We start from the raw sequence: 144179 nt of genomic DNA on the forward strand, positions 1-144179 counted from the left end.
CTGAGCCAGGCTATCCACTCCAGCAACTCAGGCAGGCCTGGCACCAGAATGTAAGAAAAGTAAGCTCTGTGACATTGACAAGCATTTGTAAGGCCAATAGGTCTAGCCTATGCAATAGCTATTTCCTTCACCAATGTGTTATAGCCATGTTGTTCACCAGCGTGGCTGCTGTTCAGCATGGCTAAAACTTAGTGGACAAGAGGAGAGTGGTGTGGAGTGTCATAGAGTGGAATGGCAAAGAGTGGAGTAAAGTGTTGTGGAGTGGCAGGGAGTGTTGTGTATTGTAGTGGCATAATGTGGAGTCTCATAGAGTGGCATAGACTGGAGTGGCATAAGGTAAAGTGGACTGGTGTAGTGCATTGGCCTATAGTGGAGTAGAGTGCAGTGGCATTGTGTACAGTGGCATTCAATTGAGCGTCGAACAATGCAGTGTCAGAGAATGCAGTGGCTTAGATTAGAGTGGTGCATAGGAGAGTGGAGTGGTGCAGAGTGGAGTGGTGCGGAGTAGTACAGAGTGGAGTGACAAAGAGTGGAGTGGTGCAGAGTAGAGAGGCGCAGAGTGGAGTAGAGTGGTATAGAGTGCAGCGGCGTAGAGTGGTACAGAGTGGAGTAGAGTAGAGTGATGCAAAGGGCAGTGGGCAGAGTAAAGGTGAATGGCATAGAGTGCAGTGGTGTAGAGTACAGACTAGAGTTGAGTGGCATACAGTGCAGTGGCATAGAGTGGTGCACAATAGAGTAGCACAAAGTGGTGCAGAATATAGTGCAGTGGCATAGAGTGGAGTAGTGCAGAGTAGAGAGGTGTAGAGTTCAGTGGCAGAGAGTACAGTGTTGCAGAGTGGGGTGTCAGATTGCAGTGGTGTGGAGTGGAGAGTAGAGTGGCATAGCAAGCAGTGGCATAGAGTACAGTGATGCAGAGTAGAGTGCAATGATGTAGATTGCAGTTATGAAGAGTGTATTGCATAGAGTACAGTGGTTAAAAGTAGAGTGGCATAGAGTGCAGTGGCATAGAGTGGATTGGTGCAGAGTGGAAGAGAGTGGCTTAGAGTACAGTGGCATGGAATAGATTCTGTTAGAGTAGAGTAAAATGGCATAGGGTGGAGTGGTGCAGGATACAGTGCAGTTGCATAGGGTGGGATAGAGTGTAATGGCTTAGAGTAAAGTGGTGTAAAGTGTAGTGGCATAGAGTGCAGTGGTGCAGAGAAGATTAGAGTGGTATATAGTGGATTGGCATAGAGTGAAGGGGCATAGAGTTGGGTGTTACAGAGTAAAGTGCATTGGCATAGAGTGTATTGGCATAGATTGCAGTGGCGTAGAGTACAATGTTGCAGAGTGGCACAGAATACAGTGGTGTAGAGTGGAATTGTGCAAATTAGATTGGTGTGGCCTAGGCTGGAGTGATGTAGAGTAGAGTGACGAAGAGTGCATTGACACAGAGTAGAGTGATACAGAGTACAGTAGAGAGGCGTAGCATGAAGTGGCATAGAGTGCAGTGGCGTAGAGTGGAGCAGTGCAGAGTAGGCTGCAGTGGTGCGGAGTGGTGAAAAGTAGAGGGGAGTGGATTAGAGTGGAGTATTCATGGTGTGGTTGCACTTTCAATTGAATTACATCTGCACAGACATACAGTCTTACTAATATACAGCGCACAGATGAACATGTGCAGAAATTGCATCACATAGTTTAATGATTGATTTGATCAGATTTAAGTATTTGTTTCCAACACACTTCAGAAATAACAAAAACATTGCTTAATTTGTGCATTCATAATCCTGATATATTCTGAAATGCTTTCACAGTTCAACTAAACGTTGTTGTGTGCTAGAAAAAAACTAATTTCTACCCCCCACTATCCAGCAAGATTGTCACATAAATCTTCTCAGGGTAAAGTCAGAAGAAAGAAAGTGCCTGACATTTGACCTCGGTCTTTGAATGCACAGCAAATGTGACGAGATAAGAACAAGATTTAGGGACACATGTATGAAGATCCGGTTTTGCGACTCGCAAACTGTGAGTCTTAGCGACTCGCAATTTGACACTGTTTGCGATTCGCAATGGGGTCGCAAATGACCTACCTCATGAATATTCATATGCAACTTGTGACCCCATTGGGAATGGCGGCCCTCACATGGATGGTGGCCTGATGGGGTCAGCAGACCACCATGTCTGTGACTGCTTTTAAATAAAGCAGTATTTGTTTTTAAACGCAGACTGTTTTCCTTAAAGGAAAACAGAATGCATTTTGAAAAAATAAAATGAAAAGTTTCCTTTTTATTTTTTCAGAGCAGGCAGTGATCTATGGACCACTGCCTGCTCTGAAAAAAATGTTTTAGCATACATTCACAAAGGAGAAGGATCCCCTTTTGCGAATGTGTTAGCACCAATTTGGAGACTGGTGCTAACTGCGATTGTTTTGTGACCGCATTTGCGGTCACAAAACAATCATACATTGGGCTGTGACTCACAATTAGGAAGAGAACACCCCTTCCTAATTGCGACTCGCACACCCTTTTTGGGATTGCGGAAATAGATTACCGTATCGCAAAATAGGGTCTGTACATACCAAAATGTTTTTTCCTGTTGCAAACAGTCCGATTCTGCGAATCGGGCCATTTGCGACAGGAAAAATGGTTCGTTCATCGCCCTTAAAGGTCTGTAACAGAAAGCAAGCAACAGGAGGGATGAGCCAAAAGCAAACAAAGCCAGCAGATGGAAAGCTAGAAGGTGTGAGTTACAAACCACAAAGCCAATGGTAATCAATGACCGGAATTAGCGCACAAGTCCTAAAAAAAGAAGTGGGGGGACTAACAAATTTAGGCAGTATACAAGTGACAGTATGGTGCATGATATCACAGCGTGACATCACTGCATACCATGACCTCATGGGAACTGATATCACATCTTAACACTTCACAAACATGTTCTGCAGGTCTATCATGAAAGCATTTGAGTGAATTATGAGATTGAACAAATTCGTTTTTTGGTTTGGGTTGTGCCACAAAAGTGACGCAACCCTGATGCAAATTGTGGGTCTCAAATTACATAGTTTTTTAATAAAAACACTGCCACAAAAAAGTTGGCAACAAGGAGAAATGTAACACTAAATCTATTCTGAAAAATTGTTTTCAAAGACTGCATTTTAAAATATCTTATGTGGTTAAGGCACCTGCTGCAGATATCTTTGTGCACCCAGCAAATCCCAGGGAACAATAATAATAGTAATATAACTTTGGAGGGTAACACATGTGCTGCGGAGAAGTGTTTTCTCTGGTCCCAGTTTTGAATCAAAGTAGTACAAAGGGTTAATGTGTCTACTGCAAAGCATATCATCTAACATGCAGGTGACAGATTTTTATTTTATGTAGCTAGGTAAGTGAGTTACTGCTCTTAACACAGAGATCCTTTTGTTACTCGCAGTCCACAAATCATAATCCTTTTAACATAGCCCAGTGAGCCATAAAGGACATTTGACTCCTAATCCTTGTAACCCTCACAGTCTAATGCAACAAATTGCATATATAAATGTACACATTTATAAGATTTATAGTCAAGGTATTTGTTTATGTACATGAGTAGCACTTTGGCACCCTGCACTGGGATGAGTAGTGCTATAAAAGAAATAAAACAAAATAGTGGTATTTAAATTTTTTTTTGTGTAAAGACTGGAACAGACCAACATATCAAACATGTTTGCAGTACATGCATATCTCATATACAGGGATTTAAAACCTAAAAAGCATGCCTCTCAAGTATTTGTGAAGTGGTAACAACAAGCTGTACCTTTGTTTCCATTCCCTACCCTTTGCATCTCGGTGTGAGGCTCAGATAGCTCCCAGTCAGGACAGTGGAACAAAAGAAGGCCTGATAGCCCCTTAAATTCTGCCTCTGTTATGGTCCCAGCTGGTGCCTGAAGTATGAAAGCCCCCCCATGGTGCTGCTTGAAACAAAAGCAGACAACGTGCAGGTGCTGCTGAATGTGTCCCGGTGTCTGAATATTCTACCAGGACAAAGTTCAGCATATCTCAGTGGGGCCCACTTCTTCCAAAATAGTGGGTGGACACCGTGTACCTGTGTGTATGCCTGACGTATGCCCTCAGCGGAATACATTCCTAGGTCAACTTTCTGAAAGTCCCCATGATTTCTTTAGTAAACCAGACAACCACTCTGTCTGGTAGGCTGCGACCTAAAAAGCCTTCAGTCTGTATGAGAACAAATCCTTTTTAATAGAATAGTCAGAATCAGAATACTCACTAAGGGCATGAAATAATGTCTGTTTTTCATTGCTCCCATGATTTTGTGAAATCCGCTTTTGTTCCATATGACCTGCAACTTTGTTGATCCAATGATGTTAACGCGGGGACACTGAGAGTCTTTCCTCAGATAGCACCCTGGATGAAACTAAATTTGGTGCTCTCACACTTATCTTTAATTATCTGTATGTTAAAAACTCTTAGAAAGTCTTTAAGCACACTCTTCTTTCGAGCTAGGTTGAAGGAATACTACGGCAGGCAGCTCCTGCGTCCCTTTGAAGGGCAGCGTCCTGTGCCCGCCTTGCCCATGCCAAAGGCCGGCCCTGCTGCGGCGTAGTGAGAGGTCAGCTTCTGCACATACCCCCAGACACTGTTCTAGAGTAGACTGTGCATAAGATTGTACTTACTCCTGGATGCAACGGATGAGCCAATGAAGCGTTCTCAGTGGGTGCTTGGTGCACTCCAGCTATTAGGTCTCACCTAAAGACAAGGATTGCCACCTCTACTAGAGAAACAGCTTTTACCTGGTTGTTCCGAAAAGATCTATTGCGTACAGTACCAATACAGTACTTGTTGTGCACTTTGGGTCAGCCCATTGCTTTTCACTGGTTGACATTCTTGTGCATATGTGAAGCTGCAATGTGTGAAACAATGGTTCTTTGTGTAAATGCTGTTTATCACAGTTGACTTTTTAAAAAATATTTATGCTTCAAGATGAACGTCCGCCATATTGGAACTGTACATTAAAAAAAAAAGTGAAAATGGCTGCTGTGTGTGATGTACGATGTGGATACCTACGTCAAGTTGAGGCTTTTTAAATACTGTTAAGCATTAAAAACAAGCACTTTAAAATATTTTTGCCAATGCTCTTCAGGATCTGCAATAAGCATCAGCAACTCAAAAGGGCTGGCTTAAACCTAACAATGTTCAAACCTATTGCGTTTGCCAATGTTTGTTTAAATTAGGGCTAGTCTAGCTTACTGTTTTTACTGTTAGCAGTCTGTGGTATTTTTATTAGACCTGTGTATATCAAGTTGCAGTAGTCCAGGCCAGCTATTACAAGCGATCCGGACAGTTTGGCCTAATGATTTCTTTGCAGAAGCAGAAGAACTCTTGTTAGTTAGTCCCTTTGGCCACTGCATTGACATGATGGAGAATGGTCCGCTCTAACAGATACAATAGCCTTTTCGGACTGGATTATCATTGACTAAAGTGAAGCAAGGATCATATGTATTGAACTGTATCGATGGCTGTTGAAGAGGAATCCACTACCCTCAACTAGGCCAGATAATTCGTGCTGATCCATCAGGTTATTGAATTTGCTGTCTTTTTTATATTGTTTGTCTTTTTCTTGAATTATGTTGTGACAGTTCGGGGAGGTATGGTACTATACAGTTTTATGGATTACACTGTGTGTAAGGTATGAATGTATTTATGGTTTTGGTGGGTGCGACATATTTTAGTGGGTAAGGGTAGGGAGGTTCTCTGTTGATGTATCAAATGGGTAATGTTGTGTAACTTTATACTGATGTTATATACCATGATTGGTGATTAATCTTAAAACAGAGGAAAGAAATAGATTTTTCATGTATCCAGAATTGATGTGTTGCTTATATAGAGTGACTGCATTTAGAGCTTAGATTTGGGGATGAGTTGACTTCTTGTTCCTTAATAATTTTTTTCCCTGACCAGCTCCATTATAAATGTGTGATTTCTGGGAACCCTTTGCTTTTATTGTTTCCAACAGACAACAAGTACAGGCTGCTTGTTTTCCCAGGAAGCTGAACTACTTCAATAGAGTTGATGGGCTCCAGCCAGTGTTGTCAGCGCTCAGATCTCTAACTTTGCCAACAGTACTCACCTGGTGATGGTGTGCATATGCCAATTAAGACTTGGGAACCTGAGAGCTGTGCCTTGAAACCACCTTGAGAGCTGAAGCCCACTGACTGCTGTGGAAGTTGCTTAGCTCGTAAACAAGTGAGTGACAGTGCCCAAAGATCTGCTCAGAAGCCCAAACTGGTGCTACTAAATGTAAGTGCATTGAATCCCAACGTTGCATAGTCTTGAGTCTACCTCATGAGTCTTTAATACATTACCTGACACTAGCAGTCCGTTTATCTCACTTTTGCAGGTTCACGCTTTTTTCCTTTGTGGCGTTTTTCTGTCTTTATCATCCTCTTTCATTCTCCTTGGTGCAGTGTCCTCTCTTGCTCTTGCTAAATGTCTGATTAGTAAAAATAGGCGTTGTCCCTTAAAAACGAGTGCCGGTGGACCCCACCAGCAACGCCCTGCTCACATTAAGCACTGACTGCAGGTATCCCTGTGACAACAATGATTTTGGTGCAATTAAAATGTGTGTGCAAGATATAATGTACAAATCTGCACTGAAACGAAAATATTGTACTTGACAGAGCTGTATTATTCTTATGTTTCAATAAACTAGGCCCAGACTAGGGCTGTCTTCCATCTTTTTAATTTTAATGCAGTCATGATGTGTGCTTTCGTTTGTTTCTCTCTGACACGACACATGAACAACAATGTACACTGATACGCTGTACTTGACATTCTATTCTCGGAGAACTATGGAGGAAATCCTTTGGAAGTATTCAAGGTTCTTCCTCTAGATTTGCACTGTCACCTCCGATAGCAGGTTAGAATAGGGCATACATAAATGAGATGGTAGTAATATGAAAGGTACTAACATTACATTGTATTCCGTTGGATCTCACTGAAAAAAACTAGCTCAGTAGGGGTATCTCTCATCAAAAAGCTTGAGAAAAAAGTGAGAAAATCATACATAATAAAATGAGTATATAGAACCTGTCCATTGTTGTATTGGCCACCATGGGTCAAAATCACTCATGCTCTGTATGCACAGTCGACAATCACCTAACCCTTATAAATGATACATTTTTAATAGGGAACCATTTAGTTTTTATTGCTTAGTCATGTACCATGCAGTTCTCCTATTTTAAATGGTCTAAGCATAGTCAGTTGTGTGTATATTTCGAATTCAGTACACTATGCTTCTGAAGAGTTTTAAATGTTGTTATGCTTGTTTTTTTTAATTAAAATACAATGACTGTGCTTTCAACCAGGACCAGTAGCATGTGAAAGGTTAGAGAATCGCATCAGCTATTTATATCCTCTTTGTCTGGATCTCCTTCTTTGTATGTTCTTTCTTTTCCTCCCTATTTTGTGAATTTACACTTATGTTCCTGTGTCATTCCTTCCCCCTCTTCCCTCCCTCTCCTTTTCTTCCCTTTGATCATTGCTTTCCTAGAATGACCGGTCTCTTAAGATTCTAGGAACTTCAGATATACAGGTTTATGAGGGGTTCTCGGACCCGTTGTTGTATCTCTCCTTCTTACCTCCTTTAATAAATCACTACTTTACACTTCCTTGCATCCTCCTTCTCCGGAACACCGATGAGGAATGGAATCCCCGCTGACGTCATGTTGCCATCCATGTCAGTGAGGGCAGGAGTCAGTGCACGCATATGGGAACCACTGAGCTGACTAGCCTGAGCAGTCTAACCACAGTCCCGACTCATCTCCCTCTGACGAATCCTTACGGTTCAGCTCTCTGTTCACTCCATTCCCCATCCATATTATGAGCAGAAGCATAAATGCAGATCTGCTCTTAAATTGCACCGTCTGCAGTCTTAAACTGAGTAACCGGAGTGACAACAATACCAATGGATTTTGTATTGGCCTGTCCACTTAAGGTAGTTACTTCATCATTCAACATTCACTCTTTAAACTATTAATTCAGATTACTAGTGACAGTCATTGGGTCGGCCAAGGGGCAGTTTGACCATCCACAAAGTTTTTACAGAACAAAATGTGCTCACTTAGGCCCATATTTATACTTTTTTAGCGCTGCATTTGCGCCGCTTTTTGTTGCAAAAGCGGCGCAAACTTATAATTGTATTTTATAAGTTTGTGCTGCTTTTGCATCAAAAAATGATGCAAATGTGGCGCAAAAAAAGTAGAAACATGGGTCTAGGGGGCAAATTTATACTTTGTTTGCGCCGAATTTGCGCTGAAATTTTTTACGCAAATTCAGTGAAAACCTAACACCATATTTATACTTTGATGCTTGACTCCACGAACGTCAAAATTCAGCAGTGTGCGTAATTTTCTGGATGCGGGAAACCAACTTGCGTGAAGTACATGCATGGTAGGCGGTCCCATAAAAAAAATGACTTTAAGGCCTGTGCGCCTCATTTATACTCCTGAGTCATGTTGACGCACAGTAGGGGGCGGGCCTTATACAATGGCACCCAGCCCGATTTGCGCCGTTTTTTAACGCCTGGGTGAGGGCAGGCATTAAGGGACCTGTGGGCTAATTTCCATGGTCTTTGACAATGGAAGGAGTCCACGGGTGTCCTTCCCTGCCCCCAGGGGCACCCCCTGCCACCCTCGCCCACCCCTGGAGGACACCCAGGGATGGGGGGACCCATCCCAGGTAAGCACAGGTAAGTAGAGGTAAGTATATATATATTTTTTTTTTATGTGGCTTAGGGGGGCCTAACTTGGTCCCCCCGACATGCCACTGTGCCCAATGGCCATGCCTTGGGCATGGCCATTGGGCACAGTGGCATGTAGTGGGGCCCAAGTTAAGCCCCCCATGGCACATAATAAAAGAAAAAAATATGGCATGGCCATTGGAAGGGGACATGACTCCTGTCTTTGCTAAGACTGGAGTAATTTCAATGGGGTTTGTGCATCCAAAAATGGCGTAAGTCCAGTTAGAGCCATGATTTTTTACTCTAACCTGACTTGCACCATTTGTTTGACGCACAACCCTCATTCTTCCCTATGCCTGCGCTGCCCGCTTAGAGTCATTTTTTTTTACTCCAACCACCCCGCAGCACCGGCGAACCTCAATCCATAAATAAGGCGCCCGCCAAGCATGTTGGAATGGCGTTAGCCGGTGGTAAATTTTTTGACGCAAACCAGCGCTGGCGCTGGTTTGCGTAAAAAAGTATAAATATGGGCCTAGGTCTCCAAAAGATGTAGAAGGAGTAATACCTTATATACTCATGGGTACTGCACATAATGTCTGTGGAGAGAAGGGATTTCTACTCATTTGTCTTGGGACTGAGGAGCGAGACATTTTTAGGACCTTGCCCAAAATAAAGGCACCCGAAGGTCAAGATGATTATGATATCTGATGAGGTGATGATTAGATTAGATAACTATTTCAACCCTGATATAGGCATAATAATAAAAAGGTATAATTACTACACCAAAAGACAAAGGGAGAACAAAACATTTGATGAGTTCCTAAATATCCTTGGAAGTCTGTCAACTTCCTGTAACTTTGGTACAACAAGAGAGGACATGGTGAGAACCCAGCTAGTGGTGAACACCAATAGCAAAATAATCCCAAGAGTTGCTATAGTTATATCGCGACCTCAATCTCCAAGAAGTGACCAAGACTGCTAAAGCAATCGAACAGTCTACCACGCTGGTAAAAGAAGTACATAAAGACAAGCGTGGAAAACGTGGAAGTTAAATTTGCAGCGTTACCAGGCAGCAAAATAAAATTGAGCCCACAAGGAATACAAGAAGTGATGTGAAGACTGAATGCTACCAATGTGAGAGTCCATTTCATACTGCAACTCCGATGTTCAGCAATTAACAAAGTGCATAGCGGCTATTTTACTAACTTCTGCAGGGTAAGCAAATACTCTACTAAACCTAGGGTTGCACAGGTAACAGAAGAGTGTTCTCCCAACAAAGTAACAGAATGTGGTTGGGATGTTGAAGTAAATAACATGGTTCCTATAATACAGAATGTAATTAATGTTGGCAGAGAGGACGACATAGATGCACCAATGTGCATAGTGCTAGTTTTAGGGATGGAACAACATGTCATATCCATCTGTGGTGTCCCCTACGCATTAATCAACATGACACAATTTGATTCAGTACTGGCACATAAAGTCAAACATACCCTTGCACCTGACAGGAGGGATGTAACATTTGGTGAGAGAGAATTGGTTATTTTTGCCACCAATATTGTGTTCATAGGAAATTCAGCATGACTCCAAATAGAGGGACAAGGACAAACACCATTACTGATTTTAGCAATGTCACAACTAAGGTTCAGTCCCAACAGAATAAGTAATGCAAGATTATTAAACTAGCCATAGAGACAGACCCACTGACATTTTTATATAAAGTTTAGTCAGAGTATGGTTACCGGGTCACACTGAAAAGAGTAGGTTCAAGTTTGCCTGACCTGTGAGAGCTGGCAAAATCAACAAAGTAAATGTGAAGATAGTTGCTATGTCATTAGAGATGATGATAATGACTGGGGCTCTGATGTTGGACCTGAATATTGTTTGTGGGTAGTTCCACAAACACTCTGGGGCGTAATACTCCCTTTAATATGGGTCAAGAATAGAACCCTGAAACAGAGGAAGACCCTTAAACACTTGATGCACGTGTCTTCAGAATCTTAAAGCGACCTTTCAAAGAGTGGTTCAATTGCTGATTGTGTTAAAACTCTGAAACACCAAACGATTTACAAAATACAGTTTATGCTCCTTAGTCCCACACTCAAATCAGTCCACATAAGATACTGGTGCAATCGCCAGTGGATTAGCCACTTCACACCCCCAACCATTTACAAAACTTGGTATGCACCCAGTAGTAATCATAACACCATAATATAAATTCCTCCTTTATAAAGCATCACCTTGAAAGAAAGAAGGTTCTTCAAGTTGAGACGTCTTTTTTACATCAGCCAAATCAAACAACTGATGGGGTGAGAAGCCACGCTTGTTGATGTTTTTGGGGCTACGTTAAACCCATGTACTAATCACAGATTACAGATCTTGGAGAAGATTAATTATAGAGACTTGCTCTGAACACGAATGATCTGAAAGAGGTTATATTGAAACATTTGCCTTGAAAAACTCAAGATTTGGACGAAACGCTTCTGCTGCCAATGAATTGTTTGTATGTCAAATTGTAACTGAATTTGGATGAATTAAAGAGGGTAAAGTTGTAAAAAAGTCATCTCAACTTGAAGGACATTCTTTCTTTGACTACAATAATTTATCACAATGCTTTGTAAAAGAAAAATTTGTATCATGTTATTATGATTAATACTGGGTGTAGATCAAGTTTTGTAAATATGTTAAAAACTATTCTGCAGGAATGAGTTTCTTGTGTTTTTTCCATCTCCAAAGTACCTTCCTTTCTTCTCCCTTACCTTATTGTTTAGGAAGGGATGTGTGTTCTGTTTCTGTGCCATTCATTCTACCTTGTTCCGTTCCACTCCTTTCTTTCATTTGGATTCTTATTTTGTTAGAACTCTCCACTTGAGTATTCTGTGAGCTTCAGGGAAACAGTTTTTTCCCGCTCAAGCAGAAAATCTACTTGAGCAGCAGAAAGAAGTTAGCGCCCTCTGGTGCTCCGCATGATGCCGGTCATGCTGATTTTACAGCACATGAGAAACTCCTGGTGCTAAAAATCAGCACACCAGCAGCACCACTTACCCAAACTCTGCCACTCGCAGAACTCTGCGTATCGCAGCTGAGTTTTTTCAGCACTTCACCGGGTTCCACATACCAGAACTCTGCAAACTCTGCCCAGGCCTACCTGAGATAGGCCAATTAGATCCCAATTGTCAAAGCCCTGTTGTGTAGCAATGGTCCACAATGGTGCGGTGTCCCACAGGGAAGTGGCCTGAGTTATCCTGCCCCGCCAACCCAGGGAATTCAGTGCAGTGTGCCAAAGGGTAAGTGTGACAGCAGTGGGACTAGGTAAGGATGTTGTGCATGTGTTTCCGTAGATGGTCCTGAGTTAGCACCCGGGTTTCATATTCCTCCTATCCATCTTATAGGATGACTCACCCTCCAGAAGGTAAGCCCAGTGGTTAATGGTAAAAAGTTGCTACGCCCAATAATATTGTATGTTGGCAGGGCAATCCTGCCACCATGCCAGACTCTAGTCAAATTCTTCATGCTATGCGGGAGAGACCCCTTCCCACTGTGACCTATGGGTTTCGCTTTGGATCGCTTGGAAATAGGCCTTCGGAACTGAGTAAGATGTATTTTGAAGCTCATACAAAAAACGAGGCTGAGCCATCATTTTAAATAAGGTACCCAAGTGTTTCACATTTCTCCGTACGTGCGCAAGTGGTGGCTCGCGGTTATGAGTGTAGAAGGTGTGTGGGTCCCTGGTAATATAGATCCCCAAGTAGCTGAGACCTTCAGTGGCAACATGGGCTGCACATCCCCTTGGTAAGTGCAGTGTGGTGCCATGAAGGAGGTAAATCAGAGACTTATTCCAGTTAGTTGTATAGCCAGAATAGCGCAGGAACAAAGTGAGTATGTGCATTATTCTGTCCAGAGTTGACATCAAGTCAGCCACATAGAGCAGGATATAGGTCTGCATATAGGTCTTCCCAGTCTGCATTCCATCTCAGCCCACTGATAAGGAGTTTGCCTCTAATCCAGGCCACCAAGGGCTCCAAGACGAGGGAAAAATTAAGGGAGAGACTGGGTATTCCAGGGTTCGTGCCTCGCCAGAGCTGGAAGGTGGGGGAAGTGCCTCCTTTGACTGTTACCTGGGCCAGTGGATCAGAGTATAAGAGCTGTATCCAGGACAAAAAGGGAGGGCCAAATCCCAGTTCAATTAGAATCTCGAACATGAAAGGCCAGCTAGGGAAAGCATGAGGGCATCTTCATGTATTGCAGCCGCTTGGCCCAGGACACCATACAGCCGCCTCAGATTGAGTGACGTGTTCCTCCCTGGCATGAAGCCAGCTGGACAGGATGAACCAGTGTCCGGACCACCAGCATTAGTCATCTGGCCATTGGTTTCACTAAAATTCTGACCTCTGCGTTTAATAAAGAATTAGGCCGATAAGAAGCATAGTCATCCTGCAGCTTGCCTTCCTTGTGGATGACAACTATGCTAGCCAGCCTCTGATCTGTGGGCATATCCCCAGCGCTGTGGCACTCTAAAAACCTTTGGAGAAGGTGGGATGTGATCTTCTGAGCTGTGAGCTTGCAAAGCTCAATAGGTAAGCCATTAGGGCCCACGGATTTACCAGGGCCACCTCACCCTCCGCCAGTTCTTGTTCCAGGAGTTTCCTCTCTGTCTGTGAAAGACTCTGTAGTCAGATGTCCAATAGCAACTCACAAGACCCCTCAGCAGTGGCTGTGAGTGCAGAAGAGTATAGGTGAGTGTAGTAGGTTGCAAAGACAGTTGCCACACCTCTCTATCTTTGATACTTTCACTCTTGTCATCCTTTATCTCGGACACCCACCAGTTTGCTTGTTCCCTTCTGTCAAGCCAAACAAAATCTTCCCAGCCTTATTGCCCACCTCATAGAGGCAGTGCTCGATTGCGGAATAAATGGCCCTAGCTGTTTCCTTTGCAGCATCCCTCTAATATTTTTGCTTCAGGGATAACTTATGCTGACAGTCCCCTTGTTCAGTATGAGTGAGCGGTATTCTAACTCTCTTATTTCCAATTCAAGCATTTCTAAGTGGGCCCACTTCTGCTTTTTGTGCTCCACTAATAGTGACCGAACCTTACCCCTAATAACTACGCCTCCCACAGGGTCTGCGACAAGGTCACTGAGCCCTCATTTTCATCTAAGCATTTTTCCATGGCCTCGTGGGGGCCCACATGGATGGCAGGGATTTTGAAGTACCAGGGGCTCAGTACAATCCACTGGCTGTTGTGTCAGTCAAGCAGGCCATAAATCAACAAGACTTGGGAATGGCCAAAGATGTCTCTGACGATATAGCGAACCTTCTGAAAGTGGGAAAGTTGGTGGGTCAAGGTAAGTATGTAGTCAATACACAGTAGGATGCTGTGGGCTCCAGAGTGGAATATGTATTGGTGTGCTGTGGGTTGGAACTCACGCCATGTATCAACAAGGCAGAGCGCCACTATAAAATCCGATAAAGATCGGAGAGAGGACCCAGTCTTGTGAGGGGGCATTAAAGTCCCTCCAAACAACAAGCTGCCATAAGGGATCTTACGCAAAAGTGCACTGTGGTCAGCAAATGCTGTATCGTGAAGCTGTAGGGGTACGTAGAGTGAAATAATGCTAAGTGTAGTAGCCTTCCATTGCTCCAAGAGCACCAGATATCTCCCACGGGTATCAGGCCAGGTGTTCTGTATGGTGAATGGCAGTGACTTGCACATGAGGATGAGGATGTCAACCCCTTTAGAGCCTTTTGTATAACACGCGTGGGTGACCATTTTATAACCCCTTCTGTCTAATGCATGGCAGGTGTTTCCCTGGAGGTGGCTCCTGAAGGAGAACTACATCAGGACAGTGGCCCTCAATACAACCCTGGCAGACGGTGGTAATTTGGGGAAAGGTACTGCCAACAGGCTGGCGGTACCTTTTCCCAAATTATGACATTTGCGGTTTGGCTCAAGCCAAACTGCCAATGTACCACTCCGTCTGCCAGGGTGGTAACGGCTGCTGGGCTGGAGACTTCAGTCTCCAGCCAGGCGGCCATAACAATCCCACCCTCAGGATTATGACCCTGCCTACCCCATGGTTTTCGTGGCAAGCATATCGCCAGGTAAACCATGGCGGTAGGCACTATCAGTGCCTGGGAATTCCTTCCCTGACTCTAATAGGGGTCTCCCCCGCCCCACTCCTACTTCCAAGAGCCCTCCCCTGCCCTCATCTCCCTCTCCTTCCCCCCACTTATTTACACACCCACACATGCACACATACACACTCATACACACATGCATACCCACATCCACCCATGCATGCACACATACATACCCACACACCGCAACACACACCAACATACATTGTCGCACACACGCATTCACAACACACAACATACAAGTACACTCACATTCAGTCGATCACGCACGCATTCAACGTGACTCACACCCACATGCACGCATACAAAAACAGGCACACACACCCCACGCACACACACAACACCCCCACACACGCACACACCACCCCCCAACCCCTTCTCCTGTCTAAGAACCTGACTTACCTGCTTGCAGGTGGTCCTCCGGCAGGAGACGGGACGGACTCTGCTGCAAGCAGCAGCGTCCACCAGCAAAACACCGCCAGACCGTATCATGGCTCATGATACTGTCAGCAGTGTTTTGCTGGCGTGGCACTGTTGCTGGCAGCAGCGCCACCTTACCGCAGTCCGCCGCCATGACCGTCGACGGTATAACGCCAGCCTTCTGGTGGAATTCCGTCTACGGTCATAATGCAGGTGGGCGGCTGGTAGCGACGGTATGTTGGTGGCCATCGCCATGGCGGTAGGCGGCATTTACCACCAATGTCATAATGAGGGCCAGTAGTGTCTTTTAAGGTATTGCAATACAACACCCTGTTTAATTTTATCACCCACCCTTTAACATTCCAGGAAAGGATTTTAAAGCTAGGAGTTACTAATTTATCAGCAATGGATCTCCGGTGTCAGAAGAAGCACAGCTGGGGGCGGTGTCTTGGCCCATCGACAGGGCTACAGGTGAAACCGGAAGGTAATAAAGATGATGACAAATCTGGCATGGGGGCCATAGGAGCGTGTGTGTACAAGGTGCGGTCGACTCCCATCCAATAATGGGGCCAACCAGAGGCCTAGACAAGAGTGTGTACTGGCTGTGTGGCTACTGCTTCAATGTTAGTATTCCACAATTAATCTGATAAAACAAAATTTCAACAAACAAAACAATGAAAACCCTAACCCAAAACTCCCTCCCTGCTTCCCTGCATGACAGATTTAAAACTGCCCACTCCCCAAATCTACAGATCGCCTGCTGCCACAAAACATAATATCAACTTTAGGGGGTCTGTGAGCTTCGCCAAACATTCAACCCTCCCCCACCCTCAAAACCAGGAAAGTGCTACCACAGATTCTGCCATCATTCACAATACTCTCACCCACATTTGAGTGGGTGCAATCTAGTAGAAGCAAGAGGTGAATTTGTCCATATGGCCAAACTAACGATGGGAGACAGTCTCCAAGTTCAGGTGACAGGCTGTAGACGATCTTAGTCAATCAGTCGCATTTATAAAGCGCGCTACTCACCCGTAAGGGTCTCAAGGCGCCTAGGGGGGGGGGTTCAATGCTCGAAGAGCCAGGTCTTGAGCTGCCGTCTGAAGTGAAGGTGGTCTTGTATGGCGCGAAGGTGGCTGGGAAGGGAGTTCCAGGTCTTCGCTGCTAGGTAAGAGAAGGACCTGCCTCCGGCAGTGGCTTTGCGAATGCGTGGTACGGCTGCCAGGGCTTGTCCGGTCGAGCGTAGGGTGCGAGGAGGAGTGTAGAAGGAGATGCGGTGGTTGATGAGTTCTGGTCCGCGGTTGTGCAGGGCTTTGTGTGCGTGGGTGAGGAGTCTGAAGGTTATCCTCTTGTTGACTGGGAGCCAGTGGAGTTTCCTCAGGTGTCCGGAGATGTGGTTGTGGCGGGGTATGTTCAGGATAAGTCGTGCAGCAGCGTTCTGGATTCGTTGTAGTTTCCTCTGTAGCTTGATGGTGATGCCGGCGTACAGAGCGTTCCCATAGTCCAAGCGACTGGTGACGAGGGCGTGGGTGACGGTCTTCCTGGTGTCGGTGGGGATCCAGCGGAAGATCTTGCGGAGCATGCGGAGGGTGTTGAAGCATGCTGAGGTCACCGAGTTGACCTGTCTGGTCATGGAGAGGGAAGAGTCCAGGATGAAACCGAGGTTGCGTGCGTGGTCGGTGGGTTGTGGAGTGCTGCCTAGGGCAGGAGGCCACCAGGAGTCGTCCCAGGCGGTAGGTGTAGGGCCGAGGATGAGGACCTCCGTTTTCTCTGTATTCAGTTTAAGCCGGCTGTCTGTCATCCAGTTCGCTACTTCCTTCATGCCTTCGTGTAGTCTGGTTCTTGCTGAGGTGGGGTCGTTGGTGAGGGATAGGATGAGCTGGGTGTCGTCTGCGTAGGATATGAGGTTGAGTCCGTGTTTGCGTGCGATGTTCGCCAGGGGGGTCATGTAGATGTTGAAGAGGGTGGGGCTGAGGGAGGATCCCTGGGGGACGCCGCAGATGATCTCCGTAGCCGTGGATCTGAAGGGGGGGAGGCGGACTCTCTGAGTTCTTCCGGAGAGGAAGGAGGTGATCCATTCCAGGGCCTTGCCTCTGATGCCGGCGTTGCTTAGGCGACGTATCAGGGTGCGGTGGCAGACCGTGTCGAATGCTGCAGAGAGGTCCAGGAGTATGAGGGCCACGGTTTCTCCTTTGTCGGTCAGGGATCTGATGTCGTCCGTGGCTGCGATGAGGGCGGTCTCGGTGCTGTGGTTAGCTCTGAAGCCGAACTGTGAGGGGTCGAGTGAGTCGTTGGTTTCCAGGGCGGTGGTGAGTTGAGCGTTGACGATTTTCTCGATCACTTTGGCGGGGAACGGTAGGAGCGAGATGGGCCGGACGTTTTTGAGTTCGGTGGGGTCTGCTGTTGGTTTCTTTAGGAGGGCGTTCAGTTCAGCGTGCTTCCAGTTCTCCGGGAAGGTGGCGGTGGAAAAAGATGTGTTGATGACGTCTCGGAGGTGGGGTGCGATGATGTTGTCGGCTTTGTTGAAGATGTGGTGCGGACAGGGGTCGGATGGTGATCCTGAGTGGATGGAGTTCATGACGCGGGTGGTTTCCTCAGTGGAGGTTGAGTTCCAGGTGTGGATGGTGGTGTTGTCGGTGGCGGGTTCCGGTGGAGGGTTCGAGTTGGTTGTGGTGAAGCTGTTGTAGATGTCGGTGATCTTGTGGTGGAAGAAAGCTGCGAGGGAGTCGCAGAGGTCCTGTGAGGGAGGGACGGAGTTGTTTTCGGCGTCGGGGTTGGAGAGCTCTTTGACGATGCCAAATAGTTCCTTGCTGTTGTGGGCGTTGCTGTCTAGTCTGTTCTGGAAGGCTGATTTTCGTGCTGCGCGGAGGAGTTGGTGGTGTTTGCGGGTGGCGTTTTTGAGAGCAGACATGTTTTCGTCGGTCTGGTTGAGGCGCCAAGTCTTCTCGAGGGTGCGGCATTCTTTTTTGGAGTCCTTGAGGTCGGGGGTAAACCAGGAATTTTTCTTGTGGCTGTTTCTGTTTGCTTGGGTCTTCAGGGGGGCCAGGAGGTTGGCGCAGTCTGAGATCCAGCTCGTGAGGTTGTTGGCGGCTTCGTTGGGGTCTGTAGTGCTGGTGGGTGGGTTCTGAGAGAGGGTCGATAAGAGTTGTTCCGAGGAGATTCGGTTCCACTGTCTTCTTGGTGGTTGTTGGGCGTGGTGGTGTACGTTGGTTTTCTTGAAGCTGAAGTGGACACAGCTGTGGTCTGTCCAGGAGAGTACAGTGGTGTGGCTGAAAGAGATGTGTTTGCTGGAGGAGAAGATGGGGTCCAGCGTGTGTCCGGCGTAGTGGGTGGGGGTGTTGACTAGTTGTTTCAGTCCCAGGTTGGCGAGGTTGTCCAATAAGGCGGTGGTGTTGTTGTCGGTGCGATTCTCCAGGTGGAAGTTGAGGTCCCCTAGGAGGATGTAGTTGGTGGACGGGAGTGCGTGTGGGCTGATGAAGTCTGCGATGTCTTCGCTGAACTTTGTGCGTGGTCCTGGTGGTCTGTATATCAGGGTGCCTCTGAGGGTGGTCTTGGGGTCGCTGTTGATTGAGAAGTGGAGGTGCTCGGCGTCGGGCAGTGAGTTGTCGGTGTAGGTTGAGATGCGGATGGAGCTCTTGTGGGCGATGGCGATGCCTCCTCCGGTGCGGTTGGTGCGGTCTTTCCTGATGATTTTGTAGCCGTCGGGGATGGCTATGGCGATGTCGGGTGCCGAGGAGGGGTTCATCCAGGTCTCGGTGAGGAAGGCGATGTCCGGGTTTGTAGAGTCGATGAGGTTCCACAGTTCGATGGCGTGCCTGTGGACTGATCTGGTGTTGACCAGGATGCAGTTGAGGTTGTTTCTGGGCGAGTCGTTCCTGTTGGGTGTGGTGTGAGTTCGTAGGCAGGTGAAATGGCAGTTGCGGCAGGTGAAGGGTCCGTGGGTCCGCTTCGGGGTGGCGCGGCAGCAGGCCGGCGTGCGGCCGGGGTTGAGAGCAGTGAGGAAGGCGGAGTTGTGGGTCAGGCGGGGGAGGTGGGGGTCGCGGGGGCCAGGGGTTGTGGCGCTAGGCGCGGTCCAGGCGCGGACGGGCGCAGACGGGCTTGCCTTGCCTTAGGCGCGCCTTTGGCGCGCCCGCTGCGCGGCCTCGCAGCGGCCGCCATTTAAGGGTAGCCGGGGAGGAGGGGTCAGCTGGGAGGCGGGAGGCGGGCGGGCGGGGGAATCTGGAGGCGGGAAAAAGAAAAAGCAGCGAAAAAGGCGGCAAAAAGAACGGCGGCAAAAAACGGCGAGAGGCCAGGTAAAACTCTAAAGGGAGGGGCTGAAAATGAGGGAGAACGGCAGGAGGGGGCACACGGCACTCAGGGGGACACGCACGGGATACACGGGAAGAAAGGAGGATTCCGGTCAGTCAGTCAGCACAAGCACTCGGGGTACACGGGTAAAGAGGGGGCACACTCGCACACACTCACAGGATGAGAACGGTGAGGAGGGCAGTCAGGGACTGGTGGCGCTGCGTGAGCAGGGGAGCGACCTACCCGAGGGTCAGTGGTCGCTACCTCTGCCTCGCAGCGTCCGCCATTTAAGGGTAGCCGGAGAGGAGGGGTCAGCTGGGAGGCGGGAGGCGGGCGGGCGGGGGAATCTGGAGGCGGGAAAAAGAAAAAGCAGCGAAAAAGGCGGCAAAAAGAACGGCGGCAAAAAACGGCGAGAGGCCAGGTAAAACTCTAAAGGGAGGGGCTGAAAATGAGGGAGAACGGCAGGAGGGGGCACACGGCACTCAGGGGGACACGCACGGGATACACGGGAAGAAAGGAGGATTCCGGTCAGTCAGTCAGCACAAGCACTCGGGGTACACGGGTAAAGAGGGGGCACACTCGCACACACTCACAGGATGAGAACGGTGAGGAGGGCAGTCAGGGACTGGTGGCGCTGCGTGAGCAGGGGAGCGACCTACCCGAGGGTCAGTGGTCGCTACCTCTGCCTCGCAGCGGCCGCCATTTAAGGGTAGCCGGGGAGGAGGGGTCAGCTGGGAGGCGGGAGGCGGGCGGGCGGGGGAATCTGGAGGCGGGAAAAAGAAAAAGCAGCGAAAAAGGCGGCAAAAAGAACGGCGGCAAAAAACGGCGAGAGGCCAGGTAAAACTCTAAAGGGAGGGGCTGAAAATGAGGGAGAACGGCAGGAGGGGGCACACGGCACTCAGGGGGACACGCACGGGATACACGGGAAGAAAGGAGGATTCCGGTCAGTCAGTCAGCACAAGCACTCGGGGTACACGGGTAAAGAGGGGGCACACTCGCACACACTCACAGGATGAGAACGGTGAGGAGGGCAGTCAGGGACTGGTGGCGCTGCGTGAGCAGGGGAGCGACCTACCCGAGGGTCAGTGGTCGCTACCTCTGCCTCGCAGCGGCCGCCATTTAAGGGTAGCCGGGGAGGAGGGGTCAGCTGGGAGGCAGGAGGCGGGCGGGCGGGGGAATCTGGAGGCGGGAAAAAGAAAAAGCAGCGAAAAAGGCGGCAAAAAGAACGGCGGCAAAAAACGGCGAGAGGCCAGGTAAAACTCTAAAGGGAGGGGCTGAAAATGAGGGAGAACGGCAGGAGGGGGCACACGGCACTCAGGGGGACACGCACGGGATACACGGGAAGAAAGGAGGATTCCGGTCAGTCAGTCAGCACAAGCACTCGGGGTACACGGGTAAAGAGGGGGCACACTCGCACACACTCACAGGATGAGAACGGTGAGGAGGGCAGTCAGGGACTGGTGGCGCTGCGTGAGCAGGGGAGCGACCTACCCGAGGGTCAGTGGTCGCTACCTCTGCCTCGCAGCGGCCGCCATTTAAGGGTAGCCGGGGAGGAGGGGTCAGCTGGGTGGCGGGAGGCGGGCGGGCGGGGGAATCTGGAGGCGGGAAAAAGAAAAAGCAGCGAAAAAGGCGGCAAAAAGAACGGCGGCAAAAAACGGCGAGAGGCCAGGTAAAACTCTAAAGGGAGGGGCTGAAAATGAGGGAGAACGGCAGGAGGGGGCACACGGCACTCAGGGGGACACGCACGGGATACACGGGAAGAAAGGAGGATTCCGGTCAGTCAGTCAGCACAAGCACTCGGGGTACACGGGTAAAGAGGGGGCACACTCGCACACACTCACAGGATGAGAACGGTGAGGAGGGCAGTCAGGGACTGGTGGCGCTGCGTGAGCAGGGGAGCGACCTACCTGACCCAGTCTCAATCATATCCTCATGCTGTACCCAGCAAGGGGTCCCAAACTGTGGTGGACCTTGCAGATGTTGTTAGTCTCTTGATTCTCACAGCCTGTCCAGAGAATTAAATTTGCGTCCTTGTCTTCTAGGTTGTGACCGAGTCCTAGCTCCTCTAACCACTCTCCAGCCTTTCAACCAGTCCCAGATGTCATCAGAGGCAGTGAAGTACCAGGTTTTTCCCTTTGAAACGATGCTTAGTTCAGAATTAAAAATCGTGTAATATTTTATTTCATGCTCTCTCAGGGCTTTTTTGACCTCAAGAAAACTACGGCGTTGTCTTTAAACACGCAGGGGCATATTTATACTCTGTTTGCACCGAATTAGCATCATTTTTTTTTAACTCTAATTCGGTGCAAAACTAGCTCCATATTTATACTCTTGGTGCTAGACCCGTCTAGCGCCAAATTTATGGAGTTAAAGTCATTTTTGGGAAGTGGAGACCTACCTTGCCTTAATGAGATGCAAGGTAGGCGTTCCTGTGCAAAAAATGACTCTATGGCCTTAATGCCATATTTAGGGGCATATTTATACTCTGGGTCATATTTATACTCTGTTTGCACCAAATTAGTGTCATTTTTTTACTCTAATTCAGTGCAAAACTAACTCCATATTTATACTTTTGTGCTAGACCAGTCTAGCACCAAGGCCCTGATTTATACTTTTTTTGCGCCGCATTAACGTCGTTTTTTGACGCAAAAGTGGTGCAAACTTACAAAATATTGGCCCTTATTTATACTTTTTGGTGCAAAACTGCACTAACTCAGTTTTGCACCAATAAGTTTAGCACCGGCTTGCACCATTTCTGTGCACCAGCCGTGCACCATATTTAAGGAATGGTGCAAGACAGTGCAAAGGGTAGGCCGCAGTGTGAAGTACGGAAAAAAGTGATTGAGACAGTGTTATATTTGACAGGTGGTGCACTACGCGCTAGCAAAGCCCATCTTGATACGGCTCCGGCTGCTCTGACCCTTTAAAGGTCAACCCGCAAGCTCCCACTGGGATAAGTAAGGAACATTCTGCTCTCGAGTCCTCTTCTGTGTTCAGCGTCACTGTCTAAGGTTGGCCCTTGCTCTGAGCCGCAGCCCACGATTTAAGGAACAGTCCCGGTTCAACAAATGGTGAGGATTGATAGGAAGCAACATAAAACCAACCAGGTCTGAGGCGAAGAAAAGGGAAGGTTTGGCTGCTCAGCAGCATGGTTACCAACACAGCTCCTCTCACGTTCCCTCCTACATAACTCTACTGCCTCAAATGTGTCTCATTCAGTGAACACTACGTCGAGACCGCTTCACTGGCTACATAGGAGCTATGAAAACGGACTAGACAGCGAAACAAGCACGCATTGGCAAAGTCAATAGTTCTGTGCTGACTGCAAGCTTTTTCGCTTTGTCAATGTTTGCTGTGATTGTCATGTCTTCCATAAAACGTTATTGTTAGACAAGTTGCCAGGATTTTGCCAATATAAAAGAAATTGACTGAAAGCAAAAATATGTTTTAATCTCAAAACACTTTATCATAATAATCTCTGGCAAAGAAAGGAACTACTTTGTGGGCAGATGTGATTTCTGTGAAAGAATAGAATACGGTAACCCACAGCGAAGTGACGAGTAGCCAAAGAAGGTTGATTAATTGTTCCATGAACCAACAACAAACCAATTGATGAAGAGGGCTGGTTGAAAGCCCTTATAAGTAATTATTACACATATGGATAGTGAAATCTAAAAGGTATTGGCTAACTCCAGTCCTAAAAAAGAGAAGACTTGAAATCTTCAGATATATATTGCCACATGGTTATGTTAATGCTGTCCGCAAATTGTGAAGGACTTCTGCTCAGAGCCAGCACCCATGTAGGACCAGAAAGATATTGACAGTTTTCGGGTGCCATTTTTGGTGTTGTAGTATTGCAAATCCTAAAACGTATCTGCAGACCCCACAACTTTTTCAGTTTTTTGTTTTTTTTTGCAGATCACTGCAGCATCAGGACAAATTGTTTTATTTTGTGGTCAACCGATCAGATCACAGGAATCGGTGGTTCCATCTCATGGGAGGTCTTGTTTTTAAAAAAACTATTGATTCACATATATCTGGGTATCACATTTGCGAATACTCCAAAACACTTTAAAGCTCTCTCTGAAACTTTTCTAAATGTTTATATCGCAAAAACTACCAAACAGACTTATATTAAATGTACAAAATCCCGCTTTCTGGCTAGCGTTCTACTTTACTTCCAAGTTTGGAGTAAATCCGTTAAGCAGTTGTGTTTGTAGGTGCAAGCAAGATTTCCTATGGATCATAAAATGGGAAAACACATCTGTTGGTTACACCCATTAATTATTTTGCTCGAGCATGGATCTGCACAAAAGTTGACATGTTAGACTGTAGGTGGTTATGCCAAGCAACTGCAAAATTTGGTGCAGGTCCGTACACGGAGTTAAAAGTTATAGGCAAATCAAAAAATACATGTTCAAAGGAACCTGCAGCTCAACCATAACTACGCAGAGTTTTTTTTTTTAAATAACCTATTCAAGATTTGGCTTCCTTTATCTGTACTTCTTTACCTGGATTTGTAAATGCATTTTATTTTAAAGGTGGATGTAAACAACTGTTTACTTATAGCGCATTACGTATACACGTATATTTTGAAGATGTTTGACGCAAGTTTATGTTAAGCATTATATAGAAAGTTGATGTTGTTGGTGCTGTATTCTTTACATATAATGGGTAGATATTTCAAGATAAAATAACCTATATTTATGGGAAGTGTTGCCTTGCACACAGACTCCGAGCTCCATGCCTTTAGGGTTCCTTCTTGACCCTCGTAGTCCTGCCTAGTCTTGTCTGACTCGACCCCCCACAAAGGCCTCCTCCTCTCCTACCGGCAGAACGTTGCTATGGCTGAGAGAGTCCATAGCAACCTATACAACCCGGAACCCTCGTAGGCATTCCATCACTCGTATTTGCCTCAGATAGGCTCGCATCGCTCTCCGAACCGCCCTTGTTGGGAGAAACGATTGTCAATTGGTTTATTAGACTGCCACTTTGTGCAACGTCACAATAGTTAAAGTTCGTCTGCCTTTGGGGTTGGTGTGAGAGCGCAAAGATGCCAGAGCTTTGTCAGTGCAGGAAAGAGAGAGGCAGGAGGAGAGGGACCCAGGCAGCTCGAAGGGGCATCGCCAGGTGAGTCTAGGCTACCAGAAAAAAAGCCCAATCTAACCCAAATGTTTTCTTTAATATCTTAGAAAAAACGGATATTGAGAATAATATTTTTTCGCGGTAAACACGTTTCGTTATTTCATTTTAAATTACAGAAGCCAAAAAAAGTATTTTTCTTTTTTAAGTATAATATTTAGATGGAATATGATGTATTGAAAGAAAGTCAAACCTTTTGTTTCAAAACGGCGAACCATATTTTAAAGTCGTATTTAATTTTTAATGACAATACATAGATATTTTCAGTGACAAATGATATTCATCATGTTTCACATTTATACTTACGACTACTTTTAGCGGAGGAGCGTTTTGCTGGCTGTCTCAAGGCAGTGAACTGGGGACAGTCACTAAAGTTGAATTCCATTTGCATTTCATGAATTAGATGTCTTTAAAATTGATCACACAGCTAGAGTCTCAGTGAACACAGGGCAGTTCCTAGGTTTGCTTATTTCACTTGCTGATGCTGTTTTTGTTGTTGTACTTGTACCTTATATATACAACTATATTAAATCTGGAAAATGCACAAGGAACCAGCATTCAATTGCATACAATTATCAAAAGTCCCTAAATTAGATGACTACGTTGCAAATGCGAAAGGCATTATAGGCAGAATGCAATGCATAACAATACTACAAACGAACGGAATCGCTTTTCCATATTTAAAGATCTTAAAATATAAAATATACCTATGCATAGGTTAATATCGAGAATCACACCTATAATTTTATATGGGACAACCTATTCAATACCTCCTCCCTCATTGCCGCACCTCTGACACAGGATGCCCCAATGGTTGGAGCCTGTTCCTCGCACAGGTGCTGCATGTGCCAATTTGCACTTTCTAATGTTGGAATTTTCAAGATGTTATATAAAACTGTATAAACATATCAAAAGCACACATTTTCTCTGGACAACTTCAGAAAATGCATGAGGGTTAATTGCATCTTCATGAGAATAGTTGTTCCAGAGCCAGTCTGAAATATGTTTGACGCCAAAAAACACATATGAAAGACTTACAAATATCAGAGTTCAATACAATATGTCAAAGTGCGACTGGACATAGCTTATAGTGATATGTGGGATATAAAATAAAATAACAAATGATGTAATTTGCATAACTTAGCGTTGAAGTGTTGGATAACATAGAACATATCACGCATATAACATACCTGTGCCACATAAATAGCATACCCTATCATTAAGTAATTACCTCTGAAAAGGAGCACGGTTTCCATTGTTACTGTTGTATTGCAGCCACTGATAAACATGCCACACCTCTGCAACCTGCACATTGAGTAATACACATTGTTTCGCAGGGATAGCAAAGGGAAACCTTTGAGTTAAAAATATGCCTACCGTAATGCTGAACCCCAGAATTGTTTTTTTTTCTAAATAAGCTGAGGTCTTTTGGCGAAAAGCTTGTTGCATTTTCAAAATGTTCACCAGTGTCATCTGTGCCCAGGGCAAACAGCCAGGTAAATTAGCAGGCGTGGGATATCTGTGTGTACAGTAAGTACATATTTGTATTAGATTGCCATGATAACAGTAGCCTGTTTATTTTAGATTGCTAATGACCTCAGAGACAGGGAACAATGGAACGTAAAAGGCAGCCTTATAGCAGGTTCACCTCCCTTGTGGTTCTTGGCTGACCCTAAGGAATCAATGGTTGGTTACTCGCTGCTTGAAGGTGACATTTACACCAAACCACCCAGCCATATCAATGCACCCTCCAGCAACACAAGTGCACACATTCTCCGTTCTGCGACTATAATACTAATCACTTCTTGATATGCATCACTTTTATCCTAAGCATTACACTTGGGCATTTTATTTACAATCACCCAGTTGAAATAGTGCTCGTTTTCTCAGCCCCTTACTCACGACCTGTTCCTTTAATCTTCTTGTATTTTATATTGCTGCATGTGATTTAAAGAATAGCGTATTTTCTTGGTACTGGGCCCCCCTGGCTTTCAGAAAGAGGATTGAAAATTTCATTAGTGTGGTAATTGTCTCTGTCACACTCAAAAAGGTCCGGTCCATTGATCCTGCTCAGCAGTATTCTGAAGGCCGTAAATTTGCACTCATTTGAAAAAGAGTGTTCAATGGAGCACTATCTTGGCTCTGGTACAGGTTCTCAGTGGTCTGGAACCAATGGCTGTACTATATATGGGCTCTACACAGTCATTTTAACCTGGAATACCTGTGAGCCAGAAGCCCTCTACTGAAGAGTGGACCCAATAGAGTGTATAACTTGAGCTGAACCCCCTCGCTGGACTGTGATCATCTTTTTCTTAATAATATGGAACCAGAAGCCCTACTGTGTATGGGAAACCTCAATAATTTTAGACGGGAGCACGGAGAAAGCCCTAGTCTCTGGTGCAAACTGGTCTTGCACCCCTGGATGGGCAACAATACGACCTTCAAAATGGTCTGCAACCAATGGACATGTATACCATGGAACCATGGAAATTATTGGAACCCCCCAATAATTTGTGCAAGAGGAAGAGGCAAGCCTGGCATACTTTAGTGCAGAGTCCTCCCCTATATAAGGAACAACCTTTTCTGGGGCCAGGTGCACACCGTTTTGGTGTGAGCCTCTGAGGGCACCTCCGTGTGTGAAAGCTTCATCAGTCAATCAAGGTCTGCTGGATGGCCCAACAGCCTATAGATGTACTTGAGGGGCCCTACATCTGCAAGTTTAGTCATTCACAGCACTTGCCCTGGTGAGGGACTCAGCTTCCAGCAAAAGCTGTAGATAAATGTGCCCTTTGCACCTACCTGCAGAGGGCCCAAGTTGTGTTTTTTATACCTCCGCTGGTAACCCAGAGCAGCTTCTGGCAGTGGACCAGCCTGAACTGGGACTTAAAGGCTTTCATGCACTTCCCACAAAATGCATGCCACTCCTATTTGGAAAACATTTTGTGCTCCTTTCACAGAGATGAGGTTTTATGGATTTGTGATATTCCCCAGTGTAACAGAACCCACTGGAAGATCATTTTTCGTCTTTGCAGGGGTACTGTCCTCCATCAAAATAAGTGGCTGTCGTAACTCAGGTAATTTATTGTAGCGTAATTACAGCACAATTACGTGAGATTTCACAGAATTACACAAGGAACATAGCTCACTGTTCAGCACTATTTTCTTTGCCCTAAATTTACCCCTTGGGTTAAGCTGAACCCAAAGATGCATTTTCCACTAAGAAAATATCATTAACTGCAATGGAACAACAGCAGCAGCAGCCAGCAGTCACACTGCCAGACTAAGTTAGTTGTTTTTGTGCTCCTGTGGTAGGAGTACCAAACTGCTCATAATTATATGAACGTGTAATTTTCAATGATTTTGCATCAAAAGAGTAATATGAAATTATTGAAATTACTCCTCTGGCTTTAGTGTCTGCGTTCACAGAATCTCTGTAGTGTCCATTTCTGGAATTTCTCAATAGTGCACATTCACAGTGGCCTGATGAGCACTGAAATGAGGTGCCTATTTCCGTCTTTCATAGGAAGCACATCCTACAACCATCATAATGTCTTTCATAGACTGAGGCATCTTTGGATCAATAGATGTAGGAGGCTGGCCTGGCTTGTAGTGGGTACCAGAGGTACTTACACCTTGTGTCAGATCCAGTTATCCCTTATTATTGTAGAAGAGGTGTTTCTAGCAGCATAGGCTGATAGAAGGTAGCTATGGCAAAGCAGCATAGGCTGAACTAGGAGACATGTAAAGCTCCTACTATACCACTGGTGTCATATGCACAATATCATAAGGAAACACAATACACAGAAGTACTAAAAATAAAGGTACTTTATTTTTTATGACAATATGCCAAAAGTATCTCAGTGAGTACCCTCAGTATGAGGATTCGATATATACACAAGATATATGTACACAAACCAAAATTATGCAGGTTATAGCAAGAAAAGTAATGCAAGCAGTGTAAAGTTACAGTAGATTGCAATAGGAGCACATAGGTATAGGGGCAACACAAACCATATTCTCCAAAAGTGGAATGCAAACCACCAATGGACCCCAAACATATGTGAGCTTGTAGAGGGTTGCTGGGACTGTAAGAAAACAGTGAGGGTTAGAAAAATGGCCCACCCCAAGACCCTGAAAGGTAGGTGTAAAGTGCACCTACTACCCCCAGAGAGCACAGAAGTCGTGATAGGGGGTTTCTGCAGGAGGAACAAACACCAGCAATGCAACAACAGTGGATTTCCGGACCTGAGTACCTGTAAGACAAGGGGACCAAGTCCAATAGTCGCAACAGTGTCGAGAGTGGGCAGGAGCCCAGGAAATGCCAATTGAGGGTGCAAGGAAGCTGCCACCTGTTGGAAGAAGCTTGGGGTTCTGCAAGAAAGAAGAGGACTAGGAACTTCCCACGTAGAAAGACCGCAAACAAGCCTTGCTAGCTGCAAGGGTTGTGTTAGAGGTTTTTGGATGCTGCTGTGGCCCAGGAGGGACCAGGATGTCGCCACTTGGATGAGGAGACAGAGGGGGCGCCCAGCAACCTAAGGGGCTCTCACAGAAGTAGGCAGCACCCGCAGAAGTACCTGAACAGGCACTTAGAAGAAAAGTGAACTGGAGTCTACCCAAGGCACAAAAGGGAGTCCCACGACGCCGGAGGACAACTCAGAAGGTTGTGCACTGCAGGTTAGAGTGTCAGGGACCCAGGCATGGCTGTGCACGAAGGAAATCCTGGAAGAGTGCACAGGAGCCGGAGCAGCTGCAAATCACGCAGTACCCAGCAATGCAGTCTAGCGTGGGGAGGCAAGGACTTACCTCCACCAAACTTGGACTGAAGAGTCACCGGACTGTGGGAGTCACTTGGACAGAGTTGCTGAGTTCCAGGGACCACGCTCGTCGTGCTGAGAGGGGACCCAGAGGACTGGTGATGCAGTCTTTTGTTGCCTGTGAAAGAATGTGGACGTTATTTCACACAGGCTGCAGTGGCAGGCCTGTGTAAGAATTGTCAGAGCTCCCTATGGGTGGCAAAAGAAATGCTGCAGCCCATAGGGATCTCCTGGAACCCCAATACCCTGGGTACCTCAGTACCATATACTAGGGAATTATATGGGTGTACCAGTATGCCAATGTGAATTGGTAAATTTAGTCACTAGCCTGTTAGTGACAAATTTGGAAAGCAGAGAGAGCATAACCACTGAGGTTATGGTTAGCAGAACCTCAGTGAGACAGTTAGGCATCACACAGGGAACACATACATATAGGCCACAAACTTATGAGCACTGGGGTCCTGGCTAGCAGGGTCCCAGTGACACATAACAAACATACTGACAACATAGGGTTTTCACTATGAGCACTGGGCCCTGGCTCTCAGGATCCCAGTGAGGCAGTGAAAACACCCTGACATATACTCACAAACAGGCCAAAAGTGGGGGTAACAAGGCTAGAAAGAGGCTACTTCCTCACAATAGACCTTTTTCAGGAAACTGTCACTCAAGTCAAAACAATTAATGGAAATTTATTAAGGCATCTTCTGCTTTGTCTCTATAAAAATAGTGTTGTTAAATGTTAAGTTATGTTCTACATCTGCGCCACTGATGTCTCCTTAGGACCTGGTGGCAGCAGTGACTTTTAACTGATTTTTAGCCAGGCAATTATGAAACAGTGGCCCCTAGCTATTTCTTCACATAGTGTATGTGCCAACTCGAGGTGTCATCATGCTCTTCACGCCACTTTTCAAATATAATATAGTATGAGATGAGTATCAGGTAGGCCTGAGGACCTACGCCAGTTGACAATTTGGGTGACACTCAAGACTCAACTCTTTCCTAGTGATAGAAGTCTGAAATAAACCTTTTTGTCAGTGTATGTCAAGCTCCCACACGTCTCTTTAGGCTTTTTACATCGTTGTCCATGTAACTAAAGTTTACATGTGGTCTATCTGCATGCCCTAGGCTCTTGACGCTGTATGTCTTTGTATGATAGTGGCTACTACAATGCCCCAAGCTGACCAAGTGTTCCTGGCTGTTCACAGTGCCTGTCCATATTCCCCAAAGCCAGTCACTCTTCACTGTCTATGCCCCAATCTCATGTATCCCAGGATTTTCAGACTGTCAGCATATACCGCTAACTCAACACAGTGGCTGTCCATTTGCCCCGGGACCTTCACACTGTCTGCACATGTCTGAACTCATCACACTACTTAACCATGTGTCAAATGGTCTTACACTGTTTGCACGTGCCCCTAGCTCAATACACTGATTGGTCTTGTGTGCCAGGCTCTTCACACTGTCTGTACATGTCCGAACTCATCACATTGTCCATCCATGTGCCCATGGCTCATCTTGCATTGTAAGCATTTTTTCACCTGGTTTAGAATTTATTGTTTTTTTTAAAACTTTTTTTTATTTTGTTGTCAGGCAAAATATAGCATTGTAACACAGTACATTTACTGGGATGCCACACAGGGCAATCATGTGTCTAGAACAACTAGTAGTAGTATACTGATGTGCAAATCATCAAATGCATATCAACAGTTATTACAGCTGGGATAAACTTGACATTAAACATGTTAACCTACGAAAAGAGCAAAAGGCAGCACAACTGGAACCAGCCCTGCAAACAGGGGAGGGTGTGGAAAGTGGGGGCGGGCGTCTATAGGAAATATAGACCTATGAGGAGCGGCAGTGGGAACCAAGAGCCACCCATAGCTCTCCCTGTGCTCCACCTAAGCTTCCAGGGTGTGCCAAAGGTAAGGGTAAGATACTCTCGGATGTGGACCCACCCCCTGAGCCATCGGCTGGAGGCGCATGTGTGCTTTGACTCCCAAGGGTTATGCGTGGGGTTGCCAGGGTGACCTCTGACAATTTAGTTTGTATTGTCTCCCAGATATCTAAATCCCATTCTGCATTGTCATCTGTGCACACTGCGTGCAAGCGATTCTACTGTCCTATGCCTCACTCCAGGACATCTGCCAACCACCTGGCACTCGCTGGGGCTGCAGTTTGTGCCCAGTGTATAGCCAGCCTACGTTTGGCCAAGACCAAACCCAACAAAACAAATCTATGGCGAATTCGAATCCCAGGTGGAGGTGTCAGGAGCACTCCAAGCAAGCAGTGTTCCACTGCAGACTCTATTACCACCTGGGTGACTTTCCGCTGTGTACTCAGGACTTCTCCCCAGTATCCTCCCAGAGCAGCACAAACCCATGTCATATGGAGAAAGGACATCAGGGTCATCCCACAGCGAGGGCAGGATGCCGAGTGCGTGCTGTCGATCCTATGTAGACGCAGAGAGGATAAGTAAGTTTGGTGTAGGTAGTAGAACTGTGTGAGTTTGAATCTCCCATTACTGGCCACCCCACTAACTTGGGCAAATGCTGGCTTTCAGGTACCCACTAGAGGTCCACTGTCAGCGCGTCCACCCATCTGTCTTGGACCGTCCTAATTTCTATGTGACAATCACTTTTAAGGGCTGTATAGAAATGCAATATCAGGCCTCTGGTGGACCCGGGGTTCAGTATAATCTGTAAAGTCTGGGACTCTTCCCGCTGAGTGGGAAAGATCGGCCAGATCTCACAGAAATTGTGAGACACCTTGACGTATTGGAGAAACTGTTCCTTGGGGAGGCTAAACATTTCTTGTGCCTCCACTTTCATGAGGAAAACATTGTAATGAAATAGATCTCTGGTCATGATGTCAGGTCCATCACGCATCAGCTTTAGCTACCACAAGGGTAGCAGTTTGGCATGGGGGACTTGGTGCAGCACTTGCGTTAGAACCTGTTCTCATGCTGCAATCACCTGCTGAACAATGAAGGGGCAATTGATGGAGACGCCCATCCCCAACATAAGGTGGTGTGGAAGGTCAACCTCGTCACCCCATGCACCCAACAGGGACTTCTCCATATTGTGGCCCTCAGCACACCTCAGTAGGTCGGGGTATTGAAGCAGGCTGGCAAAATAATGCAGTCTAAGGTCAGGTAAACCCAGGCTCCCTAGATCCATATCCAATTTGAGGAGATCCAGCTTGAATCTGCTGCGCTTTCCAGCCCACATCAAGGCCACTAGGAGTTTATTAATTTGAGCAAAGGTGGATGGAGGAATTTGAAGAATGCATTTTGCAGAGCTCACTTGTAACGAGGAAGAAGCACCATTTTACATAGCGTGACTCTGCCCATCACTGATAGTGGTAGTCGTACCCAAACATTAATGGAGTCCTCCAGGCTATGAAAAACATTGCCCATGTTAAGGCTTAATCGGGTTCCCGGGTCAGTTGCTATCTGACCCCCAGATATCTAAATTGATCAGTCTCCCAATTAAGCCCAGCCACCGGGAGTCCTACAGAAGGCTGCCATGCCAATGCGGCCAGTGGGAACAATACTGTTTTATGTTTATTCACCTGAAGACCTGACACCACCTCGAATTCAGACATGATGCTCAATAGCTCACAGAATGACCGCTCGGGGTGGGTGACATACACAAGGGCGTCGTCTGCGATCCCCCACCTGGCCATATCCAGTCGAAGGCATATCGCCAATGGCTCCATCGTCAAGGCGGAAAGGAGTGGAGATAAAGGGCACCCCTGCCTGGTACCTCTTTCAATGGAAAACTGCTCCAACACTAATGAGCCCATCTGCAGCCTGGCCACTGGGGTTGCATAGAACAATTTCACTCAGGACAAAAATGTTGGTCCGATGCCCATTCTCCAAAGGACCTCCCAGAGGTACTCCCGGTTGAGTGTATTGAACGCTTTTTCAGTGGCTAATGCAACCACAGCCGCATCGAGGTCACTATCCACGAATGAATGGAGCACCTGGGAGAATCACTGCAAATTCATGTGCGTCCCTCAACCAGGCATAAACCCACACTGGTTGGCATGCAGTAGATGGGTGATTACACCCCTCAATCATGTCATGAGGACCTTTGCAAGAAGTTTCACGTCGGTTCCCAGCATGGACAGAGGGCAATAGAAGCTGGTGTCTTCAAGGTGTTTGTCTGGCTTGCGAAGTAGAACTATCTGTGCGTTGCACATAGTCAGTGGTAAGTCTCCACGCTCTCACACCTCTATGAGAAACTCACGCAGATTGGGTAGAAACAGCTCCAAATAGGCACAGTAGTATTCCACCGGTAGTCCATGCGCTCCTGGAGCCTTGCATCAAACAACCCCCCAACCGCCTGTCCTAGCTCTTCCAATGAAGGGTTGCCTTCTAGTTGCTCTGTCTGTTCCACCGTTAAGCGGGGGTGGCAGCTGGGTCAGGAAGTCGTGTGCGCTCTCAAAGCGACGTGCTCCGTGAGCATCAGAGACCATTTTGAGATGATCTCACAGGAAGAGATTAACCTCGACATGGGTCACAGCGAGGGGTCCAGCGCGGTGTCTTAGGGAAAGGATCACAGGGGGTGGCCTTTCCCTCTTGAGCAAACATGTCAATAAGCAGCCTGATTTGTCACCCTCATGGTGCAACGTCTGCTGATATTCGAGGCAGACCAAATGGTCCAGTCTATGCCATGTTCCTGCTACTGCTCTGTGAGCCTCCAGTAGTGACACATTCCTAGGCTCCTCTCTTGGGCATCTCATTAGAGGTTTGCTAGTAGTCTTTCCTTCTGCAGTAATTGTGTTTCCAAATGGCGTCTGTGACCGCCAATCTGCATCAAGCACTCCCCACAGGTTACAACCTTTAAGGCCTCCCACTCAATGCCTCTACAGGATGAAGGAGTCCATTTGGATGTGAAAACAACCTGTTATCACTAATCTGAGCTCCTCACGGAATATAGGGTCGGTGATCGCCTCTGGGCGTAATCTCCATAACGGCACTAAGGCTCTCCTGCCACCCACCTCCTAGTTTAGCTTCAGTGGCGCATGGTCAGATAGGAATCTGCCCAATATCTATATGCACATGGCTTGGGTATCTATATCCAGCATAGCTAGAAACCAGTTTAGTGGCTATATGTGTGTTAAGGATCGGGCGTAGCATGTGTTTTCTTTATCAGTCAGATGCATTGTGCACCAAACACCCAAGCACCCCAGCCTGTTCATTACTGCATGCAGTGCTGTCACCATGTGAAGCTTTGTGTCTGACCTAGGCAGGTGACGATCTAGCTCACCATCCAATATACAGTTGAAATCCCCAGCCCAGAGTAGGGAGGACCTCAAATAAGGGATGAGTTTGTGTTTTAGTCCTAAATACAATGAGACATCATCCATATTGGGGGGCAAACACATTGAGAAGGTAGACCTCCCATCAATCAAGTACACCACAGAGCAGAAGGTATCTACCTTCAATATCCACCTTAAAACTGTGCATCCTAAATGGGACCCTTGGTGCTATCCATATAGATACACCCCGGGCATAGTTGGAATATGTAGCAGAGTAGAATTTACCCCTCCATCTCCTTTGCACTTTCTCCGCTTCGCTGTCCAGGAGATGCATTTCTTGCAATAGCGCAATCTGTATGCCCTTCTGTCGTAGATATGTGTGAGCCATATATCTGTTAGTGTAGGAGTTTGGTCGCTGCACGTTCCATGTTACAATTCTATAATTTGCAGTGATTTAACCTTGTGAAGAAGCAGCATCCCAGCCCCCCACCTCCTGCCCACCCTCGTATCCCTGCTGCAACAATAAAAACAACATAAACTTGAATAACCCACCCCACCCGCCGCGTAAACACTTCTGAACAACCAGTGTATCCCCATAGATCTTCAACTCAGTACACCCAGTCCTATACTCAGACACCAAACGTACAATCTCTCAGCAGCTAGCACTCGATGTAATATAATGGGAGATCTGGGACCACCGATTGTGCTCGTCAACTTTGCTAGATCCTGTGTGTCCCCATCACGCAATAACAATACACCTCTCTCACATCGACACTTCAACCAACCACACACTCACCCTCTCACTCCCTCACCTCACACTCTTCGCTATACAATCACAAAAGATCTAGAAGCAGATATAAAAATTGAGTCTCCTCAACCACATTCATAGCTCCTACATCTGAACCAGAGGCAGTCACTGCCTTGACCAGGGACTTAAATGCCTCCCATTCTGACCTCTGCTGCTCCAGGTCCAGTGTGCCAGCACGACAAACTACCACCCATGAGGTGGACTGGGAAGGCATGCCATCTCTTTTCTCCTCCTCCCTGACCTTCTGGAGCCACGAGGGAGGCGCCCATGGTTGTTGGAGGTTTGAGGGGTCAGCGCAGGGATTTTACCATCTCCATGAATACCTAGCCAGTCCCACACGAGGTTGTAAAGAGCTGCAAGCTGTTGTCATGGAGTCCCTGCAATTGTGTGGAATAAAGGAGCATGTAATGGAGTCCCAAAGCCCTCAAGTTCTGTTTAACACCCCTGAAAGACTGGTGCAGTTGTTGCACTTGTCAGGTGTAGTGTGGAAAGATACGGACGACTGAGGTTCTCAAATTTGGGGTCTCCATCTTGGTGGACAGTTGGAAGAATGGTGCCTCTGCCTCAATAGTTGAGAACCTTTGCAATGAGTGTATGGGGGGCCCCGGAGGAGGACGAGGAGCCAAAGCACGAAGTGCTCTCTCAACTACAAAACATGTGGACATCTGAGTTACCGGGATGACTTCGATAATCCATCACTCAAGAAAGAGTTCCGGGTTTTGCCCCTCCGTGCCTTCTGGAAAGCCTATGAAGCACAGGTTACAGTGACGTGAACGGCTCTCTGTGTCCTCAGCTCTGGCCTCCAACATGTTTGTTCTGGTGGCCAAGGATGCCAATTCACTCTGTAAGGATGCCACCTCGCCCTTCAGTCTGGAGACCTCCTGTTCAATAGATACGGTGAGCTCCACAACCCCGTGGAGATTTGTGTTCAGAAGACCCACATCCAGGGATTAGGCCTCTTTCTTTGACTGCACAGTCGCACTGGAGGCCTCTATTGCAGCTTGTGGTTGAGTGCCAGTAAGGGCCAGGTGGATCCCAGGCACCATCCAGGGGCTCCTGATGTGGATGCGGCCACCCCACACACAATCAATCCTTGTCTGTTGTCCCCCCCTCTGTGATCTATCTTTCCCATGATGGAACCCGTGATTCTGTTTTCGATCGTGCAAGGGAGACAGGATGTGGGTGGAGACTGCTTGCACTTTTGGGGCACCAGGTATGCAGCACGAGCAGCAATGGAACTATGCCGGTCTCCAATAATCATTGGGCCTGTAGACAACAGATTTGTCGATCCTAGGGGGCAGCAGAGCCTGTGTGCTCTTTTGGCTCATCGTAGCATAAGCAGCTCTGCTGATCTAGGGTAAACACCGGAGTCCTCCTCTAAGACAGAGTGATGTGCATTGTGGGCCCCCGTGTGGCGGCATCCATCAAGGGGTAACTGTAGGTGGGTGGTGGGTCATCCGCATGAGGCTGGAAGTAAGCCCGCAACATGGTGGCACAGTATACACGGTGTGGAGTTCACTGTCACTTGCCAGCTGACTTATCTTTCCTCTCTTGTTGGTGACGGCCAGGGGAAGGCAGAGCAGTGGCCCAGGGCCCATACTGCCAAATTTAGCAGGTACAGGGAGGCCATGTGTTAAAGGCCTGCCACACTGCTCCCGCCTGTGTGTCCAGTAGGGCTATTAATGTGTGCCCCCCTAAGTTTACAATGATGTGGCGGGAGCCTAAATTCAGGGGAGCCACAGGTATTCCCCGCCAGCCTCAAAAAGATCAGCTAGGGTGGGCCAGTCACGCTGTTAGTCCACTCTGCCGGTCAGTCGCACGGCGCCACCATTAGAGGCCTTGTGAATCGAGGCAAGCCGGCGCGCTGCATCTCACCCAACGGGCAGACGCCAGAGGTCAGAATAAGGCGTCTGTGGCTCCCCCCACTCTCACCTTTGCACCTTCAGCATGTAGCTATGGCCAGGTGCCCTTGAGGGCCCTCTCGGCCCTATGATCACACTCCAGGCCCAGGCGTGGGCCCCGTCATCATAGCACAGTGTTTCTAGGGGAGTAATATTTGACCAAGACAGCTGTGTGAGAACTTCCCAGGCTCAGTTTAAAATCTTGTTAAGAATCCATTAAAAAATCTTGTAAAAAATGAAAGGCATATAGAGATTTTGTGCATGTTTTGCACAATTTGTTAAGATTTGTGTGATTGATTTTACGCAAGCTATTGTCTGGTAATAAATTGGAGTACAACATCTGATCATGGTTGCACTATTTCAACTTGCCATGTAATGAAAACAGTGGTATAAACAGGTACAATAGCATTTACAACGACTTTTGACTCTAAAGATGGTCCTATCGGCCCATGTACCACTTCATTCTCAATCTCTTTCCAAATCCAATCTCCTCTATTTCTGTCTAGATGCTTCTTTCACCTCATATGACCTGCCAAGGTGTCCCTGAACTCCTCACAATGTCTGTATACGTGTCATGGTCTCCTCACTCTGTTAATGAGCCTTTAGCACCATGTACTGTCTCTTCATGTGCTGTAAGATCATTGCACTATCTGTGCACACCTGGATCCTTGACACTGTCTGTTCATGCCACTGAAATGCACACCCGGTCTGCCAACCCCCTTGTCTCTCCCTAGGTGGCAGAGAGGAAGCTGTACCAGAACTCCATCAACACGAGAGTAGCACAAACCATGTTATACTCCACGCTTATGAGTGTTGTGGAAGTAGTGACACTCTCCCTCATCAAGGAGAAAGTAATCAAATCCACCCAACTTTTCCCTACTTCAGAGAGTGTATTGGAAGCTGCCTTACTTTCCCTCACCAGGAGATAATAGCCACATCCATCCTGCGCTTCTCCTGCAGAAGAAGCCATAGTGGAAGCCTTCTCTCCTCCTTCAAAGACAGAGCAACTACACCTATGGTTTTATTCCCTATTGATTAGAGGGTGGAGCGCAAAGAGACTGTGCAGTTGCTTAGTTGCTCACACACTCATCAGTCACTCACTCGCTCAGTCACTCACTCAGAGAACAGTGGAGCTCATACTTCTCTTAAGAGACTGGATAAACACGGCTACAGCTCCCATGCACCAGGGTGAGTGGTGGTAGCCATCTTGTACTCTACAAACAAGAGAGAGTAATGGAAACCATCTTTCTCTCCCCTCCTCTAGGTACAGTTGAAACCATCCTACTTACACCATCCAAGAGGCACTAGGTGACGCACTCCCTTCCCCACTATCTTACTTTCTATCCGCCCACACTGCCCAGTGACACCATTTATCTCTCTTTCACTGTATCTCCATCTTGCTCTCTCTATCCCCACAGAGTGTGAAGCCCTTGAATACCCTTGAATGCCCTTGAATGTCCAAAGGTGATGCACTCTGTTTCCATTGCACTTCATTGGAGAGGTAAGTCAGAACGTGGCTCTCTGTAATTCTTTCAAACTCAGGAGTCCCCTAATGGTGACAGAGCATTCCATGCTTTATGCAACACCAAAGATACAAATTTCTATTCAATATTGTTTCCTGTGACACTGAATGGATAGGTTATTTGTGCCTTCAGGGTTACTGATCTCATGATTTCCTCTCTCATATTTTGCCTGCAGGAACCACAGTTGACTGAAGAAGTTGCAACATGGAACTTCTAGGATCAACATTAACCGCAACCTACGGCCGCCCCAGGCCCACTCCCACCAACTTCCTGCCAGCAATCTCTACTATGGCCTCAAGTTACAAGAACCGGTATCCTCACTACTCATTGAGCCACAGCTTGACCCTTCCATGGAGGCCCAGTACCTACTACAAAGTAGCATCGGTCACCCCCTGCTTGGCGCCCTTCACAAAAACCTCTCAGAGTGTCACCGCATCCAAGATTCTACCCTTTCCTTCCAATAGGACTGCCCTCTTCACCCGGTACTCGCACGACGACTGGTACAAATCTAACCAGCTCAACTACAGGGAATCTGAGTCCTCTCGGCACAGTGCCGAAAGGCTGCGAGTCGACACCAACCGTCTGTTGCAGGACAAGGAACAGCAAACTCGAAGGACCCAGACAGACACCAGCAAAAACATTGGCGAGCGTGTCAACGACATCGCCTTCTGGAAATCAGAGATCAATCATGAAATAGACCAGGTCATTGGAGAGACAAATTCCTTGTCTGAGGTGAAGAGGAGGGTGGAAAGAGCCTTGGCGGAAACAGAAGGCCCTCTTCAGGTAAATCCAAGGCTGCAGAACAGGGTTCCTACTTTGCAAGGTGGAACTCCCAGCAAGAGCTACGAAGTCACCTAGCAGTGTTGGTCAACAGTACATTATCCTTCCTATCTGGTGTCATGATTCATGTTATGTCTGCAGGGTGTTTGCAGTGAGGTTGTTAGCCATATTGGAAGTAAACAAGACATCTGATACATAGTAACTAATGACGATGAGCAGGACTCCTGTCAGTATTAGGTGACAGCACCCCTCCATGAAAGACATGCTCAAAGCAAACAACAGGTAAATGCAGGCTTTGTCTCACTCCATAGCAACGGCAGCGTGCCAACGTGTGCAAATGGCATTACTTCCCCGCATTAGCAATGCTCGAACTGTCATAATAATATGACAGCAGCAGTGTGAGACCTTTGATTTTCCTGCAACGATACTTTTTTTTTTTTTTTTTAAATGTGCACCGTTCAGCTTCCGGTCCTTTTGGCTCCTAGAGCGGTGGCTCTCGGGTTACTGGGATATTCGGTGACATTATTTGAAATAGAGCCAAATTGCCATCTGTTCCACCTGCACAGTAGGCAGGTAAGACAGCTCAGCGGCTTGTGGGCCTCTGATGAGTTCTGTGTGTAACCTGAAGTCTGCATGTTTTTATCCCGAAGGGTGAGTCAACATTACCCAACTTAATACTCTGTGCGATCTTTGGGGTTCGCATGCGGACCTTTTCAATTCCAATAAGTGGGGGCTGCTCGCCATAAAGCGCTAAAGATGTTTTCCTCTATTCCTTGACTGCAACCCAGCGCTCTTTATTCACGGGCAAAAGCGCCCATCTCCTAGAGGAGTACATTCCCCACTTGCCAGCTGCCTGGCTATCCTCGTCCAACAATAGCCAAAGTTCGAACAATAAGTGCTGAAACTCCTGAATAATGAATAAGTGCGTTTCATTCCATTCCCTACCGCTTGAGGTCTAACCTCTGTAACTGTACCCTAGAACATATCAGACGGGCTCTTGACAGACCAGTTGGTTGGACAGGCATTCCATTTTCTGGTAGACTTTCGGAAATGTGGCTTACAGCACCTCAGCTACATTTGTCTTTCAAAGCGATCGGTCAGTCTGACCATCCTTTGAACACTTTTGACTTAGTAGACAATAACTCGATTTTGTGCTCCAGTGGGCTTTGTTCCACATTATACTCTGGCCTTACTGAGTGCTGTAGAGATTCGAATCAAAGTGTGGCTAATTTTGTCAGTGGGGTGGCAAGCAGCGCCGCAGCTTGGCTGTGAGCCTGTTCTTTGTGAACGAGTTCGAATCCTGTGCGAGTTGAGGCTTAGGTCTGACGAGCACATTAAACTAAGGGTGGCTTTAAAGAAAAATAAATCAACGTGGATCGACAAAAAAAGCCTTCCTTCCGGCCGACGAGGGACTTGGATAGAAACACAGCCTTAGAGCCCGTGATTCTTTTAGCAGCTTGAGAAAGTTTTTTTTTTTTTCATATTAAATCACATTGTAATACCCTCACAACACGACAAATGAAAGTGAATGTGTATTCGGTCACATATTTGTAAATACACAGAAACTTTAAGTGAGGATCCTCCCATGGGTTAGTTTCAATGTTTAAAATCTGTGTTTAAAATGCATTCTAATAGTACTACCAGTGGACTCTATGGGCGCCACTCGACTTCCTCCAAAATTACACTGAGTGGCTGAAGACCACTTCGTAGTGAACTACTTTCAAATCATCACATAAAGCGCTTCGCCGCCTCGTCAAGGTTAGTAAGCGCTATATAGATAGAAAAACAATTACAATTATTTTCAGCACATTTTAAGCGCTCCACGCATGGCCTATACCATTAATCAGGCGAACACATCCTTCACTGAATGAGTGATGAAGACAGGTGTATTGAAAACCGAGCGCCTCAATTTCAGTCAGTCTTTGCCACTTTCCTCTACCAGGCTAACCACGGGGTCGAGGAGGACTAAGAAGGCATGCTTATGATACAGTACACTTGAAGGAGGCGTGACAAAACCTGAAGGTGTCTCGCTGCAGCTTCTGAAGGACGTGGATCCATGCAGGCCCAAGACTGACCTCTAATGCTGAGCATTGCTGCTGCCTTCTGCAGGGCTCATGGCTTCTTCTGGGGAATTAAGGAGGTCAGACTCGAGAAATAAAGGAGTTGATGTTTATGAGGGCTCCTTCTGCCATCACACAGTCACAAAGAAAGATATATAATGATAAAATAGGTTTCTTTACATAGCGCTTCATGCCACATTCTGGTGTCTCCAACAGCTATACATAATAGTTGTTACTATTACCCATTTCATCGCCCTCAGTTTATGATCTCCGAGGAATGTAAAGCTGAGTTGGTTGGAATTTGAACTCATGGCCTAGGTCACAACAGAAGTCAAGGTGGAGCACGAATTCACTCAGCAATGTTGCTGAGTGGGACAGATGGGAGGCTCCTTCCCTGCTGGGATACAAGGAGGCACCCTGAGGTCCCTGCACTGTGAAGATTAGCTTATGTTCTTGACAATTACAGTGAAAGGACTAACACTGCTTTTTCTATGAAGTTTCGAATATCTGAATAGGGCGATTTTGTTCTATCGCAACTGATTTTGAGGACTCTTTTAGCTATAGGCATGTCCAGGTTGGGATAGATGAGTCAAGGCATCCCATCCGGGCTCCACAGATACAAATATACATCGGCATGGGTGCCGTTTGCAAACTACCGCCTCCTGTGGGTGGAAAGCTGGGCTCCCACAGGAAAGAGTCTGACATCTGAGGTTTAAGGTGGGAAGTTGGGATCACTTTATGGGCAGCCAAGGAATACCCTACACCTGGAATCATCTGAAAAGAAATCAATGCCCTTGCTTCGGAGTCGGTTTGAAAGCAAGTAGTGTGTTCGACAAGAGCATTTAGGCACTTGGAGCAGCAGAATGACATGAGAGCCCAAGGTTTGCCTGGAATATATATTACTCATAAAGTCACTCAGCAGGTTTATGTGTGCAGCATCGTTTTTAAGTTCATACAGTGTGTGTTCTGTACAGAGGTTTGCCATCTCTGAGACTGCTCACAGGATTTTATGCAAGTTCCTAATAAGGTCCATTTGGTTTGTAATTCTTCCTGTGTGGGAGATGAACTCTTAATGGTGAGAGTCAACCAACGGTCTGTGCTTGCACACGCTCTTTCACCCTGATTGGCACAGCAGGTTGCTGGTCTTACCTGGGTGCAGTGAGGGCAGACATTTTCCTTAAGGCTAGTGTACTCAAAATCCATCAGGTTCCATCTTGCGTGGATCACAGATGCAACAATATAATATAAATAAACGTGTTGCCCTGCGATAAAAAAACATGACAACCCAGCAGAGCACTATTTCTACAAAGACTGGCCTGCTACTGGTGTCATTCCGCGCGCTGGCATACAAATAGGCGGCCCTGTGTGATGCGCTCCCTCATGTCAAGCCACAGGGGGTCGTTTGCACTGTCTTGCGTAGGACTTGTCCTGGTGACTTACCCTTCCTGGAGAGACTGCAGTGCGTAGACAATGCAATGCATTGGTTTCTGGGGAGAAGCAATACATTCCCCCTTTGTCGCTGCTTCCAATGCACATTCGTTTTTGACATAAACTTTGGTCAGGCTGTCTTAGCTGAATTAAAACTTGTGTGTTTTTTGCTGATCCAACCCCTTGATGCAAAGTGGCGAAAAATTGATTGGGTGCTGTGAAAAAGGCACTCTCCTGGTACACAGCACCTCTTTGGCTGGAAAATAAACCACTGCTGCTGCTTTGTGCCACTTTGCAGTGCTTTGAGGCTCACTAGTGTCGGAGCAAAGCCTCATTAATTCTGGGCCACTGTGTCTTTTGGGATGAAAATATGTTGTCAGAAACATAGCTGTCCTCATGTGCTTAGTTTTTTCTGAAGCTACAATAATAGGTTGTGTAAATTGCAAAAGGGAATTATAATTTTATGATACTAATTGATCATGTTGTAAGATCAGTGTCATGTGACTATAGATGTTGCTTCAGTGCAGTGAAATGCTTCAGGGACATTATACGTTTTCCTTGCTTGAACATAAATGATTTGCCATTGTGTAGAAATAAGGCTCCTGGCAATTGCGCCAGACCCTTAATTACGAAAATACGTCATAAGCATTAAATCAGGAATGCCTACCAAACCTACTGTCCATTAAACTATGTAACTGAATGTGAGAGTGTGAGAGTCGGCATGGCAGGCCCAGGGTCTGCTGGGGGAGCATTTCATCTTCCTATGAACTGAGAGTGAGGTGGAGTGGGGTTGGGGTGAGTATCTGCTCTGACGCCCTGCCCTCAGACATTGGTGATTCCTCTGGGTGTGCCTCACCACCCAGTAAAATCTCGCCCTGCTGTGACACAGCGCACCCAGAATCGCCTGGCGGTACAGTGCTCCGACCATCTGGCAAGGGCAGAGTGTTTTGTGGTATTTTTCAGATTGTCACGGTGATAAGGTTTGCAACACAGAGGCTTATCCGACTTCCATCCAGCACCAGCAGATATTCTCATAGGTGGACACCCTTAATGACTTTGTTGAACAAAGATAGTATCTACCGGTATTAATCTACTGCCCATAATGAACTAGCTTAATCACTTCTGCAACGCCTGACACATTAGAATCACGATTCTTGTGACTGATTTGTAGTCTTTCTCTTCTGGTGTTGCACCAGTACAACCCAGATCCTGTTCATAAATGGAGAGCGTTTCACACGAGTTCATATTGTCATAAACTCGTAAAAAGCGTTACAATTTCGATCAGAAATCCTACAATGGGTGACTAGTGACCACAAAAGGTTGACCTATAGGTTCCACTGTGCAATGGGTTTAATTAAGATAAGGATGTGCTGAATTCTATTACATGAGCAAGTCCCAATTATTAATCTGCCCATAAGGCCCCAGAGGCTCACAGTTTTTTTTAGATGAGGGACCGGATGTAGTTTTCCCTGAAAGTGCTCATTATTGCTGAACATGTATAATTTCTAATCACTTTCCTGGGTCGCCACTTTCTGTACCTATCGAACCTACGCGGCAGCAGCCATTGGGCTCTGTGCTTTTGCCTCTAAATGTGACTGCAGGATGCCCTTACTTACCCCTGGTGCAACCAGTCACCACTTTGCAGTGAAGCCTGACCAGGGCCAGAGCTGTAGCTCTGCTCTCCCTAAACGACGGCACTGCTAGGAGATATTCTTAACATCGCAATACCTTCGTGATCAGCCTCTGATAGGCTTTAGACACTTTTTATAGCGAGCACGGACAATACATTCACTGTGTGCATGTGTGTTATTAGCCAAGCATGCCCTGGGCTGTTCTGCACCCTCAACAACACCGGTAACTCGATAAACAATAACTTTTGTTGATGCAGCACCCCCATAGTTACACATCACTTCTCCAACCGGTTTTTGGACAGTCCTCTTTCTCGGCTAATTGTCATTCCCTCATCCACATTACCTTGGCATTATCTAGACTGTTAGTGATGTACATTGGTGAGATGTCCTACAAAAGTCATCAAAGTTCATAAGGAGGGTTTTGTAACTCTAGATATTTTGTAACTTTTTAAGTATTTTCTGGACACTCCATAGCCACAGTCACTCCCCAAGCCTGGCTACCCCCTGGTCCCTGTCCACGAAAGAATACTCAGCATCAGCATACTGTGATAGAATGTTTACTTTAGCTTGGTCCCGTGGTCATTATATTGGTCACATTGTTGCTATTTCTCCTTTTCAAGGGGCTACACAGTAGAAATGATACAACTTGTCCTCCTACCCAATCTTAGATCATCAGCAATCAACAATAAGGGTTCTGAAATGTTCGGTTGATGCTGTTTTGTTGGTACTGTAAAAACGATTTATGTATTTTTCACTGAATGAACCCTTTTTATAATCCTCTTACAATATGCTGTTTAAAAAAATAATAGCAATGTAAATGAGTGTGGCGTTAACAGACGCATACACTGAATAAATACATATGTTATAATGTAAATTTCCCGTAAATGTAAAATATTAGTTAATTTATATTTTGAAAGCACCAAACACACATCCAAGCTCTGCTTTGGGAAAACGGTTTCATTATAGCACTAGTGGCCTAGCAATGGACCTTTCCCCAATCGGATGATACGTTCATATTAGTTGTTTAAGGTTAATTAAAGGGCTCGCTAATAAATATATTTAGCATTTTGCTGTCATTGCTCTCCTTCATGTGAAGCTTAGACACATTATCTAGAGGCAGCTTAATTAGATATTCAACCTGCAGCTTATGGTAAGGGCAGAGTAAGATATTCTTTTGCATTTTAAATATCTATATAGAACACAAAATTAAAGGTCAGCTAACGACCTTATATAGGTAAAGTGAACAATTAAGTGCATTTGTGTAAGAAAATAAGACGGTTAAAAAATGCTAGGATATTAATCTAAGACTCTGACGATACAAAAAGGATACAGGGCAATCCCAGGCACCCTAGAGGTGCTTTGGCACCTGTATTGATTTGGCGAAAGCACCCATCTATCTGGCCCTGAATATACCTGCCTCGCAGAAGGACAAATCACTGACCCACTGTCTAATACTTGCTGGGAAATGATTGGCTCCCTGCTGTAGACAATCAATTGTTCATATGTTACACAACTCCCTGTTTCTTTAATGGAAGATTCTTTGTTCCTAAAAATAATCCACTTTCTTGCATGCAGGCTTGTCCGGTGGTGCGTTTAAGGCGTTTGTAGGCAGACACCTTAGGGTGCCACCATACGGGGCTGCCAAATTTCAACAAAACACCCCCAAAAATGCCCTTGTTGCTAGAGGAAGAACGTGTTAAAACAGAAAACTGTAATTTTGTTTGGGTCTTCGAAATTCCGTAAGCAGGAGCTGCAGGTGGGCAAGTTCTCGTCTCTGTTGGCTGTGATCATACAGTGGAAATGAGCAGTTTAGCAATTTTTAATGAATGGTATAGTGTGTGTCAGAGGCAGTAGATGAAGTTAGTGGCAATGGTGGAAACAGAATGGAGACAGATGTGCAAAGCACAGTGAGCAAATCAGTAGCAGTTAAGAGAACGATAGAAGTGGCAGGTGCTTTGGTCTTTGGGTGGCATTAGATGCATTGGCATGAATGAGCTGCAATGAGCTGAGCCAGATGAAACGGGAAGAGCCTGAGACAAACCTGAAGAGCCAGATACATCCTTATGAACCAGAGGAGAGCTTCAGAATACCAGGCGCGACAGAGACAATGTAGGAAACAGAGGCAGTAGATGTAAAATAACTGAGAAGGAATCTACTCAGCCACAATTCCTCTTAACTTTGTTGACAGTGGTTTTTATTTCTTGAGAAGTACGTGGGAAATACCTGCACCAAGTAGAAAAGTGAGTCAGAGATAGCAGACTGGGCTTAGAAACCATCTACAAAGAGGTAAATGGTAGAGTTAAAGGGAAAGGGTAGAAGATACTCTTACTTAATACTGCGTGCAGGCAGTCCAGCATGATAATACAAGTACTGGTTATGCCAGTAGGCTTGGCATGCATTTAGAATCCCAACTAAAACATTTTAAATCTGCTTCAACAAAAAAACGATTACTTTCTAAATGCAACACATCTGTGAGATAAAGAATTGAATATGTGATAGTTTGGTGTACTTTTGAGATGTAAACTAGTCTATCATGAATTACACTGCAAGCACGCTGTAGGAGTAGCATGAGGTGAGAGGTGAATACTTCTTTGGGCAAAGTCAAAGCCCATTCTCTGTCGGTCTTGACATATAGTTTAAAAATGTTTTGCAAACAGCTGTACTGTCAAGCCAGAACTAACAAGGTTCAAAGGAAGCTACTAGAGACAATTTGAGTTTTTCACCCATCCTAGTAGAAGTTTTTTTCTCGAATTCTATTAAATCTTCATGAAGTTCATGAAAATTGTGACTTTTTAACAAATCTTCACAATGCTTTCTTGGCAAAACCTTTGTAATTTCGGCATACACACCCCTTTCTCGTAATTTTAAAGTGAAACCTACATTTGGAGATTTAAATATTAAGATAAAAGAAGTATTTTTGGAGGTAAAACCTGGAAAAGATCCAGGATGAAACGTGAAAATCTGTATCATTCAGACTGTAGGCCACCCATTGCAAAAGTTGACAATAGACCCGTGTATTAATTCTTTATCATCAGTACTCAAAGTCCTATCCCAGGTGATGGTCAACTTATCCAAAAGCCAATAGTCACCATTGATCAAATAAAGAATCAATCTTAGGGAAGGCATCTGTTCTGGATAAATAGATAGCTACAATTTTGAGGACATCTAAATAAAGTAACCAGAGCTCTTCAGCTGAGGGAGGAATCAGAAAAATATAGGATAGCACATTGAATCTTCGCACCCTGGAAGAGGGATGCAGCATGGCCCAGCCAAGGGTGACCACAACATTTTGTAAAAATCTAGAATAGGTGATGTAGAGACAAAGGGATGTGATGAAGGGCGAAATCTGACTCAAGTAATCCTCTATCCCATCCTCCATACCTAGGAGGAACTGAAGGTGAGTCTGTTCCCGAACCCAGTGTCTTGTGCTTGGACTGCCAGACTGGGAACAAGCCCCCCACTCAGCTTATAAAAGCATAAGACACCCGATTGTTGGTCTGGACCCACACTGCCATATCCTGAAGGTGTGAAGCACAGAACAAGAGAGTCAGTGATTGCTAACAACTCTCTCCAGTTGGAGGACTGGACCAAATACCCTGGTGTACCATATACCTTGAACTGAGGCAGCCTGCAAGTTGCTTCCCATGCCTTCCATGGCATCAGTGGTGAAGACCAACACGTGGGTTGAGGGGAATGTTCAATGAAATTCATTTCTCCAGGTGGATGGGACTCAACCATCAATGGAGAGCCTGTCGAATCAGACATCAAACTAGAGCCACAGCTCTGAGTCACCTGAGAAAGGGTTTCAGTGTTTCATAAGATCATGGAGAAGTTGCGAAGATAAGCCCAAGGGACCACCAGCAGGCAGGTTATTATTTGGCTTGAGGTTATAAGCAGTCCCGAGCTAATGATCCTTGGATCTCCAGGAAAGCTCAGATGCAGGAAATCAGAATACATATCCTAAGAACATGAAGGAACACCTACACCAGATTTGTTTGAAACTCTGCTAGATGACTTGCAAGATGTGGGCTGTTACCAAGTGGGAACTGGTGAAGTAGAAGGCAGCAGGAATGTAGGACCTTGCTAACTAGCTGAATATCTTCATATCCCCTTAGAAAAAGAAGAGGAACAAATTAATCAACCATCCAAGTAGAAAAAGTGCCAGAACCCATCAAGAGAGATAACATTATAGTTGTCATAAGTGTTTGCTTTGACAGCAGTTAGAGGCAGAAAGGGCCCTCTGTAGAGCAGTGTCCACTTCTGTTTCCACAGCATCCATAAGAGAAGCATCTCCCAAGATGACTCCTCTGAAGGAGGTTAGTGGTGATAGCTGCCAAGCATACCTGAGCAGCATATAAACTACAGAGGCGTAGGGTTTTAACTGTTACCCATTTTTTAGAAGCAGTCCTCCCAATTATTTAGTCCCTTGGCGTTTTTTAAATACAGACATATGCATCTACAGTTGTAACTTTGCTGCCGAGTGCCAGCGTCATTGCTATCTATGGACATGGCATGCCAAACAAAGCAAGAGTGAAGTAATGTAGGTTTTCACTGGCATTATGACCAAAGGAGTGGGGCAGTGCATCACTGCGACTGGTCAACCAAAACCATTCAAGTTGAGGTGTTTTTAGAGTTTGTTTCTGCTGAGTGAATCACAGTTGGGGTTCAGGTCATTTAAACCTTCACATGAACGTTTGTCAGTTGTGTCAGTTGGCCCTTTTGCTTGCGGTCTAGATGGACCTCGTGTTGATCAGGCACAACTGTACTTTTATAGGTGTTAGTGGCCTGTTGTGAGAGAGGTATGTAGGCCTAGCTCTATTTCAGAGAGTGTTTACATTGATCCTCATTTCAAACGGCTGGGTTTATGATCTGTTTTATCCTACATTGAGAGTTCTTATCTGTATGTTAGACTGAAAGCCCCCTCGCTCTTCAGGAGAGTTATTGTGACGACCTCTTTACTCAATCAATCCCATTTTATGGTTTTGTCGTTACTGGCGTCTGCAAAAGACTAAGGGGCATGTTTATACTCTGCGCTGAAATAGCGTCATTTTTTTTACGCTATTTTAGCGCAAATTTAACTCCATATTTATATTTTGATGTTAGACCTGTCTAGCGTCAAAATATTGGAGTTAAAGTCATTTTTTGCCTGTGGAAAACTACCTTGCGTCAATGAGATGCAAGGTAGGCGTTCCAGGGCAAAAAATTACTCTAAGGCCCATGCGCCTTATTTATCCTCCCCGTGCAAAAGTGGTGCACGGGAGAGTGGAAGCATAAATAATGGCGCTAAGCTTCCTTAGCGCCATTATTTAATACCTGGTTCATTGCAGGCGTTAGGAGACCTGTGGGTCTATTTCTATGGTGGAACACCATGGAATAAGTCACCAGGTGCCCTCCCCAGGTCCCAAGGACACCCCCCACCCACACCAGAGAGACAGCGGAGGATGGGGGACCCCATCCCAGGTAAGTATAGGTAAGTATAGGTAAGTAGAGGTAAGTATTTTGGGATTTTTTTAAAAGTCCCATTGGGGGCCCTGAAATGGGCCCCCATACATGGCACTGGGTGCAATGACCATGCCCAGGGGACCCTTGTCCCCTGTACTGGCCATTGGGGTGGTGGGCATGACTCCTGTCTTTCATAAGAAAGGAGTCATGTGGTATGGTAGGTTTAACGTCAAGAAATGATGCTAGGCTGGTTAGAGTCACCTTTTTTCACTCTAACTCTAACGTCATTTTTTGGGTGCAAAACCCCATTCCCCCTTATCGCCACCCCAACCCGGCTAACGTCATTCTCCATGACGTTGGCCCACCTTTTGCGCCGGATTGGGCCATTCCATAAATTAGACGCCTGGCCGGTGTCATGGAATGGCGCTAGCCGGCGGTATACTTTTTGACGCTAAACCGCGTTAGCGCAGTTTAGCGTCAAAAAGTATTAATCAGGGCCTAAAAACGTTTGCCAACTTTTTAACACCAAGTTGTGGCGAATGGCATTTCTCTCAAGTGAATTTAGCAAGCACATAAGCCGTGACAAGTTTTTAAAGGATTTTTGTGGATGATTAGGCAGACAAAGGCCCAGGCATAGTGTGACCAAACGTCACGGATTTTCCCAGACGGTCTCGGCGTCCTGACAGATATACATAAGGGCCATATGTATCATTTATCTGGATAGCGATTACTTAATTGTGATTTTCTGCAAATCACAAATACTCAATCGCTTAGTGATTCCCATTGGTTTGCAAATGAACCTACCTCATTAATATTCATGAGGTAGGTTGCAATTAGAGACCCATTGTGAATGGCTAAAATCACAGTGAGGGTGGCCTGCTGGGCCCAGAAGACCACCATGTCTGTGATTTCTTTTAAATAAAGCTACCTTTTTTTTTTTTTTTAAATGCAGCCCATTTTCCTTGAAGGGAAACGGGATGCGTTTAAAAATAAAAATAAACATTCTCTTTTCATTTTTTTAAGAGTAGGAAGTGGTCCGTGCGACCACTGCCTACTCTTGAAAAAAGTTTTCTCATGCATTCACAAAGGAGGGGTCCCTTGGAAACCCCTTCCTGTTTGCGAATGGGTTACCACCTATTTGAAGTAGGTGGCAAAATACGGATGTTTCGCAACCGCATGTCGGTCACAAAACATTCCTACATAACATTGCGATTTGGTATAAGGAAGGGACGACCTTGACTCGCCCCTTCTGAATACCGAATCGGTATGTAGTCTCAATTACAAATTGGAATTCAGTAACAAGTTACCAAATCACAAATTGGGATTCATACATACCAAAATGCATTTTTGTGGTTGCAAACGGCCCGATCAGGTCATTTGTGACCGCAAAAATGCATGATACATCTGGATCTAAATGTCCTGGTTTTGAGAGAGGGTCGGGTGAGCACGTATATTTATCACCATTTTCGGAAGGCTTACGTTCACACTGGCCATCACTTTACACCAGGAAAAAAGCTTTGTTTAAAACTTTCTCCTACTGTGCCGCCTGATTTAATTCAGGCAGCACAGCAGGATTTAATGGGGGGTTGGTGAATCAACACCTGCAGAGCCCATCACCCGAGGCTAGAATCAAAAAGCTTCCCTTGCAACACATACATACACACATATATATATTTTGGAAAAGCCATTCAAAATGTAGGCCTAGTTCTATGTTAATGGCTGTCTTGTTTTTTGTTCTGAAAATCTAGTCACCCTACCCAAGTAGCATTACTACTTCCGTCCAATTACACACACCAGCACTTTCAGTGAGAAGAGGTGAGCCCCTTCTGGACTTTGTGACTGCATTTGTTTTGCAGTTTTGTATAGCACAAACACACCTATGGGTATTAGAGCTCAAGAATATGTTATACTACATTTTTTTAGGCCCGGGGAGCCTAATTGAAGCAATTTGCTCATAATCACAAGATGTTGAGCCTAGGCGAGGATTCAAACTTGGTTCCCCAGTCCCACTTAACCATCTGTAGCTGACACATTGCTTACTTGGCGGTCGCTTTGAAGTAAACTTGTGTGTCCTTTTTGTTTTTAAATAGGTGGCTCAAGAATGTTTGTACTTCAGAGAAAAGAGGATGTCCATCGATCTTGTTCACGACGACGTCGAAAAAGAGTTGCTAAAGGTAGGTCAGCATTGGCCTAGGAATACTTGCTGCTCATGGAAATCATGCCTAAACTCCTGCTAGGAAACACAGAGACAAATTTATCATTATTCCACCCAGATTATACTGGTTTTCTGTCCTGCAGTGCTAAAAGCATGGGCAAACAGATTAAATTATAGCTCTATGTATTTAGCCAATTTATTTTCTGAAAAAAATCAGCTCACTCATGGAAGAGTTGTACATTGAATATCATTCAATGACAGAGACATTGGCATATTTACAAATCTTCCAGCTTTAAACTGTTTCAGTGTGATTTTGACTTTGCAAGTTGCCCAGTGGTGTTGCAGTTAGGTTTCCTCAAATGTTTAGTTGTCAACCACCATGCGGAAAACCAAGAGATGGTGATAGTCAATGATGAAACTAAGTCACTTCTAGAGTATTTCAAATATGTTTTTGAGGACAGATTGCAGAAAGAAAAAGTTTAGAAACACAAGATAGCATTGAAAGAGAATGCTGTGCCAGTGAAACATACATTAAGGAAAGTATCCTTGGCAGTGCAGGCTAAGGTGAAAATTCTACTAGAGCAGATGATATGAAACAAAGTCATAGAACCAGTTGAGGCTACACAGTGGTTATCTACAATGCTGTTGATGAAAAATCTGATGGCACATTAAGATTTTGTGCGGATTTGCGCAGCCTAAATCTGAATGTGATCATGGGTTGTTTTGCCCTTCCAAATACCAATGAAGTTATCTTCTTGTTGTCTGGGGGAAAGTTTTTGGCAAAATTAGACGTGAAAAGTGCATATCACCAAGTGAAATTAAATTAAAATTGCGGCTAAAAGGTTAAAGGGTTAATATATACACAGTTGAGAAGGGCTTTATGTCTGCTTATGAAAGAAGGTTTGATGAACATTAGTGAATGGGAACAACGTTCATGCAGGAGAGAGTGGTGTTATGTGCACACAGAAGAGATGCCGCTACGTGAGGGATGGGCTTAGGTGACCCTAGATATCTCAAGCCGCCCAATGTCAGCCCAGTAGCTGAAGGCAGTGCTGTGCAAACAGGAGACAGGATCTAAATGTGTTACAGATGAGAACAAGCAAGGTACAGAGTTGAAAGCAAGGTGAAAATAGGTGAGGAAATTAAGGTGCATATTAGTGAGAGGTATTAGGTGATATAAATGGTTGCACACAATTAAAAGAGGCAAGGTGTATATAGATGAGAAGGCGTTAAGTGCACACAGGCAAGATGTGGCCTGGTTCACACAGGTGGAAGTATAACCTACGAGCACATATATTAGACAGGGCCACTATATGCACACAGGTGAAATGTGATCGCAGATGCCAGAGAGCTAGGTTGGCATACAAAAGAGGCACAAACATGTGACATGTGCTTTATTGTACACAAGGTTCAAACAAGCAGAGGCTGCTAAGAGCACACAGACTTAAAATATTTTAAAATGTGTTCTGTAAATAGCACCTGATAATAAAGTACTATGAAGCAACTTGGTTTGTGGTGTCCACTGTGTTCTTGGCTAACGCAATCAGAACAAATGGTTGTGTCCAACAAAGGTCCAGCTAGGCCACAATCAGCACATATTTTATGACAGCCACAAAGCTTTGCAAGGAATTAATCTAAATATAACTCATTTATCATGTGAGAGGCTGACCTAAAATTCTGGTATAGATCAGTGGTTAATATATATATAACAAAACTTTTACAATTAGCATTCATTTAGATAGGGATACATAACATGAATTATTTAATATGATAGACATCCTCTTGCCAGAATAGATGTTCAGGCAATTACAACAGAAAAACGGCAAACTGTTAAAATGTATGTTTATAACAAGTGTCTGCCTTTTGTATCCAGGGTTTGTTCAGTCTGTGTGCAGATTAGCTTTGATAAACAGAGCCCACACTATTGTAGTGTACATGGAAAGCCTCTATGTAATTATGATGATGCTCTATGAGGCAGCATTGGGCATTGAGGTTATTGCAGGTGTGTTTTTTGATTTAGCCTTGCCTTGCCTTGTGGTGTTTCTGCCTTGGCTTTTGAGGCTGTCTGTATATGGCTATTTGACACCACTTCATTTACTGAGCCAAATGATTTCCATCACTTAGAATTGTCAAATAACCAACGCACTTACATAATTTCCTATTGTGCGTGCATATGTGATGATGCATGTGCGCCCATATGTCATCAAGCACGCATGCGCCTGAGGAATTATTGCTGATTCTACACAGCACTGGCAAAAATCATTTAGCTTTTCACTGATGCGACACAAAGTCAGCAAAAGTATTGGCAAATCCAATGCGCCATTCGTAATTTTGCACATTGCATGGGTTTTACAGAGGGAAAGCGGCATTAACATATTTTTCTGAATTCCGCTCGAGCCTTTTCAGGCCATATAGCCACCTGCTCTTAACAAGTAGAGATATGTGCCCAGAAATACTTTTCTTTGGCCAGAAATGCCCATAGTAGTACATTTTCTTATGAAATAGTTCATGGCCGGTGTTCCCTAAAGAGATTGGGTTATTTGGGTTGTTGCAAAATAGCCTGTGTAGTGCTTTAATGGTGTCTGGCATGTGCCTTTGGGAATGTCCTCATTAGGCACACTATAAATACTCTAAGCTTGCCTGCCATGTTGTGTCACCGTGAATTGTTACCTGGATACGACAGCACTGTGCAGAACGTGTCAGAATACACATAAAAAATAATAGTGTGCAACAATATGTTACTCACTTTGATTCAATTCATATTTGACGCAGGAGTTTGGAGTAGCCCAGGGCTGAACTCACGGCACTGAAGACAGAGGCCAAGATTTACTGAACATTAACGTGGGTGCTAGCGTGTCGAAAAGGGGTGTTCAACTTTCACACGTAAACCAATTGTTTTTCCATAAGTAGATGTTAATGCAGTACTACATTGTGTTACCTAGTGCAAGACACCCGCTAGTCATGAAAGTGGAGTAAAAGTGTGAAAACAACGTGAACACCCCTACAATTCATGACAATTAAGATGAACTCTCCATTTGCGTGTGCTCTTTTCATAAGATTTAGAATAGGGTCTCTTCCTTTGTGTTCTTTAACTTACAATTGGCCCAATTCTACTAATAAGTCTAAGTTATGTTCGATGGGCTGTAAGTATGAAGAGACTGATCTTCATGTTATTTTTCAATGTCGTGCATATGATAAACAGAGGGCCCTTTGGATTATTCCCTTATGCAAACAAATGGGTTTCAGAAATTGTCTATCTGCAGAGAGAGTATTTAAATCAGACCCATCTGTACAATAGTTTGTTCTGTGGCAAAACTCCTTGAATCAATTTGGCGTTTTAGACTAGTGATTTTAAAGAATACGACTTGGTAGCAGATTTTTGAAGCAGGCATATAGTGCACAGGTGTTGTATTTAAGTGTAAGTCCGTTTGTCCGATGTTTTAGTAGGGACTGGATGTTTTTTAAGTATTGTATTTATTGGAAAACATTTTTATGCTATTGTTTTACCTTGTTTTAACATCTCTCTTTGAAGAGTTTGTAAATTATTTTATCTTCATTTTCTTTCTATAACTTCTCTCTTGTATTGTACTTTTGTGGTATGTCTTTACCGAAATAAAGTAAATGATGATGATGATGATGATGAAGATGAACTAAAGTTGTTTCAGAGTAGCTTAAACTGGCTTTGTGTTGAATACCAGCAGCAAATAAAAACAGTCGCCAATAATGGTTAAAAGGAATATTGCTCAATATTTTAGGCATAGCATGAGTTTTCTTCAAAAATTCACATAGTGCACTATCTGACAGTTGTCTGCTGTACTGGAGGATCAACTCTGAGTTTGAAAGGCGCACAAGACACCGGTCACTAAATCGTGTTTGACATTGTACGAACAACGTGTATTGAGTTGAAGCATAATTGATGAAATCACTGGCACAAGTCACATTGTAAATACTGCATTGTTCATTTTTTTTATTCCATACACACAATGCTGAGCTGCAGATTTCCATGCAGCATTGCGTTGCACTATTGTGGTAAATTTTGGTCAGGGTAGGCCCTGAAAGAGCTCCCTTCAGCTTATTTCTCATTGGGTTTAAAAGCTTAGCGTGTAATGTGGGGAATTTCCATTGGTTAGTGCCCGTGCAAGGCCTGGCTGCAGAAGAGGCAAACTTGTCAGCTGCATATGATACCTTGCCTAGGGTACCATTTAAGCAAGTATACGTCCGATCCTCCCAGTCACTTGTTGAATCTGTTTTTTAAGGGAAACGTGCAGAACAATGATTCCAGAACAACGATTATGTTGTTAACGCAAATGGAACCACGCTTGCGTTAACAACAACTCCCTTTTTCTCTGCCTTAACCATGCATGTACTGAACAAGGCACATGCGTGGTTAAGGCAGAGAAAAAGGGAGGGTGCATCAGGAGAGGACTCAGTCAGGTAAGTGGGGCTGGAGCAGGGTTGGAGGGTACTTTTTATGGGTGGGGGTGGTTTAAGGGCTTGGGGTGGTTGGGGTAGTTTGGCTTTTAGGGGCGGGGTGGGGGGATCGGAGTATTTCTGTATTTTAGGGGCGAAGGATCGGGGCACTTCTGTTTTTAGGGGTAGGGTGGGGTGGTCGGGATAGTTTTGTTTTCGGGGCAGGGGTCGGGTAATTTTGTTTTTAGGGGTGGGGTAGTTTGTTTTTTGGGGTGGGGTAGGGGATCAGGTAGTTTGGTTTTTGGGGGTGGGGGTAGGGGGATTGCAGCAGCTTGGTTTTTTGTGGGGGATCGGGATAGTTAGGTTTTTGGGGCTGAGGGGTCAGAGTATTTTGGTTTTTGGGGGTGGGGATCAGAGTAGTTAGGTTTTTAGGGGGTGGAGGGTCAGGGTACTTTTGTTTTTGGGGGTGGGGCAGGGTAGTTAGGTTTTTGGGAGGTGGTGGTCGGGGTTCTTTTGTTTTTGGGGGTGGGTCAGTTTGGTTTTTGGGGGTGGGGGATCAGAGTAGTATGTTTTTTGGTGTGGGGGATTGGGTAGTTTGGTTTTGGGGTGGGGTATTGGGGTAGTTTGGTTTTTGGGGGTGGGGGGCCGGGTAGTTAGGTTTTTAGTGGATGAGGGGGTGGGGCACTTTTGTTTTTGGGGGTGGGGGTCGGCATAGTTTGGTAGTTTGGTTTTTGGGGTGGGGGTGAGTGGGTCGGGGTAGTTTAGTTTTTGGGGATGGGGGAGTGGGGTAGTTTGTTTTTGGGGGTGGAGGGGTGGAATGATCGGGTAGTTAGGTTTTTGGAGGTGGGGGATTGGGGTAGTTAGGTTTTTAGGGGTTGGGGTGGGTAGGATCGGGGTACTTTTTTAGAGGCGGGGTGAGGGATCAGGGTAGTTTGGGTTTTGGGGTGGGGGTATCGGGGTTGAGACCGCGTTGTTCAGGCATGCGTGGTTCCAGCATTCGTTGTTCCATCATACATTACTTTTTTAAACCCTGGGGTCAAGGAGAAAGGAATTTTGATCAGGGAGGGTTACTGTGACACATTTGATTTTATGCTTGGCCTTCTGATGCAACTCATTTTGTAGAAGTGTTGTTGCTCCCCATGCAACATGTGACTCATTATACAGCACTGCATATTGAATTGAGTGTGAAGCAAATGCCAAATAAGGGTGTCCTGGCATTATATACTGCAAGTATTTTAGGCCCATTCATTTTTTAAACCAATAATCTTCTATAATCAAGATTCCTAAAAATAAGATGCAGTAGTCCATTAGGGTCACACATGTCCTCAAAGTGAATCTAGATATTAGGAACAAGATATATCCTCCTCTGAATGAAGGAGAAGCTCTCCTGGGACCACAACCAGGACCTCTGCAACCCATAATATAAAACAAAAAAATAGAGAAAAACGTATTTGCCAACTCTGAAAAAAATCCTTTCTAACAAAGCCTTCAAACACCATACAACCACTGACGGGACATTGTTAAAACCACATCTGTGTAGTGACAGGGTCACACCATCTATACACAAGACAACTCAATTCTACACTTTGGTGTGGACTAGGATTTGAGAGGCAAACCTGATTAACACCAAGATGATGTCTGTACTCCACCCTCAATAATTGCTTTGAAGCGACTTACGAAACAAAATAGGCAGAGAAAGTAAATATAAAAGAGACAAACATCATGTCATAGGATGAAAAAGATACAAAGGTTTCCTTTATAGTATGTACCTATATGAACTCATACTCTAGGCAAGAAGAGGTTTAAATCACAAGTATCTACAGGCTGATTGCTTCTTCTGCCCCCAAATAAGTGCTTAGACAATAACATGATATTACCAGTAGTACACATAGAAATTCATACTTGGTTCAGCTTGCAAGGCATGGTAATGTATGTGAATTCCCAAAAGCAGTACATTGTCACCTGTTGGTAGGAGCCACAGGAGAAATTTGCTAATTCATTTTTTTTGTTCGATTGGGTTGATTTCCTTAGGAGGTGGATATCATCAAGGCCTGTCAGGAGAAGATGAGACGGTACCTGGAAAAAGTCATTGCTCAGCTTGCGTAAGAAACAACCCATTTTCCTCATTGTATATAACTCCTTAACCAGACAGCTTTCATTTGCATTTCTCCGGCTATGAATCAATGTTTTCAAACTAGTGAATAAGAGTAGATAACCTTGTCAAGAACTCTAAAGATGAATGTGGCCAAAAGTAAAGGTAAATAAATAAATACGACCCTTTCTCCAGAGAAGGGTCAGTAGTACTGTACACCACCCTCAGCCTTTGTATGGTTTGAAAATGACATCACTGGAAGACACAACGACTGCATATTATGACTAAATACTACTCTTTCTTCCATGTTGAGTATCAATCAAGAATTCAACTACCACATGCTATATCGTGTAGGGAGGCTGGCTCAGTTAATGGTGTACACCTATCGTGTGGCACCCTATACTGAGTTCAGGCAACCCTTGATGATAATTAATAAATGTCCAGATAGCATAAGTTCACTTGGGGTAGTTGAGGCGAGCAGCTAAAGCTTTTCCTGGAAGAATGTTAAGCACTTGCAATATCAGAGTAGTCAGACAGTAACTCACTCACAAGAAAGAACCTCACAAGTGTGGCAACAATAGAGGATACTTTATTACAGTACCACAACTAAACTAGCATTATTATATCTACACTTTTGAGATAGGAACACACAATATATCCGCAAAATAATCCGCAGGAATAGCATAGAAATACACATGGCCCTTTGGGTGGGCCAAATCATACACTAAAAAAGAGGAATGTGAAACAATGACCCCAACCAAGGTAAGTGTGGTAGTTAGCTAGAGACTGGGGGCAGTTAGGAACACCAAAGGTAAGTACAGTAGGTGACCCCAGCAACTGGGAGTAAGGTAGTTACCCACCCAGTTGTCCCATAGACTAACACAGAGAGTAGTGATTGGAGTTTGTGAAATTTAGGACCCGAGGAAACCAACGGATGAGAGGATGGATGGAGAGTGTCCCTACCCCAGGATACCCAGAAGACAGGGGTACCTACACCAGGGACCCCGATGGAGAGGCGAGAAGGGTCTCTCTCTGAAGTCAGTGGATGCCTCAGATTGTCCTGCTGCTGTCACAACCTGTGGACCAGGCTGGTGGAACCCAGGGATGGATTCAAGATGTGGAGGACCTACAAAAGAAGGGGACAGGGTCCAGCACCCAGTGATGCAGGTGGCAATGCCCACCCTCTTGAAGATGAAGTTCCTGCAAGTTGGTGGAAGAAGAAGTCGAGCTGAGGGGTCCAGGAGCTGCAGGAGATCCCATGAGTCACATACGAGCTCTCCCTCAATGGCCGCAGGATTGCAGGAGGGTCAGTTACTGGCCAGGTCATCAACAAGCACTGGGAAATGCAAACAGGAGATGCATAAGAGCTTGCAATGTTTTGGGGACCAGCAAGGTTCAGGAGTCTCTACCCAGGAGAGGGAGTCAGAGCTGGCCCTCAGCACACAGGAAGGCCAACAGAAGCCAATGGAGCCCCCACGAGTGACGCACCGGCGCTGGACACAGGGTGTCATGAGGAGGCCTCACCAGCACAACAAAACAGAAGTCCCATGTCGCTGGAGCTGCAGGACAAGGGCTGATCTTCACCTTGCAGAGTGCTGAAGGTCGGGGCTTGTCGGTGCCTGAAAATATCCTGAAGGAAGAGTCAACAAACCTGGGCAAGTGCAACAGTCACTGTGCACAGGGGTTCCAGTCCAGTGGCAGGGGCCAGAGTCTCCCAAGTTGGTTAGAAGACAAGCAGGACCCAGAGGAGGCCCCAAACTCACCACCTGTGTTGCAGGATCTTCAGATGTCTATGGACAGCAGACCCCCACCACCGGTCGATGTTGTCTTGAGGTGCCTGCTGTTGCAGTGGACTGACTCCTTCACTCCAAGGGAGATTCCTTCATGCTTCTCGTGCAAACAGAGTCCTTGTGACCCTGGAGGATGCACAGCATTGTATGTTGCATAATTGTTGCAGGATCCGGAGAGACAATGTTGCAATGGGAGCCTTCCCACCAGAAACAGACTTTTTGGTTCCAATGAAGACCAGCAGCAGTTCCAGAGGCCAGGAACAGAAGATGCCTTGAAGAGAGTTCCTTGGAGAGTCTTGCTCAACAAATCTGAAGACCCGCCCACAAGGAAGCCCTTAATTAACCTTGAAAGGGGGTTGTTCACTCTCTGCATTAAGCATGTCAGAGGGGGTCAGGGACATCATCATATCATATTTCAAAGCTGGCAGAATCAAGTGACCACCTGGCAGAACTCTGTGCACCTCCCTAGGGGAGGAGCTGAACAGGGGGGGTGGTCACTCCCCTGTCCTTTGTGTAGTTTCACACGAGTACAGGAACCAAGGGTTCCTGAACTGTTAAAACCGAATTATGCAAAGAGGGCACCACATGTGCCCTTGAAAGCAGTCTAGTCACACTCACAGGCCACCCCATTCTAGCCCTTAGGCACCTAATACACAGGGAGAGATGGCCACGCCTCTCTTTTGCAGGAAATCCTTTGTTCTGCTTCTCCAACCTGAGTCTGGCTCATCAGCAGGAGGGCAGAACAGTGTCTGGGGTCAGGAGCAGCATGAGCTGCCAGCTAGACCCCATAAGGCTGCACAGGCAGAACTAGGGGATCTTCTAAGAAACCCCCAGAGTACACGGTATCATGGAACTATACTGGAATCAGTGTAGTTGCATGAACCCAACATGTCTGATCCCAAACATTCCTAGGTTTGGAGAAGCCATTATATAATGAGACCACCTGTGTTAACCAGCGTCCAGTACATACCTTAAGATAGCTTCCCCGCACTTACAAAGTCCAGTAATTGACCTAGGGTCTGTAGGGGTATCCTGCTCTTGCAAGGGTACCCTCACACTTAGGGACATGCCCCCTGCCTTTGGACTGAAGGGCCTACCAGAAGGGTGACTTACAATGTCTAAGGGCAGTGGTCACGTTTGGTGGTGAAAGGGTGCATGCACCATTTCATGCAGGCTGCAATGGCAGGGCTGCAGTAACAGTTTGCTGGGGCTCCCATGGGTGACATAATTCATGTTGCAGCCCTGGTGTACCAATGCCCTGTGTACCTCAGTACTATATACTAGGGACTTACATCAGTGCACCAGTATGCCAATTGTGGGTGTAAAAAGTTTACTAGCAATCAAATTTAGAGGAGAGAGCACTGGACCTGGGCCCTGGTTAGAAGGATCCCAGTGCACTACAGACCAAAACATACTGACACCATGCAAAAAAGTGGGGGCATACTACAACCAGAACCCAGCTTACTACACATCATCAAGAGTAGAGAATCTGTTCAGACCTTACTTGTAGAACACAGTATCTCCAGAGATGCTTCCACTCTACTCTGTGGCCTGATACATGTGAAGAAGGACTGAATCATTGGGAATAAGTCCTTTCTGGATAGGATATCAGATGTGGGCAACAAAATTGTTGCTGCATTAAGCCAGTTCCAGATGCAAAGAGTGTTTGAAGCAGCTGTAAAGAGGGTTCGTGGCTCTGAGTGTATACTGAGCAGGGATTTAAAGCAAAGGTGTATACAAAATTTACATACACGGGCAATAAACGTATCTTCGTGCCTTTAACTCTCACCGGGCCTAACTTTAAGACTAGGTAGTCAACGTAGGCTAGAACCCCCCTTTTTCTACATCGAACAAACAAGGGTGGGGTGCAACAGCAAAGTGTTGATAGCAAGTTAAATTGAGTTAGTAAAGGGCTACAAGACACCCCTGTCTACGCCATGCTTTGCCGCTGTCTACAAACCAGCTGGGCCATACATATCTCCAGGCACTATGATATAAACGCTCACCTATACATTAGCATATTGTGCAACACTGTTTCTTGATTGGGTAAATCTGATAAGCTCAACCAGTAGTATTGGGTTGCCTTGGTGAAAAGGCAATCAAGCATTCATTAATTCTTTTGTTTTGTATCTTAGTTCCAACAGGGCTGCACAGCATGAGCTGGAGCGGGATATCGGGGACAAGCAGACTGCCTACCGTATTGATGACAAGTGTCAGAATCTCAGGAACACTTCTGACGGCATTGGCTACTTCAGAGGAGTGGAGCGCGTAGACGCAACGTAAGTGTCCACCCTCCCTTATCACAACAGTACAAAGTGATCATTCAGCTATTGAGAGAGGTGTGGGAAGTGGAAATGCATTGCATTTTTTTCTGTGTATGGCGTGATGTCATAAAATAGAGGTACCATTTACTCTTCTGCTTGATGAGAACAGGGACGTTTTCTCTTCTAATGTTACCAACCACTTTTATGAAGATAACGTGAACTTGGACAGGCACTTTGAACACTGAAGCACTCAAAGGGGGTACTCACATGTAGACATTCAAAATCTTAAAACATCTGTAAGCCCTTCCCCAACTCCAGACCCTGCCATGAACTACCTGCTAGGTACTTAGAGGGGGACGAGATAATTATCTTGTAAGCTGGTAGTGACCCACTGCAGCTTGCTGCCATCATTTCTCTGTGGGTGCTATGGGTCACAGGTACGTTACTGTTCTGCATCCATCTGCGGTCGTTACTGCTGACATCACGCTCTCCCCAGAGGAGACCCCCTGCTCTGGTAATGCCTCAGGCACCTGTGGTGATGACACTGGAGAGGAGCCTGAGGTGCAGAGATGGTGTCTAGCAGCCATCCCTCACCGTCCAGTTCGAAGGTAAATCTACTTCAGAACGAGAAAAAAAACAATTGAAAACAATTTCCAGTGTGTGTAAAATCACAGGGGAAGAGTCAGTCTAGTTTTAGCTTTTTTTTTTTTTTTTATCTAGGAGGAGGCCCCTTACCCAAGCAAGGTAGAAATTACAGCACCAATCTTTAGTTCATTTCAAACACATGAAAGCCCCCCTCTCAACACACACATACATAGAAAAGTTAAATCCTATTTGGTATGTCCTTGGTAGACAGAAGAACTCAACATCAAGACCCAGCCTCAATAATTGAAATCACGCGGTGCAAATAAAAACAACAACACAATCTCAAATCATTCAAACTAGCTTCCAATAATCACAAACACCTCACAACAGGAAAGTTTGACTGCTACCTAAAAACCACCACCAATACAACAATGAAAGCAAAGACATATTTAAAGTACTCGAGAACTGCATCAATCACTTTCTCCCACACATTAGTCTCCTGCTCCCACACATCCACAACTCTGTAAGGAAAACCATTATGTCAATATGCCATGGACAAAATTAATACAATCGGATAGAGCATCACTACTGCAAACACCATACTAATAAACCTCATGTGCTATGCCATTCCATACAGCGATGCATGTCAACCCCTGACCCAGCCAATCTATAGTCAAGATCATTGAACCTCTTGAAGTCATTCTTTATGACATCATCACCCAGTTGCTTCAGACTTACCAGAAGTAGTAGTGAACCCCATGCCTCTCAGTGACCAAGATTTGGCTGCACACTCCTTGTAACCTCTCCTTGTAACCTCTTGTCCCAAAGAGCAATTCTGACGTAGACGGCCTGGCTAACCCCATGGTTCTTGGACAGGTATGAATATGCTCCCACAGACTCTTTGAGATCCAACAAACCAGTTGCGGCTCGCTGTACTCAAAAAGGGCGGGCGCGGTGGGGGGTGCAGGTGGGAGGGGTCTAAAATTGAACTTAAAAGAATACAAAATAAAAATGTACCTGATCCGCCATGCTGCTCCTCTTTCTCCTGTCGCTGCAGGCACAGGATCCCAGCCTGCCCTGCGGGCACTCCTGACACTGCTCAGAGCAGCGTCAGGATTGGCTGGGAGCGCCTGGCCATGGCACTCCCAGGCAGACTGTGTTGCTGGGCTGGAGAGAGCCTACTGCGCATGTGTGTTTGGCCGACCCGAAATGGCCGGCCAAACACACATGCGCTCTGAGGGGGAGTGCACTCCCCCTCACTTCTCGTCACCCCGTGGCCCTGCCCCTTTAACAAATGAAACTATAATAAACATGGTTAATTATCATTTTGTATGTTAAAGCATTTGCAGCTTCTGCTGCTGGCGGGGGGGCGATGCTCTGCCGCCCTAACGGAGGAGCTGCGGCTGCAACGAACTCCTCGAGATCCACTTCTCTCTATGTGGATGTAAAGGTAAAACCTTACCTTCGAGCTGATTTGTATCAAGCCTGCCCACATTTGCATACATTTGATTTAATTCGTTATATCCTTCCACTGCTGCCATCAGGGAACTGAGTTTTCTTTTGCAGGTTTCAATAATGTTTGACTTTTAACACTCGATGGGAATCCGCTGCATGCCATGCTCTCTCCTTCTTCCCTCTTGTCGGTGGTCTCTCCCACTGTTGTGCTAACGCTCCTCCCTCTCCTCCTCTAAGCCCTTCTCGCTACGTTCCACCCACATATACACGTTCAACCCTCATACACATGTTCCCTCCCCTATCACCACCTCCATGCTTGCTCATCCTTCCCACCCCAGCTCGCTCTTTCTCTTCACCCTCTCTTTCCTCCCCCCGTGTTCTTCTCCACTATGCTTCCCTGCGCTGTCTAGCTTCGCTTGATGTTTGCTACATGCTGCTGCCACTACTTGCTTTGCCAGTGCTTGTAGAATTGCTTCAGAGGCATTGCCAAAGTCTACAGCGCTGGGTTCCACGTTGAAGTGCTATTTCGTATACTTCCTAGATGAATGTTACATTGAATGCACCTACAACAACCTGTCATCACGGAAGAGTTTTACTCTGTTATTTTGTGTGGTTATTGGTATATCACTCCATGATGGCTGTCACTTTTACCCCACTTTGAATGAATCATGGACTGAGCTCTGTGATAGTGAGGAGCCTGCTATTTAATGACCCGGATTTAGAAACATGATGTGATAAATGTGGCAGGCAAGCGTGATGAAAAGTGTCTTCTTCGTATAATGTTTAAACGATTGTACATGGTTCCTCTTCGGAGGCTGGTGAGATTCTGCCAGAAGTACCTGTGCACCACTGGTTCCCCTGTTCGGGTAAAACCACTTCTGCCACTCCCTTTCTCACAACCCTGGACACATTACAGACACACAGGGCACCGCCCCTACTGCTTCTGACTAGGAAGCACCCCGCCAGTGCCAGCTTCACGGCTGCTGCCAGTAGCATCAAAGAAATAAAATGATGCATGATTTGATAAATGAGTGAACTACCGCTCTCCGTCGAGTGATATTTAAGTGTGCTTCCTGTGACTTACAAAGAAGAGGCTTACCGAGTTAGAGAAGTGCTAGCAAAGAGGCGTTCTTCTTAGTGGAGGGGCTCGGTGAATTCCAAACCAATGTGGTCAAATATAGTGATTTAAAGGGACTTAACACAACGACATTTACTCAAATGCCGAACCAATAACGAGCTTATTTGACATACATGTCTACAATGCTGCAAGATAGAGGCAGGAAGCAGAAATGCACAGGAAATCTGCACTTGTTTTACTTCTCCCGGCGTATAGAAATGACACTGAAAATCCAATGAAGAAAAAACAGTGCGAAATAACTAGGGGTATAAGCTTAACATTAATAACAGAAACATCCGGCAGTGTATGTCTGATTACAAGATCCAGCTCAATATGTCCTCCTGGAAGCCAACATCAGCATTCTGACTATCGGACAGTATGACGACCTAATGACAACTTGCTGCCAGGCAAACACACACCATGACCCAAAGCCTGCTTAAAACCCCCGGACTGGCACTGCGATCTTCCACACAGCACTAAACTGGTGCATTTTTTTAAAAAAGCGTAGGGCTGCAATATGTTTCTTCATCCTCACGAGCTTTATCATGCGAGTACAGAGCAACTGCCGATGAACACCGGCTTCCTGTGGTCACACAAACGCCCAGCATATTAATAACATCCCTGGCGGCGTAGGGTGTGGGTAGGAAGAGATGGCTACATTACAAAAGCATCACTGGTAAATTCCAGTCATTTTTGTAGTTTTCATTGATAATACCTTTTTTTTAATTGCTGATTGGCGAATCTCTGCAAAATGTGTAGGACAATTATTATGGTCACTTTCTCTTTGCAATGTCAAGTGTTGTGCAGATCTGTTAAAAAGGAAACATTTTCCATTTAAAGTCCCATAGGAATGTTTGCTCTCTGATAGAGCAAAAAAAGCTAAATGTAGTAAAGATGCCACTGTACTCAAACTAGAGGCTTTTGGTGGTTTAGTGTAAATTGTTCAATCGCTTTGTGATGACTGCTACGGAAGGGTGCTTGACGCAGTTTGAAGCGTTACTGTTACGAACAGATTGTCAATTCAGTTTAACAATACTTGGACAACGCCGTTTGAGAGCTGATTTTGAAAACCAAAAGCAATTGTCTGTTTTTTCCCATCATGCTTGCTGTTCCCAGCCTCTCCGTGGTCACAGATTGACCATCACAACACAAGTAATTTTTGAAATGTTCATATACTCATGTTGTGTGGGGCACAACTAAAGCAAATGACAGCACATTTGAAACAATAGAGGGATTAGGACACATCCGAAAAGGGTGGAAGATAGTTTTTATTTTAACACCGAAAAGGTGACTCAATCCCCTTAATACCCAAACTCCAAGCTTGTTCTCAGAAGTGTTCGACAGTGGTCCTAGACAACCAAGCGAGTCATAAAAACTCAGGGGCATATTTATACTCTCGAGAAAACACTGCCCCATATTTATACTTTGACGTCCGACCCCGCGGGCATCAAAGTTCCACCATGTGCGTCATTTTTTAGAAGGGGGAACCAGCCTTGCGTTAATTATATGCAAGGTAGGCGTTCCCTTCCAAAAATTGACTTTAAGGCCTATGCGCCTTATTTATACTGTGACGTCATTTTGACGCACAGGAGGGGGGAGGCCTTAAAAAACGGCGCCCAGCCTGATGGGCACCATTTTTTAACGCCTGGGTCAGGGCAGGCGTTAAAGGACCTGTGGGCTCAGAAGGAGCCCAGAGGTGCCCTCCCATGCCCCCAGGGACACCCCCTGCCACCCTTGCCCACCCCAGGAGGACACCCAAGGATGGAGGGACCCATCCCAGGGAAGTAGAGGTAAGTTCAGGTAAGTATTTTTTTTTTGTGGCATAGGGGGGCCTGATTTGTGCCCCCCTACATGCCACTATGCCCAATGACCATGCCCAGGGGACATAAGTCCCCTGGGCATGGTCATTGGGCAAGGGAGCATGACTCCTGTCTTTGCTAAGACAGGAGTCATTTCAATGGGGGTTGGGCGTCAAACAAAATGGCGCAAATCGGGTTGAGGCCAAAATTTTGCCTCAGACCTGAGTTGCCCCATTTTTTGACGCCCAAGCTCCATTTTCCCCTACGCCGGCGCTGCCTGGTGTGAGTCATTTTTTTTGACGCACACTAGTCCGCAGCGCCGGCTAACATCATTCAATAAATAAGGCGCCCGCATGGCGCTTTGGAATGGCGTTAGCCGGCGTTAAAATTTTTGACGCACAACTGCGTTGCCGCAGTTGTGCGTCAAAAAGTATAAATATGGGCCTCAATGTCTGAATTAAAAGCACAATTGGTTTGAGTTTGTGTCCAGAGACTGTCAAAGACTCGCTGGCCGATGGGAGTAGGTGATCAGAGACTCATGCCCATCGCCCAAGTTGTGAGTTGTAGGCTTGGGGTACATGCAGTAGGCACAGGTTATAGCTTAAGCCACTGCCATTGTTTAAGGTTAATGAGAATTACAACACTTTTGTGTAATGGCTCTGGCTTTGGAGGACTTGGTGCACGGTACGGCAGCACACTACCTGCTAAAGTCCATCTGCAGTGGAGTCTGAGGGCAGAGGAAGCAAGAAATGGACATAGGCCAGAGTGCATTAAGAAGATGGTGCACATCAGGCTCTATGGTCAACAGGTTTTTTATGTGGCCCTGGGGTGTGCTGTTCCCCACCAAAGGCTCTAAGGTTCTGATGGTGCATGTACTAGCATTCAATGTGGCCAAGGGCCACATCATACATCCAAGGCTGCTACACACAACTGGAAATCATGCATTGTAGGGCCCAGAGCCTGCTGCCCACCACCAAAGTCTCTGCACAGTAGGCTGTGGGGGTTCATGGAGTGAGCGAATGGCATGGCAAAGGCTGTGACTTTCATCCAAGGATGTAGAATTAGTGATATCTGTGAGGCTATGAGTTGTGAGTGAAACTGCAACAGCCTTTTTCACCAAATAAGCGGTGATTCTAAAGGTAGCATTGAACTATTAATCTGCACGAAATCACCTTGACATAGTAAGAACGTTAGAAATATGGCTGTACATAATTATAATTAGAAGTAATTTACCATACCTTCATTGGTGTTGCAAAATGTGCCATGCCAACATCACTAGGACATTTTGTTCTTAAAATAAATGAACAAAACACGTCATTTCCTTCACATGATTCAGTTTGAAGAACGCAGAACTGCCCTAGAAGTCCCAATGAGGGCTCATTTGAAGCATGCAGCCCAATCAGGCCTCCAGGAGACTGCATGCATTCTCTCGAATGTGCCCGTTAGTCACTCTGTGTTTGTGGATTACAAGAGTGTTAGTGCTCTGGCAGGCCAAAGAAGAAGACCCCGTGACCTGGGTCAGTGCATCAGCCTGCTGTGCCGCAAAATGGCCGGGACTGGGGCATGCATACCAGAGAAGGGATCCCCTGCCTGGTTGATGAGGAAGCTGTGACTGGGCCCCAATGCTTGAATGGATGGAAAAGCTCTGACTGGGCTACGGATGAGAGCTCTGGCAGGCCCAGGAGTGAATGACCAGAGCCATGAGCTCCCTTCCAGAGATGTTTTAAGGCACGGGGTAAGTGGGCTGTGGCCCAGGGCCCCAGCCTTTCAGGGCCCCTGCAACGCACCAAACTGCCGCAATGAATACCCTCACTTGGAAACACCAAATTTAGTACATGGAATGGAAGTCAGTAGAAGAAGATGAAACTGTTCATGGATGCCAGAAGAAGGGTTCAAGCAATGGACATAAAAAACGAGACTGGATGCTGATCAAGAAACTTCAGAAAAAAGTCTAACATCGAACTTAAAAGTGTGAAAGAGAAGAAGGAAAATCCACCCACCGAAATATACAGTATATCACAACTTAGACGCCTGATATCTTGTAAGCAATTTAGAGTACAAGAACATCTGACTGACTACTAGAAGAGAAATAGAAGCTCCGCCAGCAGCCAGACACAGGTTAGTTGTATTTCATTCATCAGGAGGTCCACCCTATTAGGGCATATCCTCAGATGCAATTTGCCCTTTCTTGGTTTATCATGCCAAACATGTGGCTCCAAGCAGGCAAAGGAAACCATGGTCGATGCAGAGGGACAACTTCCTCTGTGTCAGTGTCGCTGATTTTTGAGTTTCCACAAACTAACTCATGCTAACTCGAAATGCATTCCCTGCATTGGTAGACACCCTTAGGCTTAGCGATCAGCACCAGGAACCTGGGGATATCTATATATGGTGAGAGGGTGGAGGTCAGGATTTCCTCAAACCGGCTGGGCTGGTGGGTTATCTGCTATGGTCTATGTGATTCTGTAATGGACGTTCTATATCTCCTTATGCAGTGTTCATCTGAAATGCTCTGCAGTGTTCTGGGGAGACATAATCTTACAAATCAGGGGTATCCCTGATGGGGGAAATTAGCCTTAAGAATTCTTGTCTGAATTCATTTCAGTCATGTAAAGAAAGCCTTCTCCTTGCAGAGTACTCTAGGGGGTGTTTTTGCACCTGATACTCATAGAGTGTGCAAATGTGTATTTAGTCCTTCTATGCTACCTAATCTACATTTGCTGTTTCAAAGAAATGCATGGAAAGAAAAGAGGGAGGGGGTCAATGGAGTTGGTTTTAGAAAGCTGCACCCGGATGAAATAGATATGCTTAGAACTTAAAACTGCACAGGTCAGTGGTGATTGATAAGGCAAGAAAGACAATTAGGACATCTAGAGCACATATTGAAGAACTAGTGCAGGCTTTTATGTTCTGATTTGCTGTGTTCTGTTTGTGTTATAGAATATTTATTTACAAAATAACCGATGAGTTCTCCCCAAATACCCCACAATAACAGGAAAGAAAAGTATTTATTTATGCATCTATGTGTACTTTTTTATGGCCCTCTTTATTCGGTTTCAGAAATACTAAGCACACATAGATGCAAACAATATGGCATTCATGCCTCATGTGCTTGCCTGCCATAGATGATCATGCCTATATCATTGTGATCAACAGTGTATGAGCTGTATTAACAGAAGCAAGACATTCCTCCCCCACCCTCTGTACTGATACACTGCAGTATGTTTATGCCTACCCAGTCATTAAAACCATTGCTCTAATCCAGCAACTTTGTCTATTTGCTCGTATATCCCACTCATTCTTACATGGAGGGTGCTTATTTGGCTTTGCCTTTAACGTCATTAAGATCATGACTCATGCATCAATAGGCAACATTTTAATATTCCTTCTCAGCAAAGCAAGCAGGGCCTCATTTACAAGGAACGGACAAATCATCATCAAGGCGTCAGATTTCTTGTGCCTGCCAAATATCCCCTAACGACACCATGGATGCGCTGTAGAAATTCAGAAATTCCGACGTGTCGGTTGGCGCTAAAGTGACACATTGCTGGAGTTGCATCGTTTAACTGGCGCAACTTCAGCAATGCGAGGAGAGTCCCATTGAAAAAAGCCATGCGTCAATTTTACGCCTCGTCTGAGCAGGCGGTAACATTTTGATGCAGTGAAGTCGTAGAGTGACACAGTGAAAAGTTGTAAATTTCACTGCATCAGTTCTACGTGTCTTTTTCTGTGGGAACGCCTATCTGCATACATTATACCTGACACACTGGGCCCAATGCATCCGTTTGTAAATATGGAGCAGTGTAATGCACTGCTAGAGCTGCGGCTATGTAAAAAAAAAATGATACAGTGGTGACACAAGGAGCCTGTAAATGAGGCCCTAAGTGTTGTCAACTTGGCACCTGTCTATTTGATTACATCATGTAAGAACTTCCGATCTTCAAGGCATTGTGTGCTTTTTATCTACCCCAAAAAACATTGTAACAGTTCATGTAAAATCTCCTGCTTGGATGCCTCTTTAATTATTACCAGAACCTTCATTGTATTAGTGCACCCCTAAAACATGTGAAATAAGTATGTATTTGCTTGAAAATATGTTAGACAAATATCTGCAGTTCATATATATATTTTAGCAATAATATGTGGCGGTAGGTATGTCTGACGGACATAATTAATTTGAGTGAACTTAAATCGAGCATTTCTAGACACCTTATTAAAATCTAATTTGTTCTGCAAAACATCTTCTGCTAGCTGCACTCCAAGCGATCCTTCCCAAACACCCATTTACCTGCATAGTATCCACTTGAAAGGTGGGGGATAAAATGATACTTAAAATTGTTACTGCTCGCATGCAAGTGTAAATATGCTTGAAAGTGTACTGGATTTCGTAGGTTCCTGATTATCAGTGGATCAAGTTAACTTATCTGCTGAGCTGTGTGTGCCAAAGACGTTTAAAGGCATGGGCAAAGTGGGCTCATACTAGGGGGGTTAAGACAGAGCCCCTCATGTATTTATCCGAACACTGAAACTGTAATAACTACCTACCTCTTTTGGTCTTAGAATATTGGCAAGTATATTATAGCTCCATACAGGGCTGCCACAATGTCCACTTCCATGCCAATCTGCGTGCTGTATACAAATCAAGACAGTCCAAGGGAAACTTGAGAAAAGGCAGGACGTTAAAGGGTACGAGTGTTGATTTTAAATAATAAATTGCCCATCATTTGTCTTTTTTCTTTTACCATTGCTAAACTTTTAAGGAATGATCAATGGGAGTGATTTAGGTGAAATGGATAAGAAATTCATATTTGTTGGGAACAGAGGCTCCTGAAATTGGTTTTGCCTGGGGCCCCATAATCCTTAAGATATCCCTGCTCCATTCTCTGGTCCACTGTGTCACTTGGAACATGGGATGGTACCGCAGGCCCAGGAATGTCTCACTGCCTGCCTGGGTTCAGAAGCTATGACAAGACTCCAGGTCAGGGTGTGGAAGTCACTGGGCTCCATTCCCTGGACTTCCTTATCCAAAAGTTCCCAGGACAGGGTTACACAGGCTTAGTAAGGTCTCCCCTATCTGTCTGGATAGAAGCTCAGACTGGGCCCTGGGTCCCTTGGGTGAAAGGCCCTGGCCCTGGGCTCCCTTTCCAGCCTGCTGTGTCACTTTGAGCCCGGGAAGGGGTGCTGCAGGCCCAGGCAGGGCTCCCCTGCTTTCCTGGAAGAAAAAGCACTGACCAGTCCCAAGGCTCTAGGAGGTTGAATATATTTTCTTGAATTTCCCTCTCTGTCACTTGGTGTGCATGGATTGCAAGAAAGGGGGCTAGCCTTCCACTGGATTCATAAGATACCTCTTTGTACTGCAGTCACTGTCCCCAGGGTCCGCAGGGGCCCAGGCCGTCTTATCCAAGGCACCCAGATGCTTGGGTCCGCAGCCACCTTCCAACCTTGCCCGATGGACCCTTCCTCTGAGTCTGCCTTCCCAGACAGCAGGTACGGATTTGAAGCTAACATCCCTGTGTTCTCTCTTCCGTCATCACAGAGCAGGCGGGGCCAGCCATTGCCTGTGCAACCGCCCTGTCATGCAGGGGCTTCCTGCAGCAGGCTCACAAAATATGTTAAAGTCAATCCAGGACAGGCATATGTCTCATCCTATCATCCAGCAGTTATGGCTACCAGGTTGATCTTGCCAGTTGCATATGCTTGTCTCAAAGATTATGCCATGCATGTGTATGTACACATGGCCGGTATAGTGAAACTGCCAATGGCTCATTAAATGAGTTATTGCTCCTGATATCTCTTCATCTGTTATTTGAATAAATGTGATAATTCTAGAGCTAATGCATACCGTTGAGCGCTGATTTCCAGGGAAACACGCTTTTATTAGACCAAGATCATTCTGGCTCGCCCAGCCGCTTTGCTGACTCTAGATAACCTCAGGTCAATCAAATGTCGCTGTGATGGTGACAATATATTCAGATGTCTGCTCACTCAACTTTTAATGGTACTTTTTGTGCCTGCTATGGTAACCGCGGGTAACTGGGAATCTGGAGAGGAATCCTGAGAAATGGCTACCACATCTAAGGGGGGTAAAAGACCTGTAAATTACCCACTCCCAATTCGGGGAAAAATATCAACGCAGGACTCTTTCGATGTCTTTTAACTCCTTCTACGCGTTGGCCAGGCAGGAGCCTTCCAACGCTACAGTGCTCATGCGTGTCGGATGGCTCCTGCCCATCTGCGCACATGGCACTGGAAAACCCTTTGGTGGGGGGAAAGAAACAGTCTCAGGATATGGGGAAAAGCTCCCCATCTCCCAAGGCTTTCTTTTGTTTCAGTGAAATGACGATCAGCAAACGCGGTGCGCTGACGTGATTTCACTGAAACCAAAAGTTAAATGAGCCGTAGGGCTATCTCAAGCCCAAATGAGCAAAGTCCCAGAAGAATCTCTCCTTTTAAATGGTACTGTTCCCAAGTGGATCCCTGCTTGGGAATGGTAGGAATTGTGTAGATTCCTGCAGATTGCTGAAGTTTCCATCACAGAAATGTAAGGATAATGCATGATTTGAGGAAAAGTTTAAGGTTTGCAGGAGATTGTGAGTAAGAAACCCTAATGGAATTCATTCAAGTCATGCCATCCTGCATTTCCGAAGGTGTTTAGTTTTTAAAAATATACAGGTTGGCTAGGTTTGCCTAGATGCCGGCTAAGCTGGGGTCCAAAATCTAGAGATACCCACATCGGTAAAAGAGGGTCAGTTTTCAGTGGAGAAATAAGCTGCATACATGTTGTGTTTTGGAGTGTTTCCTGTCACGGGCACTAGGTCTACCCACATAAGTGAGGTACCATTTTTTAATGGGAGACTTGGGGGAATGCCAGGTGGAAGGACGTTTGTTACTTCTTATAGTTTCCAGAACTTACCATCACAGAAAAGTGAGGAAAATGTGTTTTGTTTGTCACAGTTTGAGGATTGCAAGGGATTCTGGTTAAAAACACGTGGTGAGAGCTACGCAAGTCAGGCAACCCTGGATAACCCTAGGTGTCTAGTTTAAAAAAATGAGTGGTTTGGCTAGGTTTCCCTAGATGCCAGCTGAGCTAGGGTCCGAAAGTTGGAGCTACCCACATCAGAAAAAAGAGTGTCCGTTTTCAGTGGGAAAATAAGCAGCATACATGTTGCATTTTGGGCTGTTTACTGTTGCTGGCACTAGGCTTACCCACACAAGTGAGGTACCATTTTTATCAGGAGACATGTGGGAGTATAGAACAGTAGAACATTTGTTATTACCTATTGGATTTTGCTGCTTTTGTGCCTTTCAATTGTAAGCCAGTATTAAAGAAAGATGGCATTTTTAATAATACCCTCCAAATCATATGTTAGTATGGATACTCACAAATTTAGAGATGTAGACATAACCACTGCTCCTAAACTCCATATCTTGTGCCCATTTCAGAAGTACATAAGTTTCCTTGATACCCATTTTTCAGTCTACCTATTTTGCTATAAGAATTGGTCTATACTTGGCACTCAATGAAAAACCATTGTACCGTGCAGCTCAGTTGTTGGCTCTGGTTACATTGGGTTCTTGGAGACCTATAAACCCTGTATATCCCTGTAACTGGAAGGGTTTAACAAATGTAATGCTACATTGCTTTTGTCAATCGGCAAGTATGAGAAAAAGGTACAGATGAAAATGTTGTCACAAATGCCTGTTTTTTCTGCTCATTTTCAATATTTCTTCATTTCAACAGTTATTTTCCTTGGGAAAACCTTGAAGGATCTTCAAATATAACACCTTGCTGAATTCAGAATTTTGTATACTTTTCAGACACGTATAGCTTTTCTGGATCACCTATGGATTTCCTACTGGTTTCCACCACAAACTGGAAGTAGGTTGAGAGCATAAAAAATAGGGCAAATAGGCTACCAATTAGAAAAATGAAAAAACTGTGATACAAAATTTGAAGGCATATTTAAGAGCCACCTTGCACCACCCTAGCATTATTTTATTGACGCTAAGGTGGCGCTAATGTGGCTTTTCTGCTGCGCCATATTTATAAAGTGGTGCAATGCTTGCATTGTGCCACTTTGTAACCCCTTGGGCCACATTATGGCTGCACCAGGCATATTTTATGCAAGGGGGGCGTTCCAGGGCTAAGAGGCCCGCAAAAATGGCGCAGTGAAATTTAAAAGATTTTACTACACCATTTTTGGCATCATTTTTAACACCTGCTCAGAACAGGTGCTAAAATGATGCTCCCGTAGTAACATATGGCCTCCTTACACTTTGCTGCACTAGCGTCAACATTTTTGATGCTAGTGTGGCAAAGCGCCACAATAGCGTAAAAAATGTTGACTTTATTGTGCTAACAACTGCAATGGTGCATCGTATTATAAAAACTGTGCAACCATGACGTCTTTAGGTGCCAGTAGGGGCGCACAAGAAAAGTGGCGCATCAGAGCTGATGCGCCACTTTTTCTTGAATATGGGCCTTGTTTTCTTCATTCAGCTCTGCAAGTTCCTTGAAAGCTAGGAAGATGGTGACTTTAGTACAGCAAACCGTTCGTGAATGCCATTTTCATGAACAAAAATGAAACTTTTATGTGGATCACTTTTTCCCTATCGTTCTAAAAAAAACTCTATCTTTTGCTAGTGCGAACTACCCCAAATAGCCCAAAAAAGGCTTAGCACTGCGGGTAAGGAGTTAATTGGAATAACAACACGTTAAATCCTTTAACAAGGCTCCACTGGAGTCCAAGTCTGGTGCCAGCAGCTGTGGTAATTCAAACTCCAACAGTGTATATTAAAGTTGCTGCAGTTAAAAAGCTTGTAGTTAGACCTAGAATTGAGCTGCTTGCCTGCGAGGTGATCTAACATCTATCCCTTCCCCTGCCTCTCGGCAACCCCTGAGAGGTTTATAAGTAGCAGTGAAGCTACCACTTTACTGAAAGTCATCCTTTAAGAAAGCTTTTTTCTCTGAGCATGGCTACCAGTGCCCCCTTGAGGTCCCTCTGCTCTCAGTAGAAGGGACGGGGTACAGGCCCATGGGAGGACACCTCCACCACAGGGCACAAGGGCAGGCACCAGCAGAGTTGTCTGGAGGCAAGAAGCCAGTGGGTGGCTCCTGGAAGAAGCTTCCTGAGCAATGGCCTCATTGTTGGCTGCCGTAGGATTTGGCCTGAGCACTATGGTTGCCAGGTTGACCTGAGCCGGATGACTGGAGGGCCAGCCAGCTCAGCTATCTCTGATTTGTGTTTCCCCTGGGTTTCTGTAAGCCCCCATTTTGTGTCACTTAATGGAGAGAACATTTATGTCCCTTGGGGGTGTGGAGAAGAGATAAGTCCCCTGTGCCACTGGGCAGATCCCAGAGCAGCGTTGCATTGTACTGGAGAGGACTCTTGGGGACCTTCAGGTTGAACAGTTCCTGTAATTCTGTATGAGACATGAAATAAAGGACGGAATTGCCGCCCCGTGGATAAAAGATTGAAGAGAAAGAAATTAGCATGATTGTTTGGCTGTTGAGTACGAAAAAAAGAAAAAATCAAGACAAATAAGGAATTGATCTGTGCCTGGAAATAGGGTGAAAATAAGGAACATCCCAGGAATAAGAACAAGATTTGGAAGGTTCTTCTGGTGAGATCGTTGTGAATGATCAAAGTAGTGATGATGGGAGGATATCATTTTGTCCTGAAGAAGGTGGTTATAAGAGTTTGAGATACCACTGAAACGCGTTGACGCCTGTTAACTTGCTGAACCCATTGGAACTGCCCTATAAAGACCTGGAACAACAATCTATGGGACAGTATATACCAAATTGTGGACAGCATAAAACAATAGACTAGGGAATTGTCTGTGTTGTGTCTCCCATGTTTATGTGGTACTTGTTTGATTGATCTCTTTGATGTACTTTTTATAGGGTTTTATTTATGTGTTTTTTTTATTTTTATTATTATTAAATTATCGGTTTAAACCAAATTTCCTTTATCAAAACTGAGTATTTATGTTGTATGTATGTGGATTGTTGGGTGAGTAACGAATAGATGGTGTGTTGCCCCTAAAGGGTTTTCTTTTATTACTGAGAGGCAGGCTAAGCCATGTGTTTTATCTGGGAGGCCTGGTCCTTGCAAACTAGGGCTCCAAGTACAGGGTGGGACCATCTTCTCTACCGGGAACAGCGTGGCGTCAAACAGGGCAGGAGTCCGGGTCTCATGCTGGCTGAACAACTCCTACAATCCCCTGTGAGGGGCAGGCAAAGCCATGGCCTTCACCTAGGAGGCCTGGTCTCCACAGCCAATGCTCCAGGTATTGAGAAGAGCGACCTTCCCTAATGGATCAGACTGGTATCAAACAGAGGAGTATGGGGTTCCGGTGATCTGAACAACTTGAAGAAACGGGTCACTAAGATGTGGCAGCGTACAAAAGGCTCCAGCCAAGATATACAAATTGGGATTGAGCTTTTCCTTAAGCTCAAAGAGTCACAGACACGGTGTGAATTAAATGTGTCTGAATTTCAAAGAGTAATTGAATACAAGCTGTATCCTATACTTCACTAAATGGTATTCGGTAGGCCCTGGGCAACATGATTCCCCACCCTCCCTTCCTGCCCTTCACCCTCCTTTAGAAAATGTTCATATGAGAGGTATGGGAAGCTCTGGTTGTGCTGCAGACATGGGCATTGAGGGTGTAGCCGAGTCAAATGGAATGACCACTATTAGGCCAAGAGCAAAGAATGCATGCTGGAACACCTGCTTAGAACGCTGGCGGGCTCAGAGTTTGGGAAAGTCAAAGGGCACAGGCAATTGTGAAAAAGGTACGACAGAGTGTGCATTGGAGCCAGATAGGGGAAGGGGTTATTTGTTAAAAGGAAGTATGGGAGGTAGTGGCTTCCACACACTTCAGGGCTTGCAAAATACCATGGGATGTCCTCCCTTGATCATAATTCCCCATCCTCAACCCTATGTCCAACACATCCAAAATGTGGTTCCCTCAGTGCACAAGTCCTATAAAAACAGTGGGAGAAATAATTAGTGTTTGCAGTGGCAGGGTGCGCAGTGGAATCACACCCTTACATTCTCCATCATGTAAACTGAAATGGGCCTGCTTTACCGTTTACTTTATTCCTGACTGCTTGTGCAATTTACAAAAGCAACTAATTAGCACATTCGCACAGAAATAATAAAACAGCATTTTTTAAGTCAATTTTGCTTTTTAGATTTCACATGTAAAATTTCCATTCGTAAATTCCTTGTTGACCTTACAAATTATTGAATGTGAGGTGGTGTTTGGCAATCACCCTCTTAACTGGTTTTACAGATGAAATCAAATATGCTAGGTGTATCTTTGAACTTTCACTCGCAGACATCTGTTGTCAAAAGACCTACTTTATACAAAATTACTTACAAAGGGCTTTTAATCATCCCAACTTTTGATCTTTGTATAGTGTTCTTCTCAATTTCTTCTCATTCATTAGCTTTCTTTCTTCGTGTGCTGGTCACTTCTCTGTAGCAAATCTCTTTAATAAAGTATCTCTGAATGGATGAGTTGTATCCTTCCAGTGCTTACAATCATGGACAGTTTTTTATTTCTTTTCCTTTCAGCACTCCATGCCTTCTTTTTTTCTTTCACACCGTTGTGCCTTTTTAGGTCGAGCATAGCATTTCCGACGTGTTGGTTCCTCCATTGCTCTACCACTTGCCCCCGCTCTTCTGTTACTGTTCATTCTCCAAGAGTTATTCTCTTGCCCTGCTACTCCTCACTGATCCTCTGTTGTTTCTCCTCTCACCAGTGCTAACCCACCCCTTAACTTCACACTTTTTATTTTTGTTTGAAAATAAAGTCTGTTTTTTTGCAAGATCTCAGCAACTGTACACTGCTACCTGGTCACTCCCTTTATTTTTGCATTCCCTCACTTTTTGTCATTTCATTTGCCATTCCAATATGTCCTTCTGCCTCCTTGCAACTGTAAATTTAAACTTACAAAATAAATGGGCATCACGTGTGTGAAGTCACAATGTATGCACATGCACTGGTGGCAATCTTGGTGTGATTTTTTTCTTTCAGAAAACCACTTTCAGTATGGCCACTCATACTTGCACATGCATCGTGATGCACCAGCACCTATCTTAGAGCAAGATTTTCTCCTAAAGACATAACATTCAAAGATGTCTGCATGTGATGCAGCCCCAGCCATTAATAATGTTTTTTGGTATAAATTTCATAACACTTTTTAAACAAGTATTGCCAGAGCCAATAACTTTTAAAAGCTTGCTTTGGAGGTTTAACCTGAATTCCTAGCATTTTTTGACTGCATTCGTACCCCGGTAAGCCATGTAAGGCTGACTGTTGGGAGTTAAGAGATCCAAAGGTAACCCGCTACTGGCCATTGTCACAGGTAAAGGATGCTGCCAGTGGGATGAAGGGCTGACAACACAATTAAGTCACATTACAAGCATGCGTGATGCCTTAAGTATATGTGATGCCTTACATTTTTTTAAAATTCGAGCTAAGGAGATACTAGGGCAAAAATTGACATTACACACCTTATCTACGCCTTGCGATAAAGCGGTCAGAAAACTCCTTAAAATAGTGGAGGAACTTTGTATAACCACGTCTGTACCGATGTACCCTGGATTTCTGCCATGTCCTTGTTCCTGCCTTACGTGTAATGACCACCCTACGCTGGTAGTCAGGACTGCTGCATTTTCTGTTTTCCATGATTGACAAACCTCCAGCTGACACGGCACCAGACTATTAACAAAGCACAACCTGTTTTTTTATTGTTACACACATAGGCTCTAAGAAATGCAGACACATTCCTTAAATCATCTTAATGGTGTACGAACAGAGCACATCCTTGTGCTCACGCAGCAGAAGCTTTTCCCTGTAATGATAAAGCAAAGCCTATTGTCTTTGTCAAATGCTTGCTAAGTTTGGCAGCATTTCTGCATACCTGAAATAAGCACGTTTATACAGAGTAAGTTATTTGTTAGAATTAGGCAGTTTCCTCTGGTTATAACTTTCACATTCCCCTCTAGTCAGTAATTTTGTGCCAATTACGAGACAAAAAAATGTTCCGTTGTCGATTAAAAAAAACATTAGTGGGAAACATCATCTGGAGGCTATCCTGTGCGATTCCTCAAGTTATGTAATAATTTGGCAAATGTAATATGTAAAGTTCCAGGATTTTGTTTCTTATTGATCGGAGAGTCAATATAAAAAGAGGAATCGTCAAGTGAGTCATAACCGCATTTTCCGCATAACAAGTGGGTGTTCACAAGCACTCGGCGACTCCACATCTCTTGTTGCCCTGGGGATATCTTCTATTTATGAACTGAGTGAAGAAAGGAAAGAGCACGTTAGTTTATTTGTGTTGGAACCAAGATCGCACTGCAGCTCCTGTTTGTAAATAGACTGGAAGCCAATCAGCTTTTTCCGCCATGGGTATGAGCTTGGTGTGACTTCACCCCACCTGAAGGATGTAAATGGTGCTTAAGCTGCCAGGCTTGTGATTCGTTTTCTCAGTATGACCCTTTGTTTTCTTTTCCCAGGATCTCGGTGCCCGAGTCTTGGGCGAAGTTTTCAGACGACAACATCCTACGATCCCAGAGCGAGCGGGCTGCCTCTGCCAAACTCCGAGAGGATGTCGAGACTATGCTCAATGTGACTTCTAATGAGATGTGGAGTCAGTTCAATGCTGTCAACGTCGCCTTCACCAACCGCATCGCCGAGACAGCAGATGCCAAGAACAAGCTGCAGTGTCATCTCGCAAAGGTGGGCTCAAGGGATTTATATGTATGGGGAGGGTCCATGAGGGCAGAAGTGATGCTGCTTGGCAGGTATGGTCGAACTACATGCCACCACTGAGATATTGTTTCCAGTCCTGTGATTTCAATTTATAAACTATTGTAATGTGAAACGTTTATTAGAAATGAATCAAGATTTCAAATCCCATGAAATCTCATAGGATGTTCGATGGACACAGAAATGGGTGTGGGACCATGATGTGTGACTCACAAGGAGTTATCTGGTCACCTTGTTTCCAGATCATTCAAGATGGACACGGTCATTTCCATGCCATAACCCATTTTCTCCATTCCACTTAACCTCACTAGCGTCGTACAGCTTCAAATTCCTATTATGTGGAAATTATCTTGTTCTTGCAACTTCTCTGGTACCCTGTGGGCGTTCAGGCAACATCTTTGAAGAACACGAATAGCGCTGCAACATAAAACAATAACTTTTGCTGCTAGTTGGAGCTGGTGGCCAATAAAAGTACTGATCCAAATAGCAAATGGGATCAGGGAATTCAGATCTTCAGTTTTCAAAAACAAAAGGGCATCTGCCAGCCTCAGGTCTTAACAGAGAGAGCAAAAGCGAAACAGTAAAAACACAGTTTAATCATTTGAAGTTACAAAGAGATTATATGGCAAAAAATGAATATTGTGTACCATAATAGAGTTAATACGAGGCATCTCATTCCATAGGCAGGGCGTTATTGGTTAGACCTTTAAAATGCCATTATACATTTCCTTGCAAGGATTAACTTTGAGAAAAAAGAAGGTTGTCTAGGTTTAGCCTTATAAAATATTGTAAGTGGTTAAAACTATAGAACTTGTGTTCCCTATCTTGAGTAATTATGAATGCAGGACATATTGTCATGGCTGCCCAAAAGAATGCATTCAGTAACAGCCTTTAAAGGGGTCAAAGAGTATAAACAGTCTCCGACCGTAAGGCATTTTGGTGACAATCATACTGAACAATTCCCTCCGCCCTACTGTATGAGAGATATCTACAGGAGATCATGGGGTGGCACCAAAGGTAAGGTCTGTGAATTACTATCTTACACCACTTCTCCAGCGTTTATGCCTCAAGAAAAAATACTACGTTCTCCTCTGATTGTCACTACTAAATCCCAAGAATGATGCAAGGGTTTTTCACTAGAAAAAATAACAAAATACAGTTTGAAATCCTCTCTATACTCTTGACAAGCATTGGCAAAGCCAACAGGTCTGGCATTGGCTGCCAGCCTTTTGGCTTTGTCAGTGCATGTTTTGTTTTGAGACGTTTTTAGTACAACTTTATGGTTGGGGGAGCTGCCAGGCCCTTGCCAATCGGAAAAGAAAGCTAATTGACTAAATGCAAAAATGTTTTTGGTCTGAAAAAGCAAACCTTGCTGTATTAGTCATTGAATGAAACTACTTTTTGTCCGGATGTACTTGCTCATGTGAAAGAGAAGAATGAGTCACTCAGATTGAAGTTAGTCAATGGCTGAAGTAGGCAGACCCACTGGCCCATGCAGTATGTTGTGGTAGGTTGGAAGAAAATGTGAATGACACAAGAACAGACCCATGGATGAAGAGGGCTTGCTGAAAGTCCCTAGACGTATATTGTATATATAATGTTATTTAAAATGAACTAGTGGCAGAACCTTCAGGCCTTACCTTGACGTATGGAAGCACCAGTCCTGCCAAAACCTTTGGGAGCATGGATGTGAAGACATCCAAGTGAAATTGATATCATGGAAGTAGAATCGGTCAAGGCTTGTATAGGAAGCAGACGCTCTCGAAATATCGTTGATGTTAAAGGAAAAACATGACGCCTAGTGAAGGAGAATTTTAGTAGGCTCCACCACAGTCACCCTGCTACCTTTCTAACTGGCTGATCTGTCAGTCAAAGAGCAGCCTATCTGACAGATGTCTGACAACACTTCATAGATCAATGTGTGCTCAAAGTGGCCAATGAGCTTGCTAATTAGTTGAATCTCTTCCATTGCACCTGCTCTTTTACAGAGCATTTCACTTTCTTCAAACAAATGTAATCAACAACGTACGAGGTCTGGCCTTGTTCAGTCAAAGATTATTAGTCAGTATTCTATAAGGATCTTTTTGTTTACCACTGATGTCCCATGAACAACAATACTATTGCACTCCCTTTGGGGACTGTGCTGTCCCAGTATGGTTATGCTGTGCAGTCAAGGGTTTCTCTCGGTGCTTACATAGGTTGGTAATTCAGCTGCAGCATAGCACATTTAATAGCACAAAATAAACTCATGTATAGCTAGTGCTAGAACTTCAAAGAACAGTACAATGTTTACCAATAGGTAAGTGTTACAGTTATGAAAGAAAAAGAAACCCAAAAGGTGCTATCACCTTCTGGAGCCAAGATAATACACTATGGGGGTCATTCTGACCCTGGCGGTGCTTTCTTCCCTATTCCGACCGCGGCGGTAGAGCCATTTCTGCCCCGGCGGTGATAATACGCCAGGGCAGCGCTGCAAGCAGCGCAGCCCTGGGGATTGTGACCCCCTTACCGCCAGCCTGTTTCTGGCGGTTTTCACCGCCAGAAAGAGAGGCTGGCGGTAAGGGGTGTCCTGGGGCCCCTGGGGGCCCTGGTCAGCTTTTCACTGTCTGCACGGCCGCAACACCGCCGGCTCCATTAGGCCTCATTCCCGCTGGCAGTAGCCGCCCGCCAAGGTCGGAATGACCCCTATATATTTTAATAGTGCTTGCTTGCTAGGCACAAGGGGTCTGATTTAGATCTTGGCAGTGTTACCGCCAAGCTGCGTTGACGGCGGACCCGAAAAGACCATTAAGCAACTGGGTTCTGCCTGCTATATTTAGATGTTACAGTTCTGCAAGGGGATTGACTGGTGACAGATTGCTGATGGAGGGAGATGACAGTGGGACCCAATGGATTTTGTTCAATGGTAGGGGCTATGGAAGAGAGGAAAGTGGCACACACACACTGTCCCTTAGCCATATGTGTGCCCCTGCCCTACACCACAGAGCACACCACATACACACCATCATCCATTACAATTACAATACAACACAACCTGTACATGCCGAAAATACACTTTGACACACATCCATGACACAACATACACACCATAGACACTGCAACAACCAACGCAACTCCACACTCAACTACACAAACACATTCATACAGAAAAACAACTACCCACAGCACAATACCGTCCACCATACAACAACACTCGCCTGAATGTGTCACATGGCAACACAATGTACACAACATCATTCTCACATGCAAGTGATACACATACAAACACAACCGCACCACCCACTCCAGCTCCCTACACCTCAAACAGATAATCCACACACACACACATATGCATACACACACACATACACAAACCTACTCATACAGGTCCCCTTGCAAAGTGCACACATTGACACCGTTTCCACAGTGTTAGTGTACCGTTATTGTGGTGCCAGTATTTATTGTGCAATGAATTATGACACCACAATGAAAGTTGTGTATGTGTGTGATAAGTGTGTTGTGCCAGTGTGTCCCCAGCCATGTGTGACACCATTGTGTACCCCAAATATGCATGTCACAGTAATTAAAAAAAATTACTGTAACATGCATATGCCTGCAGTGGCCCGACTCCCGTGCAGTGCCCACCCAACATACCCTGCATCCCAACCTTGGAGTACGGCAACAGGTGGGGATGTGTTTTCTCTGTGGTTTGGTGGCTACAATGATGGCAGGTGTCCAGTCATGTCCAGTCACAGATGGGGCTGTAATGAGGAAAAAGGAGAATTTTCACCCCTTTTACCCCAATCCGCGATTCAATATATACAGGTCGGACCACCACTTTTTTCTTGGTTGTAAAGCACATAAAAATCTGCATGTCGGAAAGGGTGTCTGGGGTTCTGCTGTCAGTCACTCTCCCTCTCCCGTCGTGGATGTGGGCGGTGTTTCGTGGTGGAGACGGTGGTTCCAATGCAGGCGTTCATCTATGGGACTGCCACATCTAAATACGGTGAGCGGGCGGACCATCACGATGGCGGACGGGTTTTCAGTTGAAAAGTCGACAATGAGACAGTTACCCCTAAGACCTAAATCACTACCTAGATATTTAAACGTAAGCATTAGCACTAAAGTTATCTAATCAGGCTTTGTTGGGTGTTCTCTATAACCTTCAGGGCTATTAGGGGTTACTCTAATGTTTGCAAGCAAAGTACAGTCAATGGGATTATGATGTCAGACAGAAACCACAATGTCACAAGTTTACTGTGATGTGTTTGGCCCTCTTTTTTATTAATCTGTGGCTACTGGTATAAACTGGACAAACCAATTGTGTAAGACCAGGTGGTTGAGTTTCTGGTAAAAGAATCACCAAACCTAGAGGGTATCAGACCATTTGCATCTCAAAATTGGATGGTCATGGTCAAATCTTCCCATAGTAAGGGCATTCCCGCTCTGTGAATAACAATTGAAAGCATGGACTCAACCAGTCTTACATGTGAACTGAAAAAATGACTTAGGGTTGGGCTGCAGTTTCATTCCACAATATCTACAGATCTGGGATAGCCAGCAACATGGTTCGCATGGTTCCAGAATCCAGGCAACAAGCTTCAACCAAGAGAATTCCATGTAGATTGCTGTCAAAAGTGGAATGACCTATGTGTCTCTATTGGGCTGGAGGGGGACGAAGGCAGGAATAGGTATGTAGTAGGCTCACCAAAATTGTAAGCAGAAAAGTGCTTTTTCCGGTTCATCAGCCTGAGAGGAGACAATCTTTAGTTCCTTCAGTGAGTCTTGCAACATGACCTCTAAGAAACATGTAACTCCTAGGGAGCTTGGTCTGTGAAGGGGTCCTCCACACATCTTCAATCTGTTGGTACTGTGTGTGTCTTGCTTTTATCAGTCAAGGACTGCCCCCTTTGCATTCTGCATAGTAAACTACCTTTTTTTTGGCCACTCACAGAGCAAGTATTCTCCTGGATCCAAGGCTTATACCTAGCGGTAAGGAAGTACACACCAAAAAGAATTCTGTTACTGAAGAAGGTAGCTCACAACATAAGTTCGACAAAGTCAAAGTGAAGTATAAGTTACTGTCTTTGGATGAACATGTGGGAAAAATTAACAAACCGAGACTCTGCTCTACTTGACCTTTATTCTTGGCTTAGCGTGCTTGCCATAGTCGGTATCCTTGGCTTAGCGTGCTTGCCATAGTCGGAGTCACAAGTAGTCCAGGATAAGATTAGGGTGGGTCTTTTTTTTTTCCTACATAGGCACACAAAACTGGGAAAGGTTCCAGATTTCACTATGAAGCATAGCAATATTTTACTGCCCCACCTTCCTATGTCTATTTCCCGCTCCAGGTTGTACTTTTAATAGTACATCCTGGCGAAGGCAATCATTTAAAGAAAGCTGACAGCTGTGCTCTCTGATCCCCAAAAAGACGTAACCAAGGAGGGTGGTAGCAGGTGATGGGGGTTTACTAATGCAGGGTGCAGGGAGCACTAGCACTGGGGCAGGGCACAAGGTCAAGTCCAGCTTGACAACTTTGTGGGGGTGCTCACTGAAGGAAACTTTGGAGCGGGGTGTGGAGGGTCAGCGCAACAGATGGGGTTGGCTGCTGCATTACATCAGTCCCTCCAATGCTCCAAGCAGCCATTTGGAACACTAACTGTTTCACATTGCTGCACAGGACTGCTAACCTGTCTCTTTTTAGGTCGAGCGCGCAAGTGCTTTTTGACCTGTTGTAATCTATCTGTGGGCTTTTAACCACGCCCACCACACATCCATCCCTGTCACTCATTTACAGGCTTGCCTTTAAAAAAATCCTTTGTTATCACTGGTAAATGCTTTACGTTTGTCCCTCTTAGGGCAGTTTTGTTACCGCCTTGGACACCGACCCTGCTACGTGGACAATTGCACAATTGTCAATAAGTTTGACTGCAAGCAAAATTATTTTTCCTTTTGTGTCTCTCCTTTTGAATCGGCTTGTTTATGTCAACTGTTTTACTTTTCATTTTCAATTTATGTGGCAAGAAAAGTGCAGTTAGGAATTTACAATGCCAATAGATCGAGCAAAAGCAGACCCATTGCAATACAAATGCCTGTTTGTATTTCAATGGCCTTGCAGCTTTAAAACATGTATAAGGTAGTAAATCTACAGAATTCAAAATACCGCTCATTCCTAGTTTGGAAGTGTGCTTAAGTAGGACCGGGGCATCCTGAGAGAGAGACAGGAGCAGTGGTGATGGGTTAAGAGAAAACCAAGAATCACAGTAGAAGCCTGTCATGTCCACCTATACAAAATAGAGCTGGAAGACCAACCATCTTGTGTAGCCCTTCACATGGTTGCCCAAATTCCCATATTCTATCAAGGTTAGGCACGGACATTTGCACATATGCATCCTATGCGGAGCCATGCAAGAAGATAGGTAAGGACCCCAGTTATGGGTGAATGGTAAGACCTTTAACAGAGGAGGCCAGACACTCCACAGCAGGGGCGAGGATAAAAACACCTACACCCTGAGCACATTTCAGGGCCTCCCAGTGCTTAATTTGAGCCAGTGGTTTCTGAGGGAAGACAACTAGTACTTACTTTTGGGGATCGGCTTATTTTTCTGCTACAGACATTTACCAATAGCAACAGATGGCAAAAGCACAAAAAGTGGAAAGGCTGGAACTAGAAAGAAAGGAAAAACGCCACAAAGGAGGAAAGCAGAAACCTGTATAAATGAGATAAAGAGGGAGTAAGTGGTGGATTAAAGAGGCCTGAGGTGAACTGAAGGCTACAAAGCTTTGGTTTTCGGCGCTCCAACATTTAAGTGCACCAGCCGCGGGCTTCTGAGCAGAGTTTTGGGAACCAACAATGGTTCATTTACGAATTATGTACTGAAACTTCCCCAGCCAGTCACCGATAGCATTGTAAGAAGGGGAGTAGCCATCCTCACTATGGTTGAGGGTAGGCTGCGGTTCTGCCTCGTTTAACATCGCGTTGAAAGGTTGGGGTCCTGCAGTGGGCTCACATATTGTCTAGTCTAAAGTATTGGCAGAAAAAACATGTAAGAGGGCAGAAAAAAATCAGAGGGCAGGGTACGCAGCTTCAGAAGCTTGTGCCAGGACTTCTGGCTCAACACCTGTCTGCAGGGCCGCGCGCCAACAGGTATGAAGAACTGTATGGATTAATCATCCCAGTTATGACTTTCTGAACGGGATCTCAGTGCTAAAGATTAAGGTAAAACCTGGTGGTGGTTGACACCAAAAGTGGCCTTTATAGAAAATAATGATTCTCAGGCTAGAGACTCATAAAAACATTTGGGGGATAGTTGGCAAACCCGGAATAGTAACTTATTTAGCTACTGCTTGCTACCATCCTGACTGGTCTCTGCATCTCGATTTTTAGGGTATTATGCATGGAAAGTTATTATTTTTTAAAGACAGGGGCCTAGTGCTGGTTTAGCTCCTGCCGGTTCTTTATTTAATGTTCCAAAATAAACACGATTAAAGTAGCTCTGCTCGAATAACTGTTTGCTTAAATAAGGGCGAGCCACAGACTGCTTACGCTTAAGTGTCACGCTTCTGCGCCGGGGGCCCACGCACTGGAGTGTTTCGCAGGCATTTTTGTATCTGTTTGCTGCACCTCATGCCCCTCTGATGCACGAGGTACCAGAGCAGGAACGAAAATACCTTGCATTACTTTGTATACTGAATGCTAGCAAAGTATTTGCATCTGGCGCTGTGAATCATACAAATATGCGTAATATAACATGACTTCCGGTTTGATGCGTCATATATCACAGTGCCAGCCTTGGAGGATTAGGTAAAGAGAGAGAGTACACGCATGCAAGTTAGATAGTATAAACGTAGGTAAAACATATGAGACAGATTTAACTAGACTTCACGCAGCGTAGTGCAGCAAGGTAGTTGCTGCTATCTATTGTGTGAATTGGGGAGAGCAGATCAGCGCATTATCTACTAAAATATGGCGTCCTTCAGCTCTCTCCCTGCTCTGGCGCGATGGAAGTAGCCTAGCGCCAGCGCCTTCGTGCATTACAGACAGGATTGTTTTTGCGCAGGAAGAAAAACCTTCCTTCACAACAATCCTTAAAGGTATATTCCTCTTACTGTGTGTGTTGCGGAATGCAGCAAACATAGAAAGAGGACGTAGTGAGGAGAAATAAAGACATTTCACCTCTTTACAGCATTTTTATTGATTCCCAGATTTGCTAGCTTTAGTACATCCAGGAATCCAGGAATGCACCAAAATCCATGGATGGATGCATGGTAAAGCTCCACCCATGGAGACCCATCCCAAAGCAAGTAATGCAAGGCAGCGCTATGCACTGCCTTGCATTTATTTGTGTTTAGTAAACCACCCAAAGTGGCTTTGCATGGCCTAGTAAATACCAAAAATGAATTTACACTGGGCTGCACCACAAAGTGACACAACTTCAATACAAATTTGTTGTAAGTCTGCCATTGAATAGCCTGAGATAAGTTGGAAACTGCATAGAGAGGTAGACAGCAAAACACAGAATTTGGATGCACAATAAGAATGCACACATACGAGTAAAAAACTAGTACTCATATTATTTGGATGGTGATTCACCAAAATAGTGAGGGTAGTGGAAGCCACATTATGCACAGTGTGTAATTTGTGAAAAAAACAACAATTTTAGAGGGGTCCAAAGTTCTTCTTAGGACCCTTCAGTTGAATGCTAGTATTGCCAAAGGCCAAGGCTGCTTACTCTTGATTCCACCTCATGCCTTCTTCATCATTCTACACTTCCTATCTCTCTCACTCTCGCAGGTTCGTTTTCAACCATACTTTCTGCTTTTCTCACTTTTTCCTATCTTTCTGTGCCTCCTTCTTTGTCTCCTTTCTATGTTTCTCACTCTTGCTCTGGTTTATGCGTCCTTTGATACCTAATGGCATCACAAGGTTCGTCGTGTGACCCATTCATCAACCTGTTTGCAGCTGGAATTCTAAAGGAAGAACCCAAGGTGAAAAAACAGAGAAGAGCTGGGAAGAGCGCAGTTTACTTTCTGTTCCTGCAGGCACCTTCACTGTCTCTTAAACAATGGGTAGCAAGAGCGTTGGCAAGGGTACTAATGGGAAAAATGGTGTTAGTACCTGCTACCACCGGCCACCACTAAATGATGCCCTTGACCGATCGAATGTTTTGTAACAGGTGAGATGAGTTAGCGCTTGTAACCATCATCTTCAACCTCATCTTCCTTTTGGGTGAGATACAGGCCCAGCAATGGGCTGGTGTCCCAGTGGCACTCTGTGATGCAATGTGTGACATTAGGGCACCTCACTAAATAAAATTATAAGGGTTCTATCATGAGGAAAGACCTATAGTTGGCTGTAGACAGTGGATGACCTGGGAAGACAACACCTTATCATTTGCAGTGATGAGACAACGAGTCAGGATGTATAAACTAATAAAGATGCATCGTCCGTTAAAAGGCGAGAAAGATATGTTATGTATCCAAACATGAGCAAAAATCAACAACACACTTATACCATGTGCCCTTAATGTTGGCTGAATTTGCTCTCCCAATAAGGTGCTTCTGATGCCCATAGTTTTGTTTTTTGTTGGTGTTGTTGTCCCATGAATAATGTTGAGACTCGGGGTAGAACTGTAGTTTCCAAGTAAACTAATAAGCTGTGTGACCTCAAAATGCAGATAAAGATCTTCCTGGTGCACTTCACGTCACCAGCGACATGCTGTCTCCATCTTCATGACAGATACTGGTGCGCTGAGCTAAAAGGATATGTGACCTTCCATCACTTCTTATGGAAGCCATGTAGGTAGAGGGTCTCTGAATGAATGGACACCCATCCACGTCATAGGCATATGACCCTGAAGCAAGTCTCAGCATGGGCATTTATCTCTGCGCCACCTTGGCAACCGAGTGATACCCCAATTGCCTAATTGCCTAATTTTGAGTGCCCCAAAACTGTACCCAGTAACTCTACCCCCCAGATACCAATACCAAGTCCATCTGTAACTATGGTGAAGGGACACTGCACTGTTTCAAAGTCACTGAAGGTTCACTAAGAAACGAGGAGTTAGCTGGCAAATTGGTGATCCCGGTCCTCATTCTCATGCTTATTCCTCGATTTTGCCCTGATATTGCACCTTGAGCAGCCACCTGCCTTCACCAGGTGGAGTTTCTGGTCAAATATCTGAGTTTGCTGTGTTACTGTAGGATTTGTAAATTCGACGTTGCTGATAACGTTCATCACAACTGTATAGTGTTTGATATAAACTATGGGGCACTCTAGCAAATGAAATGTATACAATTAGGCCCGTATTTATACTTTTTTAGCGCTGCATTTGCGTCATTTTTTTTACGCAAAAGCGGCTCAAACTTACAAAATACAATTGTATCTTGTAAGTTTGCGCCACTTTTGCGTTAAAGAGCGTTGCAAATGCGGCGCTAAAAAAGTATAAATATGGGCCTGAGTGTCTTGGCAGATCATGCACGTCTGAATGATGAGGAGTGAAAGGGCCCTACTGGCACTCTCATCCTTTCCTTAAGGACTGGGTCTTATTGGAACAGAGGTTTTGAGGTCCCAGGGAAGGAGGTCTTAAGGTTGCATCCAACGCAAGTCAAGCATTAATTTTGCTAAGGCTGCCAGGGATATTCTGCTATCATGCCTCGCCTAGGTGTATCGTATTTCAAGGTTGCCATGGACCCTAATACCAGACATAGAAAAGGCCTCCCATGCTTGCTGTTGGTTTAATAAATAACAAGCAATGGGGGCCGTTTGGGCATCTCCTGCACTAATGATAGTGCCCCTCATTTCTAGAGGCTGTGGCCAATTATTCAGACAGGTTCTAGTGCAAGGGGGATAAAACTACACGGGTTACAGACAGGCACCTGCAAAGTGATTGGGTTCCAAAAGAGCATGATAAAGAAACCTTGATTTGATGGGCTCCAGAATTTGTCCCAAGCCTGAGAAATCTCACAGTCCTTGAAAAGTACAAAACCTCAAGAACCCTACAAATTACCATTTTCTATCACCGTAGCCAGAACCTAAATGTTCTGGATCCTAAAATAACGACTTTTGTCTTTACAATAGATAAAGATACGGGAAAGTCTTACTCTCCATTTTCCTGCATGCTTCATATTCTGTCCCATTGATTCCAATCGTTAGGGCGTCAAACTTTATGAAGCATTCAGTCTTGAGAAGCATTGGACCAGTGTTTCTTTGCTTTGCAGACATTCAACTTCTGCTACGTTTTCAGTGACTAAATTAGCTATTTCCTGTAGGCAAATACCCTAAATGTTGATTTATTGACTTCTGTGATTTTGTGTCTTGCTGAGTTTTGCTCCACACAAACTACTGCCTGACAATGTTCGTCAGCCACCACAACATGATGGGCCTGAGGTCCCATCAGCGTTATGTGACAATTCTCTTGCATTATTATTGACATCTTACTCTGTTCTGTTTCATCTCAGACTCTTCAAGAGATCTTCCAAACTGAAATGACCATCGAATCGATCAAGAAATCAATTAAGGATAAGCAGGCACCCATGAGGGTAGCTCAAACTCGGCTGGATGAACGCACAAGGCGGCCCAATGTGGAACTATGCAGGGACCCTGCACAACTACGGTAAGGTCTAAACTTCAAAATATCTGATAGGTACGCCGACACCAAATCAGGAATATCTACCAATCAAGGATTAGTCAAAGGTATCAAATGACCAAATGCAGATTTTGATCTATTTATCTGGCATAATAAAAAAAAAAAAAGCAAATTATATCATTGATAGTCAGCCAAACGGATGTGACTGACTGCTTGCAGTGGAATGGGATCACATTACATAAGTGCTATTAGCCAGAGTGCAGACATGTCTTTTACTCATAGCTCCTACAATTTCCATATCGTTTACTCCATGTTACTTTCACCTCATGTGTTTTTTAGTTCCCTTTCACTTTTACCTTATACATTATTTAAGTATCCTTTGTATGGTCAGTAGCATGTATGAGTGCACCTAATTGTTTAGCACTAGCTACTTAATACCTTAAATGCTACAGGCTATTTGAACACTTAAAGACCAAACGGGCAGATTTGGTTATTAGTAAAATCCTTTCCTGTCACCTGGGCCCTCATGGCTATTTCCAGGTAATCTGATACTAGGAAATGCATTGTGTAATCTCACTTTCATACTTTGATTGTCATAGAGTGCCATATTAGGAACCCATACTTAATGGTGCTGAGGTCTGACAGGTGCAGTACATGAGCCCCAATTTGATCAGATAGAAACATTGAGGCACATTTTGATTCTTGCTAATGTCACACAGGTTCTGGGATAAAGAGGGTAGTATGGGTGTCTTACCAGGGTCAAACAGTAGGCAGCGTATGCAGGGTCAAGCATACCCAGGGACTGGGCTTTTGTTGTCACTGTCTTCTATATTTTTTTAATAATCCTGTAGTGTCTCCTCCATCTTGTTCCTATCCCTCCCCCTACATGGAAAACAACCGTGGTCATGCGTACCCAACTGAGTCGTGCTCATAGCCGCCTATGGTCATGCCAAGCATGCCATGCAGCCTATGCCCGTTTGCTCTGGGATCATCAATTGCAAGAGTCTGTCACTCAACACTCTGAAGAGGTCTTTCCCTACTAACCTTGATATCACCTTCCTCCTCACGCTCAGCGCTCCTATGGAAACGGGATGGCAATAACTGGTTGTGCTTTAGCTACCTTTCTATCATGTCGTTCTGCACTGCTCGGGTCAGCAAGAAGGAGGGACCAGTGTGCCTTTATGATTTCCTTGTTAGTGTCAGAGTAGGCAACAGAGGCTATTTTGCTGTGGCACTGCCAGGGTCAGACCCAGCCGAGGTGCAGTGTAGGAGCCTCAATGGCCTCGTACAAAGCCCTGGATGACAATGTGTGCTCTGAAAAGACAGATCCCTGTTTGCTACTGTATGGGGGACACTGTTGGTGCCAGAGCGTGCCCAATGTGCGAATTTGTTTGACTTTCCAGTGCTAATTTCAGCAAGGAGTGGGTTGCTAGGGTCAGGCAGAGACAGGGCCAGCGTAGGTGCCTCACTTGGGTCAGACCGAGTCTCAGATTTTAATCGGGTGCATTTAAAATGTAAGGCAGAGCAGTATGTGTGCTTGAGTGCCAGTATAGGTGTAGAAAGCCCTGAGTGCCGACACAGTTGCCTTGCTGATGTCAGAATGAGCCCAGGTTTAGAGCGGTACCTTGGAGAGAGACTTTCATGCAGGGTGCTGTTTGTCCCATTGCCTCAGACTTTCTTCATGTCTCTCGCTTGTCCCGGCTCTGTCTTGCAGGTTGGTAAATGAGGTCCATGAAATTGACGACACCATCCAGACACTGCAGCAGAGGCTGCGAGAGGCTGAGGACACCTTGCAGATGCTGGTCCACACCAAGGCTAACCTCGAGCATGACCTTTCTATCAAAGCCAACACGCTCTTCATCGACCAGGAGAAGTGCATGGGCATGCGCAAGAGTTTCCCCAGCACGCCGCGGCTGGTGGGATACACATAAGCGGGTACTAAGCTAACTGGCATAACTCTACGGTGCAACAAAAGTGTGTTGCAACTGCTTTTCCTCACTGTTTTAAAGGGTTTTTTCTGCCGTGTTGTGATGATATGTGATTCTATTTCCCCTTTAAAAAAGTATAATTCATAGAAAAAATAAATATATTACATTATATATACCACAGTCTCCTTGTCCTTTTCCAGTGTAAAATCAGGTGCAGGGACGTGTATTTGTACTTTGATTACGTGCACTTAGTTCAGGCTTTAATTCAGTTTTGATTAGAGAAACAGGTTCGGCAACCCAAAATAATCAGTTGTAATAGAAATGTATTGTCATTCGATGTGCGTATATCTCTAAACAGCTAGTAGTTCTGGAGTAAGGATGGCACCGGGGAAAGGGGCAAAATCAGTTACATATTAACTGATTGACCGTCTTACTCTCCATCTTTTCCATTCAGAGCAGTCTACCTGTGTTTGGCAGGGTGGGACTGGCGAGTCTGCAACTCTGGCATTTTTCCGATGGGCTGCAGGCTAAGGGGCATATTTACAAGCCCATTGCGCCACCTTGCATCGTCCTAGGATAAAAAAACTTTTCACGCTAAGGCGCCGCTAGCATTGCACCACTTTGTAAACCCTTTGGCCACATTATGCCTGCTTCAGGGGGGGAGTTCTGACGCAGGGAGGCCCGAAAAAATGGTGCAGTGAAATTTACAAGATTTCACTACACCATTTTTTCCATTATGTTTAACTACTGCTCAGAGCAAGCGTTAAAGTGACGCACCCATAGTACCTATGGGCCTCCCTGTGCTTTGCTGGACTAGTGTCAACATTTTTTGGTGCTAGTGCAGCAAAGCTCCACAATAGTGTCAAAAGGTTTGATGCTATTGTGCTAACGACTGCCATATTAGCCAAAGAACGTAACATGTGTATCTGTAAAGCACACGTTCACCCACAGGCACCTTAGCGCTGAACAACAGATATTTACTGCTACCCAACTCAATGGTACTCTTTTTATCAACCTCAGAACTTGGATGAAAGGCTGAGTTGACCAGCCAGGATTTGAGCCTGTGACTAGGAGGCCAAACACAGGCCCCTGCAGTGGACGCATGAGTCCACTAAGCCACCAGACTCAGCTTTTATGACAAAGCAGTATTTACTGGCTCTTCTAAAGAATTTCATCTGGGTCCCTGTAAGGATGCAACAAGCGGTAATGCTTGACACTTAATATGCCTCACAGGAGCACCCATATTTGTCTAACATGTGCCCTTCCAAATGTCATGGATGATTTCCAGTACTTTATAATACAGCCCATAGGGAAAGCATCTACATACACAAAAGGCAAGAGGGACAAGGTAAAGCATCAGAGGTAAAGGGAAAGACATTACTGGAACCACAACGATAAATAATATCAGTGAAGGCAGTATACTACACCTTCGCCCTCTCATCAGATACATCAAACCATACCATAAACCTGAAATCATAAGAAAGGGGCCTATTTCTTCTGGATCAACCTTCACATGAGGGCATTTTCGGTTTACTACATCCACATACACTCAGCAAACATCAAGCATCAGGATCTCTGCCCACAGTTTCAATATTCCATTATGCATAGTTCTGTTCTGGGCACTTGCGGAACCATTGAAAGTAAGAGGTGACATGTCACCTCAGGGAAGGGCTTGGTTACTGCACATATACCATTCCACCACTGAGCATTTTCCAACAAAAGTGTATACCCCTCATCTTTACCACATTCATGCGTTCCGATGTTGAATCGCTTTCCAGCATATTTTATTCTAGCCTGTTCACTAGCTTGCACAGTCAAATTTTTACACCATTTCTGGAATAACCTCTCACACTTTGACACCACCTCTTCCAGAATAATGATCCATAAGGCTGTGGTCTACTAATAGCCACCATTCATATTATCTATTTAATGGAGTCTTCCCTATTCTGTGTGAGGTTTTGTACAATTGGACCATAATTGGTTCCTGAGTGATGCGTTGATGTGAATGTTGGATTCAGTTCATTCATACTTCAACTTGTACTCACAATTATAATTCCAAAAGAAGTCATCACCTTTTCTGATCAATTTCTGCATTGGTTCAACTTTCTCAACATACCTTGTTATAAACAGCGAGTGAAACTTGCACATGCCCAAAAAGGATGCCAATTCATCTGTGTAGTTTGGTGGGGTGACCTAGAAATTGCTGGGCCGAAATATAGATTTGGTTGTACAACATATGTCCACAAAGACATGCCCCAAATATTCAACACTGGATTTAAAGAATTAGCATTTTCCTGTTTGTAACAATAGCCCACTGTCTTGGATTCTTAGCAAGATCTGCTTTAAAATTAAAACATGTAAATCTAATGATACACTTAAACCATCACATCGTCCTGGACTACTCTTACTCCAATCTTTCAGTCCAACAGTTTGTTCATCACTTGTTAAAAAACTACCGAAACAGACCTGAGGCCCAACAGCATTCTACCAAACTGTTATGCTGATTCTTAGTGATAATCATGTTCCATTTGGTTAAAGGTAGAATTTAAATCTAGGGTGGTATAGATGTTAGCTTGGGGCAACGTCATCTTAATCTGTCGCCACATTACAATTGATTCGGTACAGGTCAATGCAAAGTCTGATCTTGCCTCTCTTTTTCTTGGTAGTGATAACAAGTAACAACCACTCTGCCGTATTGATAGGTTCAATTACTCTATTGTTACTCCACTCCTCTAGTATTGTCTTTACTTCTGTGCCAGCCATTAGAAGTACATTCTTCACCCTTTGCTTGACAGGTTGTGCATTGTTCTTCAAGACAATTTGGTATACAAAGTCCTCGGGTATCCCAGCTCACTGCTAAATACTTCCTTGTATTCCTCAAAATAGGTTATAACATCAAATTCCTGAATCCTGAACATTGAACGTGGTTTAAAGGGAAGGGATTAAATGACATCTTACATTTTTGCTGTTTCTCCTCTCCTAGGATGTTGACATTATAATCAATAACATATACCCTGGCTTCAATGCTTCTCTCTTTAAACATCTGCCTGGCATAGAACATTTCAACTTGATTGTTGAAATCCATAGGTCCCAGGTATGATTCAGCTGACTTGAAGGGTTCTTTTTTTCTCAATGTTATCATATGTTTCCTTTTAAACTATGTTAGATCCTGTCTTGACTACAATCTCCTCCTCATTTATATTCATGTTTATATTGCACCTGAGCTAACATCCATCCTCACCCTTGCCTATAACTAAGCCTATGTCAGGAGTTTGAAAGTGATGTGTTGGTTGGCGGAAGCCAGTGTAGATCTTGGGGAACTCCACAGCTGGTTTCCATCGGTTTCAAGGTAAAAGGTGGGAGCCTGATTTTCTGGGTTCGGCTGGTGAGGAAGGAGCAGATTCCCTCAAGGGCTTTGCTGCGGATGCTCGTGTTGTGTAGTCTAGTTTACAAAGTGGTGTGTCGAAAGCAGTGAAGAGGTCAAGGAGGATGAGGGCAGCTGTTTCACTGTGGTCTAGTAGGGTGCAGATGTCATCCGTGGCTGCTAGGAGTGCAGTTTCGGTGCTGTGGTTGCTCCTGAATCCAGATTGGGAGGAAGTGGTTTTTACCTTGGCTGGAAAAGGGATCAGTGAGTTCTTCAACTCTGCTGGGTCTGCGGAGGGCTTTGTCAGTATTGAGTTTATCTCTGTGTGTTTTCATTCATCCTGAAAGATGGCAGTTTCAATGGAGGGGTTGATGATGCAGCATAGTTCAAGTGCGATGGTGGTGCCAGCTCAGTTGAAGATGTGGTGGGGGCTATGGGCCAAAGGATGTCCCAAAGTCAATGGTGTGCATGAGCTTCTGGGTGACTTCTGGGGTGAGGAGCTTCCAGTGGTCCAGGGTCGGTGGTTGTGGTGCTGATTTGCAGAGGGGGTGGGTCTTTGCTTGTGAACCCTTCGTAGATGTCCTGTATTTTTCAGTGGAAGAAGGTGATGAGGTTGTCGCAGGGGTCTTAGGATGTCTGTGGTGTCCATATCTGGTTTTGCAAATTCTTTGACTATGGTGAAGAGTACCTTGCTGTTGTGTGCATTGGCATTGATGCGCTCCTGAATGGTTGATTTTCTGACTGATCTGATGATACTGGTGGTGCGAAGTGACGGCATCTTTGAATGCTTTGTGGTCTGTCTTCCTCTTTCTGCTTCTCCACTTTCTCTTGAGTCATCTGCAGGCGCTCTTGGATTCTTGGAGCTCGGGGGAGAACCAGGTAGGTCTCCTGTGGAGTTGATTGCCAGTAGGTTTCCTTAGAGGGGCTAGAGTGTTGGCATAGTTAGTGATACGTTGGTGGAGGTTGAGGGCTGAGGCGTTGGCTTCTGTGGTGTCTGGGGTGGGGATTGGCAGAGAGCGTCAGTGAGCTGGACTTCGCCAACCTTGGTACAGTTTCTGCGGGGGGAGTGGTCTTGGTGAAGGAAAAATGGATTCAGCAGTGGTCGGTACAGTGGAGTTCAGAGGTGTGTGAGAAGGAGATGTGGTTTCCAGTGGAGAAGACAGGGTTGAGGATGTATCCTTTTGAGTGTGTAGGGAGGTTAACCAATTGTTTGAGCCCGATGGTGACAAGATTCTCCAGGAGGGTTGATGTGGTCGGGACGCTGAGGTTGTCGAGGTGAAAACTGAAGTTGCCGAGGAGGATATAGTTAATTGAGGAGAAGCCTTGGGGAGAGATGAGGTTGGTCAGGGCTTCGATGAATGGGGGCAGGGCACGGAGCAGTCTGTAGATATAGTTTAATATAATAACTATAAATGTATATGCATTATATTAATTATAATTTTTCAGTATTTTAAATGTACAACTATAAAATCATATATAGCTATAAATTTATTTATGTGTATTGCTTAGTGGCCGCCGCCACTTGGTAGTTATAGTTAGGTCCTAGTTTCTTTAGAAAAGGCAGTTTTTACTTGCCTATATCTTTTGCACCACGTGATGAATCTTCATTACATTTTCAGAAAATCATTAGACGCACACATCAGCTGCTGTCTGGAAAGTTTTGGTGTGATCTGTCAAGTGGGTGCAGAGAAAAAGGCAGGGGTAAAAAAAAAGTGAGTTTCCAATGTTAATTCCCATAGGGACTTTGAACAGGTCTACAGCCCGAACCACTGGAAGGAATTACAGCAAATTTGGCAGAAAGTTAGCTCTTGGTCCACATGTAAATCTGTTCAGTAGTTTTTGAAATATTTAAGAAAAAACACATTTTTATCTAGAGGGATGTGAAGGCTCCGTGAACCCTCCCGATCTCGTACTGAGATCTGATTAGCTGCCAACACTTCAACAAGGAAGTGTGGGCAGCTATGTTGGACTTGGCTTCAGCTGAGTCCCATAAAAGAAGATGAAAAAAACCAATAGTGGCCAGGGTAGGGACACCCTAACCCCTTAACTCTGGTGCTGGGGTCCCAAAGGGGACTCACCCCCCCCCCCCCCAGAGCAAAAAAGCATTTTTTAAACATTTTTGTTGGAAGTCTGCCGATAATGAAAACAAAAGCAAGCCCAGGCTCCTGCGCCTGTTTCTGTGAGGTCCCCGGGTAGCCAGGTCCTGGGGGCATTGAAATTATCAATGAGGCGGGGCACCCGGCCCCCGCAGCCCCAGGGACCACTACCTCGCTGGGGCTCTAATGAAAAACAGTGTGGGAGACCACCCCCGCTGCCCTGGGGACAGCTACCTCCCCAGAGCTTTAATCAAATGTAATGTGGGGTGCTGCCCGCCCCTCCCCAATGGCCCTGGAGACTGACACCTCCCCAGGGCACATGGCCAAAGACAGCACACCATAGGGTTAGTAGGTTATAGGGGGTTGGCCGCAATCCATGATTTAATTAACATGTAGTAATGGAAATTACATTAAAAAAAACATAGAAATTCAGTAACGTTATAGTTAGGAAATAGAATTTCAAATAAAAAACCAAAGGTTACAGGGACGTCATAGTAAGGCTCACATTTTAAATGTACACAACCATAGGAATTCATCTTTTATAGTTAGAGTTATCCAAAGTTACTGTAACTTGTGTCCTAAGATAACTATTATTCACACCCTCATCCTGCACTGCTAATTACTCCACAAATGATGGCACTCATGACATGTAATATTTGCAGTAACATTTCTGATGAAGAAAGAGTGCATGGTGGGGGTGTGAGTTATAGTTACCTTAGAGCATGAGTTATGGTTACTTCAGATAAGTATAACAGGTGAATTAATATGGTTTTGTATATTTAAAATGTGAGCCTAAATAAAACGTCCCTGTAACCGTTGTTTTTTAAGGAAATATATATATGAGAGCCCATTTGTGACAATTTGTATATATATATATATATATATATATATATATATATATATATATATATACACATATATATGTGTGTATATGTGTATATATATATATATACACACATACACATACAAACTAGATACTCAAAGAAAAAAAACATAAAAAAAATATAAACAGTTTAATCACAAAATATATTAATTAATGTAACCAATAAAAATATTAAATATTTAAAATTGCCAAAATATATTAAAAATAACATAAGCACTAAAATATAATAAAACCAAATATAATAATAAGCAAGGAATTCTATAAAATATATTTAACCAATACGAGAAAATTATTAGAGTCCAAAAGTATTAGCAAAACTATTGCCACTCCAGTTTATGCATCAGTAGGGAAAGTATTGGACTTTGAAGGGTTTAGATTTACTATTCTTACTCCAGCCGGCAGAAGAGTAGGGAATGTGTTCAACTTCAAAAGGGTTAGATTTATGATTCCTACTCCAGTCAAGTAGAACAAAAAGAAGATAAAACCATTAGCAGTAGACTTATGTAATAAATCATCACACAAAACAATTCAAATGAAAAATTTCATATCACAAAGTTTCACAAAATACCATAAAATAAATTAATATAATTAAAAAAGTTGAAATTGGCTAAAATATACCCATAATTTTTGTACCATGTATATATATATATATATATATATATATATATATATATATATATATATTCTCATCCCAAATGACTCATCCATAAAAACACAAACATATAAATACTGGAATCCACAGATAAATAAATTAAACATTAGAACAATTATATCATTATAAATAATGTAATTATTGTCAATAGTTAGTAACCACATAATAAATATTGTAAACAAAACCTTAAATTTAATTAGATGTAATTTAATTTAATGTTTCCCATAACCCTGCAAACCTGGCAGCCTGCACTTAATATGTAACTAAAATAAATCAGTCTAAAACAAGCTACATAACAATCAATTGAAATATTATTTAACAATCAAAACGTAACTTAAAATTACAAACTGTATTTAAAAAAATGTAGTAACAATTAAACAAACAGTCGTGGCACATACAATTACTATATCACCTAAAACATATTAAAATAATTAGAAAACCATATTTTTATAACTATATCACTCAAAATGATATAGAAAAAACAACAATATTCTTAAATATCAATGGAGCATATTTACAATGAATTGGCGTAGGGCGGCGCCACAAGTCTTTTTTCAGCACTGCCCTACCCCACTTCAAAAGGGCAGGAATGCACAGTATTTACGAGATACAGTTCATTCCTGTCTTTTCGGCCAATGCCAACACACAATATGGTGCTCAGAGCCAATACAGCAACCCTTGCACGATGGTGCAAAATGCAGCACACAGAGAAAGAGTAGTGAAGCATTTACAATGCAATAGGTCTCGCATTTTCTGGAATTAGAGCTTTTGGCATTGTAAATTTATAACTGGACTTTTCTTGCCACATAAATTGGTCAACCCTGACTCATAATTCTATCTTTTCCTGCCATATACTCCCAGGGGAAGAGCATTTACCTAAAGCACTTCCATTTACCTTCTTCCTCTATCTTAAAACATGCAGTTATCATATAAACCTTTATCAGAAATAAACCTTTGGCAGAGAGTGTAATGCTCAAAACACCATAACAAACAAATAATTTGGGATCGATTGGAGGGTGAAAGGAAAGAGGGAGTCAGAAATAAAGATGGAGAAAACAAGTGGCGTAGTAACCATGTCATGGGCCCTGGAGTAAGAAAGGAAACCGTTGACTGCAATTTCAGTAGGACAATACAACCGTAATTAGAGTTGAGTGAGGTCCATAGGTCTCTAGGCCCCGGTGCCACTGCATCTGTTGCTGCATTGATAACTAGGCTTCAGGAGAGAAAGCGCATGGGGCAGAAAATGAGAAGCAAAAAGAATACAACAGAAAAAAGGAAAAAAGAGAAGGTGTCGCAAAGAAAGAAAGAAGGGAAAGAAAGAACAAGAAAATGAAAACAGAACTAAGAGAAGAAATAGAGCAAACATGTGAGACCTAGGAAAAAACAGAAGGAAGCTAGCAAACAAAAGATAAAGAGAAAGAAATAATGAAAGAAGTGTGTAAAGAAAGAGAAAAATTAACATTAGAGAAAGAAAGCAAGATGATGAGAGAAACAGGCAGCGAAAGAACCAGAACATGTATGTACTGACACATTTTCCACAGACACAGAATGGGAAAGCCACTTTGACACTTGGGGTTCCAACAAGTAACTTGTGGCTTCCACATACAGATGGGAAAAAGAGGGATTTATAGTAAAATGTGAATTAACAGATACAGATGAGAATAACACCAAAGAAAGGAAGGAAGGAAGGTCTAAAAAAAAGTGAAAGGAAGCATACGTAGTTAAAGGAAAGAGCAAATAAAAAAGACAAAGAAAAAATGAAGGGAAGAGAAAAAAATAATGAAAGAATGAGTACCTGATGAAGGAAAAAGAGAGGAACGAAACAAGGAAAGAAATAACCAAGATTTTGTGAGTTTAAAAGGGGAGATAGCAATAGAAAGAGGGAAATAAAATAAAAAAGGGAGAGGGGTAGAAATAGATAGTTGATAGAAAGAGCAAAACTGTTAACATGGGGATTTCAAGAGCTGGAAAGAGAAAAGTGGGGGAGAAAGAAAACATTGAGAATAAACAGAGTAAAGGAAAGAACGGAGTGAGATAGTTGAAACAGACCCTCTCAAATAAAGATGGCAGCTAAGAATAGATTTAATTGGTTCCCCCATGTCCTCAAACAGAAGTCAGAGTTTGGAACAGCAAGAGGCACTGCAGAACAGCAGGAGGTGCTTTAGCAGAGTTGTATGTGAACCCCAATACAGCAATATTGGGGCGCTTCAGATCAGGATAGAGGGTATAGACAGAGCTGTGTCCCCGCCCAGTGCTGGAATAACAGAAAGGCAATGGTGAGGAATGAGAAACGGAGCCCCTTGTAATTCCTGCCATTAGAATAATGGGGTGATGCAGGTTAGGGTTGAGGTGCATTTACAGAATTGTATGTGGGCTGCAGCACTGGAATAGTAATGGGCACACAAAGTCAGAAGTGAGGTATGTTAATGGAGCTATGCGTGGAACCTAGTATTGGTGTGCCAGTGTTGCCAAGTGTTAGCCTGGAGGTGCCTTGGTGAAGCTGCAAGTGGGGCCCAGTATGGGAGTGGCATTGCCTCTAAACTACAGAAGCGAGCAGTCCTGAAGGGTGTGAGTGTGAGCCTTAATACTGAGAAGAAATGTGCACTGAATGTTAGAATTGATGGATTCTGTTGGAGCTGTATAGTGATGTTGGATGTTAGACTTGAAGTGCATTGGCTGAGCTGTGTTTTTCTCTTTCGGGTCCAGTAGTGGCTTGTCAGTGGAACTGTATATTAGAATTGAGATGCTGTAATGGAACTGTATGTGAGTGGGGTCTCTGTATAAGAAAGGAAGAGACCTGGCCAGGGTAGAACTCAGGTGCACTGATGGAGCTGTCCCCGAGGACCTAGTACTGGAACTGCAGAGTTCGCTGACAGTAAGAACTGAGGTCCTCTGTCTTAGGTCCTCTGTGTGGGGTTCTGACACGGGCACAGCTGAGAGCTTGCAGTGTGTGAACTGAGGTGCACTGATGGAGCTGTGCCCTAAGGTTCCTGTACTGGAACAGCAGAGTGTGCTGACTGTAAGAACTGAGGTGCTCTGGCAGACGGTGTGTGTGGGGTTCTGGCACGGGCACAGCTGAGGGACTTAGAGTGTGTGAACTGAGGTGCACTGATGTAGCTGCGCCCGAGGTCCCAGTACTGAACCAGCACTGTGTACTGACTGTAAGAATTGAGGTTCTGTGGCAGACAACATGTGTGGGGTTCTTGCACAGGCACAGCTGAGGAGCTTGGAGTGTGTGAACTGAAGTGCACTGATGGAGCTGCACCCGAGGTTCCAGCAGTGTGTACTGACTGTAAGAACTGAGGTGCTCAGGCAGACAGCGTGTGTGGGTTTCTGGCATGGGCACGGCTGAGGGCCTTAGACTGTGTGAACTGAGGTGCACTGATGGAGCTGCGCCCGAGGTCCCAGTACTGGAATAGCAGTGTGTACTGACTGCAAGAACTGAGGTGCTGTAGCAGATAGCATGTGTGGGGTTTTGGCATGGGCACGGCTGAGGGGCTTGGAGTGTATGAACTTAGGTGAACTGATAAAGCTGTGTCCAAGGTCCCAGTATTAGAACAGCAGTATGTACTCACTGTAAGAACTGAGGTGCTCTGGCAGACAACGTGTGCAGGGCTCTGGCCTGGGAAAGGCTGAGAGGCCTGCACTGATGGAGCTGGGCCCAGGGTCCCGTTACTGGAACAGCAGTGTGTACTGACTGTAATGACTGAGGTGCTCTGGCAGACAGCGTGTGCAGGATTCTGGCACGGGCACAGCTGAGGGGCTTGGAGTGTATGAACTGAGGTGCACCGATGGAGCTGCGCCCAAGGTCCCAGTACTGGAGCCGCAGAGTGTACTGACTACAAGAACTGAGGTGCTCTGGCAGACAGCATGTATCAGGCTTGTGGCACTGGCATGGTTGAGGGCTTGGAGTGTGTGAACTGAGGTGCACTGATGGAGCTGCAAGCAGGATCCCAATATGGAGCAGAAGTGCGCACTGCCTCTAAGGATTGCGAAGCCCTGTTAGAGATGGGTGCCTAGGCTATAAGCAATTACATGCGATCCTTTGCCCTTGCTCTCAGCACACAGGCAGGCACACTTGGTAAAAAAATCCAAGCCAAGAAAGGGCAGGAGCCAGGCAGCTGAGAGAGGGTGCAGAGAGCCCACAAAGACCAACTGTGACCAAGATAACAGCCTGATTTATAGCCTTGTTTACAGATAAGCTCAAAGGAAGAATGCTCTGCAAATGAAAAGGGAAACTTCCCTGGATAGGAGCAGGAAACAAAGTAAAAAAAAGTCCACTACAGACCAGATAAACAGGGAAAAGTGTAATTATACAGTAGTTGGTCCCTGCACCCACACAGAAGAAGGAAGGACAAAGAGGCATGATTGACCACTAGCAATCAAGGATTTTTAAATGGCACTGAAACTAATAAATGAAATAGCTTGAAGCCCACAGAAGACGTATACTTAAAAGTATACAAGTTGTACACTTACGCTCAACCTAAAAACAAGAGAATTTTTTAAATTTCTACTTGTTATGCCTCCCCGTGGAAGTTTTGACGCATTCCTGTATAGTTTTGAGCCTTGTAAGTCTGTGAATGGGCCAAAACCCATGGGTGTTTTATGGGATGGGAAAACCTACTGCAATGCCCATGGAACACTCAGGATGCAGTGTAAGATAAAGCAGCAACTTGCTCTGGATCGCCTTACACATGATCTACAAGGCCATGAAAACCCATGCATAGTGGCTTTGTGTGGCTTCGTAGATACGGGTCTGCACTCTGTGCCACCAGAGCATCATAAAAAGTGATGCACTGGCAATGCAAGAGGCTTGTAAATAAGCTCCAATGTTATTTAGCTAAAACAACGATATTCCTGTTAGCAATTTTTTTGCATCACACGATTTTTGAAACACCATCATTCTTTTCTTGTATTTTTGCCTCCCAATATTTCGATCTCAATATTTTGCCTAAATACCGGCTTGCACACTTCAAGAAAAATATTTATTTCGCCACACCCTTGCACATCTTGCCCAAGGCCGGACATGCTTTGCTGGAAATGTAACAAGAAGCCTTGGCCCACACTTCTTTCTCTTTGACATTTTTACTAATGCAAGACAAGCTCTAACCACTATCTTTGAGAATCCTCTTGACCTCAGTATGTGGGCTATCAGGTTTGCGTAGGCGCTTTACACTCTTAGCCAATCTCTCTACACTTTCCATGATGCATACAACTTTGCCCAAGGTGGAGTCTTTATGACACAAAAACATTTTCTCTGATTTAGCTCATTTTGTGCACATCACAGCCTGGGCCCGAATCAATTTGTGCATTTCTTTGATGCAACACAGTCTAACTAGCATCCTCACTGTTGCAATTATATGCTTCAATGGAGTCACAAGTTGCCAGGTAACAGTAGTAACAAGCATTTGCAATGCAATAAGTCTCACATTTGCTTGAGTTAGAGCTATTGGCATTGTAAATTCATAACTGGACTTTTCTTGCCACATAAATTGGTCAACCCTTCCTCATAATTTCATCTTTTCCAGCTATATAATTCCAGTGGCCCTGCATATAACTAAAGCACTTCCATTTGCTTCCTTCCTTTATCTGCAGGAAAAAATTAAAATGTTGCTATTTAGTATGCTAATTTAAATCTGCCATGCTAATTCCAATAGAACACAACTTTCAGAGTTGCTGGCTGGCTAATACTATTCCCCCAAAAAAGACACAAGGCACCCACAGAGAAGAAATAAACTAGAAGGGTCACCTAAACATATCAAGTGTGTTCAAACAGTCATAGTGTAATAAGGATGATAAATTGGCCTGAATTACGGTCATACCTGTAATAAGGAGAGATTATTAAAACATATACAATTATCATATAAACCTTTATCAGAAATAAACTTTGTTATTAGACTGTAATGCTCAAAACAGCCCCTAGAGGGCTCCATAACAAAAATATAATTTGTAAGAAACATGGTCATGTAACCAACATTTTTAGCCTCTAGAGGGGATACCCCATGAAAACAACAGGAGATAGTAATGTGGTGTAACCTTATACTTAGCACCTGGAGGGTGTTTGTAGGGCTAGCAGGCCTACTGCAATGATATTACAAACAAGACCTTTAAAGCAAAACTCCCTACTGTAAAACAAAAGTTGCAGCTATAAGAAAGCTTAAAAGATACTGAATGGTGGGAGGGGTTATTATTTTGGAGTCCCCACTAACATAATGTGGGGACACAGATATGATGTAGCCAGAAAGAGCACATTGTGGTCAATGTTTTGAAGGTGGCCCCATTGTCCTAGGACCACCAAAGGCTGTGTTATTTTCAAAGATGTTTTGTAAAAGTTCCCGGCAAAGCATTATGGGACAAGTTTCCATGCCATGAATATTTTAATATGTTGACATGCTTAGAACAACCCCTAAAGAACACCACAATAAAAATAGCATTTGTATGAACCATGGTCATGTGACTATATAGTTAGCCCCGAGAACATAACCACACAAAAAGAAAAGGGCAATAATTAATGCACTATAACCATATATGTGTAGACTTTAGAGAACAATGGGGGTCATTATGACCCTGGCGGACAGCGTTAATATGGAGAAAAGTACTGCCAACAGGCTGGCGGTACTTTTCGGCATATTAAGACATTTTAAAGCCAAACCGCCAATGTACCACTCCGGCCGCTATGGCGGTAACGACTGCCAGGCTGGAGAATTCAGTCTCCAGCCCGGCGGCCGTTACTTGCCCGCCTGCGGGATTTTGACCCCACCTACCGCCATGGTTTTCGTGGCAACCTTACTGCCATGAAAACCATGGCGGTAGGCACTATCAGTGACACGGAATCCCTTCCCTGTCACTGATAGAGGTCTTCTCCGCCAACCTCTCCCTCCCCAGATCCCCCCACCCCTCTCCTCCCCAGATCCCCCACTTCATACATGCACCTTCATGCACACCCGAACACACGCATACACACACTCATACCCACATTCATCCATGCATACATACATCCATTCACACACACATCCACACACACTGACATACATACAAACACACACGCATTCACACAACACAACATACATGCACTCACACATCCATGCATGCACACACATACAACACGCATCACACACCAGCATAAATGCACGCAGAGACATACACCCACACCCCTACACACACACACAACACCCGCCACCCCCACCCCCTGTCAGAGCACCCGACTACCTTGATGTCAGGGGGTCCTCTGGCAGGAGACGGAACGGAGCGCTGCTGCCAGCAGAACACCACCAGGCTGTATCATGTGTCATGATATGGCCTGCGGCAGACTACTGGCGTGGCGCTGCTGCTGGCAGCAGCCCCACCTTACCGCCATCCACCCGGCATGGCCACATCCAGATTTCATCCATCATTTTGGCAGAAATCCAGCTGTGGTCAAAATCCGGCTGACAGCTGTGGCAATGGCTGTGGCTGTGGCAACGGTCTTTTGGCGGCCATCGCCGCGGCAGTAGGTGGTTTTTACCGCCGGGGTTGTAATGAGCCCCATAGTGTATTACGTATCTTCAGGAGAAGCAGGCCTATAATGATGATGTTATAAACACAGCTCTTAAAACACAAGCTAATCCTAGCTGTAAAACAGAAGTTTCAGCCATTAGAGACCTTAAATAGACATGAATGGCGGGAGGTGTTATTATTTTGGGGGCCCACTAAGATAATGTAGACAGAAAGAGTACGTTGTTGTGAAAGTTTTGGTGGTGGTATCATTGTTGTAGGACCATCATAGGCTAAGTTATGAGCAAAAATGTTTTGTAAAAGTAATGCCTTGCAAAGCATTATGGGTCGAGTTTTCCTGAGTGCAATTAATACTGTAGTATCGCTCTCCTACTGTGCCAGGAGAGCCACTTTCGCTTTGAGGATTTTTGTTTTACCTAGATCATTTAGCAATTTTAAGTGTTTAAGGGAAGAGTCACAAGAAATGACTGATTAGGTAAAGAAACAATGTGACCAGTGCTCCAATACCGCTGGTCGAGTTCATGCTGTTGTGCCTGTTTGCGATGTGAGCACCATGGCTGCCATGCAGCACGAAGGGGAGAGACAAAAGTAATAGTTTGCCCACGTTGAATTATATTGGCAACCATGCAATAATCCATGTAACGGGCAGTATGCAAGGCGTGACAAAAACAGCCTCCAGGCGGGACAAACATAAAGCATTTTCCAATGACATCAAGTTATTTTTGAAAGGCAAGCCCACGAATGAGCAAAAGTGATGGGCTGACCTGGGCTTGGTTAAACGCCCACAATACTTAAAAAAGGTCAAATCGCTTGTGCACTCGACCTAAAAACACCATCTTCCTCTTTTCAAACCCAAGAATAATGCTTACTTCCTTTCTGGGCTTAAAACACTGACTTCTCTGGCTTCTAGATGTTTTTCAAAACATTTCATTCACTGAGACCAATTTTCGCTGGCTCTCCTGGCATATCAAAGAAGATGCTAGGTATAGCAACAACATTCACTATTCAGCCATACCGACTTCAGGCAGACAAGCATTAATGTAAATCAAATCAAATCAGGATTTATAGAGCGCAACTACTCACACAGGGTCAGGGTCTCAGGGCTGTGGGGGGGGGGGCATTGTCCTCCGTGCTTAAGTTGAAGAGGCAGGTTTTAAGGTCCTTCTGAATTGAGGTGACAATGGTGACTGCCTGTGGTGCAGGGGCAAGGTGTTCCAGCTCTTTGCTGCAAGGTAGGCTAAGGATCTTCCTCCATTCGAGGTACGGTGGCTAGTGCCTGTTGAGCGGACGGGAGAGATCTGGTGGGGGAGGTAAAGGTGATGCGGTGACTGAGGTAGTGAGTACTGTGTCGTGGAGGGCTTTGTGTGGGTGAATAAGGAGCTTGAAGCTGATCCTTTTCTCGACAGGAAGCCAGTGGAGGTCTCTTAGGTGATTGGTGATGTGTTTGCGATGGGGTACGTACAGGATGAGTCTGGTGGAGGAATTTTGGATGTGCTGTACAAGGTATGCTGTCCCTCTGGAAGCAGGATAACAACCATGGATGTCTTTTAGGGGTCCCCAGAGCTCTTGCAAATATGTCAGAAGAGAGGACAGACAGATTCAAGAACAATTAAGAAAGATTCTGGAGTTCTCAGATGTAGTGACTGAGAGGAACTCTCAATGTCTTTTTCCTAATGTGGCAAACTAAATTTGGCTTTGCTGTCGCAAGGGGAGATTAAGGCATGTAAGAGAGTGACAATATCTGGGCCATAGTACCATAATAATATCCCCCAATTCATGCAAAGGCTATATGTCCTAGAAAATGTAGAAATGATTGTGCCTCATTCCATTATGTGTGGCTTAATTTTTCACAATGACTCGTCCTACTTCAATAAATCCAGAGAGCTGCACTTCACTAGACCTAGTAGCTAAAATAATAAAGAGTGCCATGAAGAAAGTTCATGTGAACACTGACAGTAGGTGCACATACAGCTCAGTCCCTTGTAAAAGACTTTGAGTATTTGGTGGGAGCCATAAAGGAGGAAGAAGACTGTTTTAATTCATTAGCTCAAATGGAACAACACGCTTGTTTCCTTTGTAATATTTTATATGAGGTTCGGTATAGGCTTCATGTGCCTCAGTCCTAGTTAGTTAGATGTGGATAAAAGATCCGAAAGAAGATGCAATAGAAAAGTGGGCTTTCTAAAGATGTCTTTCTTTGGTTAAAAAATAGAAATACCTTGTTACTGTCCTTTAAGATGAGAAGGTCATTAAAGAAAGGGAGTGTGTCTTGTGAAACCGGAGGGGCTCCTGGAACAGTAGGAAGTCATATCTGAGACTTTAATTCTGTTTGAAAGGAAAAGTTTAAAAATAAATGAGTCATGAAATTCTTGTCTATACACCTCCCGATTCAGGTGTTATCCATACCCCTGTTCTTGAAAACAGATTTAAGGCAGAAACATTATGGGGAGGTATTGTCACATTTCTTGAAAATAAGGCTGTCATTTTGGTTCCTGCAGAAGAACGTCGAAAAGGAATTTTATTGATTCTTATATGGGTGGAAAAATTATTATGCGGTTCTCTTGGCTATCCCTTCAGCTAGATGGAGTTGGTTCTTTTTATTTCAGACATCGTTTTCTCACTTTTTTCATACTAGGATAGTCTTAGGATTGGGGCTTTTCTTCACTTCTACTCACTTTTTAATTTGAATCAGAAGATTGTTCTTCCTGCATCCTGAGTATTTCCTGAGTCTGTTCATGGCTATCATCTCCTGAAAATAATGAGCTACATACTTTGAGTGTTGAGAGAGCTCTTTTGATCTACATTCAGAGACTGCATCGTCTCGGCAATTAGTTTAACATTTTGTTAACTTTTGTCCCTTCTAACAAGACGTACAAGCAGTCTACTGCAACTTTAGTTTGTAAGATCAAATCCTACATTGCTTGTGCTTATGGAGTTCAACATGTTCCCTAGTCATTTGGATTCGTGGGATTTCCCTGTGCATCAGAACGTTGGGAAGTCAAAGAGGATTTGCAGAGCTTCTTCTAACCAATACAACTCTTGCCAACCCTGTACTCTTCTACCAGATATATATTTCAACCAACACATAACTCAAAAAATCTGCAAAAAGCAAGATCATATATACTCATGTCATAATGTCTAAATTGTTTGGGATGCTATTCATTTTTTTCTGGTGGTCTGAAGTCTCCTTTCCATTGAATCAATCTACTATTCTCTCTTTTTGGCACACATATTTCATTTTGTCAAGTCATCGAACAGCTACGACAAGGCCTCTTGTTAAGTACAAGCTGTGCTTGCATTTTGCGATCCACCCATTGGCTGAACGGACACTAGTATGATGTTCACTAATATTGTCTGATTTGGTTTTAGGAATGTGTTTCCCTTTATCTCTGTTTCTTTCTCTTGTCCATCTTTTCTTTTGTGAGTGGACGAGTGCTTTCCCCAAGCACTGTGTTGTTATAGAGTACTGGCAACATCCATTTCAGATGGAAGGTCAGTTGCTGGTACTCCTGTAAGGAATAAAGGGGCATATTTACAAGCCCCTAGCACCACCTTGCACCACCCTAGCAGCATTTTGTTTTTACGCTAAGGTGGCATCAAGGAGGCTTTTCCCCAGCACCAGATTTACAAAGTGGCGCAATGCTTGCTTTGAGCTACTTTATAACCCCTTACGCCAAATTATGCGTGCACCAGGCATAATGTATGCAAGAGGGGCATTACCCCATTAGGCGGCCCAGAAAAATGGCACCGTGGAATTTACGAGATTTCACTGTGTCATTTTTTTATCATTTTTAACACCTGCCCAAGGCAGGCATTAAAGTGACGCTCCCATCGTTTCCAATGAGACTCTGCACACATTGCTGGACTAGTGCCATAATCTTTGGTGCTAGTCGACCAATGCACCACAATAGCGTCAAATACTTTGATGCCATTCTGCTAACATGCGCCATGGTGCACCATATTGTAAATATGCCGCTACCACAGTGACGCTGGCAGGGGCATAAGAAAAGTTGCACATTATAGCTGAAGCAACAGTTTCTTGCACATATGCCCCAAAATGGGTTGAGTCTTACTGCCTGCCATGTTATTTCAAGGTGGTTTTTAGCACAAGGACGGGATTGCTGCTGCGTAGCTGCTCTGTGCAGTCTGTGCTCGCTTCATAGTTCCAACACCCTCCTGAATTGGCACAGACCTGTGAAAGCAAGGATGTGGGACTGGGTATTCATCTGCTTCTGTGCAGGGCTGCACCTTACTGTGGCCCTGCGACTTCTGTCTCTTGTGCCTTATTTTCTGTGGGAATTTCCCCCACAGATGACTTGGTGCATCGTGCCATTACTCACTCCAGGCGGTCTCTTCTGAACTCTGTCCGCCCTGAGTCTGCCCTCAAGGCAGAGCATTCATTTGCTGATAAGTGAGAGGTACTTTTATCATGGCGTCGGCCTTGAGGAAGCCAGAAACCCTGTAAACTCAAGCATGTCTGTTTTTAACAAGGATCGCTTCAGGTTTGTTGGTTTTCGTTTCTCTTTTTCAAGTAGTGTTACTGTCTTGTAAATACATCTACTGTGTCAGTGCTGTTCTGCTGACTATTCATGTGTTGTTGCAAGTTATATATTTTAGTGGTGTTACCATGGACGTCAATTCACCGAAATGCCAGGGGTAGCAGAAGTGACATCACATGCTTTTTGACCTCCACTTTCACTCATACACACACATACTTATACATACACACAAATTCAAACGTACCTACTCTCTCACATAAACACATTCACCTGCAAGCATGCACATAACAACCATTTAAAAACATTTTTACTTACCTTAGCTGCTGTGGAAGGGCATATTCCAGCTGATGGTACTCCATTTTTATTACACTAATAGCAAGTAACTTATTATTATTCACTATTAGTGCCACACAAAATTGACAGAAAACAAAGAGAGTGGAGCTGCCACTGTTTTCCTGGCACTGAATTTGCCACCTCTGAGGGCAGGGGTCGCAAAGGGCAAGCCAGAGGTCACAGAATTTGGTTCACCTTGCTCAAAATCTGGAAGGGACACCATCCAGATCTTGTTTCCCATAAGTGTTCTGATGCTTCTATTCTTTCGTCAACCTATATGAGGCTGCTGCATCCTCAATCAGCCTCTAATAAAGTTCTCTGACATAGCTCAAGAACATTCAAGGTCATTATGCACAGAGGAAAAGCACCAGAAAGCACTCCTGCTGTTTCCTTCTTCATCCTTATTAAAAGAGAGCCTTGGAGAAACGTTTGTAATTTGTGAATCGTTGTCATTCCATGTTGGCAGAACAATTAAAGTATTGAAAAGAAAGAGGTAGAAGGCTTGCAAGTCTGGAAGAGTATCAGTAAGTGGCAAGAGCAGAGCCAACCTCTTTTTCCATCCCTCATCTCTCTCTACTTTTTTCTTACCACAAAGCCCCAGAAACCCTGGAATTTGCATAAAACAAAAAGAAGGGAGCCATGTTTACCTTATTTCACACTCACCTACGATAGGCCTGGATGTAGCAGCAACACCTTCTGAGCTTCAGTGTCAATGCTAGAAAATGGCACGTGGCAACGGTCAAGGGCTGAGGGACCTTCTTTTCCTCCTTACACCTCAACAAGCTTTGTGGTGAAAAATGCAGAACAGGGAGCTTCCTCCAATTCTCAACAGGGGAGGCACAGTCCACTGGTTCCACCTTGCCATTCCAATGCACCTTCAGCCCCGGTACGAAGCAGAGCCATATATCTGTGAGGTAAGCCACTCCAGGCTTGGATTGGCAAGGCTGGCAATCGGCCTTGGGCCAAGGGGCCTGTGGCTATTATTTTGGTGGACTGAGCAGTCCAATCAGCCGGGACCACACCCATTTCCTCTTCAAGTGCACAACATGAAAGGCTGTTGCTATAGCATTTGCATACCTATACCAAGCCTAACCCTTGTCAAGCCAGCTCACTGTCTGAGGCAGAGTGACAATGGACTTCTCCTTCTGTGACAGCATGGGGTGTGACTTCCCCCTGGCTCTCAACAGGAGCAACAGAGGCCTCAAGGAGCTGCTGACAGGAATCCATTAGCAGTCATTTGGCAGAAGGCTCGGGTAGGAGGACTGGAGAGTTATGGTGGTGGGGGATGATGAGGGCCAGCAAGGGAGCTCCTCAAGTTGTTTGTATCTCCCTCTCCACCATGGAATGGGTAGGGGGATACATTAGTCTCTGTTGTTCTCCTTTGCCTGCCAGATATCAATTAGTGCAGTTAACTGAGAGAGTATGTGACCTTAACTGACTCTGAAATTGAGAAACCAGCTTCGAGTTCAGTTGTCAGCTCTATATCTTGTCATTTTGGGCAAATCACTTAGGAGGTCATTAAGACCCCACGGTCAGCAGTAATATGGAGGAAAGTACTGCCAACAGGCTGGTGGTACTTTTCTCCTTATTATGACATTGGACTGCCAATGTACCACACCGACTGCCACAGCGGTAATGACGGCCAGGCTGAAGACATCAATTTCCAGTCCGGCAGCCGTCACTTGCCTGCCTGCGGGATTATGAACCCGCCTACCTCCATGGTTTTCATGGCTTCCATACAGCCACGAAAACCATGGCGGTAGGCACTATCAGTGACAGGGAATCCCTTCCCTGTCACTGATTGGGGTCTTCCCCACCCCTCCCCCCCTGTACTGGTTCCCCCCCACCCCTCTTTCCTCTCCAGACCCTACCTTCAAACACACCCCTTCCTTCCCACATGCACACACGCATACATACACCCATTCCAACATTCATACACGCATGCATACATCCATTCACACACACACTCAAAATGGGCCTCACACCCTTCCTACAGCGAGCTTGGCACCACAGGGAAATGCACCTCCTGTTCCAGCAAAGGCCCTCATGATGTTGACCATCCCAGCCCTCAAACCTTTTATTGTCACAGGGGCCCCACCAATGCAAGCAGCCAAGTGGAAAGCAAGGGTTGAAAGCTAAAACTACTTTGCCACCATCAACATCAATAAAGAGAGGAAGCACCCAATGCTGTTAATACTTGAGGGCATCCACAAAATATACAAGATGATTGTCAAAGGAGGACCACCACACACCTACACTATGCTAAAAAAACACCATAACTGCACACTTTGAACCTAAGGTCAACCCTGATTATGAACACCTCCTACTACGGAAGGGACGCCAGAGACCAGATTAATCGGTGGATGTCTTTTATAGTTGCCTGAAGGAATAGGCAAGCACATGTACGCCTCCTGATGAAGAGGATGAAATAAGGGCACAATTCAAACAAGGATGCATTTCATTCAAGCTCCATAAACATATCCTCAAGGAACCCAACATGGCTATGAGAGACATTCCAACCCTTGGCCAATCGAAAGAGTTGTCCAAAGCAGGGGCTGCCCACATGGACCTGGGGCAGCCGTTCCACGTCAAAATTGAGCTTCAGCACAATTCGCAAAGACAGTGGCCAACCCAGATCAGACCGCCCCAAACAGAAAACAAGGAACCGGCGGCACAGATGGTGTAGGGGCTCCCTGTCCCATACTGGTTTCCTGACTGGCATGTGGGTAAACGTGCAGTGCTTGCGGTAAGCTCAACCACTTTTCCTGTCCACGCCAAAGTCATCTGCAGTGACACTGAAGAAGGCAGTCAAGGCCATCACCACTTACCCGACCGTGCTGACAGACAGCGACATGACTGACGATGACCAGGAAGTAGTCTACATGGTTGGAGCACTGGACCCTAGCAGCAACACCCACCACCACCTCGCCATGTTTCAAGTGGCTGTGCAAGGACAACTCATCTCAGCCCTCATAGACATAGGAGCATCCATAAATCTCATGGCCGCTTAAGCATACAACAGCCTTTCAAATCCACCAGCCCTAAGAACCACAAGAGTCCAAGTTTACACCTTTGTCAGCCAGTCTCCCCTCCGACTAGAGGGCATGCTTCCTGGAAACATTGCCCATGACACTACCAGGCTCAACATCAGAGGGCTCAACCTAGTGCAATTTACTTTCAGTGTTCAGGTCATTGACCTCGAATAGCTAGTCCAAGCGTTCATACCCGTCTTTGATGGTATATGATGTATGGCTGGTCCACCTTTCTGTTGCACTCCAACAGAGGCGCAAAGCTGAGTGTGAGCTACAACTCATGGAACAAACCGGCAGCATTGAAAGAGTAACTGGTCCCACACCCTGGATCTCTCCAATTATAGTCACCAAGAAGCCAAAGCAGCCAGATGCCACACCCTTCTGCATCGGCATGCAGCTACCAATTCTTGCCATCAAGACAGAACGGTACTCAACTCCGATAATGGATGGCATCATTGGTGACCTTTCAGGCTCAAAGAAAGTGGATTTCTGAGATGGACCTATGATCCAGTTATCACCAGATCCTGTTGCATCCAGGCTACCGGCCTATCACAACTTTCTCCACACACACCGGCCACATACACTTGGTTGAATTTCGGCATCTCTAGTGCTGCTAAAGTATTCCAGAACATCATCAAGGAAGTACTGAGTGGCCTGCCGGGCATTCTCAATGTAAGTGATGACATTATGGAGCACACCTGACACTGGAAAGCCACCTCACTCATATCCAAGCCGTATTTGGTCAAACGTGGCCTGACTCTGCATAGGAAGAAGAGTGAATTCTTAAGAAATGACATTTGCTTCTTTGGCTATCGATTCTCAGACTGAGGAATCAGGTCAGTCCAGGTGAAAGTCAAAGACAACCAGGACACTCCCTCACCCCCATCGGTGTCTGGCACTGGCAGCTTCTTGGGTATGGTGACATACTGTCAGAGTTTCATGATAAACTTGTCAGCTCTCACTGGGCCTCTGTGAGAATTAACTAAGAACTCCAGCCCCAGGTTGTGAGGTGATGAACAAATGCAAGCATTCAAAAAGTCCAAAGAAGCCCTTTTAGCCACCACAACAACTGTCTATTTTGACCCCAACTGAGAATCCCAACTTGCTGGGTGACAGCCCCAATAGTCTGGGAGCAGTGCTGGCCCAGAGACAAGACTGTGGTGAATGGGTGCCAGTTACTTATGCCAGCAGTACCCTCGCACCTACAGAACAAGGGTAATCATGAATCAAACTGGAAGCTATCACAATCCAGTGGGGGTGCCGACACTTTTACATCTGTTTGTATGGGCAATCGTTAACCGTCTATATAGACCACAAGCCACTGGTACCACTGTTCAGGAGGTCCTCATCTAAACAACCTCCACAAATTGAAAAATGGGTCTTGCAACTACAGGAATTCAACTTTACAATTGAATATTAGCCTGTGTGCGTAATCCTGCAGACTTCCTATGGCGTCACGCCCACCCTGTCACTCCCTCAGAGGCCCAGGAAGTTCAAGACACAGAAGATTACATTCAGCCAGTCCAGTGCTGGACAGCACAAGACCCCTCCCCATGTCACTTTCAGATGTGGTAGAGGCAATCAAACATGAAACCTGCATACAGCTTGGGCCCTGTCAGGGAATAGGCAATTCCTTCAGCTCCATACAGAGGAAGCAAAATTAAGGCTACAATCACTCCACCATTTCTGCCATGAGCTGTCCGTCATAGGTCATGCGTGGCCTGTGTCTAGTTCTTTCTGTCAGTCTGTGTCAGGGAGCTGTCATACTGGCAGAAGGCACTCATCAAGGAGTTGCCAAATCCAAAAACATGCTCAGGAGCAAAGTATGGTTTCCCAGCCTTGACCAGCAGGTGGAGGAAGTTGTCAAGAGTTGCCCTGCCTGTCAAGCCTGTGGCCAGCCCAATCCACCTGCGTCCTCATGGAAGATGGCCCTACCGCCCCATGGCACCATGTCAATGCAGACTTTGGGAGCCTTCCAGACAGCTCCCACATGTTCATTGCGATTGATGACTTCTCCTGATACCAAAGGTGGAGGTTGTTCAGCTGCTGCAGAAGTCATTTTCAAGATAGAGAAAATGATGGCGACACACAGCTATTTGAGGACATTCATACAGACAGTGGACCCCCCTCCAATAGCCACAAGAGGGCCAACTACCCTATGGGAAGTAGAGCATTTTGTGCATACCTTGAGGAAAGTCACCTGGATCGCTGTAACAGAAGCTTGCAACATTGAAACAGCTATCGACCATTTCCTACTTGAATACAGACTCACACTTCATTCCACTACATGTAACGGCCTGAGCCAGTTGTGCTTCAGAAAAGCACTGAAAGACTCCATTCCACACCATCCCCTCTGCGCCACCCAAACAGTCCCCCCCAAACCGCTCGGAGTCAAAGCAAGTCCATCAGTGAATATGCCTCCCACTGTAGGAAGGCAAAGCGAAGCACCCTGCAAGTTGACGGCACAGTATTGGTAAAAGACTGGCACTCACGAGGGACGTTTCCCATGGATAGTCACCACCATCATGGGCACCATGGTGACCGTAGAAAGAGGGACTGACACTGTAACCAGGAACATATCCTAGTTCAAGTGAGTGACAATGCAGTCACCCGAGTGTCCCACAATCAGTGATTTGTGGGAAGAGGAGGAGAACTGGGATGAACATCATGGAGGGTTGGACACTCCTTGCCCAAGCCCAACAAGTGTCCCAGGATCCTAAAGGAAGCTTCAATATAGCCATGAAACACTGTTGCTGCCCTGCTCCCCCACCTTCAAAGAATCTTGCCTAGCAGCAACTGGGCCTTGAGGAGCGGAACGGTTCCTTGGATGTTTCCTCAGTGAGAGTCTGGCCTGGTGTGTGGTGGGTACCTATGGTACTTACCCCTTATACCAGGTCCAGGGTTCCCCTATTAGTGAAGTGTAGGTAGTGTCTAGAATTCAGGCTCTATAGAGGTAGCTGTGGAGAGTAGCCAAGGCTTATCTAGGAGACATGCAAAGCTCATGCAGTACCACAGTAGTCACACAGCACTTACACACATGAAAGATAACACTCAGTGTTACGAAAATAAAGGCTCTTTATTACAGTAACACAGTACCAAAACACTAGATAGGAAATACTCCATTAGAAGGCAAGTAAAACACCAAATATGTACACTAGTAATCAGTAATAGGCATAAAAAGTGATAGAAAACAGTGCAAACAGCAAAAGACAATAGTAACCCTAGGGGGAGCCCAAACCATATACTAAAAAATGGACTGTGAATGCAGGACCTCACCTAGGTAAGTAGAATGTGTAGAGGGGAGTTGGAGGAAGTAGGAAACCCCAAAGGTAAGTACCAGAGTGCCCCCAGCGACCAGGAAGAAAGGAGTAAGTTACTGGATTTTCCCCCAAACCACCCAAAAGGACTAAAAAGAAGATAATGCAACACCTAGACAAGACTGCAAGAAACCAGATGTGGATTCCTGAAGAGGAAGACCTGTAAAAGAAGTGGACCAAGTCCAGAAGTCTCAGGAGTTTCCGGTGTGGGCAGGCGCCACTACCCACCTGCCTGTGGTTGCAGGAGTTGATTGACGGTAGGACGAAGACGTCAGCGATGCAGCCCTGGAGTCAGTGAAGAGTTCCTGGAGAATGCAGTTGATGTCCCATGCCGGATGGAAGACTGCAGTCTGTCTGTGGCATGGAAAAGCCACCAACAAGCCTTGGTAAAGGCAGAAGGTGCAGTGGACGAAGAGTGGAACTGCCGGGGACCAGCAAAGTCCAGTAGGACTCAGCCCATGGGTGGAGTCCTGAGGAGACCCTCAGTGGAAAAGGCAGCCCCACAGGAGACCCACTAGAAGAAGACCCAGGAGTCACAGAGAAGCCCATGCAGCACAACTGGAGAAGGGTCCCACGCTGCAGGAGAAGCATGCAGAGGGCTGTACATCACAGGGAAGAGTGCTAAGGGCTAGGGCTACGTGGAGCCTGAAGTTCCCTTGGAGGAGTTGCCAATAAGCCTTGAAAGCTGCAAGAGATGTGGTGCACGGGGTACTCCCCTTCATGGGAAGACAAGAGCTTCACCAAAGTTGGACAGCTAGAAGAGACGACCGAGGGGACCACTCCAGACCCTGAACCATGATGAAGGATCTACGCAGCACAGGATGAGAGGAGATCCACGCAGCCAGTTATCGTTGCAGTTGGTGCCTGCGGATGCAGGGGCGTGACTCCTTCAGTCCAAGGGAGATTCCTTCTTCCTTCTCATGCAGGCTGAAGAATGAGAACATGCATAGCTGGGGAAATGTTGCAGAAGCTGGAAGGAACTGTGGTAACAATGTTGCAAGCAGAGTCTTCGTCGTGGATGCAGATTATCGGTTCCCAGAGTATTGAGTCACAGTTCCAGTGGCCAGACGTTGAAGTAGAGGTTGCAGATGAGTCCTGCTGGAATCTTGCAAGCCGAATCTGAGGACTCACCTAAGAGGGAGACCTTAAATAGCCCTGAAAGGGGGATTTGTCACCTAGCCAGGTTGTCGTGTAGGTTCTTATTATGGTAATGAGGCTACAGGATTTGAGAGACAGGATCACATGGACATTAGGTACTAAGTATAATTCCACACCACATGATGCCTGTCGGCCTAATCTGGGATCTCCGGTTAACTAGCAGCGCCTCATCTCTGGCCGAGATGATTGTGGCAATCGGGCCCATGACAAGGAAGACTCCTCAGGGGAATCGTGGTCTATCAGATCCCTTCCCTTTCTTTCAGTTACCAAAGGTCTCATACAGGCAATGACAACTGAGGCAGAATATGGTTCAATAAGCATTTATTGAAAGAACTGCATCATTGATAAAAAGGCATGTATTTCAATAACTAGGATGATAAAACGCAATAAAAATAAGCAGGTGACTAACAGAGTAACACACAAGAACAGTCCTACCATACTGTCACAGGGAGTGATATATATTTCTCCTACCTATACTAGATTTGAGCACAGGATAATCAGCCTAATCTGCTCTTCAGGTTTTCCCCTGCGGGTACATCATCCCTCATACCTAAAGGAAGAAGCCTGTAGTCTAGAGAGACACCGTCCCCATGTGGACCAGGGGTCCGGCAGTCTAAGCAACTAGCTGCAGCGAAGCAATCAGCAATCAGCATACAGTCATGGTCATCTGACTGGAATCTCCCTCTAACGTGTCTGGGACAAAGAGGTGTTTTCATAATAAAACAGCTGACATTCTAAGAAACAGTCCCCACATATGAGTGTGTGTTTTCTGTGAATGTTGGAGACACAGCATACCACATTTGTCAGCAACCGTATCTGACTGTAGCCTTGGAAAAAGCACAAAGTGAAATAAATGTCCTACTAAGAACGTAATGCTTTCCTAGGTGAAAATACAATGAGATAAAGAAAAGAAAATAGCATCGCAAATGTTGCTATTGCTAGAAAAATAAAGCAATGCTGAATACAATGTAACAGGGTTAAAATGCAAGCCTAGTTAGCTTAAAACAACATGTATAAAACATGGGTAAAATAGCTATACAACAAGATGACCACCTATCTGCAGGGGTCTCTGATGTCACCTGTCTGACCTGTCCACTCAGATGCTCCCAGACGCCTCTGCCTACCTTGGATTCCAGATGGCAGAATCAAGGGACCCTCTGGAGGAGCTCTGGGCACCACCCCTGGGGCGGTGATGGACAGGGTAGTGATCACTCCCCTTTCCATTGTCCAGTTATGCGCCAGAGCAGGGACTGGATGTCCCTGATCCAGTGTAGACTAGTTTTTGCAAGGAGGGCACCAAATGTGCCCTTCAAAGCATACCAGTGGCTTGGGGACTCCACCCCTCCCAATCCATGCAACACCTATTTCCAAAGGGAGAGAGTGTTACCCCTCTCTCACAAAGGAAATCCTCTGTTCTGCTTTCCTGGACTTGAGCTGATCAAGCAGCAGAAGGGCAGAAACCTTTCGGAGGGGTGGCAGCAGCTTAGGCTGCCCAGAAATCCCCAGAAAGCTGTCAGGAGCAATGCTGGGGTCCTCTAAGAAGCCCCCAGAGTGCGTGGAATCATACTTCTATTACTGGCAACAGTATTGGGGTATGATTCCAAAATGTTTGATACCAAACGTGCCTGGGCTCTGAGTTACCATTAAGTAACTTGACACAGTTAGTGCCCTATGTCCAGTACAAGTGTAAAGTGGAGTCCTCCCACTCACAAAGTCCATGAAAATGGAGCTGGATTTTGTGGGGGCGCCTCTGCTCATGCAGGTACTTGCACTCCTCCCTCTGGGATAGGAGGGCCTACCATAGGGGTGACTTACAGTGACCTGGTGCAGTGAACTGTATTGAATAGGGTGCATGCACCCTTTCACACAGGCTGCAAAGCCACGCCTGCAGATACACTTTGCATTGGCCCCCCATGGTGTCATAATACATGCTGCAGCCCATGGGGGACCCTTAGTACCTGGGTACTATATACTAGGGACTTACAAGGGACTTACAAGGGTGCACCAGTATGCCAAGCAAGTGGTCCAAGCAACCAAATTTAAAGGGAGAGAGCACAGTCACTGGGGTCCTGGTTAGCAGGATCCCAGTGAATATAGTCAAACACACTAACAACAGGCAAAGAGTGGGGGTAACCATGCCAGAAAGAGGGTACTTTCCTACACAAGGTATTACCTGCAAGCCAACCCCAGCTCAACAGAACGTTATGCTACCTTCCTGGTTGACTGAAGGTGATCCGCTAGCGACATTGATTCTGTAGCTATTTTCAGGTCGTTAACCTGATATTCAGGAATTGTTCTCTCTGCATGATTGTTGAAACTTTAAGGTTGTTTCCGAAGCTGAATCCTTTTATTGTTGTTCAAATCTACGGCAAAGGAGGAATGTAGTGTTGTCCCCCTTGAGAAGGTACTATGCCAGGGCCCAGGGAAGGGGGAAGTGGAGGGGGTCACAGGGGACGTGGGATAGATAGATGGTTCAGCCCTGTGCGTAGGTTCGCCATGGGTATAAAAGTTACCCCTGGACCAAGGGCGTGTTCTTTGTTGTAATAAAGTATTTACCTAGCAAACACTGTGTCCGCCTCCTTTGTCCTCAGCAAGGCCCTGCCAGCGCGACCCTACATGCTCCACACACGACAGAAAAAATTATAGGATGTCAAAAATAATCCTGCTTTCAGGGTTACACTTAAGGAAGGCAACGAAACAGGATGTGCTCGATGTAAGCCCAGTAAAACTAGTGAGGTTGAGGCATGGGTGTGTCTGTCCGCACGAGGAAGACACGGCTAATGATGTCATGACCTTTAACGAGTGAACAAACAAGTAATGACAACTCTGAAGCACATTATCGTTCAGATAATTGTACATCAATAAATTATGCACCTCGTCTTCAACTCGCGACGCTTAACTGTGGCAGAGAGCAGTTATCTATTTCGACGTCCTCTTCAGCATTCATCAGTAATGCTGATGTTGTTACGAAAGTGGCTTTATAATTTACTACAAGGAAATATTTCACTACCCCACCTGATCCTTAAGCGCCGCACTTTGACGCCCTTGTGACTACGAACGTTCAAAGAGTGCAGACAGTCACATCAAAACAAAACAATGACAAAACCTTGCTGTCCTATTTTTAACACTGGCTAACCTTTTGCATTGCGTGGAAGTTTGTAGGAAAGCTATCTTTATCTGGGTTGGAGACAGGGAAAGACAAACGCCTTCCATTGAGGAAAGCAGCTTCCAGAATTAGAGCTCGAGACAATAGGCCCTAAATAGCTCTGCCTCTCCGGCAACAAACACGTATGTATGGCCTCTAGGGTTTAACAATATCATTAACCTTAATGAATGGGATCAGTTATTAATAAACTCTCTGGGTTTAAGTCGCATCTTCAGGAAATATTGAACCAGTTTGTCACCATTGGAACTCAGTGTCACAATACTTCTTTCATTTTTCCCATGATGAGAATGTGCCGCAGACTGTCCCACTGTGCAGACTAGGTGATACATGTTCTCTAAAGAAGAAGATCTCATAACAGGGAGGGGGGCTTTATTTCAATGATTATTCTTTGTTGCTGAGGACAGTGACTTTTAGGGTTTACCTAAAATGAATTTTATGTCTGCTAGACAGCATTATTTCTCCCATTGCTTAAGGATCTAAAAACGTATTGTTATAAGCAACTTCTCGTGTCAACAGCTCACCACACAGGCCCTAGGTCACTGTATCGTTGCCCTCTCACAACCCTTTGTTTAACCTACCTATTATAAAACCCTTATCCATTTTGTACAGTGCAACATTGCTCTTTGACTCTGGCTACATAAAGCATGGACAGTTGCCACTGTGCAGTTATTGGTTAGCTGCACTTACCATCGAAAAGGCATTTTCTGATTTACCTATAATGTTTAACACCATGGAGGGCACCAAATTTGGAACTCAATTATTGTAGTCAGCTAATGTCTGGCATATCAGTTTTCGTGCAGATACGTGCAGGGAGAAAAAACTATGGGGGTCATTATGACCCTGGCGGAAGGCGGAGCAGCGGCGGTAAGACCGCCAACAGGCTGGCGGTCTTTTTTTTTTAATTATGACCATGGCGGTTACCGCCATGGTCATCCGCCGGTTCTCCGTTCCGCCCGCTGGGCTGGAGACCTGGGTCTCCAGCCTGGCGGCCGTCACTATACCGCCTGCGGTATTTGGACCCGGCTGACCGCTATGGATTTCATGCGGTTTGGAACCGCCATGATATCCATGGCGGTAAGCACTATCAGTGCCAGGGAATTCCTTCCCTGGCACTGACAGGGGTCTCTACCCCCGCCCACTACCCCCACCCGACTCCCTCCCCTACACCCCCCACCACTCCTGCCACCCACCAAAGGTGGCAGGACCCTCCTCCCCCCTCCCCACCCCGATCCCAACATCAGACATCACTCACTCACACACGACACGCACGCAGGCACTACCAACACACATACACGCACACACACCGACATACATGCCAACATCCACACACACAGTCAGACACGCACACCCACATTCAAACATACACACACACATCCATACAGACATACCCACAGACATACACACACTCATTCCCAAACACACAAAACCCCCGCAAGTATACACGCACTCACACACCCCCTCTACATACACGCACGCACACAACACACAACATCCCCCTCCCCTAACGGACGATCGACTTACCTGGTCCGTCGATCCACTGGGAGGGGACGGGATCCATGGGGGCTGCTCCGCCGACACCACACCGTCAACAGAACACCGCCACGCCGAATCACAGGACGTGATTCCGTGGGCGGTGTTCTGTTGGCGTGGCGGTGGAGGTGGAGCAACCTCCACTTTCCCGCCGACCGCCAGTATGGCTGTTGGCGGCTCTCCGTCCGAAAAAGGACGGAGAGCTGCCAACAGTCATAATACGCCGAGCAGAAAACTGCCACCACTGGCGGTCTTCAGCACTGCGGACCCCGTAAGTGATATGGCGTTGGGGGAAGGACTGAAAAATGATGTGCTTTCCCGTTCTAGCTTCAATAGGAAACTTTTGCTTGCACCTACAGCCTAAATCAATGGGTGGTTTTATGCAAATCTTGGCAGGAAAGTAGAACTGTATACAGAAAATGTGCTTTCTTTGCTGTAGATATATTAATTAGTTTTTGAAATATAAGCATTTTAGAAATTACAGTGTGTGGGTTCTACAGCATTAACACTTTTGCTGTTTAAAACTGTTATTCGGAAAATCATGAATCCCGTCAGGCACATTTGAAGTTTTCTTAAAGGTCATTGGCCAATGAACTGAATAATTTTTTTGTGGGCTATCCTAAAATTCATTATTAAAAAAAACAAAAAAAACAACAACACTTTTTTGCACAGTGGAAAGAAAACGACAGCCTTGTGAGGTACCAGGAGAGACATCAGACACCAGAGAAGCAATGGGGGTGGGTGGGGAGAGGGGAACAGAGATGTACGGAAAATGGCCAAAACAATAACAAAATGTGCCCACTGTGATAAAATTGCATTTTTAATTAAAATCTTGATCTCACGGCTACCACTGTTAAGAAGTTAAAAATACACCATTTTAAGCTGAAAATAAAAAAATTCAATAACAGTGCAATTTTCTATTAAACACTTACCCAAATTAAAAATTTTGAAAAAAGTCCCATAAAAAAGGGTAAATGCCCTGTGCTGAACCAAATGCATAGCATGGGTTAGCTGACTGTGCTCCCAAACAGTGGTGGACGAGCACCACGTGTGGCTGAGGTCCAGACCATGTGGGCTACTTCCACTGCGGATAGACAACAGCCGTGGCTTGCAGTCATTGGCTGCGTGTGGCGGGATTTGCTCAGGGACTGTCAGCAGGCCAGGCCCTGCTGCCATCATTCACTGTAAACGGCCAAAGGCTATGCATTCTGGGGTTGGCTATGCACATTGGGTTTGTCACAGAGTCCAGAGGCAGGCCAGGCCCTTCGGCCATCCCTCGCTGGTGCCATGCGCAATGGGGGTTGTGTGTCCACAGTTGATTGGGCACAGTGCCTGGCCACAGGCCACTACACTCTGTTACCCCCACTGAAATCAGCCAAAGGCATTTGTAGCAGGAGTTGGTCACCCATAACCAAATGGACACAGGACCTGACCATAGGCAGGAACTGTAACCATCACCTGCTGAACACAGTCACATGCAATGGGAGTTGACCACCATCCATGGGTTAGGTGCAGGGCCAGGCTGCAGGTCAGCTAATGCGGACAACACCTGCAGTGCACCGGCAGAAATTGTGTCTTAAAATGCACATGAAATGTACCAAATAAAACGAAGGAAAAAGCTGAATTATAGATTTGGCTCAAACAACCAAAACCACTGAAATTTGCTAAATATAGTTAGCAACATACAAAACAAATGCTATAATAAGCATCACCTGCAATGCTTAAAACATTTGTTTGCAATGGTGCAAAAACACAGAAAAAAGTGATCAAGAGAACAACATGGCAAGCAGTATCTATCTATCTATCTATCTATCTATCTATCTATCTATCTATCTATCTATCTATCTATCTATCTATCTATCTACCTATCTATCTATCTGTCTATCTATGTAGATATATATAGATTTATATAGATATATTCACTGATAAAAATGAAGGTTACAGGAGGGACGTTATAGTTAGGAAATAGAATTTAAAAAGTCATAGAAATGCACTTAAAAAAACAAAGGTTAAAGGGATGTTATAGTTAGGCTCATATTTTAAATGTACAAACCATAGCCCAGGAGCTTTACCAGTAGACCACAAGTGACTCTGCTGTACTCCCTATCAAAACATAGCTATAACATTCAATCCAAACATCTTGCTAGTGTGACACTTTGAAGTAATTGTATATAGAGACCATTGCAATACCGATCACTCTTGCTCTCTCTTCCATCCCATTATGCTACGAAAGAGAGAGAGAAAATGAAAGATTGAGAGAGAGAGAGACATTTAAATTAAGACTTTGGCAGAGAAAATTTGAGAGAGAGAGATTTTTTTTAGATTTTGATGACTGATATACTTAGAATGAGATATTTTAGGGCAAATTGAAAATAAAAATGTATTTGTTAAGTAAAAAGAGTACAATCACATTTTGGTATATACCTTAAGTATTTGAATATAAAATGTAATGAAAGCAAGAATGTGACTACTAACACACCTACACTGGAAGTCTCAACCTTTAGGGAGAGGGCCTGAGACATTAACCTCTAGGCCACAGGTAACTCTTTTTCATGCTTTTTCAAAATAGTTATGGCATTCAACCCAACGATTTTGATGGGAAAAAGATGAACTGTTTCATCACTAGGAATATTTAACAGTCAAAACACTAACAAATAAACAGAAATACTGCTTTGAAATACTAGGATTTGAACCTTCAACTTACATGAGTCTGGTCTGCTGTGCATCAAAACCTAACTATAAAATTAGATCCAAACATCTTGCATGTGTGCTGCTTTTAAGTCATTCTATGGAGTTGTTATTGTTATTGCAATGCTCTCTACATAGAATGACTTCAAAGCGGCACACAAGCAAGATGCTTGGTGGCAGGAGAGGACCGCAGGGCCAGCCTGAAGGCCCCCGTGGTCCTAGCCAGCTCCCTGCATCTTGCGGGAGCCGGCATTCCTCTCGCAAGCAAGGAGCTTCTTTAAATAGCAGCTCCTTGCTTACGAGAGCAACGTTTTCATCTGTTCCCCTGCATGCATAATTTCAAGCAGGGAAACAGATGAAAACTCCACTTTCTGCAAGCAGGAGTTGTGTATGGTGGGAGCTTTCAGTTCCCACTAAGCAAAAGCACCTCGGGAGGTAGCAGGAGCCAGTCCTCGGGGTTGGTGGTCCCCAGGGTGATCTATGGCTCCACAAGGTGGGGCCACATGGCCCCCTACCATCTTTGAATTTAGCCTCGAGGAGATGGTGGTACCTGGGGCCATGGGGTCTGTGACAAAACTCCTTCTCATATGTTATGGTAGCCCCAGGGAGGTGGCAGTCCCCAGCAGGTAGCCATAGTCAGAGCCTAGTTTACATTGAAAAAGTGTTTTTGGACTTGCCTATGTTTTTGGCACTGTTTGACGAATCTTCACAAAATGTTCCCAAAAAAGTTCCCTCAAGCATCACGTTGTGCATGAAAAGTTTCTAGGTGATCCATCAAGCGGGTGGTGAGGAAAAAGGGGGTGTAAAAAAAGGTGCATTTCCCGTGTCACTTCATGTAGACTCTTTCGAAACTTAGCCTGAACTGCGGGACGGAATTACACCACATTTGACAGAAACATAGCTCTTGGTTCGCAGATGAATTTATTTTTTCTTATTTAGTGTAAATCCATTCAGTAGCTTAGGAGAAATTAAAGGAAATTAAAGGAAATCCAAATATGTATATATAGGGTTGGGCCAACTTTGAGATCACCAACGATCTCACACAGAGATCTGATTGGCGGCCAATACTTTAACTAGGAAGTGTTGGCAGCCATTTTGGGACTTGGCTTCACCCGAGTCTCAAGTGTAAACGTAACCTTTACCCTATCCCTCTAGCCTTGGTGCAGGGGTCCTCCAGGAAGCCCCCGTCAGGGCTAAAAAGCTTTTTTTTAAATAAAAATTAAGGTGAAAATTGCAACTATTCGCACATTTAGGTACAATTTATTTTTTAAGGAAAAGCAAGCATGGTCTCCTGCACTTGCTTATAATGTTTATATAAACAGTATAAAAAATTGCTCCTGCAATGTGAGTGCATGTGTGACTGCTTGTGTAGGACTATGAGTGGGTGGAGGGTGGTTATGTGGGTGTGTGAGTAGGTGTGTGAGGGCTGTGTGGGTGTGCAAGCAGTTTGGTGGTCTGTAAATGGGTGTTTGAGTGGCCATATGTGTGTGTCAGTGTTTGTGTGGGTGTTTAAGTGGGTGTGTGAGCCCTGTGTGGGACTGTGAGTAGGTGTGTGAGTGGTTTCGAGGGCCTGTGAGAGAGTGTGTAAGTGGCTGTACAAGTGTGTGAGTAGGTGTGTGAGTGGTTGAATGGGTGTGTAAGTGGGTATGTGAGTGAGTGTATGAGCAGGTGTGCGGGTCTGTGAGTGGGTGTATGTGTTTTTTTCTGATTGGGGTCTGGATCCGCAGATCCACCTGAATACAAGAGGATCCAGGTGGATCTGAGGAACTTTGTGTGCTAAAAAACATTTTAGACAGTTTCTTCCCCACGAGGGGTCCTTTACAGACCCCTCGATCAGTCTCATGGTTTGAGGACACCTCCATACTTACCCCTCCTATCACTTTTACATTTTAGTTTCCCTGCTGATAACTGAGTCCAGGTGAACAAAATGGTGGGCGCATCTTTCCTCCCAGGTTGTTGCCTATACATAAATCTCTTTTTCTTTAATAGCCCCAAAACTACTGAACAGATTTTCACCAAATTAAAAAATAGCTGTCTCTGGACCAAGATCTAGCTTTCTGCCAAAACTGATGGTATTCCTTTCAGTGGCTCCGGCTCTGGTTGTTTCTAAAATCCCTAAGGGAAATTACATGGGGAAAATGCATTTTGGGACCCCTCAATTTTCTTGGCCCTGCTTGACGAATCACCCTGAAACTTTCCAGACAGCAGGTGAAGTGACTGGCACACTTGTTTTGAAAATTTCATGAAGATTCCTCAAACAGCGTCAAAGTTATTAACAACAAAAAAATATTTTTCATATGGAAACTTGGTCCTAACTATAGCTACATACTATATATATATATATTTTTTTTAAATATATATATATATATATATATATATATATATATATATAAAACATATATCTATATATTCACTTAAAAACGATGATTAAAGTAACATTATAGTTAAGTGAATTTCTCAGTTAACATTTACTTTTTAGCTTTACATAAACACAGAAATTCACTAGTTATAGTTAGCAGCACTAACTATAACTTGCACAATGCTCTACTTATGACCCCACATATGAAATCACTCATGACATGTTCTATGACATCATTTATGAGATCACTGACATCTCAAATGCCATTATTCACTGACAATATCTCAATTTCCGAACATTCTACGACACACCTTATGCTTTTGTGAACATTCTATAGCACTCTGAAGCTAGTTTCTTTTGCCCAATTTCACAACCTTTGAAATTTGGATCACACAAAGACGAGCTACAATGCTTACAGCGTTTAGAATCTTAATCAGTTTCCCACTCATGTATCTGTTCCCTCTGTTGTGCGCCAAAGATCAGAAGATCAGGAAGAAGCATGACTTTGTGGGTTAAAATCATGATATCTTCTTTTCGATGTTATGGTAATAATCATTTGCATAACAGAGGGTTTTGTGATTGTTCAATTTGAAGGAAATGTACAATTGAGCATATTTCAGTAGACTGTACCTATTTACTCTGAGTCCGACGGCTTTAATTAAAACTGGTATTTGTTTTATATAATATTGTTTAGAGAGCTTTAGCAAAAAGGTTTTAGCTGAGATGTGTTATTTTTATTGATGTGTGAAAAAAGGACACTATGGGGATCATTACAACATTGGCGGTAAAAGCCGCTTACCGCTGTGTAGAAGACCGCCAACACACCGCCGCGGCAGTGGAATTCCGCCACAGTCATTATGACCCACTGCTCGGAATCCGCCAAAATTCAGACACCCACACAAGCCTGCCACACCAAAGTGATAAACTGGCGAAAACAAAACCTCCACCGTCACGGCAACAGAAATACACCCACACTATCACGCCACACAAATCCGTGCGGCGGTCTTTTAACCGCGGTATTCCATTGGCGGTACACACTGCTGCGCTACAAATACACACACATTTACAGAACACCACCACATTGGCCAATTCAAAATACACACACCTGATACACATGCACACACCACTCCCACACACCCATTACAATATAAAACACACACCCACATCACCCACAAGAGAGAAGGCCAGAGAGAGACACTACAAACAACTACCAAGCATCCACAGGCACACAATACCATCACCCACATAACTTCCACGCACCTCACACAACACACCACTAAATACCACCCCACTTATCACTGCACACACCACCCCACACATCACCCACACGACCCCATGGTACGGCAAAGACACCCCAGGTTCTCTGAGGAGGAGCTCAGGGTTATGGTGGAGCAAATCGTCCGGGTAGAGCCACAGCCATTCGGATCACAGGTGCAGCACACCTCCATAGCTAGGAAGATGGAGCTATGGCGAAGAATAGTGGACAGGGTCAACGCAGTGGGACAGCACCCAAGAAATAGGGATGACATCAGGAAGAGGTGGAATGACCTACGGGGGAAGGTGTGTTCCGTGGTCTCAAGACACCACCTTGCGGTTCAGCGGACTGGCGGCGGACCCCCACCTCCTCCCCCACAACTAACAACATGGGAGGAGCAAGTCTTGGCGATTCTGCATCCTGAGGGCCTCGCAGGAGTCGATGGAGGAATGGACTCCAGTAAGTCAAATCTTAACTATTACATCTCCCACCCTACTTGCATGCTCTCACATACCCCTACCCTCACCCTCACCCCCATCACTCCAACTCCTCACAAATGTCCCAACATCACAAATCACACATCCTAACACCAAGCCCTGCATGCAACAACAAAGCATGGATGCCCATCACCAAAGCATGGCCACTGCACATACCCATACACCCCCCTAAACCACCATCACACAAAGACCCACACAGGAATGCAAGCACTGGGGTACACGGTCACCCACCCATTGCACACCATGGCACACACAGATGTAATAAACATCCTTTTATACCCCTGCAGGACCCCTACCCAACGTCATCAGACAGGAGGGTCCGCACATGTCCACACCACCAACAGAAGAGGCCCACAGTGATGACAGCAGCTCTGTCCAACTGGATCTAGATGACCAGCCCGGCTTATCGGGGACCTCTGGACAGTCGCAGGCCACCACAGAGCTTTCCCCCTCTGGAAACACCAGCACAGCACCCACCCAGCGGGCCCATACCTCTGTCCCCAGGACACGTCAATCAGCAGTGTGTCCACCACTACAGGGAACCCAGGCTAACCCACCACCCCAACAACAACAGGAACCTGGAGGTAGTGGCAGTGGGCACACGGTCCAGGGAACGGAGACCCAGGAACACAGGAGAACTGGGAGGGCTGCAGTGCGACAGGGGGAGGACAGGCCAAGGGAACCCACTCTCCACGAGGCTCTCTCCAACATCATGGGAGCCTACCACCATTCCCAGGAGACGATGGCAACAGTACTGGCCAAGTTTCAGGAGACCCAGCGGCTGCAGGAGGAACAGTATTTAGGCTTCAGGGGTCCTGAAGGAAGTCCTCAACACCAGGAGGGACACTTTGGCACAACAAGGGGCCACTGACACTAGCCTGGACGATGAACTGCCCACCACCTCCCCGCGGGCGCTAGTGGACAGGAGGCACCGCCACAGGACCAGCACACCAGCACCCCACCTCCTGCAGAAAGAGAACCACCCCGCAAACGGTCCCTGAGATCCAGGACAAAGACATAGAACAATGCCAAGACCCCCGTCAAGAAATGAGACCACCCTGAATGTCATCCTTCTGTCCCACTTTGTCACCCTGTCCATCCTCAAACTGCCCCAGCTCCACTTCCTATGCCCATTTGGGCAATGCACATGTGAGACTAATAGACTGGACTCTGCCATGGACATTTCTCCACCATCACCCCTCACCATTTTACAGCATTCTCCAATATTGAGCACTAAAATAAACACCCTTAAAGCACAAAACAATCTGGAGTCTGTCTGTGATTTCGAAATAGTGTATTAGCAATTAGTGTCAAAATGCCCTTTCAAATGTAATGTCACCATACCTATGTCACACAGCTCTAGTCCATGAGGAAACAAAGCAGATGTCACACAGTGGGACCCACATCTGTGAAATTGTAAGGGAAAGTGAAAACTCAGTGACCATACACTGGGTGAAAACGACAGACAGTAGAGAGGTAGTGGTGTTAAAGTACATGTAGTAGGCAGGTTTGTATTCTTTCCTGTGTCTTACTGGAAATATTGCAGGATAACCGAGTTCCTGTTGTCGATGTCCTGTTCTTCTGCTTCCTTGTCTTCACTGTCCACAGTCTCCACAGCTGCCACAATACCGCCATCTGGACCATCCTCCTGCAGAAAAGGCACCTGTCGTCGCAAAGCTAAGTTGTGAAGCATACAGCAGGTCACAATGATCTGGCACACCTACTTTGGTGAGTAGAATAGGGATCCATCTGTCATATGGAGGCACCTGAACCTGGCCTTCAGTAGGCCAAAGGTCCGCTCTATAATCCGCCGAGTTCGCCCAGAGGCCTCATTGTAGCATTCCCCTGCCCTTGTCCTGGGATTCCTCACTGGGGTCAGTAGCCATGACAGGTTGGGGTAACCAGAGTCACCTGCAAATGGCGAGGGCAACTGTTAGACACACTCTAACCTGTAGGGATATCCCCAGACCCAGACAACCATTCCCACTGACTTGCTTCCAGGTGCTCACCTAAAAGCCACACACAGTGCCTCTGGAGTTACCCCATCACATAAGGGATGCTGCTGTTCCGCAGGATGTAAGTGTCATGCACTGAGCCAGGGAATTTGGCATTCACATGGTAGATGTACTGGTCTGCCAAATACACCATCTGCACATTCATGGAATGATAACTCTTCCGGTTTCTGGACACCTGTTCACTCCTGCGGGGGGAGTACCAAAGCCACATGTGTCCCATCAATGGCACCTATGATGTTGGGGATATGTCCCATGGCATAGAAGTCACCTTTCACTGTAGGCAAATCCTCCACCTGAGGGAAAACGATGTAGCTCCGCATGTGTTTCAGCAGGGCAGACAACACTCTGGACAACACGTTGGAAAACAAAGGCTGGGACATCCCTGATGCTATGGCCACTGTTGTTTGAAATGACCCACTTGCCAGGAAATGGAGTACTGACAGCAGCTGCACTAGAGGGGGGATTCCTGTGAGATGGCATATAGCTGACATCAGGTCTGGCTCCAGCTGGGCACACAGTTCCAGGATTGTGGCACGATCAAGCCTGTAGGTGATGATCACATGTCTTTCCTCCATTGTCGACAGGTCCACCAGCGGTCTGTACACCGGAGGATGCCGCCATCTCCTCACATGTCCCAGCGGACGGTGCCTATGAAGGACAACAGCGAGCACAGAGTCAACCAACTCAGAGGTACGCACCCACAGCTTACACAGAACACAAATCATAATCCGAAATTTGGCCTGTATGAGTGCTGAGGCAAGGCCTAGGTATGTGTGACGCAGTGAAAAATTAAGCCATGTGGGCCCCTGAAATGGCAGCTGCCTGACCTGTAAAGTGGGACAGTGGGATGTGAGGTAACTGCGCTGGCGTTGTACACCGTCGCGGTAGGCAGTCGAAGACCGCGGCGCAATTCTGCATTGGTTAACATTGGACCCTATGGGTCCCAGGAGCCAATGACGATGTACGCACCGCCGCAGACATGACCGGCATTTTCTATCTCTTCAATCACTCAATACCTGATCTTCGACAGGAGAGTACCTACACTGCAATGCTTCTGTGACCTCTGTCTGGAAGAGACAATGGCTCGTGCGTCTGGGGAAACGGGCCCTGCCTGCGCATCGGAGGAGTTGGAGAAACTTGTGGATAGGGTCCTACCCCAGTACACGCTACTCTGCGGTCCTCCAGACAAACAGGTAAGTACACTGGGAGCATGCTGTATGGGCTATGCCTGTGTGGAGTGGGGTGGATGAAAGATTGGGGCGGGGAGATTGAGGCGTGCATGAAATGACGGTGAGTGCATGTGCCACATGGCAAGGGTAGGGTAGGGGGACAATGATTGTGACGGTGCGGATGGTTATATCTTCTCCTTTTCCCCTGTACTATTCCTGTAGGTCAGCGCCAACCAGAAGAAGGATATTTTGCGTGCCATTGCCAAGGAAGTACGGACCCTGGGGGTCTACCACAGACGGAGCACCAGCTGCCGGAAAAGATGGGGGGACATTCGCCGCTGGAGCAAGAAGAAAACGGAGGCCCAGCTAGGGTTGGCCTCACAATGTGGGAGGGGTGCCTGTTGCACCATGACCCCCCCTGATGTTCAGAAACCTGGCGGTGGCGTACCCGGAGTTGGATGGGCGCTTGAGGGCATCACAGCAGCCACAAGGGGGTGAGTACACTCTCATTCTGCTGATTTTGCGCGCAGTGGAGTTGTCTGGGTGGGGGAGGTGGGCTGTGGGTTTCCCTAGGCCAGGGCGAGTGTGCTAGTTAGGTCCCTTGTTCTGGCCGACCCTGTGGCACCCCACCCCACCGGTGTACAGTGCCAAGTACACCTAGTCAGGCTCCTGTGACATCCATGTGTGCAGATGTCGGCCATAGCCTTGTAGGCCATGTCCCAGGTATTGAACAGTGGACCCCAAGTGCGCGGCGTAGTGCAGGGGGCTTCTGTTTCTGTCGTGTTCGCCAACGGTAGCGGTAATGCATGCACTCAACATGTCTTTCTTCTGTTGTTCCACCCCTTTTTGTGGTCTCCCTGTTCTTGTGTGCATTAGCATCACCAGGCGGAGGAGCAGTGGCACTTCCTCTGATGGGAGCTCCCTTGTGGTGGTGGCCACATCTGTGACCCCTGCATCTACAAGTACAGCCGCCACCCCCCTACCAGCACCGCCCTCCCAGCAGCCCCTCAGCCTTTGCCCCGTGCCCGCTCACCCAGGAGGGTGGGCATCACCTTCGCCCCAGGCACCTCAGGCCCTGCCCCAATCACCCCTGCTGCCCTCAGTGAGGAGGCCATTGACCTCCTCATGTCCCTCACTGTTGGGCAGTCTACCATTTTGAATGCCATCCAGGGTGTAGAATGGCAGTTGCAACAAACAAATACATTCCTGGAGGGCATTCATTCTGGTCAGGCAGCCCTTCAGCGAGCTTTCCAGACTCTGGCCTCAGCACTGATGGCAGCTATTGTCCCTGTCTCTAGCCTCCCCCCTCCAACTTCCTCCACCCAGACCCAATCCCCTCTACCTCAGCCTATCCCAAGCACACCTTCAGACCAGCATGCACACACGTCAACACACAAGGGAAGCTCTGGCAAACATAAACACCACACATCCCACAGGCACTCACGCAAGCATCACATACATGCAGACACACCAACATCCACTGCCTACACTGTGTCCCCCTCCTCCTCGTCTCCCTCCTCCCTCCCAGTCTCGTCTCCACTCACACCTGCATGCACTACATCTACAGCCACTACTTCCATCACCAGCACACACACCACCACACCCCACTCACGTGCAGTCACCACCCCCACTACCATTCACACGACCCCTGTGTCCTCTCCCAGTGTGTCTGTGACAACACCTCCCAAGATACACAAACGCCGCCACACACCCACCCAACAGTCATCCACCTCACAACAGCCTACAGTGCATGCACCTTCACCCAAAGTCACCAAACGAACACCTCCTACAACCACAACCTCTTCCTCCACCCCCAAACACTCTCCAGCTACCCATCCCAGTGTTCCCCAAAAACTTTTCCTGTCCACCCTTGACCTCTTTCCCTCACCTCCCCCACCCCGTCAGTCTCCTAGGGCCCGACTCTCCAGGTCCCATCCTAGTACCCCAGCCACAACATCTCCGGGACCAGTGGTGCCAGTAGTCACCAGAATCTGGAGTGCACCAGCCACCAGGGCAGCCAGTGTGGCACGAAGCCACAGCAAGGACAGTCCCCCACCTGTCAAGCATCAAAAGTTGGCCAGTGCCCGGCGGGAGAGGGGGAAGACTCAAGCCACCAAAGCTGCTCCCAGGGGTACAGGTGGGAGTGTGGATTCAGCTGCGACACCTTCCAAGGCACAAGAAACTCAGCAAGTCTGGGAAGAGCAGCACGGCGGAGACGACCGCCATCATCCCGCTGCTTAGGAGGCCACCGTCATCATCCCCGCTGCCCAGGAAGCCACCGCCATCATCCCCGCTGCCAGGAGGCCACCGCCAGCACCAGCCCTGCTGCCCAGGAGGCCACCGCCATCATCCCCGCTGCCCAGGAGGCCACCGCCATCATCCCCACTGCCCAGAAGACCACCGCCAGCACCAGCCCCGCTGGGCCAGACAGGACCGCCAGCACCAGCCCCGCTGGGCCATAAGGGACCGCCAGCACCAGCCCCGCTGGGACATAAAGGACCGCCAGCACCAGCGCCGCTGGGCCGACAGGACCGCCAGCAGCTGAGTCACTGCCAAAGACCCCGCCGCCACAAGCACCGATGAACAGGACACTGCCGCCACAAGCACCGCTGCCAAGGACACCGCCGCCACAAGCATCGCTGAACAGGACACTGCCGCCACAAGCACCGCTGCCAAGGACACCACCGCAACAAGCACCGCTGCCAAGGACACAGCCGCAATAAGCACCGCTGGCCCCATGAGCGGAAAGTGCACTGATGCTACTGCGTCCGTCACAAGCAGGATGAAGCACTCTGGGCACAAGGCCCCCTCCAAAACCAATAGAGAGTACATCCACTACCTCAGTCCTTGGCAGGATGAAGCACTCTGGGCACAAGGCCCCCTCCAGAACCAGTGGAGAGATACATCCACTACCTCTGTCCTTGGCATGATGAAGCTCTCTGGGCACAAGGCCTCCTCCAGAACCAGTGGAGAGATACATCCACTACCTCTGTCCTTGGCAGGATGAAGCACTCTGGGCACAAGGCCCCCTCCAGAACCAGTGGAGAGATACATCCACTACCTCTGTCCTTGGCAGGATGAAGCACTCTGGGCACAAGGCCCCCCTACAGAACCAGTGGAGAAAGGCATCCACCTGAGAGACCGTGGCTTTGCACTCCCCGGGATGAAGCAGTGGGCAAACCACCCACTGGAGAGACTTGAGAGACTGTGGCTTTGCACTCCCCAGGATGGAATAGTGGGCAACCCACCCACTGTAGAGACTTGAGAGACTGTGGCTTTGCACTCCCCAGGATTGAACAGTGGGCATGTGGCCCCCTCGTGGATTTGGCGTCTTGCACTCAACCAGCTGAGGTGCCCCCCCCTTTCCCTTCCCCCTGAGGTGCCTGTTTTATTGCTATCTGATTCCCCTGCAGTGTTCTCTCCGTCATGTTCGGGGATTGAGTGTGGGCCCCATGCCGCGTGGGCCCAGTGTTCCACGGACTTCAATGAAGCACTACCTGGACTACTATTCTTGGTGTATATATTTGTTTATAGTGTATATATATTTTTGCGTCCTGGATTTTAATATATTACAATGGTTACACTCATTTCCTTTTGTCTTTGCATTCTTCTGGGGGTTTGGGGGGTGTAACTGTAATGTATCATGCTGTATTAGTGTGTGTGTTGTAGTGGGTGAGGGTGGGGGTTTTGCGTGTTGCGTGTGTGTGTCCCTGTTTTTTCCCTCCCCTGTGTCGTAGGTGCAGTACTCACCGTGGTCTTCACCGCCGGCGTTCGTGCTCCTGGTAGAGGAGCAAGAAGATAAGGGCTGGCAGGATCTGGAGCTCGGGTTCCATGGCGTCCGGATTCCTCATGGGGTGTGTAGAGGTGAGCGTTTTCCCTTCGAAGTCCAGTTTCCGCTGTGTTTTTGTTCACGGTGAATTCGCCCTGGAAAAGGTGGCGGATTGGTAGGTTGTGATACTGTGGGCGGTACATTGTCCTCCACCTGTCTGTTGGTGGTGACTGCCAAGCTGTTTGTTTGTACCGCCATGGGGGTCGGAGTGTTAAAGTGGCTGTCTTTGTTGGCGGTTTCCGCCACAGTCGTAATTCCAATTTTTTACCGCAGGCCTGTTGGCGGTCTTACCGCCTCTTTAACATTGACCACCAGGGTTGTAATGACCACCTATGTAATTTAATTATGTAATTTGAAATCCGTATTTTAATGACTTTATTGATTTTATGGATGTATTTTTCTATTATAGTGGAGGGAGTTTAAAAGTCCCACCTCTTGAGTAGGAATCAAAGATTTTGCAAATACATTTTGCAAGTAGTCACCAGTCCTAAGCATAAAAAGAAGGAACTTCCTCTCTGATAAAAGAAAGAAGGGAGCTCATTTGTAAGGTTTAGCATTCAGAAAACGTCCAAATGTGTATACACGTCTGTTTGGGTTTTCCATACTTTATACAAGCACTCCTCTTTTGAATGAGACGAGCAATACAGCAGAGTGCAGATTTATGGAAAGTGGCGCTGAACCGAGTGTAGCATCACTTTCCCTGTGCCCCTTAGCATCCCCCTACCGCCACCAATGTGCGCCATATTTATGACACAGGGTAGGGGGCAATAGCGTCATTTCACATGATGCTTTTGATGTACTCTACAGGAGTAGCACAAAAATATTGGCGCTACTCCTGCAGGGTACATAGGGCTCCATTTTAAAGAACAGAAGCCCCCTTTTAATGCCTCCTCTTGTAAAGAAATGGCGCAAGGAAATCTCATAAATTTCCTTATGCCATTTTTCCAGCTCTCCTAACTGGGGAACGCCACCTTTGCATACATTATGCCTGGTGCAGGCATAATGTAGCACAAAGAGTACAGGGTGGCGCAATTTACAGGGTAGTTTCGGCCTTGTTGGACCACAATAACGTAAAAAATGATGACGTTAATGTGGCGCAAGGTGGCGCTAGGTCATTATAAAAGTGCCCCTGAGTGGGGGGCTTGTTTTTTCTTATTTGCCCATGAGCATCATGATGCTAGAACTGCAAACCCTACACATTTGAGTGAAGCGACAAGAAACGCTAAAGAAACAAACAAGTAACACAAAAGCTGATGCTTAAGGTCCTTGTGGTAAGTGGTGTGACTCACCATGTAGCAAAGAGATATTGGCTACTAAGTCCAGATTTGCATGAGCAGGACTGAAAAGGCCCCGTTACCCAGCTGTGTACATTTAACCCATGGGACAAGGTGAAGAGGTAAAGACACTGAGCGAAGTAAACGCCCCGTGACATGGCGGGAAAGTTTGCAGCCGATACATCTGGTGCTGTTGTCATAAAGGTGTCTGCTTACAAGGCCGATAATCTTAAAATGAACACATTGGGCCACAAAGAGATGTTGAGAAGAAGGCTAAGGCTATAGCAGAGGCAGGCTCCCTCGCTGCCAGGGAATTTGGGGATGGACAGCAGGAGTAGCAATATGTGTCTGAATTCCCAACAGAAGATATTCTTGTGCTGCAAGCAAAAATACAGACATGATTACCCATCTGATGGAGACACAAAAAGGTCTCCTTTGTCTGGTGGGCCTCGAGGCACTGCAAACTGTCTACTGTGATTGGACGTAGTGGAGAGTCACTAGTTTTGATGGTCTTGGTTCAACATCACTAAACAGGGGGGTTGGCTCACCTACATGCTGGATGCCAGGAGTACAGGTTTTGATTAGGCAGAAGTTGTGTGCTTCCACAAAAACTGGTTGCCCTCCAGCAGCTGTGATCACTTTGTTTATCCAGCTGCCTGTTCTTGGACTTTCATGGGCACACACAAGACTCCGCTGCTATTAAAGTGTCTTTGATAACTGTGTAATTTATGGAGTTTTTTCTCTGGCAACAGTGCAGATGGATAGATCACTCGCTTACCCCATTGTGGTTTTTGGTCTGGCTTGACAGTATGCAACTGTCGCCTATCCTTTAAACCACCACCAATATTTTTGTAGTTATTTTCTTCCCATGCTATTTACTGATAATGCTTCACATTACCATACCCCATTCCTTTCAAGCTAGGCACATTGGCATTGCCAATGCTTGTTTTTTGTTGGCCGAGGGAAGGAGAGGTGTATCCGGTGAAATTGACAACTGTCTGGCACTGCAAAACAGCAATCAGAAAACGAAAGAGATTTGTGTGCAGTTTACCACGCTTCTGAAGGTGCTCGTTGGAGAGGCCTCTGACTGGCTTTCTTATTCACTCTAAATACTAAGTTTACATTTGATTTATGAGGTGGGGCGTTGTATATAAACCTGTAGATTGTATCCAATCCATAAGGAAGTATAGGTGTTATTTAGCGGGTATCGGCTACAAGTAAACATTATTATAAATGAGGCTAATTTATGTACATTAAAGAGTTATGGTCCTAGAACATTTCAATACAGTATCAGTTTTGAAAAGTGACTGGTGAAATATTCTATAATCTCAGGCTCTTCTTCTTGTACCCCTTACTGGAACAGTTTGTGGAGTGACAGAACCTTTTCATTGGCAACCACAGGACTCTAGAATCCATTCCCCAGACTTCTCATGGAACACTCACTTTTAAAATTGAAAGATTTGAAAACTTGGGAAATTGTCTGAAAACTACCACTGAACACTTTTGCAATGTGTCTGCACTCTCTCTTAACCCAGTACAACCTTCACATTTCCTTTATGTAGTTATCCATTTGAGCTATTATATACCGAACCCTAAGGTATCAGGATGTGTTAAACCAGAACTGCGGGATGAATAAAAAACACTTTGTATCATTATGTTACAGATTCCTGATGTTACAGGATAGACAATAAACAAACACGCAACATAGGCAGTTCAATAAATTGCTGCTGCTAGACCTGCCATGTTTTACTTTAAACTCATTTTTCTGATACAAAGTAGACAACAAGGGTTCAGCAGAGTTGCGTGCCCCACCTGCACAGTTCCAGATCATCTCCTTGGAAAATAGAAATGTGTGTTGAGGTTTCCTGTCTTCCGCCTTGCTTCCAAATATGTTACACTTGAGCTTAACCCCTTCGCTGCTAGGCCTTCCCCACACACACCCCTGTGCTCAGCCTTTTTTGACTTTTTGGGGTAATTTGCATTTTGACCTCAATATCTTTTTGTAAACATAAGATATTCACTCCAAAATTGCATCCTTTTTTTCGAAAATCGTAGAGGTTCTAAAGGTACCCAGGGTTTGTGGATTCATCGGAGGGAAACAAGGAATTTGCCAAAATATAGCTGCATTTTGTTTTGGCGGGAGGGCGGGGGCGGTGGGTGTGAAAAAAGTGCTGCAGAAGAAAGTGTCTGTTTTTTTCTGCAAATGGAATCAAAGAAAGGATTGCAATGCTAACATCACCATCTTCCCAGCTTTTAGGGACA

General features: G+C 45.5%; 1 protein-coding gene across 1 annotated transcript; it reads left to right on the plus strand.

Moving 5' to 3' along the window:
* The first annotated feature begins 24590 nt into the window (after positions 1 to 24590).
* TEKT3 (tektin 3) lies at positions 24591 to 95482 on the plus strand. Its single transcript, XM_069200341.1, has 8 exons — positions 24591 to 24690; positions 39189 to 39796; positions 52445 to 52528; positions 58951 to 59021; positions 62937 to 63080; positions 81560 to 81782; positions 93252 to 93406; positions 95094 to 95482. Exons 2-8 carry the CDS (start codon positions 39218 to 39220, stop codon positions 95308 to 95310), a joined length of 1473 nt encoding a protein of 490 aa, XP_069056442.1. The 5' UTR covers positions 24591 to 24690; positions 39189 to 39217; the 3' UTR covers positions 95311 to 95482.
* Positions 95483 to 144179: the final 48697 nt, after the last annotated feature.

This window comes from Pleurodeles waltl, chromosome 7, assembly GCF_031143425.1.
Source record: "Pleurodeles waltl isolate 20211129_DDA chromosome 7, aPleWal1.hap1.20221129, whole genome shotgun sequence".
Classification (NCBI taxonomy): Eukaryota; Metazoa; Chordata; class Amphibia; order Caudata; family Salamandridae; genus Pleurodeles; species Pleurodeles waltl.

Coding starts and splice junctions, on each gene's coding strand:
- TEKT3 (XM_069200341.1), top strand. CDS start 39,218: ATGGAACTTCTAGGATCAACATTAACCGCAACCTACGGCCGCCCCAGG. Junction 59,022..62,936: donor AAAGTCATTGCTCAGCTTGC/GTAAGAAACAAC, acceptor TTTGTATCTTAG/TTCCAACAGGGCTGCACAGC. Junction 93,407..95,093: donor AGGGACCCTGCACAACTACG/GTAAGGTCTAAA, acceptor TCTGTCTTGCAG/GTTGGTAAATGAGGTCCATG.